The sequence below is a fragment of the Eptesicus fuscus genome, chromosome 5 (assembly GCF_027574615.1).
Source record: "Eptesicus fuscus isolate TK198812 chromosome 5, DD_ASM_mEF_20220401, whole genome shotgun sequence".
Lineage (NCBI taxonomy): Eukaryota > Metazoa > Chordata > Mammalia > Chiroptera > Vespertilionidae > Eptesicus > Eptesicus fuscus.
The window spans coordinates 108,634,024-108,755,919 of NC_072477.1; the positions used below are offsets into that span (position 1 = coordinate 108,634,024).

Consider the following 121,896-nt stretch of genomic DNA (forward strand, 5'->3'; position numbering starts at 1 on the left):
GGCGGGAACCAGTGGGAGGGGCTGGAGGTCCCAGCCACTGGTGTGAGTAAGAGGAGGGGCCAGACGCCCAGCGCTGGCGGGAGCCCGCGGGAGGGGTCGAGGTCACTTCGACCCCTCAGGTGACTGCCCTCTTTGGCAACTAGGTACCCTCTACTTTTGGGGTTCATCCCCATGTCGCCCCCTTCCAGGACAGCAGACACACTGTCTGCTGATTCTCCACTCTTCCATATTCGGGAAAGAGGACAGGCGGCACTGCAGGGGCCTGACACCCCGCTGCCGGAGCGCTTTGTAAGGAGCAAACTTGTTTCTCCCTGCAGCCCTGGCTGCCTTTGGCTGGCTGCCTAGAGCCAAGCGGCAGCGAGAGGCGGGGACCGTGAGCCCTGTTACCAGCAGCTGCAGGGGTGGAGCAGCGGGCTGAGATCCCAGGTGGGGGCCCCAGAAGACCTGAGGCCGCCTGTTGAACTTGCTGATGAGGATTGCAGTTTGCTCTGTTACAGCCGGACAGAGGTGCGAGCCCAGTTGTATAGGGGTTAAGCTGCCCGTGTGGGGCAGGTGACTGGACAGTGTTGTGGCTAGAGGAGCCAGGGATCATCTGGCCGGGCAGCCCTGCAGATCTCCCGTGGGCCAGTGAAGAAGAGGCCAGGCACCTAGCAGATGAGTGTGGCTTGCAGAGAACTGCATGATGGAGTTGGCTGATGCCTTCCTCTTCATGGATATGACTCCCGAGAGTCAAGGACAGCTTAGCTTTTGTATGGGGAGGTCGACAGTAGCCTTTAGTTGCCCTCCCTCAGAGATGTGTGTACAGCTCTACCATGTTTCATGGTTTGATGGCATGAGATTTGGCTGCCTGGGGCGGCCATGGTGCCAATGTCATTGTGTTAATAATGTTGTATTAACCTCTGATTCTCTTGCAGATTTGAATGCAGCTGCCTGTAGTTTGTGACAGACCTATGTTGGTCCTTTGGGGGTATCAATGAGTGTCCATTCCCCACCTCCTAGTGCTGTTGTTACAGCCAGTGTGTCTGCTGTCCTGGAAGGGGGTGACATGGGGATGAACCCCAAAAGTAGAGGGTACCTAGTTGCCAAAGAGGGCAGTCACCTGAGGGGGTGGAGCAGGGTACCCATCAGGTTTGGGTCCCAGTTATGGAAGGAAACTGGGAGCCAATACTCTATTGTTGAGAGACAGTTGGCAGCCGTGTGTGCTGCCTTGCAGGCCTGTGTGACCACGCCCATGTTAGGGTTGGCACAAACCCCACTTTGGTAAAGTAAGTAGCGGGGGAGCCTATTTAGAACAGAGGGAAGCAGTGAGCACCAGCCCTCTGTCACAGGAGTTACAGACCCTGTGAGGTCCTGTGACATGTGAGACCCTGTGAGGGGATAAAGCTCATGTGGAAGAGCTACTCCCTAGTCCATTCTGGGAGGGCGTGTCAACCCTCCTGGCGACCATGTGTGGTTTAAGGACGGGTCAAGTAGGGGAAACCGTACTACAGGGACACCTGTGACTGTCCATTTAAGAACAAACAAACTGTGGTTCGGTTCAGATAGTGGGCAGAGTAGCCCTTGGCCATTAGAAGGACAGCTGGTCCATCTTTGCAGAATTAACCATGTGATTACCACAATGGCATAGGCAATAGGCCATGTGAGGACAGGAAATGTAAGCACTACCAAGGGGTGTACCTACCTAGCCTAAAGGATTAGGCTAGACAAGTATATACAGAAGTATCTCAGATGTTGCACATGCAAGTAAAAACAACAGAGGAACTCTTGTGACCCAAGGCCTTCCCTAAGGCAGAGGGGGAAGGAACAGGCAGTATAGACTTAGCCATGGTCTGTTACTAGGGAAGGACCCTGAATAACCCTTCCATTCCCTTGGAGAAGCAGGTGTGACTATAAGTTATAGTTGCACCCTTTGAGCCAGCCCTGGCAATGTAACAATACCCTACAAGAGAAAGGGAAGTACAAACCAGATGGTATGGAACCCATGAGTTTGCTATGAGGGCTGGAGTACTGGTCACAGCATGTCACAGTTTGTGTTGAACTCTGTGTTCAGGGAGCTGGCAAGATGGCCCCTAGAAGGCCATCGACATAAGAGGTGGAATGTGGGAACCACACCAGAGTCACCAGACAGCCAAGGCCACTCAGAGTGTGAAAGGCCTTGTTAATATGCTGGAAAGGCCAAGGCCACTCTGAACACAGCTGCAAGGCCACAGCAATCTCACGGTACAATGTGCCCTTCTATAACCCAAATGATTGATGTCACTGTTGGCAACTAGCCTCTTTTGTCTAAGTAGAATTAAAGTATGTGCTAAAGCTAGAGAGCTCAGACCGAGCTGAGAGCTGGTACTGCTACCATGTAAGGCTAAGAGCTCATAGAGAGCTCATCTAGCTACCATGTTAACCAGCCAGTGTGCTGGGCAGAGGAGTGTGCTAGAGAGGCAGCAGGCACAGAGGATGTAGCTACTGGAGCCATCGGAAGCAGGGGACGCTGCCGCGCCACCACAGGAAAGGCTGAAGAAGCTGCTGAGGCAGAAAGCTCAGGTGCCGCTACTATGTGAGGTGGTGAGTCTAGGGGGCAGTGTGCAGCTGCGCAGATAATAGCTGTGGGTAGAGACTGCTACTACTGTGTGGGAAAAGTATGTATTTACCAGCCGGTGTGCGGCTGTCTACCTATATGGGATTGGTGTGAGGACTATTTCATCTGATGGCTATCTGGCCACTGGCTCCTACAATAAAGACTCATTCTCATATGCCCACAACTTCTCATGGCTCTCCATCTGAGACCCGGCATCCAAGAAGGTCTAGCCCTGGCAGAGGGGCTCGGACCCAACAATTAGTACAATGGGCCGGGTTTGAGAAGGAACCTGCCCTGGTACTCAGTGTAGTTGAGGAGAATTTAGAAAAATATATGGACTCAGAGCAACTCCTAGCAGCAGAACTCATGCAGAGCTCTAGCTGTCTCTGACACAATAAACGCTAAGGTCAAATTGGTCAGTTACACAAAAAATCCTATTGCAATTTTGCCTGAAACTATATTGATTATACATATTAATTTGGGGATAACTGACTCCTTTCCAATTTTGGGTTTTCCCCAATATAACTATGATATATCTATCTACTTATCTACATTTATTTAGGTCTGTTTTAAAATCTTTCTATAATGTTTTATAATTTTCTCCATTAAAGGCCTTGAATCTTTTGGTTAGATTTATTCTTAGTTAAATTATTAGTTTTGCTTTTTCTTGTTTTGTTTGTATTTTAAAATTATATTTTATAAGTATTTAATGTTGCTGTATATGAATGAAATTGCTATTTGACTATTTTCACCTTCCCTACTCATAGTTCTAATAATTTTACTACAGGGTCTCTTGAAATTTTCTATGCAAATAAAATTCTGCAAATAATGATGGTTTTGCTTCTTTATTTTCAGTACATTTTTAACAGCTCTTGACTAATTGACTATGCTTTACTATTTCTTTTTCTCTCCAACACCTTTTATTTTTCTTCTGTGCCAGCTAGGACCTCTATTACATTATAGAAAAGAAGTAATATTAGTGGGCATTCTTGTCTTATTCCTGACTTTATTATTTATTTATTTATTTATTTATTTATTTATTTATTTATTTATTTTGTTAATCCTAACCTGAGGATATTTTTCCCATTGCTTTCCAGAGAGAGTGGTAGAGAGGAAGGGAGGGAGGGAGGGAGAAAAGAAGAGAGAGAGTGGAGAGAGAGAGAGATCATTGATTGCTTCCCTTCCACATGCGCCCCGAACAGGGGCAAGGAGCGAACCTGCAATCCAGGTATGTGCCCTTGACCAGGAATCAAACCTGTGACACTTCAGTGCATGGGCTGACACTCTAACCACTGAGCAACACCAGCCAGGGCTTATTCCTGACTTTGAAGGAAATGGTTCTGACTCTTTTGCTTTAGGTTGTTTTTTTTTTTTTTTGTTTTTTTTTGTTTTTTTTTTTAAATATCCTTTAACAGATTGAGAAAACTTTCTTCTATTATTGTGCTAAGAGGTGCTTTTTTTTGTTTTGTTTAACTACCATAAGGGGTCAGAAGAGCTCTCAGGAATTCTGCTACTCCAGACACATTTGGTGTTCTCCTCATCTCCAGTCTTTCTGGTGAAACCTGACCCTAAAAAGACCCTCTTTGTGGAAGGGAGGGTTGAAACAGTCCATACCATCTGCTGGTTACATTCAGAACCAGAATCCTGGGAAGTTTTAATTAGTTCTTTACTTCAGTTCTTTACTAAAGGTTCTTGTATTTGGGCCCTAGCTCTCTTTATGGGTGTCTTTGCTGCCTTTCTCCTTCACTCTTGAGGAGAAACACATGGCCCCCCTCCCAGGAGACAGGAAACATCTCTGCACCTTCTCTGCTCCACAATCTTCCTATCCTTTTTCACTTCATTTTATTATTGTTAAACTTTGCATTATAAAAAATTTCAAATATATAAAAAGTAGAGAAAATGGTAAAATTAACCTTCATATCATCATCCAGTTTCAATTATTAATATTAATATTTTGATAGTCTTTTTTATCTATCTCCATACTTTGTACAGCAGCATTATAAAGCAAATCCTAGACATCATTTCATTTCATCCATAAATACTTCAGTGTAACCAGTTGACTTTTACAAATTACTGTACCTTTATCACACCTGACAAAATTAATAATAATCTCCCAATATCTTCTAATAAAATAATACAGTATTACTTTCAGACCTAAGCATAACCCTGCTCTTTAGAGGTTCCCATGTGTTTCAAATACAAAGAAAATAAATTTATTACAGAATGCATGGGCACCTCTATAACTCTGGATACCACACTGAGGCCTGGCAAGTGACCCACAGATCTAAGAGCACTCTCGTGATTAAGATAATTCCCCCAGGGGGCTGTTTCTCCACCCTTCTGGCCCCAGGGACACTAGGTGCAAGTGTCTGCATTCAAATATTCAGGAGGCATTTGAGCTCCGCTGCTCCCAAGGTTGGAGATGGGTCCACTGCCTAGAGTCCGCAGGATCCTGGCAGCAGAAGCACTTACAGTAGAGAAAAGACAAGTTAGTTAACTTGTCAAATCCTTCCTCTTAGAGAGCAGGACTACAGTTGGACCTTGCATAATGAAGTGTCTGTCCCAGTAGCGACAAGATACCATTTCTTGCTTCTCTTCCTATTTCAGTTCATGGTTCTGGAGGCACTCATGAATTAACACAGTATTTGCAATAGTTGTTGTATATGGCAACTGAAGAACATTTTGCAAAATTAGACATAATTCATGTTATCTGTGAATTTGCATATGGTAGATCTAGATCTCTGAGGTATAATGCTGATTCTTAACTTCAGTAACTAGAAAGACAATTAACCCTTTGCACTCGCTTGCTTTTTTCTCGATTCCTTTATTCTACTCGGGATTTAACTTTTTAAATACCCCAGATTTTACAAAGTGCAGCAGTAGAATAAAAAACTGGAGTTTCTTTTCATACAAACTTACTTATTTGGATTTTTTAATATTTCAAATTATTGATACATTCAATAACTGTCACACTCGACATCCGAGTGCAAAAGGTTAATGCTAAAATTGTGAATATTTTAAATAAAAATATTTAGAATGACCCTGCCTGGGTGGCTCAGTTGGTTAGAGCATCATCCTGTACACCAAAAGCTTGTAGTTTGATTCCTAGTCAGAGCACATACATAAATTGCAGGTTCAATTCCTGGTTGGGGTGCTTACAAGAGGCAACTGATGGATGTTTCTCTCTGTCTCTCTCTCAAATAAATTACAAAAAACAAAAAATACCCTTGGGTGAGGATTTTTAAAAATACTTAGAACAAAACTAACTTTTAAAAAATAATAATTTCAGCTTTAGTTAAACAATTTGGATTTAAAATTTTGATATTCACTAATTATTATATGTATTTGCCTTTTAATTCAATAGATAATTTAGAATTTTCTCAACCAAGGGTTGCAAACTCTTTGGTAAAGATCCGGATTTTAAATATTTGATGTTTTACAAGCTATACATAACATACAGTCTCTGTCCCATCGTATTCTTCTGTTTTTGTTTGCTTGCTTTTACAATGCTTTGAAAATATAAAAGTCAACCACAATGAGATACCACTTCATAGCTATGAAGATGGCTAAAATAAGAAAGACAGACAATGATAAGTATTGAAAAAAATGTGGAGAAACCATCACTCATTGCTGGTGGGGATGTAAAAAGTACAACCTCTTTGGAAAACAATTTGGCAGTTCCTCAAAAATGACCCAGCATTTCTAATCCTGGCTGGATACATAAGAGAATTGAAAACATGTCCACATGAAAACTTGTGCACTAATATTCATAGCTATCCTATATAATAAAAGGCTAATATGCAAATTGTCCCATCAGAAGTTCAACCAACCGGGAGTTCAACCACTTGCTATGATGTGCACTGACCACCAGGGGGCAGCGTGGAACAAAGGAAGGTCCCGGCAGGCAGCTGGCAGCTGGGGGAAGGAAGGCCCCGATTGGCCCTGATCACCGGCCAGGCCTAGGGACCCTACCTGTGCATGGGCCTCTAGTAGTATTCATATAGCCAAATAGTGGAAGTAATTCAAATGTCTATCAGCTGATGAATGGATAAACAAAATATAGTATACTGTGGCATAACAAAAAATACATTTGATCTTAGTTCCCAGTTCCTGGCATAGAGCTCCTAATCTCTTGGAATATCCTAGGTGAGAAGAATGTCTTTTGTGGTTCATTAGAGCCCCTTTAGACCACACCTGAGTTTATGCTAATGAGGTGGCTTCAGCATGGGAGCTGGTTACCATAAAGACCAAACATGTGATTAGAGGGTGGAAATATTCAAGGAGGGTAGAGGAGCTGGAGACTGAGTTATAAATACTCTTAAACAAGAAGATTCAGAGAGCTTCTGGGTTGGTGAATACAGACATATCTCATTTTATTGAGCTTCGCTTTATTGCACTTCAGAGATGCTATGTTTTTTACAAATTGAAGGTAATGCCCTCCACCAGCAAAGAATTACAATTCACTTTATTGCAATACTCACTTTATTGCAGTGGTCTGGAACCACGTCCACAATGTATCCAAGGTATGCTTGTGCTGGGAATATGGTGTACCTAGAGAAGACATGGAGGCTCCATGCATCACCCTATATCTTGCCCTATGCATCTGTTTCATTTAGCTGTTCATTTGTATTTTTTATAATAAACCAGTAACTCTAAGTAAAGCATTTCCCTGAGTTCTTTGAATTATTCTAGTTAATTGTCAAACCTGAGGGGGGTATGGAAGCTCCTGAATTTTTAGTCAGATAGGCCGAAGTGTTAGTAGCCTGGCACCCCATATGTCGCTGGCATTCAAAGTTGGGGCAGTCTTGTGGTACTGAGACTTTAACCTGTGGAGTCTGTATAACTCCAGATAGTTAGTGTCACAATAGAATTGAGTTGTTGTACACCTAGTTGGTGTCTGAGAATTGGTTGTTGGTGTGAAAAAATTACATGTATTTTGTATCAGACACAATTTGGTATCAAAAGTGAGAGCAGAAAACACCACACATATATTGATACAATGGGATATTATTCATATACTAGAGGCCCGGTGCATGAAAATTCATGCACTGGAGGGGGGGTCCCTCAGCCTGGCCTGCCCCCTCTCACAGTCCGGGAGCCCTCAGGAGTGGGAGGCGACCCGGCGATCAGGGGAAGGCGACACCCTATCACACCTCTGCTGCTGCCACTGCCGGCAGCACAAGCCTTGGCTGGCCCTGGGCAGCTGGGCAGCCGCCACCTGAGGCTTGCCTGTGCCTCAGGCCAGCCCTGGGCAGCTGGCGGGCTGAGAGGACTGGGGGACTCCAGAGGCAGGTGCCCCCGTGGGGCTGAGGGGACTGGGTGCTACCATCTTGTGGCTGTGGGCACCGCCATCTTTGAGGGTGGGGCAGTTAATTAGCATAGTCCCTCCTTATTGGCTGTGGGCACCACCATCTTTGAGGGCAGGGTGGTCAATTAGCATATTCCATCTTTATTAGATAGGATGCTACATATATGATATATGATACAACATGGATGAATCTTGACAACATCATGCTAAGTAATAGAATTCAGATAGGGCAGGCCACACATTGTATGATTTCATATACATGACATGTTCAGAACAGGCAAATTCAGAGACAGAAAGATTACTGTTTGCCAGGCACAGGGGTGGTGGGTGGATGGGGAGTGACTACTAATGTTACAGATTTCTATAAGGGGAATTAAATAGTGGTGACGGTTGGCTCAGCTGGTATTGCTCAGTGGTTGAGCATAGACCCATGAACCAAGAGATCACTGGCGAAATTCCCGGTCAGGGCACATGCCTGGGTTGCAGGCTCAATCCCCAGTGGGGTGTGTGAAGAAGCCAATTTATGATGTTTCTATCTCTCTCTAAAATCAATAAAAACAGATTTTAAAAAGTAGTGGTGATGGTTGTACTATTCTGTGCATATACTGAAAACCACTGAATTGTACACTCTAAAAAGGTAAAGTTTATGACATGTGAATTATATCTCAACAAAGCTGTTATTTTAAAATATAAAAACCATTTTTAGCTCAAAGGTCATACAAAAACTAGCCAAGGTCTGGATTTACCTACAGATTGAAGTTGACAGACTCTTGTTTTAAATTATAAAACTTGTTTTGAAACATATGGGAAAATAATTTAAATTTAAATTCTTGACCCATGCTCTGTAAATGTAAAGGATGGTTCTGATCTAATATCTAGTTTATTTTCAAATTTTTTTGATTTTTCTCAAAATGTCGTTAACATATTCATGTCCTCTCTTGTGTCTCCCTCTAGAGTTGGCAGTGGGTCCTTCTCTACTGTTTCATCTAGTTCCATAGCAATGGGAAGAGAGGTCCTGGATCAAATATGTGAAACACAAGCAGTCCATTCACATTGTGAAGATTCGGGAGCTTACCCCCTGAAAGTTTTATGTAATGATATAACTAAGGTGACAATGGTGAACTGTGAAACAGTAGTCCTGAGTGGCAATGGAGGACAGGATGCGTTGGTGGTAATGATGGTGGTGGGAACTGAGTCCATAATGGTATGATTACCAAAAGAGAGATGTTTGAGAAGAGCTCCTTTTTTGCTAACAGCTTGCTATTTTCTCACATTCTTCAATTAGCTTGGGAAATGAGTCTCCACCAGGGTCTGGGCAAGTAGGAGTCTGCGGTAATATTTAGAGTTCTATTTTGTGATTTTATGGAACTGTTAAAAAGATCAAGAACATTTATTTTATTTATTTATTTATTTATTTATTTATTTAATCTTTTTTTTAATTAAGGTATTATATGTGTACATATCTTTATTTTTATTTTTTATTTTTTTATTTTTTTTTAATTTTTATTAAGGTATTATATGTGTACATATCTTACCATTGCCCCACCCGCACCCCATTCCCATACATTTCCTAACTCCCCAGAGTTTTGCGACCATTGGTTATGCTTATATGCATGCATACAAGTCCTTCAGTTGATCTCTTATCTTCCCCACCTCTCCCTAACCTTCCTGCTGTAATTTGACAGTCTGTTTGATGCTTTACTGCCTCTGTAACTATCTTTTTGTTGCACAGTTTATAATGTTCTTTATTATCCATAAATGAGTGAGATCATGTGGTATTTTTCTTTCATTGACTGGCTTATTTCACTCAACATAATGTTCTCCAATTCCATCCAGGTTGCTGCAAATGGTAAGAATTCCTTCTTTTTTATGGCAGCATAGTATTCCATTGTGTAGATGTACCACAGTTTTCTGATCCACTCATCTGCTGATGGGCACCCAGGCTGTTTCCAGATCTTAGCTATTGTAAATTGTGCTGCTATGAACATAGGGGTGCATAAATCCTTTCTGATTGGTGTTTCTTAGGATATATTCCTAGGAGTGGGATTACTGGGTCAAATGGGAGTTCCATTTTTAGTTTTTTGAGGAAACTCCATACTGTTCTCCACAGTGGCTGCACCAGTCTGCATTCCCACCAGCAGTGCACGAGGGTTCCTTTTTCTCCACATCCTCACCAGCACTTGTCGTTTGTTGATTTGTTGATGATAGCCATTCTGACAGGTGTGAGATGGTACCACATTGTCATTTTGATTTGTATCCCTCAGATAATTAGTGACTTTGAGCATATTTTTTTAAATTTCTTTATTAATTAAGGTGTCACATATTTGTCCTCATCCCCCCATTCCCATCCCACACCCCTCCCCACGGATGCCCCCACCCCACTGTTGTCCTTAACCATTGGTTAGGCTCGTATGCATGCACCCAAGTCCTTTGGTTGATCTCTCCCCCCTACCTCCACCTTCCCCTACTCTCCCTCTGAGGCCCGACAGTCCGATCGATGCCTCCTTGTTTCTGGGTCTGTTCCTGTTCATCAGTCTATGTTGTTCATCATTTCCCCTAGATGAGCGAGATCATGTGTTACTAGAAATATACTTATAAGAACCGAATGTGAGACGAGCAATAATAGTTATGCTGACAGGCAAATGAATCAGTCTGTAGTGAATTTCTTTCTGGACCAACAGTTCTTTTGAGACCCAATTTCAATGTCCACCAGTTCCTTATGTGTACATGTCGGCACTGACTTTTCAGCTCTGGATGGTGGGCAAATGGTGGTAATGCAGGTCCGACTCCCTCTGGTTTGGTCTCGCCCGGACCCAGGTGCACGGCTTCACCCGGACTCAGGGGCACGCGGCCTCACCCAGACCTGGGGCCCAGAATCACCCGGGCCCCGGGGCGCGTGGCCTCACCCGGACCCAGGTTCACGCGGCCTTACCTGGACCCGGGCTCCAGCCTCACCCTGACCCAGGAGCACGCGGCCTCCCCTGGACCCAGGGGTGCGCAGCCTCACCCGGACCCGGGGACGTGCGGCCTCACCCGGACCCAGGATCCAGCCTCACCCGGATGCAGGGGTGCACGGCCTCACCTGGACCCGGGATCCAGCTTCACTCGGACCCAGGGGCGCGTGGCCTCACCCGGAACCAAGGGCGCGTGGCCTCTCCCGGAGCCAGGGGCACGGCCTCACCCAGACCCGCGACCCAGCCTCACCTGGATCCAGGGCGCACAGCCTCACCCGGACCCAGGATCCAGCTTTACCTGGACCCAGGGGTGCGCGGCCTCACCCGGACCGGGGGGTGCGTGGCCTCACCCGGACCCAGGGGTGCGTGGCCTCTCCCAGACCCAGGGGTGTGGCCTCACCCAGACCCGGGACCCAGCCTCACCCGGATACAGGGGCACACGGCCTCATCTGGGCCTGGGATCCAGCTACACCCGGACCCAGGGGAGCGTGGCCTCACCCAGACCCAGGGGTGCATGGCCTCTCCCAGACCCAGGGGCACGGCCTCACCCGGACCCAGGACCCAGCCTCATCCGGACCCAGGGGCGCACGGCCTCACCTGGACCCAGGATCCAGCTTCACTCAGACCCAGATACGCGTGGCCTTACCCAGACCCAGGGGTGCGCCTCCTCACCCAGACCCGGGGGCGCGCAGCCTCACCCGGACCCGGGGGCGTGCGGCCTCACCCAGACCCAGGGGTGAGCAGCCTCACCCAGACCCGGGGGCGTGTGGCCTCACCCGGGCCCGGGACCCAGCCTCACCCGGAACCAGGGGCATGTGGCCTCACCCGGGCCCAGGGGCGCGCAGCCTCACCCGGATCCAGGGGCACGTGGCCTCGCCCGGACCCAGGGACATGCAGCTTCACCCGGACCCGGGACTCAGCCTCACCCTGACCGGGGTCCTAGACTCGCCTGGACCCAGGGACGCGTGGCCTCACCCGGACCCGGGACCCAGAGGGGCTTTGTTTTCTTGATCCGAATTCCTGTCGGTCAATTCCCTCTCAGCAATTCCTTCAGCCATTTTCTCAAAGCTTCGGGGTGGCTGCCGCGGAATTCATTGGGCGGCGAGCTCGGCGAAGCTCCGGTGCACCCGGTGTGCAGCGGCAGGCTGGTCCAAGGTCATTGCGGCGGCACTCGGGTCTGCAGCGGCAACCAGTCGCCAGACGAGTGCTCCTGGATCCAGGACCCAGTGGGGCCTCATCTTCCCGATCCCAACTCTCATCGGTCAATTCCTTCTCAGCAATTCCTCCAGCCATTTTCTCAAAGCTCCGGGGCGGCTGCCGCGGAACTCACTGGGCAGTGGGCTCGGTGAAGCTCCGGTGCGCCCAGTGCACGGCGGCGGGCTGGTCCAGGGTCGCTGCGTCGGCGCTCGGGTCTGCAGCAGTCGCCGGGCGTGCGCACCTGGCCGCTTCCGGGACGCTGAGATTCTCGAAGGACTCGGAGGTCAGCAAGCGCGGGGTCTCCCACCCCATGTTTCCCAGGGGATCGTCTGTTGGTTCTCGGCAGTTAGTGGAGCCATCCCCTCAGCGGAGGCCGCCGGGGGAACTGCACCGAGCACGTTCCAGGCCGCCATTGTGTCACCAGAGCCGTAGTTCTTAAAGTGTGATCTTTGGCTCACCGGCATCAGCATCATCCCGTTCCCCATCTCTTTTATTCTAGTTGTAGAGCATCCGCTCAGCCAGCCCTCCAGTGGTTCTGGATGGTGTCTGCTCTGTTTTCCCATTGTAGTTTCAAAATTGTTGTGGTAGGCAACAATCAGGCGTCCGCCCTATGCCTCCATCTTGGTCCTCCTTTGTCTGAGCATGTTTTCATGTGTCTCTTGCCCTTCCTTCTCCCTTCTTTTGAAAAGATTCTATTTAGGTCCGTTGCCCATTTTTTTATTGGATCATTTATCTTCCTTTTATTAAGTTGTATAAGCTGCCTGTAGATGTTGGAGATTAAACCTTTATCAGTGATACCATTTGCAAATATGTTCTCCCATACAGTGGGCTTTCTTGTTGTTTTGTTGATAGTTTCTTTTGCTATAATAAAGCTTTTTATTTTGATGTAGTCCCATTTGTTTATTTTCTCTTTAGCTTCCATTGCCCTAGGGGAAGTATCAGTGAAGAAGTTCTTTTGGCATATGTCTGAGATTTTGCTGCCTGTGGATTCCTCTAGTATTTTTATGGTTTCCTGTCTTATGTTTAAGTCCTGTATCCATTTTGAGTTTATTTTTGTGTATGGTGTAAGTTGGTGATCTAGTTTCACTTTTTTGCATGTATCTGTCCAATTTTCCCAACACCACTTACTGAAGAGACTGTCTTGACTCCATTATATGTTCATGCCTCCTTTGTCAAATATTAATTGAGCATAGTGGTTTGGGTCAATATCTGGATTCTCTATTCTGTTCCATTGATCTATATGTCTGTTCTTGTGCCAGTACGAGGATGCTTTGAGAACAGTAGCTTTGTAATACAGCTTGAAATCTGGTATTGCGATCCCTCCTACTTTATTCTTCTTTCTCAGGATTGCTGTGGCTATTCGGGGTCTTTTTTTATTCCAGATAAATTTTTGGAGAGTTCTTCCTAGGTCTGTGAAATATGCCATTGGTATTTTAATGGGGAGTGCATTGAATCTGTAGATTGCTTTGTGTAGTATGGACATTTTAATAATGTTGATTCTATCAATCGATGAACATGGTATGTTCTTCCATCTGTTTACTTCTTCCTCTGTCTCTTTTTTCAGTGTCCTGTAGTTTTCTACGTATAGGTCTCTTTTACCTCCTTAGTTAAGTTTATTCCTAGGTATCTTAATTTTTTTGGTGTGATGGTAAATGGGATTGCCCTTTTAGTCTCTCTTTCTGTATGTTCACTATTGGTGTATAAAAAGGCCATAGATTTCTTGGTGTTAATTTTGTATCCTGCTACATTGCCAAATTCATTTATTAAGTCTATTAGTTTTTTGACGGAGTCTTTTGGATTTTTTATGTACAATATCATGTCATCTGCAAATAAGGACAGCTTTACTTCTTTTCCAATTTGGATGTCTTTTATTTCTTCTTCTTGTCTAATTGCAATGGCTAATACTTCCAGTACTATGTCAAACAGGAGTGGTGAGAGTGGGCATCCCTGTCTTGTTCCTGTTCTTAGGGGAAATGATTTAGTTTTTGTCCATTGAGTATGATGTTTGCTGTGGGTTTATTATATATAGCTTTTATTATGTTGAGGTATGAGCCTTCTATTCCCACCTTGTGGAGAGTTTTTATTAAGAAAGAGTGTTGGATTTTGTCAAATGCTTTTTCTGCATTTATTGATATGACTATGTGATTTCTATCTCTCAATTTGTTTATGTGATGTATCACATTTATTGATTTGAGGATATTGTACCATCCTTGCATTCCTGGGATAAATCCTACTTGGTCATGATGTATGATCTTTCTAATGTACTGTTGGATCCAATTTGATAGAATTTTGTTGAGGATTTTGGCATCTATGTTCATGAGGGATATTGGCCTGTAATTCTCTTTCATTGTGTTGTCTTTATCTGGTTTTGGTATTAGGGTGATGCTGGCTTCATAGAAGGAGTTTGGAAGTGTTCCTTCCTCTTGAATTTTTTGGAATAGTCTGAGGAGGATAGGTTTTAGTTCTTCCTTGAATGTTTGGTAAAACTCTCCTGTGAAGCCATCAGGCCCCAGGCTTTTGTTTGCCGGAAGCTTTTTGATGACTGCTTCAATTTCGTCCATAGTTACTGGCCTATTGAGCTGTTTAGATTCTTCCTGATTGAGTTTTGGAAGGTTATATTTTTCTAGGAATATGTCCATTTTCTCCAGGTTGTCCAGTTTGCTGGAATAGAGTTGTTCGTAGTATTTTGTAACAATCCTTTGTATTTCGGCGGGGTCTGTTGTCATTTCACCTCTTTCATTTCTGATTTTGTTTATATGGGTCCTCTCTCTTTGCTTCTTGGTGAGCCTGGCTAGAGGTTCATCAATCTTGTTTATCCTTTCAAAGAACCAGCTCTTGGTTTTGTTGATCTTTTTTATTGTTTCTTTGGTCTCTATGTCATTTATCTCTGCTCTGATCTTTATTATTTCCGTCCTTCTGCTTACATTGGGCTTTTTTTGCTGCTCTTTTTCTAACTCTTTGAGTTGTAGGGTTAGGTAATTTATTACCATTGTTTCTTGTTTTTTGCAGTAGGCTTGTAGAGCTATGAACTTCCTGCTCAAGACTGCTTTCGCTGTGTCCCAAAGATTTTGGATTGTTTTGTTTTCATTGTCATTTGTTGCCATGATGTTTTTTCTTCCTTGATCTCTCTGGTGACCCAGTCATTGTTTTATAGCATGCTGTTTAGTTTACATGTGTTTGATTTCTTTGGATTGTTTTTATTGTAGTTGATTTCCAGTTTTATGTCACTGTGATCTGAGAAGATGCTTGATATAATTTCTACCTTCTTGAATTTGAAGAGACTTTGCCTATGTCCCAGCATATGGTCTATCTTTGAAAATGACCCATGTACACTTGAGAAGAATGTATATTCTGTGGCTTTGGGCTGGAATGTTCTGAAGATGTCAATTAATTCCATCTGGTCTAGTGAGTCATTTAGGATTGATGTTTCTTTGCTGATTTTTTTCTTTAGAGGATTTGTCCAATGGTAATAATGGGGTATTAAAGTCTCCTACTATGATTGTATTGCTATTAATCTCTCCCTTGATAGCCTCCAGGAGTTTATTTTATGTATTTGGGTGCTCCTATATTGGGTGCGTATATGTTTACCAGAATTATTTCTTCTTGTTGGATTGCTCCCTTTAGTATTATGAAGTGGCCTTCCTTATCTCTTGTTACGGTATTTACTTTGAGGTCTATTTTGTCAGATATAAGTATTGCTACCCCAATTTTTTTTTTTCATTTCCATTCGCCCGAAAGATATTTTTCCATCACTTCACTTTCAATCTGTGTGAGTCTCTTGTTCTGAGGTGGGTCTCTTGAAGACAGCATATATATGGGTCCTGTTTTTTTTTATCCATTCAGCCACTTGATGTCTTTTGATTGGAGCATTTAGTCCGTTTACATTTAAAGTTATTACTGAAAGGTATTTGTTTGTAGTCATATCTATTTTTGTGTCTGTATTCCTTCTTACCTGTTTATTTCTTCTTTTTACAGTATTCCCTGTAGCATTTCTTGCATTGCTGGTTTGGTGGTGATAAACTCCCTTAGCCTTTTTCTGTCTTAGAGGCACTTGATTTCCCCTTCAATTTTGATTGATAACCTTGCTATTTAGATTAGTCTTGGATTCTTCAGCATAGTCCTTTGCTTTGCAACACTTTGTATACCTCCTTCCATTCCCTTCTAGCTTAATGTGTTTCTGTTGCATAATCATTTGACAATCTGATGGGTGTTCCTTTGTAGGTAACTCTCTGTCTCTCTCTTACAGCCTTTAAGATTCTCTCTTTGTCATTTATATTTGCCCTTGAAATTATGACGTGTCTTGGTGTGGGTCTTTTGGGGTTGATCCTGCTTGGGACTCTCTGTACTTGTGTAACTTTTTTCTTCCCCATATCTGGGAAGTTTTCTGTCATTATTTCTTCAAATAGATTTTCAAATCCTTGCTGCTCTTCTTGTCCTTCTGGCAGCCCTATTATACACATGTTACTTCGTTTCATGTTGTCCCGAAGCTCCCTTAGGCTTTCCTCCTGCTTTTTAATTTTTTTCTCCAATTGCTATTCAGTTTGAGCTTGTTTCTGTACCTGATCTTCTAACTCACTAATTCAGTCTTCTGCTTCTTCTAGTCTACTGTTGAAACTTTCCATGGTGTTTTTGATTGTAGCTATATCACTTTTCATTTCTTCCTGATTCTTGCATAAGTTGTTTATTTTCTCATCCATCCGATGTATAAATTCTATGACCATTACTCTGAACTCTTTTTCGGTCATGTTGCATGCTTCAGTTTCACTAATTTCCTTTCTTGGCGACTCCTCATTTTCTTTCCTCTGTGAATTGTTTCATCTCCCCATTCTGACTATCACCAGAAAGCTCAAGCTTCAATTTGCATGGACCTGGGATGTGTGCTGTGGGAACTTCACACCACCAAAGTTTCACTGAAGTGCTCTGATACTAGGACGTGTGGCTGCCGTTGTTTGGTGGGAACCAGGCTTGCCCAGGGTCAGTGTCCCTGGTATTCCGTGTGGTCTCGTGTGCACACTTAGAATCAGGGGCCCTGTCTGCACCACACTGTTGGTGTATGCCGAAAATGAGTTCCTTAGCACGTGCCAGGAGTCAGAGTTTCCCTTTGTCTGCACCAAGAATTGAATGTCAGAGTCTCTGTTGCCTTGTGCGGCTTCTTGTTGATAATCAGGATTCCTGTGTGTGTGCATGCACCAACAATTGGATTCACTGGCTCTTAGTGTGAATGCACTGTGAGTCAGGGATCCCAGGCAGCTGTGTCCAACGTGCCAGATTCCCTGAAGTGGAGCTGCGTCCTGTGTGTGCTCTCTCTACTGAGCCAAACTGGCTTGGGCTTTGCACACTCTCAATTTCCTGAAGGGGAGCTGCCTCCGTGCGCCAAGCTCTCAGATTCCCCGGAGGGGAGCTGCGTCCCTGAGCCAAATTCCCCGGAGGGGAGCCCTCTGTGCGTGCTCTCAGATTCCCCAAAGGGGAGCTGCATCCCGCATGCCAAATTGCCCGAAGGGGAGTCCTCCATGCGCGCTCTCAGATTCCTGAAAGGGGAGCTGCATCTGTCCTATGCGCCAAATTCCCCGAAGGGGAGTCCTCCATGCGCGGTCTCAGATTGTCCTACGTGCTAAATTCCCTGAAGGGAAGCGTGCCCGTGTGCGGGCTCTCTGCAGCTTGGGCAAGGGACCAATCTATCAGTTATTCTGGCACTATCCTCAAGCCTGTGGGGAGGGGGATAGGCTCTTTGACTCACAGAAATCTGCTGCCTGGAAGTCTGGATTCTTGGTGTCTCTTGGTCTGAAGCTGTGATAGCAGTTCTCTATCCCCAGTGGCTGCAGGGTCCTGGTTTGTGTCTGAAGCCAGGATCTGAGTCTCAGGCAGCTCTGTTTCACAAGATGGCATGGTCTCCGTGCCCGTACCAGCCACCGAGAAGTGTCCACTTTGTGCGCGGGGCTCTACTGTCTTAAGACTGCCCAGTTTGGCAGCCCCTTGGAAGACCTGCAGAATCTAACTGACCCTAGCTCATACACACACACCACACACGTCTACACTCTCCTCTATGGGTTCCTCACTCTCTCACACTCTCTCTCTCCCTAACTTCCTGCCAGTCGCCATCTTTTTTTCCAAGAACATTTCTTTAAATGTGAATGGCTTGAAGGTCCAATTACCTAGGGGAGGTCATTCTTGGAAGAGCAGCTTGTAAGTCTGGCAGAATGGTGTGGAAGGAACTCAGTGAGTAGGGTGCAGAGGGGCAGCCCTGGGCTTCTCAGAGAAAGGGTCCTGGGCAGAGCAGCAGGGGGAGGATGAGCTCTTGCAGAAGTTGTTGCCCACTCACTGCCCCCTCCACTCTCTATGTAAGGCTGGGTCTCCAGTGCCTACTGGAGCCTGAGGAGCCTGGTGCAAGCTGCAACGTGGGGGTGCACCTTCTTCTTAAACTCCAAAATGTGAAGTCTCCAGGGCCTTCTCTGCAGATTCCTGAGACTGACCTAAGGAAGGCCATGTGTTCAAACCCCTGAGAAAGAGTTTTCACAGTCTCCTGGAGAATGTATTAAAATGCAGAGTCCTGAGCCACATATAAATTCAAGAATTTTATAATGCCTAGTATTATCCTATCTAATAAAGAGGGAATATGCTAATTGACTGTCACACCCTCAAAGATGACAGCGCCCACAGCCAATAAGGAGGGAATATGTTAATTGACTGCCATGACCTCAAAGATGGCGGCACCTACAGCCACAAGATGGCTGCACCCAGTCCCCTCAGCCCCACCTGGGTGGCAGGTGAGTGGCATGGCCGGGCCCACCCCCTGGCAGGTCCGGCCACTCCATGTGCCTGCCTCCGGAGACCCCAGTCCCCTCAGCCCCCAGCTGCCCAGGGCTGGCCCGAGGCACAGGCAAGCCTTGGATGGAGGCTGCCTAGCCAATGCCCGAGGTGCAGGCAAGCCTTGGATGGCAGCTGCCCAGCCGCCCAGGGCCACCCGAGGCTCAGGTAACCAGGGCCAGCCGAGGCTTGTGCTGCAGGCACTCGCAACAGAGGTGTGATGGGGACATCGCCTACTCCTGATTGCCAGGTTGCCTCCCATCCGAGGGCTCCTGGACTATGAGAGGGGGCAGGCTGGGCTGAGGGACCCCCCTCTCCAGTGCATGAATTTTCATGCACCGGGCCTCTAGTCTACACTAATAAAAGAGAAAAATGCAAATTGACTGTCCCTCCGCTATGCCTGCCAGCCAATCAGAGTATGCAAATTAGCCCAACAAAGATGGCAGTTAATTTGCATACGCAGGCGAAGAGCGAAGACTAAAGACAGCATAGAAAGAAGCCAAGTGTTTCAGAAGGGAGCAAAGCTGTGGAGAAGCAAGTGGGGTGGCGGAGACGGAGGGCGGGCTTTGCTCCCTTCTCTGCTTTGCTCTGGCCGCAGGAAGCACTATTCTTGCAGGAATCTTCCTGCAATGGGCCTCTAGTTACTTTATAACTAGAGGCCCGGTGCACGAAATTCGTGCACTGGGGAGGGTGTCCCTCAGCCCAGCTTGCACCCTCTCTAATATGGGACCCCTCAGGGGATGTCCAACTGCAGGTTTAGGCCCGATTCCAGTTGGACATCCCTCTCACAATCCGGGACCGCTGGGTCCTAACCACTCACCTACCTGCCTGATTGCCCCCTAACTGCTTCCTTGCTGGCCTGATTGCCCCCTAACTGCTCCCCTGCGGGTCTGATTGCCCCCAAATACCCTCCCCTGCTGGCCTGATCACCCCCAAGGCTTTTATTAGTATAGATATGACCCTGCACAGAAAATTTTACTAACCCTGCTTTACAATAAGGGCTTGACGATTGAATCATTAGGACCAGACACCAAGATTACCTTTCTTTGAATAGTGGAGGGAATACTTATCTTGTCTTTAAGTTGCCCGGAAATTAAAATGAGATAATGACTTAGAAAAGTATAAAAGCACCATATAAAGACAACTGTCTTTTTAATGAAGTGGCAAAATGAAAAACACTTTTTATTCTCCCCTTCCTTCCTTTACAGCTTTTATTTAAACTTTGAAATTTATAAAAATTTCACTCCAATTTTCATTTCTTTACATTCAACATTATTTTGTATTGGTTTCAGGTTTTATATTAGTTACAGAATAGTGGTTAGACAATCATATACTTCACGAAGTGTTCCCCGATATTTCTAGTACCCACCTGGCATCATACCATCATTACAACACTATTGACTATATTCCCTATTTGACAATGGGTTTACAGGTTCCTTTCAGTCTTTCTTTTGTGTTTCTTGTCCTTCCTTTTCTTTCTCACTTCTTCCCTCATTTTCTTTATATAGTATCTCAATTGGCCATCAAAGCTCAGTGAAGGCACTGGGACACGCTTCATCCATTTTACAGACCAGGAAACTGAGGCCAATTCCAGTTGGCTGTGGAACTTGACTCAGCACACAGGAAGCCCTCAGAGCCATGCTCTTTGCGCTTCCTAAGGGGCAGCGGCCCAGCAAACAGAACAAACCTTCCAGTCAGGCTTCCCAGCCTCTTTCTCAAGCACCTCTTCATTGCGGATGCCCCACATTCTTTCCTCTCCCCCCATTCTTTACTGCCCCCCCTTCTCCGAAGCAGGTGGAAGGCTTCCCACTCACTGCCGAGGCATGCTCTGCTATGGGGCAGGGTGTAGCGAGCTTGCTTTTGGGTCAAGGCAGGAACAGTAGTCACTGCCTCTGAAGTGTGAAGGCCGCCTGAGGGAGGCCCATTAGCACTGGGAGCTTCTCTGAATCATGTCAGTCAGTCCAGTACTCTGCAGTGCAGCACCCCTTCACTGAGGTGGCTCCACCCCTCAACCCCCGCCTCAGGGGTGAGGGTCCTTGCCCCTCTGCCAGGAGTCCTTCCATGACCCTTGATCCCAGGCTGGGCCCACCCATGTCTTGGGGGCACTGCAGAACCTCTGTCTCTGTGCAGATGAGGCAGATCTCTGCCCTAGGTCTCTGCAAAGCTATGAATCTGTGGCCAGAGGCCTGGTCTGGGTCTCAGCAACCACATGCCTGCAATGTTCCCAGGAACCCTGGGAGCGGCTGGGCGAGTCCTGCCACACACCCCCCCCCAGGGTGGCGATCTCCCCGGGGACCCCCGGGAGCGGCTGGGCGGGTCCTGCCACGCACCCCCCAGGGTGGCGATTGCCCCAGGGACCCCGGGAGAGGCTGGCTGGGCCTGGCCATGCCCCCGCGCCCCAGGGACCCCCGGGAACGGCTGGCTCTGCCTGGCCACGCCCTCCCAGAGTGGCGATAGCCCCCGGGACCCCTGGGAGCGGCTGCCTGGGCCCGGCCACGCCCCCCCAGGGTGGCAATCGCCCCCGGGACCCCCGGGAGCGGCTGGCTCGGCCCAGCCATGCCCCCCCAGGGTGGCGATGGTTCCCGGGACCCCCAGGAGAGGCTGGCTCAGCCCAGCCACGCCCCCCCCAGGGTGGCGATGGTTCCCGGGACCCCCAGGAGAGGCTGGCTCGGCCTAGCCATGCCCCCCCAGGGTGGCAATCGCCCCCGGGACCCCCGGGAGCTGCTGGCAGGGCCCGGCCACGGCCCCCCAGGGTGGCGATCACCCCCGGGACCCCCGGGAGCGGCTGGCAGGGCCCGGCCACGTCCCCCCAGGGTGGCCTTAGCCCCCGGGACCCCCAGGGAGGGGCTGGCTGGCCCCGGCCATGCCCCCCCAGGGTGGCGATCACCCCCGGACCCCCGGGGAGTGGCTGGCTGGGCCCGGCCACGCCCCCCCAGGGTGGCGATGGCCCCCGGGACCCCCGGAACTAAGAGGATTGGGTGCCGCCATCTTGGTCTTCTCAACGGCCGGATAGGCCACACGGAGTCCCGCCCCCAGCCTCTTGCAGGCCCAATCATGTGCATAGCGGAGGTGCGGTCAATTTGCATGTTTCTCTATTATAAGGTAGGATGGGGAAGGAAGCTATTTTCATGGGAATTAGGCAGCTTGTTAAAATGCATATTCCTAGGCTCCCAGCTCCATTGAATCAATACCTAGAGGAAGGTGGTGTATGGAGGGAGGGGATGAAATAAGAATGTGCACTTTCAATGACATCACCAGGTAATTTTGAGGCTGTTTCTCTCCAGGCCTATAAGAATCAGGGTGTTTTCCTGGAGAATCTTTCCTGAACTTTGAATCTCTCCTTTTTAGAACTGTGTCTGTTGTAATACCCAGGTGGACAGCAGGATGATAGGGCTTTGAAATAAGACAGATGTGCAACTGAATGATGGCTCTGTCACATTCTGAATGACCTTGGGCAAGTTACTTAACCCTGGGACTTCCATGCCCTCATCTGAACAACAGGGATACTAATGCCCACTCCCGGGGGTTGAGGAAAGGATTCAGTGAAATAATGAACACAGAGAAGTTAGCCCAGTGCTGATACATGGTAAGTGCTCTGTAAATGCAGGCTCAGTTACTATTATTAGGTATCTGGGAGGCTTCAGGTAGGGCTTCTGGTCCCAGCCAAGTGTGCAGGTACATGTGTGTTCGAGAGTGTGCTTGCACGTGTGTGCCCATGTCTTTGCTCCTCCTTGTTGCACCCCACTCCCATCACTATGACACCTACCAGCCAGGAACTCAGGGATGCTGGCCCAAAAAGGGGTGAATCTGGACTGTGTTTGTCAATATCCCATACCTGATCATGGCTAGCTCCTCAGAACGGACAGCCTGTGCTAATACACAAGGCTGATTTAAGCACAGATGCAGACCATGGCCCCATGTTCAGGCTGTTCCCCTGTGGCCTAAAACATTTCCCTGGAGCTTCCTCAGGACAGATGTGGCCAGGGTCCCATGCAAGGTATCCCTCCCCTGCTCCACTTTGTTTTCAGGACAAACTCTGAGGAATCAGTCACTTTTCCTGAGGCCAATGGCAGGCCTGGGGTCTTTCACCAGAGTGTTGGCATTCTCCCAGGAAACAGAGGATTTCCCAGGGTTGGCCTGAAGAGATGGATGTAGGCTTAGCTGGGGATGGGGACTGAGGTTCTCTCCTTCACCCTGCACCCAGAGCCTGGGACTGGAATAGAATCACCACCACCCTTCTCCCACCTGCCACAAATAGGTCCTGCTCAGATAGAGTGATCTTGCTGTTTGAAAAGGGAGCTGAGAAGACTCTATACCTTGGTGTGGCATTTTACAGACTGTCACTTACTGAATGCCTACTATGTGCCAATAACTTAATTCATCATTTTTTTAACCTGTACCATAATTCTGTTAGTTAGATACTATTATCTTCTCCATTTTTTAAGCGAAGTTATTTAAGACCCAACAGGTAGTTAATGGTGGCATTTAGTCCAAACTTAGGTATATCTAATTCCAAATCCTGGCTCCTATCATTGAACTCTATCCTAACAGCTGAGTAAAAGTGACCAGGATGAGAGGATGCTGGGACAAGACAGCAGGTGTGGGCTACAAGGACCATCAGCAGGGTTGACAGGTAAGGGGAGTCCATGAGTGAGGATAACATGTCAGGAGCTATGGATAAGGGAAGAAAGTACATCCAGCTGTCCATGGTCCTAGCAAACCGGAGTGGGTGAAAGTAATATTCCATAAGCTTCTGTAACAGGGTCTGCAAAAAATTCTACAGTCCTCATAGTGAGACAGTAGATAAAGTAGATACCTATTGATTTATCTCTCCATCCCTCCTCTCAATGTCCTCCTAGTAAATTGCTCCTTCCACCTTTCCACCCACAGGGTTCCCATGGGAGAAGCCATATTGTTACTCTAGCCTCAGGCTTTGGCTGAGTGTTCTAGGGACAGACCTCAACTCAAGGTGAGCCAATCAGACTTCCCTGGGATTTTTTTGAACTGGTGCTGATATAAAAGCCTATTTCTCTCCAGGAGCTGAGGTTGAGAGGAGTGAAGCTTGGGAGGTGTAGAAAGCTGATATATAGTCAGAGAGAAGCAGAGACAGGGATGGAGATAGAAGGAGGAAGACAGATTCTTGGCAGCATTTAAGACTTCGGTTTAGATATTCCTGAGGCCCGGTAGTATCCCCACTCTTCCTAGATTGATTGCTCAACACTTCTTTTATTTGGTATATGTTTGCCAATATCCCACACCTGACACTGGCTGGCTCCTCAAAAGAGAAAACCTGGTATCATCACATCCACCAATAAAGTCCCTTTTTGTGCCCAAGTTAGTACAAACTGGATTCTTCTGTCCCTTGCTATCAATCTATTCCCTCATCTATCACCTCTGCATGAGAAGGATACAGTCAGCATGTTCCAGAAAGTTGGGGCAGTGAAGCCAACCAGAGGGGCCCAGATGCCTGATAGTGACACGGAACAAGGTGCAGGGGAGTCTGAGGGCCTGGAATAGCTGGCCATAGCTCTGGGCTTCCTAGTTGGAAGCCAATCTTCTGGGCCAGGCTGGCTCTAGGTACACAAAATGGAAGCCAAAACAGTTGGACTTAGAGGCTGCTCTAAATTTGTCATCATTCAGATTTCTGAGCCAGAAATGCTGCCTTTCTCTGACCTGGGCAGCATGGCTGGCTTTCAGGGAATCACTGGTTTTCCCTGAGCAGCCAGGGCCTGGTCAGGTCCCTCTGGAATCCTCACCCAGAGCCAGCATGGATTGGGGAGGGAAAAAAGGGTGGAGGAAGGAGGGACGATGGAGGAGAGGAGGAGAAGGTTCTCTGGGAGGGGAGAAGAGAGGGGAGGAAGTGACAAGGAACCTGCAGAAAAATCAATCTCTATTCCTTCTGTCAGTGGACCCCAGGAGATATTTCTCCCCTTTCCGTTTCCAGCCAATGTCATGGACTTTATTCTCCTTCAAAAAAGAGCCTTTCTTTTCAGTTAGAAGTGGTCAACAATGTCTGGCTGAACAGCAGCAAAGCTCTTGAGGCCCCTTTGGATCTCAGTTACTTTCCATGGGCTTCTAGGTCCCTGGGTGGGGATGGGGGTTCTAGAGGATACCCATTTTAAGATAAAGAGAGCTAAACCTTGTGACTCTGCAGCATGCCCTCCTGTTCGTACTGAAGACACAGTTAAAATTTTGGTCTCAGTTTGCTACCTGTAAAATAGAGATGGTGTGTAACTGAATAGGGCCTAACAGCTGTTGTGCTGGAGTTCTCCTGCTGAGAGTTCAGGGCAATAAAGAAGGCAGTGCCCTATCATGTGCTGCATACTCACTACACTACTCCCAGTCTCCCTTGACTTACAGTGGACTTTTCCCTTGTGACATCTCATGGGAGGGTCATAAGAGTCCCCAGAGGAAAGGCGAGGAATTGCCAGCATCTCTACATTCCAGGAAAGCCAGAGTGGAGGGCTCATGTATTTAGAGTTGCTCAGTACATCCCCATAAAATTGAGTTCTGTCCACTGTTCTGCCTTCTTCTGTGGCCCTGTCCCCAACTCTCTGCCTCCATACAACTTGGTACTCCCCACCCAGTAATACATCTTTCACCAAGCACTTCTAGCTTTTGTCATGAGATACCTTTTTAATCTATGCCTAGGCTCTTTGACTAGAGTAAGCTGAGATCCCAGGCTGTGTTTTACCATCTTTCTGTTCCAGTCTCTCTGTTCCCTCACCCCTCGTCTTACTCTCTGAGAGCAGTCCCTGCCAGAGGACACAGTAGCACTCAGAAATGCAAGGGGCAATGCAGGCTGACTGGCAGGGCGTGCTATGCTGTGGAAAGTTGCTAGGAGCCCACCCTACCCAACTTCTCCTTTTTCTCTCTAGACTTTCCAGAGTCCCTTTAGGGCTCTTCCAGGCAGGCCAAAAGCTGGTTAACCCCCAGGGTGCTTGGGCAGTAGGAAGGGGGAGAGGAGGCTTTTCATTAAAATTCACATCGAGAGAAAGACCTAATCAGAAGTGGTTTGTTGCTTAATTGGTTTTAACTTCAGGAAGATTCCTCATTAGCCTAGGAGTGACCTCTGCAGAACAGCCCAACTGGGAAAGGAAGAATAGAGAGGAGAACAGAAGCCCCTTCCTTTGCTAGCCTGTCCGCTGCTCTCTAGATGGGCAATCAGAGGTAGTTTTGTGCTTCTTGCAACAAGCTCCCAGAGCCAGGCTTTTTAATAATCCTCTTCTTCTTTCAAGGCCTCCTCTTCCAGGAAGGTTGCCCTGGCCAGCCAGGGGGATGGCTCCAGCTTTGAGCTCCTTCAGTCCAAGCCACACACCTGGGTACCTTTAAAGTATTTCACTGTGCTTCCCAGCCTTAGTGCTTCTAGAGAACTTAAGTTTTCTTCCCATTATCTTAGTCAACCTCTTGTCACCTTTCCTTCTACCTCCCCTGCCTCTTTCCTCTTCCCACTCTTCCATTTTATCTCCTTCCTACTCTTTGCCTCCTCCTCTTCCCACACACATTCTTCTCCTTCCTTTTCCTTCCTCCACGGTCAACTCCCCTTGTGTAGCTAAAGGAGACACCAGGTCACTGACCAGCATTAAGGGAAACTACCCCCCCCCCCTCCGTAATTTTCCTGCATTCCAATAGATATTTCTCCAGTCTGACTTCCACCACATTGCTGCCCTCTGCCCAGGAGTAGAGAAGGAATTGGGGGTGGGAACCCATCATACACTCAGAGATGGAGGACAACTTTGAACAACTAGAATAACTTTGCTTGGAGAAAAGAAGATTGGGGAGGTCATGATGGCTCTTCATATCTCTGAGGCTCAACTGAGTAAACAGGCTTGTCCTCTGCAGACCAGAAGGACAGAACTAGGAGTGATGCTGGACTGAAGGACAGAGAAGCAGGTGCAATGTAAGAAGAAAGAGTAGTGAACATCCACTAGTTCTCCATAGGCTTCTAGAGATAGCTTTCCTCCAATTAGGTATCCTACCCTCCCACACACTACATGCTTTTAATATGGCTACTATTCAAAGTACAGTATCTCCCATCCTCAGGTCTTATGACAAAACCTAGCCAATCATAATTCCCCATGGCTCTGCCCAGAGTGATTGGCTCTGAGTGGGCATGTGATCATACTTCCCTGGGAATTTACATATGGTCTCTTGGAGAAAAAAAAGCTCTCTTTTTTCAGTCTGGTGATAAGATATGCTGAAAGTTGTTGACTGCATTGCATGGAGAAGCAAAGCCAAGAGTTGGTTGTGGAGGGAGAGAAGGAAAGTCTTGACAATGACATTGTTTGGCTCTCTGGAGCCCTTGAGGTCACCTCCACTCCTACTATTCCCAATTTCTTAGGCCAGTGGTCGGCAAACCATGGCTCGCGAGCCACATGAGGCTCTTTGGCCCCTTGAATGTGGCTCTTCCACAAAATACCACATGCGGGCGCGCATGTACAGTGTGATTGAAACTTCGTGGCCCATGCGCAGAAGTTGGTTTTCGGCTCTCATAAGAAATTTCAATCGTTGTACTGTTGATATTTGGCTCTGTTGACTATGAGTTTGCCGACCACTGTCTTAGGCCAATGAATTCCCTTTGATGGTGAGCCATTTGAGTTGAATTTCTGCCACTTCAATTCAAAGACTTCTTAGCTGACATAAGGACTTTCTCACAGCAACAGCTGTCCAAATGGGGGCTGGGCCACCTCAGGAGGTGGCAGCTCCCAAGGTAGAGCTGAGCAACCTCCTGCCAGGAACACTTTAGAGAAAATTTCTGGATCTAATTGTGCCTGATAACAGCTAACATTTATTGAGGGCCTGACACTTTATTTTATTTTTTTAATATATTTTATTGATTTTTTACAGAGAGGAAGGGAGAGGGATAGAGAGTTAGAAACATAGATGAGAGAGAAGCATCGATCAGCTGCCTCCTGCACACCCCCTACTGGGGACATGCCCTTGACCGGAATCGAACCTGGGACCCTTCAGTCCCCAGGCTGATGCTCTATCCAGAAGCCAAACCGGCTAGGGCATGGGCCTGACACTTTATAACCATTACTTCAGTTAATCCTTGTAGAGAAGCATCATTCCCCCCATTTTGTAGATGAGGAAATAGAGTCTCATGGGGGTTCATTATGTTGTCAAAGTGGCACAGATCCATGATGAAGTGCAAGTCTTCTTTAGCTCTAGGACTCATGCTCCTTCCTGTAAGCCTACAGACTCAGAGGCCATTTCTGGAGGGGGCAGGTGCAGACATGCTTTCTGCAGTGAGCTCAGCACTCCTAAATAGGGCAGTTGATAGAGGCCCAGTGCTGTGTCCAGGTGAGCAAAGAGGCACATGGCCCCAGCTGGCTCTGGAGAGAAAACCCAAAGGAGGAAGGGGAACCTCAGGGGAAGGGACAGGAGGAACTTCTTCCTTTAAAGACTTGGATGAGGTCTTTTTGTGTCACAGATTCCTTTGGCATCTGATGGAGCCTGTGGACCTCCTAGAAACAAACACAACCCTGCAAGTATGCAATGTTTTTTACACACAATTTCAGGGGCTTCATAGTTCCCCCTGCCCTGCCCACACACACACCCCAACCTTGGAGCAGTGCATAGAACCCTAGTAGTTAAGAACTCCTGATCAAAAAGTGTGAAAAGTGTTCAGGCCCTGTCCCAGGCCAAGTAGCAATAGCAATAAAATCTCAGAGAAGTGGATCTACCACAGTCTGATTACTTTAACCAGCATGTCTAGCTAGAGAAGGTGACTAAGCATCTTTTGCCCCTTTCCCTTAGGAGCCTGCCTCTAGCATCTTGCTCTCCTACTTACATGGTTATTCCTGCCCAGGAGAGGATGGAAAGGTGTATCTAAAGAGATACTTCAGCCTGGGATGGGGGAGGGTAGATGAAGGTTCCATGTCTTTTCTGAGCCCATGTCTACCCCAACTCACATCCCCATGACCTTGTCATTCAATCCATTCCTCAAAGTTTTATGAGCTTCAGAGTAAGACAGGTTGCATTTCTTCCTTCCTGGATCCAACGGCTAAAGACCCACAAAGTAAGATCTAGACCTGCGTGGTCCAATAGGGTAGCCATATGTGGCCATTCAAATAAAAATGAATTAAAGTTCAAAGAAATTTAAAACTTAGTTTCTCTTTGGTCATACTTGTCACATTTCACATGCTCAAAGACATAGATAACCATAGCCTGGAGTCTGGCTGCCTTGGTTCAAATTTGTACTCTACCATTCACTAGCTGAGGGCTAGAGTAAGTTCCTTAATTTCTCTGAGTTTCAGATTCTTTCTCTCTAAAATGGGGATGATAATAATGCCTGACTCGTAGAATTGTCATGGTCATTACTTCAGCATGGTACCCTGCACATTGTCAGATGAGCTGGATGTCTTCAGTTTGACCCTCTAAATCCCACTGTCCACACTTCTCCACCCTTCTCTGTGCCCGGAAGCTGATCTTTATGGACTGCATCAATGGATTTCCTTGCCCTCTGGCCTCTGGTTGGATTTGACCATTGAGGACACCACAGAAGACTAGGGGCAGGGAGAAAGAGGTCATGGTATTTGTTCTGTGATATTCTGCCTGCCAGGCCACTGAAGGTGGGCTCTGTTCCTCTATGAAGGGCCACAGCTTCTATTAGGTGGCCCTCTCTGGAGAGCTCCTTACTTCAGGTTCCAGTAACTGTTCCTTCCATTTGCTCCTTTAGCCCAGAGGTAGAAACTGCTTCCCACTGTTACTCTATGGGGGGCTGCACTGTCTCTTGTTGGTGTCCCTGTGTAAATACTCTTTATTAAGCTTCCTTGATGGCCTAGTGTGAATATACCTTCCCTGTCTTGAGGGACCTTTGAGTGATACAGAAGCCCCTGTCTAGGTTAGCCTCCTGTTAGTCCTAGGGAGAGGAGGAGAAGGAGGAAGAGAGGGGAGGATGATCATGGGTAGTCCTGTATCTCCATCTCTGTCTCTACCTCCAAACTTCTCCAGAAGAGACTGACTTTCAGGAACTTTCCAAATGAAGAAGGATGCAAGAATGGCTCAGGATGAACTGATGAGGCAGAGCGGTGAGTTTTTAGTGAGATGGAGAATCAGCCAATGGGAGGAGAGAGGTAGAAACACAGAACAGAGAGGCAAGGAAGCTTTGGCCTCAACTCAAGACAGAGTTTAGGTTGAAAGCAGAACCTAGTTTCATTGCCTGGAAGTGCAAGGGCCTGCTGGGAGGGATCCTGGAGCTCAGGCCTGTATCATGGGTTGCACGCCATCTCTCCACATACCCATCAAACAGGATAGCAGGTCCTTTCCTTCTTAGGGCCTCCTGTTGAAGCCTGACACTGCTGCCTGAGGCCCCCTCTGTCTAAGAAGCCTGCTGTGCTTATCTATCCCCTTAGCCTCCAAAGTGTGACTCTTATCTGGGTGCCTGGGTTCCTGGAGCTGAGTGCTTGCAGGCAGGTAGGAGATAGAGTGGTGTGAGAATGCTGGGGTATGGCCCTGGAAAGGCTCTAAGTGGAGTGTGTGGAGTGTCTGCTCACCATTGCAAGCTCCCCCACCAGACTGTGGGTTCCCAAAGCTTGGCACTCTTTCTTTATTGTAATTGCCTGTTTCCTGTCTTGCCAAGACATTATTCACCATTATGGCATGAGTACCTAGCAACTTGCTTGGTATGTAGTAGATATGCAGCATCTAGTAAATATTATAATATTTCTCTTATAATATTTATAAGAGAAACTTCCCTACCCCCCAGGTCTCCAGCCACACTGGCAGGCAGGGCTGGGAGTCAAGACAGCTGATTCTGCTTTAATTCCACTATCCTAGTGGAATTTATACACTCCCTTCTCTTTCTGGGCCTCAGTTTTCCTATGTGAAACTCCTTTTTTGTTGGACTTGATAATCTGTGGTTTCAGTGACAAGGTCCAAGTTTTTATTTATTTTTAAATATATTTTTTTATTGATGTAAGAGAGGAAGGGAGAGGGAGAGAGAGATAGAAACATCAATGATGAGAGAGAATCATTGATCGGCTGCCTCCTGCACACCCCACACTGGAATCGAGCCCACAAGCAGGGCATGTTCCCTGACCAGGAATCAAACTGTAACCTCCTAGTTCATAGGTTGACACTCAACAACTGAGCCACACCAGCTGGGCACAAGTTTTTATTTAAAAAAAATTTTTTTTTAATTTAATACATTTTTATTGTTCAGATTATTACAATTGTTCCTCTTTTTCCCCCCTATAGCTCCCCTCCACCCAGTTCCCACCCCACCCTCTGCCCTTACCTCCCCCCCCCACTGTCCTCATCCATAGGTGTACGATTTTTGTCCAGTCTCTTCCCGCACCCCCCACACCCCTTTCCCCCTGATAATTGTCAGTCCACTCCCTTTCTATGCCCCTGATTCTATTATATTCACCAGTTTATTCTGTTCCTCAGATTTTTAATTCACTTGATTTTTAGATTCACTTGTTGATAGATATGTATTTGTTGTTCATAATATTTATCTTTACCTTTTTCTTCTCTTCCTCTTCTTAAAGAATACCTTTCAGCATTTCATATAATACTGGTTTGGTGTTGATGAACTCCTTTAGCTTTTTCTTATCTGTGAAGCTCTTTATCTGCCCTTCAATTCTGAATGATAGCTTTGCTGGGTAGAGTAATCTTGGTTGTAGGTTCTTGCTATTCATCACTTTGAATATTTCTTGCCACTCCTGTCTGTCCTGCATAGTTTCTGTTGAGATCAGCTGACAATCGTATGGGTGCTCCCTTGTAGGTAATTAACTGTTTTTCTCTTCTTGCTTTTAATATTCTCTCTTTGTCTTTTGCTCTTGGCATTTTAATTATGATGTGTCTTGGTGTGGTCCTCTTTGGATTCCTTTTGTTTGGGGTTCTGTGCGCTTCCTGGACTTGTAAGTCTATTTCTTTTACCAGGTGGGGGAAGTTTTCAGTAATTACTTCTTCAAATAGGTTTTCAATATCTTGCTTTCTCTCTTCTTCTGGCACCCCCATAATTCGGATGTTGATATGCTTGAAGTTGTCCCATAGGCTGCTTACACTATCTTCAAATTTTGGGGTTCTTTTTTCTTTTTGGTTTCCTGGTTGAGTGTTTTTTGCTTCTTTGTATTTCAAATTTTTTACTTTATTCTTGCATTCCTCTAGTCTGCTGTTAGGTCTCTGTATAATATTTTTTATTTCAGTCAGTGTATGCTTAATTTCTAGTTGGTCCTTTTTCATATCCTCAAGGGTCTCGCTAAATTTATCGGCCTTTTCTAGGAAATTCTTGAAAAACCTTATAACCATGGTTTTGAACTCTATATCCAGTTGTTTGCTTTCCTCCATTTCTGTCATTTGTGATCTGTTTCTTTGTCTCTGCATTTTCGCTGCTTCCCTGAGTTGGTAGAGTAGCTTTGTGTGCTAGGTGTACTATATGGCCCAGTGGCTCAGCCTCCCCAGTTACCTGAGTTGGACACTCTTGGTCCACCCCTTTGTGGACTATGAGTACAGCCTTGTTGTAGTTAAGTCTTGATTGTTGTTGGTATCACTGGGAGGAATTGACCTCCAGGACAATTGGCTGTGAGGATTAGCTGTGTCTATGCCAGGAGAACTTCTGTGCTGGAGACACCCTTATGAGACAAGACTTGCAAAATTGCAAAAGCCTCTGTGCTCAGCTTGGATGGAGCGGAGTCTCAGGGCTGAGCAGACAGCCTTGGCTTCTCATCAGCCCTGCCTTATGAGGCCCCTGGGTCTCAGTGTCCCTCGGTAATCACTGCAAGCACCTCTGAGAGAAAGCCGCCCTTGAGTTTCGCCCACTGCCAGACAGTCCAGTTTCTCCCCAATGAATCTGGATTCCCAGATTCTCTCCCGGAACTGGAGTTCAGCGCAGTTGGGAGCTTCCGTCTTCCTCTTGCTAGAGAAAGCCAGCTGCACACTTAGCAGTCGGTCCTCTCTACACGCACTCGTACGTGCGCGCCTCCAGACCTTTGCCTTTTGTGGATCCCCTGAGTTTCCGTGCACTCCTCTCTTTTCCCCGACAGTCCAGATTCCCCCTGTATGAGTCTGGGTCCCCAGGGTCTCGCCCGAAACTGGGGTGCAGTTGGAACTGGAGTTCAGCGCAGTCGGGAGCTTCCGTCTCTCTCCCGCTAGAGAAAGCCAGTGGCACACTCAGCAGTTAGTCCTCTCTGAGCGCACTCGCATGCACGCCTCCAGACCTCTGCCTTTTGTGGCTCCCCTGAGTTTCTGTGTGCTCCTCTCTTTTCCCGACAGTCCAGACTCCCCCTCTCTTTCCTTCTAGTTGTAGAATTTCCACTCAGCCAGCTTTCCCATGGTTCTGGGTGATGTCCGTTCTGTCTTTTAGCTGTAGTTTTGAAATTGTTGTGCAGGGCAGCAGTTGAGGTGTTCACTTATGCTGCTATCTTGGTTTCTTACTTCTGGGCACAAGTTTTTAAAGTATCATGATTAGCCCTGGCTGGTGTGGTTCAGTTGGTTGGAGCATCATCCCATATACCAAAAGGTAGCAGGCCCAATTCCTGATCAGGGCAAACACCCAGGTTGAGGGTTTGATTATTGGTCAGAGTGCATATGGAAGGCAAATCTCACATCGACGTTTCTCTCTCTTTTTCTCTCTCCTTTCCTCTCTCCCTCAAATCAATAAAAACATATCCTGGGTGAAGATTAAAAATAAATTTTAAAAAAGTAAAGCATCATGATTAATACATAAAAATAATTAATTCTTAACATTTTTTAATTACTGTCAAACCTTGGCATCTTAGCCTTTTTTCTATTGGCCAAGCATCAAAGATATTTATATTTACATGTCTCTAATCTAAAAAGAGTCTATCTCTTCATCCACCCATGTAAGGCCTCTATGTCTTCAAATTAGGTCATTGATTGAGTCACTCCCTCAGTCATTTGTTCATTCAACAAATATTTATAGAACACCTATCAGACATAAGTCAGAGATGAATCCTATGCTTCCTTCACTGTCTTTGTTGGAAGCTCAGAGAGAGCTAGTAGGTACAAGAGATGGCATGGAATCTTTACAAGAGCATGGAGGTGCTCATCACCTGCTCTATTTTACTCCTGCTGCTGTTCAGCAAAGGTGCCTCTTCTGGGAGGGATGGCCCTGCTGTGCTGAGCAAATAAGTCTGGCTGCCTAATGAGCTTCCCATGGAGCAGGTGCTGACATCTTATTCAGGGATCAAAAGCTCATAGGTAAATGTTAGGTCTGATCAAATAATTGAATTGATACCCCCTCCCCTGGGAACTGACCTTTAGGCCACTTCACAATGGACATTCCCTTTCACTTAGACCACATTCCACTTGCTAAGACCATTATCTCTCCTCTCTGTACCTTCCCAGGATCTACACAGAGAATTCCCCGCCCAGAAAAAGCCCACCTAGAGTCCTTTAAAACCTCTGACTCCCCATCCCTGGGTGCTGGTACCATCTTGGGCTCAACCCATCTGGTATCCAGATGACCTAAAAAATTTATAATCACCACTTTGGCCTTGTGCATTCCTCCTTTGGTGACCCTAACAGTAAACACCTGTACTCGCCACCTCCCACAACCACATCAAAATTACAACTAAAATACAGAACAACCATCACTCAGAACCACCTGGAAGCTGGCTGAATGGAAGTCCTACAACTAGAGAAGTACAGAAGAAAGCACATTGAAACTGGTAGAAGGGGTGGAGGCACAGAACGAGCTGAACAATCCCCTACATGTGTCATTTTATTAATTGAGAGGGAGATTGTCTCTGCAGAGACTACTGTGAGGAGCAAGGGATCTCAGCCCCACACCAGACCCCCAGCCCAGGGTTCCAGAGCTGGGAAGAAAAGTCCCCATAACTACATACTGTGAAAAGCCAGCAGGAATGGGGACTGAGTGACATGGAGGCCACTGGAGACCCAGGAGTTCCTTTTAGAGGGCTGGTGCATGAACTGAACTTACAAGGTCCTGCTTCCTCTGAGCCCCAGTGCCAAGGTGAGCCTCTGGAGGACCCACACATATATGAGGAGGAACCGATTGTCTGGCATTGGGACAGGAACTCAGGGAGTCTTTCTCCCAGACAGTGGTGCTCACAGTAGTCATTATTTCTGTGCTGGCAGCTATATCTGTTTGCTCCACTGGGTGATTCCCTAAGACTCTGCTCCATCTAATTTGCAGCGGCTTTTGCATATAAATGGCCTGTCCTTGTTCAGGCTTCAGACTTTGCTAAAATCTCTCAAACAATCTGCAGCTGGAGCACTGTGCCCAAAACCTATCAATAAAAGGCCCAAGACACTGCACTAGCATGAGCCTGCCTTGCTTCACAAATGGGCCTTGCCTGGGCACCTCCAAGCCTAATACAAATAGTGCCTGCTGAGTAGCTCCAGGCAGTGGTTGACTTTGCACCTCCCTGGAGGCCCTAGAGCCAGTGTACCCTCTGGACAGCTTCAGACCATAGCTGATTACAACTGTACACATCCACAAGTGACACACTCAAGGGGCAGACTCAGTGAGCACTGTACGTCCCACTGAAGCAAATACTGCCCCATAGGAATGTCTCCTGTACAGCAGCTCTCCCACTGTAGTTGCATATGGTCCTCAAAGCCATTTGGCCTGGATGTCAACTTCTCCCAGTGACACCAACAGCAATCAAGGCTCAACTACAAGACTGTGCACACAGCCCACACACACAGGTGTGCACCTATAGTGCCTAGCTCAGGCGACTGGGGAGCTGAGTCACTGGGTCCTACAGAATACCTACTACACAAGGCCACTCTACCAATTCCAGGAGACATAGCAGCTCTACCTAATACATAGAAACAAACACTGGGAGGCAGTCAAAACGGGGAGACAAAGAACCATGTCACAAATGAAAGAAATGGAAACAAGCAAACTTTTGGATACAGAGTTCAAAACCATGGTTATAAAATTACTCAAGCCCTAGCTGGTTTGGCTCAGTAGATGGAGTGTCAGCCTGCGGACTGAAGGGTCCCAGGTTTGATTCCGGCCAAGGGCACATGCCCGGGTTGCGGGCTTGATCCCCAGTAGGGGGCATGCAAGAGGCAGCCAATCAATGATTCTCTCTCATCATTGATGTTTCTATCTCTCCCTTCCTCTCTAAAAAATCAATAAAATATATATTTTTAAAAAAGATTACTCAAGGATCTTCATGATACTTTCAAGGATCTTAGTGAGAAAGTCAAAGACATAAAAAAGGGCCAGTCAGAAATTAAGCATACACTAACTGAAATAGAGAATAATTTACCGGGAAACTACAGTAGAAGATTCCAAGAATCAAACCAGCTATTTGGAATATGAGGAAGCAAAAAGCACCCAATATGAAGAGTAAAAAGATAAAATAATCCAAAAATATGAAGATAGTGTAAGGAGCCTCTGGGATAACTCCAAGTGAACCAACATTTGCATTTTGGGGATGCCAGAATGAGATGAGAGAGAGCAAGATATTGAAAAATCTACTTGAATAAATAATGACAGAAAAATTCCCCTACCCGGTGAAAGAAATAGACTTATATGTCCAGGAAGCACAGAGAGTCCCAAACAAGAGGAACCCAAAGAGGCCCACATCAAGGGAGTGTCCATAAGACTGTCAGCTGATTTCTCAACAGAAACTTTGCAGACCATGGCAATAAGTATTCAAAGTGATGAATAGCAAGGACCTACAACTAAGATTACTCTACCCAGCAAAGCTCTCATTTAGAATTGAAGGTCAGATAAAGAGCTTCACAAACAAGGAAAAGCTAAAGGAATTAATCACTACCAAACCAGTATTACATGAAATGTTGAAGGGTATTCTTTAAGAAGAGGAAGAAGAAGAAGAATTTAGCAGTGTACCTTGCCTAGTGCTGCTCTGAGGTCGCCCATGGGACACATCCAGGCAGAGCTTACATTCCCTATCTGGGGCTCCATAGACAGCCCACCATTCTTGAGCTGGAACCTTCAATCCAGGTGACATTAATGGAACTTCCCCTTCTCTTGTCCCTGCAGACAACTATCTGGAGCCCATATGGATCCAAGACCAAAAGGAGAGGCAAGGATTTAGGAAGACTAAAATATCCAAGGGATTCTTGGAAGGAATGGACTGCTGTTTACTGTGGCTGTGATTCTGATTATATGAATGCCATGCTCACCAAGCACTGCCAGCATTGTTCAGTGGTCACGGGTTCAATTCCTGGTCAAGGGCATGAACCTGGGTTGCAGGTTTGATCCCCAGCCCTGATCAGGGCATTGGCAGGAGGCAACCAATAGATGTATCATCTCTCTCACCTCTCTCTCTCTCTCTCTCTCTCTCTCACCTTTCTCCCTCCCTCCCTTCTACTCTGTCTAAAAATCAATGGAAAAAAAATCCTTGGGTGAGGATTTCTAAGAAAAATAGCTCAGGGTCTGGGAAGAGTAGACCTATCCTCATGGGCCACTGGAGACCCACTCAGGTCCACCAACTACGGCTTGACACACACCGGTCCAACATAGGTAGAAAGTGTCAATGGGCTCCTCTCCAATAGGGCTGACCTGGAGCAAGGTTTTTAAGCTCAGCAATTGCCTCAAGGGCTTTTCCTGAGTTAGACTAACTGATAAATGGAGGAAGGACCAACAACCCAGGCCAGGATGTATGTGCTTACCATCCAACTTAAGATTGGATGTTGTAGAGAACTCATCAAGGACTCTGACTAGAATTGAAAAGGCCTTCCCTCTGAGTTCTAGTCTGGCAATGTGCCTTTCCCCACATAGCTGAGGAAACCATCTGATTAGCAGTGTCCTCACTCCTCTGCCCACAGTCTGTTGGTTCAACCACAGCTTTGTGTAGTGTTTGGTAAGCATGGCATTCATATAGCAGAATCACAGCCACAGTAAACAGCAGTCCATTCCTTCCAAGAATCCCTTGGATATTTTAGTCTTCCTAAAGCCTTGCCTTTCCCTTTGGTCTTGGATTCATATGGGCTCCAGATAGTTGTCTGCAGGGAGAAGAGAAGGGGAAGTTCCATTAATGTCACCTGGATTGAAGGTTCCAGCTCAAGGATGGTGGTCTGTCTATGGAGCCCCAGATAGGGAATGTAAGCTCTGCCTGGATGTGTCCCATGGGCGACCTCAGAGCAGCACTAGACGAGATGCACTGCTAAATTTGTAGGTTGTTTTCCCTTTGGAATGAGAAACTATTGTGCAGCTGGAGAGAGCATATCCAGCCTCATGCAGTGGCCCCAGCTGGGGTCCCATGGTTACTTGGCAAGCCTTTAAAAAAATAACTTATTAAAAATGCAATGAAGCACCTCATAGAAAATTTAGAAAATAAAGGTAAGTAAAAAGAAAAATCACCTTTATTTCCACATTCCACCACCCAGAAACAGTCACTGTTAGCTGATATATATTCTTATATCTGGCTATCCAGAGATATCTGTAATAATAAAAGTGTAATATGCTAATTAGATTGGACAGCTGAACAACCTTCCGGATGTCCTTCTGGATGAAGCCGTGGTGGCAGAGGCTGAGGCAGAGGTGGTTAGGGGTGATCAGGCAGGCAGGCAGAGGGGTTAGGGGTGATCAGGCAGGCAGGCGAGTTGTTAGGGGTGATCAAGCAGGCAGGCAGGCCAGCGGTTCGGAGCCAGCAGTCCCGAATTGCGAGAGGGATGTCCGACTGCTGGTTTAGGCCCGATCCCACAGTGGGATTGCAAAAGGTGCAGTCCAGGCTGAAGGACACCCCCATCCTGTACACGAATTTCATACACCTGGCCTCTACTATTGCATATTCTTTTAAAAATCAGATTGTCATGTTTATACTAGTTTTTAATTAATATGATCTGGATATTTTTTCATGTAATCAAATTTATTTATTCTGTTTTCCAATATTATTTTGAATGGTTACATACTATTTTATGAAATAAACTTGCTTTATTAAGTTGGGATATAAATAAGTTAAATTCCATATTAACCACTCAAGCCAATCCAAATGAACAAAAAATATAGTATTTCTGTCTTGGGTTCTTCTTCCACCCTGAATTGTCCAAGAACATCAAGGAGTTCCTCAAAAGGGCTAGTTCATCCAAAGCCAGGAGACAAGAGCACTGGAACTGCTGATTAGCTGTGGCTTCTGTAGCCACCCAAGGTGTCCCTGTAGATAGAACCTGTTTCTACACAGTCTTAGCATCTTTGTTCATCAACACAGTGATGTCTTCACTGGTCCAGATGTCTAATCAATTTCTATGGTAGTTCTCCAGTGGGAGAAGACCTCACCGTGCCAAAGTGCCTAGGATGGGGGAGGCTTTCAGCCCCAGACACACACCAGCCAGAACCCTGCCAGCTTAGGGCTTGGCACTGAGTTTGGACAATCTGTCTAGGTACTCCCCACCACTGGACCTCATTCAGAACCATCTTAATCCATCAAAGAGGATGTAACCATGACCCCCCCAAAAGAGAGGAGTAAAGTGTTTCCAATTCTTTCCTTTTGGAGCCTTTGTCCCATACAGATTTGCCCACCTTCTCAGACACCATTCTTGAGAAGTTAAATTAGTTCCCTCAGACTCCTTCCCTGTAACTCAGCTTTTTGCGAGTTTGTCATGTGTTCTTTTATTTGTCCTTCATATCAAGAACTGTCCTTCCTTCTATTCCAGACTAACACTGTGTCTTCCATGAGTTGTTGATATTTCTTCCTTCCCCTCTTATATCTCCTCTCTTTAGTAATAATCCCCTCTATATCCTGTATCTTCAATCCCTCTATTTTTGGTAAGTGCTTTTCCTCCCCAACAGACAAATCTCTCAAGCCTAGAAAACAAACATGCAAAGAAACCTCCTTCAATCTTAATTTCCTTCCAGCTATGACCCAACTCTTTTCTTACCTTATGGCTAAACTTCTAAAAAGAACATTCTATTCTCACTGTCTTAACTCTTCACTCCACACAACATGGACACCTTTGCCATCACCCACTGAGACTACTTTCTCAGAGATCACCAATTAGGGTCACCATGTGTCCCAGTTTGCCAAGAATAATTATAGTTGATCCCTCTTGTCCCAGAGTCTTCTTCAAGTGTCCCAGTTTAAACATTACTACTAACCCGTCACAGCTAACACAGTCCATAGCTCTATCACAGTCATCCTCCACAAACCTCCAGCAACTCTGGTCTCCCTGGACGGCCATTGCTGAGCTTTCTTCCTCTGACTTACTTGACACCTCTCTGCTGGTTTTACCTATCTCTTCTGTGTACTCTCTCATCCACATCCACCACATACACTTTCTCATTAATGTTGGACTTTGCAACGTTCTGTTCCTCTCATCTAGCATTTACTTTCCTTCAGAATTTCACCCACACCCTGGCTTTAGCTCACCATCCCGTCTTCACCCTCAATTCAGTGCAAATCTGAAGACTTTTGGAAATCATGGAGCCTTAAATGTAGGTTTACAAAATACCCTTCCAAAACTTGCCAGAAAAAAAAAGAAAGAAAAAGAAAATAAACAAATAAACAAAAATGAGAGAAAAGGCTGCACCAGGGCTGAAACAATGGCAGGATTCTCCTCAGATGCAAAAGATTTAAATATAGGCAGACCATCCTCTTGGAGGGGAAGGCACCATGATGTAAAAGTATCTATATCTCCTAAATGAATTTATAAATTCAACATAGTCCTAATCAAAACACCAACATGATTTTTAACACAATAAAATGATTTTGTAGTTAATCTGGAGAGAAATAACTAGGATAAATCTGAAAGAGATAAGCAGTAGAAAAGAGAGTTTCTTTTTTTTTTTTTTTAACAGGTAATAGTACATTTGCAGTAATTTGGGGGAGAGAAGTAGATTATGAACAGAAATAGGGAAGCAAATCAGATATAGAATGCAGATATATTTGCATATATATAAAAATGTGGTGTATGTGAAAAGAGGCATTTCTAATTAACAGGGGAAAGATGTAATATATCTGTATATGCAAATGTATTTATAGACATGAAAATGTAAGTGAATATTTCTTGGGGTGGGGAAGAGCTCTTTATGTGTGATATCTAGGTTAGAAATCATAAAAGAAAAGGTTGATGTACTTCATTGCATAACAATGAAAATTTCTGCATGGCAAATACTGCACAACAAAATCACAGTAACACATGGGGGGAGTAAGGGATGAGTATGTGTAGCAATAAATGACAGAAAAAGGAATACTCTCTCTAATATAAAAAGTGCTCCTTCAACTCCATTACGAAAAGATAAAAACTGAATGAAAATGGGGGAAAGGGATGAAAAGAGTTTGGAAATCATTATTTGCTTAACCAACTATCTTGTGTAAGACAGGGAGGGAATAGTCAGCTAGAAGAGCAACCTAACACAAATGTTATCAGAACCTTGGAGCCTGGGACTATAAATAAAATTCCATTAACATCCATTTCTCCAAGTTCCTGCTGTTTCTCTTCTTGCACCTCTAAGACCTCTGCCCTCTTCCTCCTCTGCCACAGTATTTCGGGAGTTCCAGAAAGGCAGCCCACATGTGCTGAAGCCTCACCCCACTCAATCCCCATGTGGCTTCTCTGCAATTCTTCCTCTCCTTCCTACTTCAGTCTATACTGCCAGCAAAGCCACTTTGACAGTGACCTGTGTGTGACTACCAATACTGCTCCCAAATGGTACATCTTCCAGTGTTCCCAAAGCCATTATTCCCTGGAACCAGAGGTCACTGGGCCCCCAGTATTGGTAAGAAGGTGGGCCTCTGTACTGCCCAGTGTCTGACCTCCCTACTATGAGAAATGGCTCACCTGTCCAAATTTCAAATGACGAACTAGGAAATAGAAGCATGGCGAAAATGAGACCTTTACTAACACTTTCAAGAGAGGGTGCCCATTTTATAGGATCATAGTAGGGCAAGGAGCATAACCTATTTATTTAGACCTCCTCCAGTTCCTCATTGGCTGAGGACTATTTGATCACTTATTTCCTAATAGGTCGCCTAGGTCTTGCTGTCTCCCATTGGGTCATTTAAAAAAATGGGCTGGGGCCTTCTCTAGTCACCTCCACCTCCCTTTGTCTAAACCAGTGGTCGGCAAACTCATCAGTCAACAGAGCCAAATATCAACGGTACAACGATTGAAATTTCTTTTGAGAGCCAAATTTTTTAAACTGAAACTTCTTCTAACGCCACTTCTTCAAAATAGACTCGCCCAGGCCGTGGTATTTTGTGGAAGAGCCACACTCAAGGGGCCAAAGAGCTGCATGTGGCTCGCAAGCCGCAGTTTGCCGACCATGGGTCTAGGGGAATCTTCCTAGGACATGTGTGTAATGCCCAGTGTTCAGAATCCCCAAAAACCCCCCAGGAAGGAGCCAAGACCCGCTGTAACTGCAAGAGAACCTTTATTCGTGCTAGCACGAGCTCTCATCTCCAGCGCTCACCGGGGACCAAGAGAAATTCTCTCGCCAACCCAAAGGCTTTAAGGGGGTCTCAAGCAGTGGGCAGGGAGAGTGTTTATGATTGGTCAGGGGTAGGGTGAGGGGTCCAGTTACACAAAGGCACACTGGGTAGCTTGCTTAAGGTGGACTGAGTCCATCTCTCTACATTCCTATTGGCAGGTTCATGCAATTGTTACATTCTCGCGGTTTTCTAAGAAAAAGGAGTTATATACATAGTTACACAGGGTGGAGGGTACAGTACATTTTGTGCTGTCCTGCTCTGCCCTTTCATTCCCCCCTTGTCTTGGGACACCCGGCTCAATCATGAGACGGTTTGTATTTTTACTTTGTCTTTTACTTCTGGTTAAGGCCTTTAGTACTACAGTCCCCAACAGTACTGTCCACAGTGAATTCCAGTTCTTCTCCTGCAGGTGTTGAGTTTCCTCCTGGCCTGCGTGGAGCCCAGGCTAGGGATCTCACGGGTGAGGCCGCTGGTTGCCAGGATCTAGGCCGTTTCCTGGTGCAGGAGCTGGGAGTGGTGTAGCCAGGTCTGGACGCCGTCTACTTCAACAGCCGTGGGCGTGCTCAGGATAACAGTGTAGCATCCCTTCCAGGTTGGGGTGAGTCCTTGGGCAGTGAACTTCTTTACCTATACCGAGTCCTTGGGCTGGAAGGGTTGTACAGGGACAAGCTTATGGGTGGCTTTCTGGGTATACTGTACAGCCTGTAAGGACTTGAGTAAGGGAATGGTTATGAATTCCAGCTTTCAGTTTCTTCCTGTCCCTGGAAAGGAAGCGGCAGGGGGAGGTCTATCATATATGATCTCTAAAAGGGGGAAACCCCTACCGGTAGGGGGTTGGTCCAGTTTTCACCGGTTTCTAGGGTAAATTCAGTTAAATTCTCTTTTTTAGTCTCGCGCATGGCTGTCCTAAGGCTTGAGCTATATTTTGAGATATCTTGGCTACAAAAGGCGGGGCTGTTATCTGATCCTATGACTACTGGCAGCCTGAATCTAGGTATAATCTCCTGGAGTAATCTCTTGACAATTATAGAGGCAGTTTCTGTCCTAGTGGGGTATGCTTCAACCCAACCCGAGAAGGTGTCTATGAGAGCTAGCAGATACTTATACCCTGACGCTAGTGGCTTAATCTCTGTGAAATCTACCTCCCATGCTCTCCTGGGGAATTTCCGTGGGGCCCGAATTCTCAGGGGGACCCTCTTACCTTGCTTAGCATTTACCTGTGCACAGACATTACTTCTAGTGACTATGCTTTTAATTATTTTATCTAAGAGTACCTGCCTTGTAGAACTTCAGAAGTCTTGGTGACGCCAAGTGGGTAGCCTGGTATAATTGGGTAACTAACGTCCAACCTATAGCCTCTGGGACCAACAGTCTGTCATCTGGTAGGGTACACCAGCCATCCGGTTCTTTAATGGCTTGCTTCTGTTCTGCCAATTCCTCCTCTTGTTTGGTGTAGGAGGGTGTCTGCATAGGTCCAGGTACGGCAGGGTTACTAAAACTTGTAAAGGCCCCACTGGTTTTTGGGCGGCTTCCTTGGCAGTTTGGTCTGCGGCTCTATTTCCTCTGGCTTCAATTGTCTTCCCTTTCTGATGTCCTTTGCAGTGCACTATTGCAACTGCCCTTGAGAGCCAGATGACCTTTAATGTGGCTAAAATGTTTTCCTTATTTTTAATTTCCTTTTTTTACTGCAGTTGGTAACCCTCTTTTCTGGTGGATGGCACTGTGTTCCTATTGGAGGGCCTGGATTAAGGCCAAAAGCTCGACCTTTTGTGCTATGGTTCCCCTATTTAGGGACTGCGCCCAAATGGTGCGGTTCAGGGTGACTACTGCTGCCCCTGCACATCGGATGCCATCCTGAACATAACTGCTCCCAACCGTGAACAGTACCTTGTCTGGTGATGATAGTGGGGCATCTTTCAGGTCTGGACGAGCCGTTTGTACTGCGTCTGTTACCTCTGTGCAGTCATGAATGGGTTCCTCTGGCTCATTATCTGGAAGCTCTGGAAGCAGGCTGGCAGGGTTGATGGCCAGTGTCTTATGGAACCGGATGCAGGGCTGGTCCAGGAGAAGAGCTTGGCACTGGGTGATCCTGGTGTTTGACATCTATCTCTCCAGGGTACCTCGAAGGAGGGCCTCCACACCATGGGGTATTATTAGGGCTAGTTCCTGGCCCAGAGTTTGCTTATCTGCCTTCTTTACCAGCGATGCTGTGGTGGCTACTGCCCAGAGGCACGCTGGCCACCCTGCTGCCACGGGGTCTAGACTCTTAGACAGACAGGCTACAGGTCTCTTCCAGGGACCTAGAGTCTGAGTGAGAACCCCTTTGGCAATGCCTCTTACCTCACTCACGTGGAGGTGGAAGGGCTTCGTGACGTCTGGCAAGGCTAGGGCAGGTGCTGAGATGAGAGCTTTCTTTAGCTCCTCAAAGGCCCATTGTTCTACTTCGGACTAGTTCAGTGGCTGCGTTCCCCCAGTACTTGAGTCTAGAGGTTTAGCAATCCCTATGAGCCCCAGTATTCATAGGTTGTAGTATCCAACTGCCCCTAATAATTCCCGCTTCATCCCCCGCAAAGGATATGATGGCAGTCCAAATAGTTTCTGTAGGAGGTCACATCTACATAGGGGGTACGGGCATTCTGGCATGACCAGAAATGAATGAGTTACCGTGTTCTTTCCGAGGTCCATAGTCCTTTTTGATGTCTAAGGAAAACAGGCAATTTGTCCGGTGGCTTCCTGGACTGCTGTCTTCTTAGAGGTTACGGGTCCCATAGGCCCTGTCAAGACTGAATAGGCTGTTTCCGTGTCCACCAGGAAACTAACAGGTTTGCCCCCCACTTGTAAGGTTACCCTGGAGGCTTAATAGAAAGGAACCCCGGTCCTGTCAGTCCTTTTCTTCTAAGTTAAAGACCCTTGGAGTCTGAGTCTCCCCTTTCTGCTTCTCTAGCTAACCTGCCAGGACATTTTCTCTTCCTGTGCCTCTCCTTCTTACAATAGGCATACTAATTCCTTCCTATTTGCTGCTGGCTTTTTCTTCTTTCTAATATTTCTCTGTTCTTCTTCTTACTAATTATAAACTTTTATAAATTTTATAATTTTAAATTAGTCTCTAAACTTTTTTTATGTCTTTCAAAAATGTATAATCATGCCTCAAATCTTTTATTACTTTAAAATATTTAGAAAAGGCAGAGGGAGAAGGGAGCAGGCTCAGCCGCTTGAATTTCAAACTGTTATATTTTTCCTATAGATAAGAATCTCAGATTCTGATAAGCCTGGAATGGGGAATTTCTAGCTGCCGCCTTTAAGCCCCCTAACAGAACACGGTGAAAAGTGTCCAAGGAGTTGCTGAGGGTTCTTGGGTCTCATTGGGGCGGAGGGGGTCACAAGGGAATTTCCCTCCTCGTTGCTGCCTCTAGCCACTTAAAACAATCCCTGGAGGGGAGGGACACCGGGTGGGCGGAGGCAGGGAGCGCGGCGCGGGTCCCACCGAGGCGTTTTCATCTGGCAGTCCACTCTCTGTTCCCACTGGGAAAAGTGCTTGCCTCCTGCTAACGAAGGTGGTGTGGGGGAACCGGTGACCCCTACACTGTAATCAGACTCCCTGACCTTTCTGAAAAGCCACTCTGCTTGAGTGTGTTTCTATTAAAAATTACTGATTTCAAAATTATAACTTAAGAGTTGCCACACACACACAAGGACCAAGTGGCCTATAAAATATTTTCCTTTTCTTTTAAAGGTTTTACAATGTACAATAATCATATCAAACTTAATGGCCAATTGAGACAAACACTTCTGAGACCATTCCTCCACCACTGATTAAGACTGGGTGGTGGCGGGTGTCAGAAATAAGATTCATTTAGGTTTTGAGCTTGCTGGGCAGACTTGGTGACTTTGCCAGCTCCAGCTTCCTTCTTATAGTTAATTTTAGAATGTGGTCCCTGCTTTAAGTCTCTTTGGATTACAATTGTTATAACTTTATATCTTCACATTAATAAATATAAACAGAAATGTTGTTAGGCAGGCCGATTCCCCCTCTGACAGAGAGAAAACACCCCTGGGAAAAAAGAATCCCAGTGGCCACTCGGGGGGATTGCTACCTGTCAGAGCACTCAGCCTTAAACAAATTAAATGTGTTGTTTTTTTTTTCTTCTATATATGAACAAATAATTATAACCAGGCAGACAACAAAATATCAAACAAACATCTGTCCTTATATCATTTCAGTAAATAAGTATTCTTATATTCTCGGGATCTAAGCAGATAACAGGAACACTGCTTCTAAGTCCCCTGATGGGGGCCTCCCTTTCTTATCGTCGCTTTTTCTGGCTTCTGCCATAGGCCAGTGGGCGGGACCAGTGTGTTGAAGGAAAAATCATCCTGCAGTCCGGCTCGGGGAGGGACAGGTTACACATGGAGCGTTGTTTCAGGAGAGGCAAAACCTTGATAAAAGTTCCGTAATTCAATCACACAGTCAAAGGTTAAACTGGAAGGGAAGAACCACTCAATGTCCTCTAAGAGGATTTTAACAAACTGATAACAAACTGACAAAACCTTGACAAATCAAAATTCAATAAATAATATATACATATAGGGCCCAAGACAAAAAGACAAAACAAACAGTCCTGATACCAACATGACAAAACACAAAACAAACACCTGTTGAGAGGGAGAGCCTCCAGCCCCTTCCGGGGGGTCCCTCTCTCCTCTCGCAGGAGGGAGAGCCTCCAGCCCCTTCCGGGGGGTCCCTCTCTCCTCTCGCAGGAGAAGATTTCTTGTGAGCTTAAAGCCTGGATGGCCTCCTGAAAGAAAAGATTTTTAATCCAGTTACAGATGCTATTAGAATCAGGATGAGAGAGGAAGGGAAAGTCCAGGTTATGTCCTTTCTGAGGATCCTAATAACTGAAAACAGTAAGTTAAACAAACGGTTAACGGGGTCTATAAAGAGTTAATAGTAACTTCAGCCTTGTTCCACGTTGGACTATGATGTCACAGGCCTGTAAATCTTTCTGCCCTGTGAAGTTGTTAGCTGGGAGTCTCTGAGCACCAAAAGAGATAAGGAAGCTGTAAATAAAAGTTCCTTTGTTCTTTGAAATGTTATAAATGGATACTTTTAAATCAACCTTAGAACTTTAAAATTCAATTTAATACAGTAAATTCACAAATCAGAGCAAACTGAAACCTTCATTTATACAAACAGAGGAATTTTTATCATCTAAGTGGGCTGATTCCCTCTCTGATGGAGAACAAAGGGCTCTGAAAAAGGTATCTCAGCAGCTGCAGGTCCGCCCTATCTTTAAATAAATTAAACAGCAGAAAGAGATAACAAATATTTTCACATTTATATTTATATACCAAACAGTCCGAGTTTTTGACTCCTACTAGATATTTACCAGAGTTTAAACAGACACCTGATTAATTTGCCTGAGGAAGCTTTATGGCCTTGGGGGTGGGGGGAGATTAAGCTCCCCTTTCCACTCACTTGGAGTGGACTGAGTCTGTCCCATAATGTTCGTCAAGAGAGTCCACAAAACAAAACAAAAACAAATCAACACACACAAACAGAGGATCCTTAAGAAAAGCCTTCCAACGCGAGTCCGTTGGAGCAGAACCAGAAGCGTGGACGACGGCCTCACGCCGACCGGTGGGAGCGACCCACCTCGTCCCAGAAACTGAGGGGCATACACATCCCTCCTGAAAGAGGATCGAGACGTCTCCCGATGCCTCTTGCCCGTGATCCTTCAGCAGCGCGTCCGCCTAGATCGCTTCGGGCACTGCCAGAAATTCAGATTTGAGCTCACACAAGAGACATAGGACAAACAGACACCTACCGTGGCCAGTCAGGTTCTCCGGGTTTGGGGGTCCCTCGGAGGGCTTGGGGATCCCGGACGAGCCCCCAAATGTAATGCCCAGTGTTCAGAATCCCCAAAAACCCCCCAGGAAGGAGCCAAGACCCGCTGTAACTGCAAGAGAACCTTTATTCGTGCTAGCACGAGCTCTCATCTCCAGCGCTCACCGGGGACCAAGAGAAATTCTCTCGCCAACCCAAAGGCTTTAAGGGGGTCTCAAGCAGTGGGCAGGGAGAGTGTTTATGATTGGTCAGGGGTAGGGTGAGGGGTCCAGTTACACAAAGGCACACTGGGTAGCTTGCTTAAGGTGGACTGAGTCCATCTCTCTACATTCCTATTGGCAGGTTCATGCAATTGTTACATTCTCGCGGTTTTCTAAGAAAAAGGAGTTATATACATAGTTACACAGGGTGGAGGGTACAGTACATTTTGTGCTGTCCTGCTCTGCCCTTTCAATGTGCTATCAGCCATGTGTACAGCTCTCATCCTCTCTCCCCACCCCCCACACCCCCGTCCTGTTTGCTTTGGGGAAATTCAGCAGCAGCTGCCTGGCCACATGCTGTTTCTTTTCTATGAAGATAAATCAGAGACATGTTTCTTACACTAGTAACACTTGGGATTAACCCAACTCAAGAGGAAGACAGAGGAAGGGCGCAAAGAGACTGTATTATTTTCCTATTGCTGCTGTAACAAATTACTGCAAAACTCTTGGCTTAACATAATACATATTTATTCTCATACAGTTCTGGAGGCCAGAAGTCTGAAATTAATCTCACTGGACTGAAATCAAGGTGTTGGCTGACTGTGCTCCTTCCTGAGGCTCTAGGGAAGAATCGGTTTCCTTGCCTTTTCCAGCCAATAGTGCTGTGTTCTTCGTGTTTCTTGGCTCATGGCCTCTTCACCCATCCTCAGAGCCAGCAGCATGGCCTCAAGCTTCGATGGTCACACTGCCTTCTTGTCCTGGGTCAAATCTCCTTCTGCCTCCCTCTTATAAAGACACTAATGATTCCCTTTAAAACCTACTCAAATAATCCAAATTTATCTTCCCATTTTTAAGATCCTTAATTACATCTGCAAAATATCTTTTGTCATGTGAAATAAACATTCACAGGTCCCAAGGATTAGAATTTCTTTTTGCGGATAATGACTCAGACTGCCCCAGGGGCTGATGCCTTTTCATTATCTTCCAAACTGCTCTCTCCTTTCTTCCTAGCCTCCAACCACCTTCCCAGTTTAGGCAAATAGCTTCCATTCATATTTATAGATGCAAGTAAGTGCTGATATTGGTGAGGGATATTATCCATTCCAGTAGTGTCAGAGCCCCAGCCTGACAAACCAAGTGTTGCGAAATGGGGCTTAGGCCACCAGTCCTGGGGGCAGAAGAATAGTCATGGCAGGTTGGTGCTACCTAGCTAAGCCTCTGAGAGGGTCAAAACAGCCCCACCAGGTGGCCACTGAGACAGTCACCAACTGACTGGAGCTCCTCTCAGGGCTAACTTTGTCTGTCTTCCTACCAAGTGCTGATAGCAGCAGCATCTTCACATTCATCACCCGGTCCCTCTTCTATTATCACCACGGCTGCTCTTTAATCAATATGCTGGGCTCAGTCAAGGCTGGAGGGAGATGAACACTGGACACAGGTTCAGGATGATATCCAAGAGTCAACCTAGAAAGATAGCCACAAGTAGAAAGCCTATCCAAGTGCATGAGAATAGAGTGCCAGGGCAAGGGGGTCACTGGTGAGAGGGAAGACTGAGGAAGTAATGGTGGCAGCCCATAAAGCAGCTTATTTGCCAGGTTAGGGAGTCTGGGCTTTATCCTAAGGTCAATGGAAGTCACTGAAAAGTCTTAAGCAGGCATGGCCCGGTTTACATTTTGGAAAACCACTCTGGCAACATGATGGATAATGGATTCTCGGAAGTTAAAACTGGAGGCCAAAGGGCCAGTTAGGAGGCTGTTGCCATAGCCTAGGCATAAATAATCTGGAGTTCTGTCAGTAGACATGGTCTGAAGTAGACATATTAGAGAGATATTTTTGAAGGAGAAGTAGCAAAACTTTTGAAATGATTGGATGTGAGAGGTGGGGTGGGAGAAGGAGTCAGGAGTGATGCCCATATTTCTGGCTTCAGCCACTGGAAGGATGTTGGTGTCATTCATCAAGTGGGAAAAAACAGGGGGTTTTTGGAGAAGAGCATGTGGTGTGTGAGGTGTTTGTAAGAGGCCACTGAATAAACAGGCCTGGAGCCCAGGGGAGAGGTCTGACTGAGGCATGGATGGGAATCGAAGCCAAGGGCCTGGGTGAGAGTGGCCAGGGAAAAGATCACATGAGAGGAAATAGGCATACAACAGAATCAGGAATAATGCCAGTAGGTGAGGAGGCCCTCTTCTTCACACCAAGGAAACTGAGGACTGGCCAGAGATATAGAATGAAAATCAGAAGAGTGTGTGTCCCTAAAGTCAAGGGAAGAGGGTGTTTCAAGAAGAGGGAAGAGGTCAGCAGTATCACATAATTCTCAGAGGCCAAGGAATGAAAGGTGGATTTGTTCTTGCTAAAGACATAATGGGAGTGAAGCCTGATCACTGGGCTAAGGAATGAGTGAGAGTTGAGAAAGGAAGGCAAGTGAAACCCAGACTTTCAAAAAGATTAGATGTGATGGGAAGCAGAGAAAGGAGGGGGCTCAAGGAGGAACACAAGCAGTGGGTTCAAGGAGGAACTTCTTTGGATCAGAGCTTGTTCTCCCCTGGAAGAGCAGGGGTAAAGGGAAGGTGGGGTGGGGAGAGTGGCAGCTGGAGTCAGACTAAGCCCAAATATGAGCTTGTAGAGGTGGAGCAGAGCTAAGTGGGCCTTAGAAGTGGGTGGCTGAAGTTAAGAAGAAGGTTTCTGAAACCAGTCAGGGCCAAGGTTCATATAAAGCCCTCTCCAGGGCTTACATGGAGAGGAAGCCAGATGGGTACTATCTCTGTGTGACAGCCATGAGATGACGACTGGGGGAGCGTCAGAGGGGTATGGGGGGAGGAGTTTTATGGGTGGTAAAGAGGCAGTGGTCTGAGAGAAGCCATAGGGTGTAGCCCCCTCACTTCCTAACCATGGGGGCGTCTGGGAGAATGAGGAGCCATCCCTCAAGAACAGCAAAAGAGGGGGCCTTCTGTGAAGAGGTCGAGGGGCTCTGTCTTCTCAAGAGTCCTGGCAGAGAATTTCCCTTCTGAATGTGACTCAAGGAGGGTGAGAGACAAGGCAGTGAGGCCATCGGAATAGGATCAGGGCGAGCACAGTGAGAGGAGGACAGGACTGCTTGGCCAGAACTGTTTATAACCCACATGGTCAGTGAGAGCCTGAACAAAAGGGGCAACAACAACCACAGCCATTGGTGTCGTTACAGCTGTTCTGTGCTCTCCTGGGGCAGAAAACCATGCCCTGCTCACCCCAATGCCCAGTCCCCAGCCTGGGGCCCGGGGTAGGGAACAGAGAGCAGATGAGTTCCAAAAATTCCAGTGGACTGAAGGAATGCTTCCCAGTAGGTTCCAGTATAAGGACCTTTTTTTAAATGAAAAAAAATTCTGAGACTTCAAAATATATCTGACATGATAGCTGCTGTGATTGAGAAAGCTGCCGATGGTGCGTGAAGGTCAGAGACTGCGTCAGACGTAACTGCCTACGAACTGTGAGAGCTTGGGCAAGTTAGTCAACCTCTTTAGCCTCAATTTAGTCATCTGTAAAATGGGATAATACCACTTACCTGCCAGGGTCAGCAAGGATTATGTGAGCTAATCGGTGCTAGGCACTTGGCATGGCTACAGCAATAGCTTTCCACAAATGTTAACTATCATGACTATGAATTCAGTTATACTTCAAAACAAATTGGTGTTTTATTCAGCTCACTAGCACCCACACAAGAGGAAAATGGTTGTTTGTGTCTATGGAAGGTGTGTTCCTTCTTCAGTCAGCAGGCTGTGCTTGGGGAGACTGGAGATTCAGGGACCCTTTGCAATACCTAAGAGTCTCACAGGGACTGTTGGTCAGTCCACGTTTGCACTTTCCTCACTCTGCCACCTGAACTCTCCCCAATGCAGGTATTATCAAGGAAACTGAGGCTCAGGAACTCACCATGGACAGACAGGAACTCATGGCAGAGTGGGTGGGAAACAGCCTCACTAACCGTTCTCTCGCTCTCTTCCCGTGGCAGCTTCAGCCGGTTGGCAGTTCCACAAATACCTGGGCCTGGCTGGGCCTGTGGTTGCTGTGTGGCTGCTGTCACCACCAGCTGTGCTGTGGACTGTGGGAGTGCGGGCCTGGGCTCAGGAGCTGCTGTCCCAACTCTGATTGTGGTTCCAGACTTAGTCACATTTCTGTCCCAATCTCTGTGAAAACCCCTGTACAGCCCCTTCATTTTCCCTATCATAGCCCCTATCACAATATGTCACAGTTCTATCAGTCTCTATCAGCCTCTATTCCAGCCTCTATCACAGTCCCTGTCACAGCCCCACTCACAGCTTCTATCACAGTCCCTGTCACAGTCTCTATCACAGACCCTGTCACAGCCTCCTTTTGTACACTCTGTCACAGTGTCTGTCATAGCCGCTCCCTGCCTCTGCCTCTGCTCTGGACTCTGCAGAATGGCCTGTGGGGCACAGCTCTCATTACACAGCGGAGCTGTCTCTCTCTGGAAGGCATCCAGCGGAAGGCTCATGTAATAGCAGGTTATCCTGATGTGCAGGGCTTGTGAGAGGGAGGCTGTGCCGTGGGACTTTACAAAAGAAACCAGCCAATGGACCTGGCTGTGCTCACTCCATGTGCACCCCAAGGGCAGTGGTCCAGATCCTTGCCTCTGACAGGATGACTGAATGGTTTGGGGGCATTCCTTTGATCTTCTTGACCCCACTGTGAGCTTCCAAGAGCAGGAACTGTGTCTTATTTTGTTGCTCACTCACTGCAGAGCTGAACTCAGGGCTGGGCTCCCAGAGTACAACCTGATGGTTGTCCTCAAAGTCCTGGCTTGTCTTAAATCAGTTCCAGTCGCTCCCCTTTGCTTCCAGAACCAACTCACCAGGGCTGCAATCTCTTAGCCAGCTCACCCACCCCAGTGCACGCACTTCCCTCTGCCTGCCTGTCTTTGGCTACACGGTGCCCACTGTGCCCCACCTCTCTGTCTCCACTTTTCCAAATCACACTTGCCTTCTTCAAAGGCCAATTCAAACATGATCCTCTCCCCTGCTTCTTTCTTCTATGCTCTTCCTCCCCCTTCCTTTGCTCTCCGGCCACTTGTCCATAGGACAGGACACTTGTCCCTGGATTCCTTATGTGAGTTTCTGTTTCTTATTCTTGCTGCCGTCTGAGGTGCCCGGAGATTAGGGGCTGGATCTTATGCCATCATCTAGTAGGTACTACATAAGTGTACTAAATAAATAAATGGGTGAATGATTGAATAAATAAGAGGAATGATGTGAAATTGGGGGAAGAAAATGTAGAGAAGGGGAAGAGGATGAGGGCACAGCAGGGAGAATAGCACACATGAGCCAAGCTCAGGAGAGGGCCCACAATTTGTTGGGGGGGGGGGGGGTGGAGGCTGTGAGCCAAATCCACCTCCTGGGCCACTTCCTGGGAAAGCCCATTTGCCCTGCTTTCCTCACTAGCCTCCCTCCACCCCCTGCCCTTGCCCATTTGCCAAGCCTCCTCCCCTCTCCCAGGCCATCCTATCTCTCCCTTTCCCTCACTAACACCTCCGGCCTAGGCTGTAGAAACCACCCTTGGGGCCCCTGTCTAAACTCACATCAGCCCTGATATATGGTAAATTCCAGACTGGGACAGAGGAGTGTTTGGTACTTACTCCTTGGCAGCTCTGCTCAGACAGCACCTCGGGGGCCTCCCTCTACCCCAAGTGCCTCACTCTCTAGCCTGGCTCCAAGACCAGGTGGCCCAGACATCCGGAGCCCCAGCAGGACACAGAGATAGTCCAGACCATGCTGAGCTGTCAGCATATCTTTCTTCTGCCTCCCAGGGAGGAGAGGGGCATGATGTCCCAGTCATTGCCTTCACAGAGTCCTGAGGGAACAGCCAGGAGTGCAGAATGGGGAGTGTGGAGAGATCAAGGGCAATGGAGCCAGGGCTGGCCTGGAGATGAAAGGGCTTTGGGCTCTGCTGGGGTTCCAGCACTCACAGGTGGGGTCCTGCAGAGAGGCAGGGGGTAGAGACTCCCAGACCCTAAAGAAACCAGGCAGAACTGAGAAAAAAGCAGGTGGCAAGCCCAACTGGAAACTGGGCTTTCTTTCACTGGTGCCCTAATGCCATTCGGGGAGGGTGGGCATGTGGGCTCCCAGTGGTTTTTACAGCCAGTTTGGGGACCAGGGTGTTGGGAGAAGGAGATCAGAATGACTCAATACCCTCCTTTCATAGAGACAGCAGACTTTATTCTAGGGCCAGCTTAGGGCAACAGTTTAGTGGGTCTTTAAGGTGGACCCTTACCCTAGCCCTATCTCTGGCAATATCTTATTTACCCCACTGAGAGAATGCAACAGGCCTCACTCCTGCCAGGTTACTCCACTTACTTTTTCCCCCATAAACACACACACACACACACACACACACACACACACACAACACTACTGCTTAGAAAACCTAGTTCACTTTACACTTCCACCAGGAAGCCTACCTTGATCATACTCAGGCACACCATTGCTCTGAGCTTCTGAAGCTTACGTTGTCTCTTGATTATAACTCTCTGAAATGGGCTTGTGCTGTTTTAATCAGACTGAGAAATCCCTAAACAAAAGCACCTCTCTGCCTCATCCATGTGTGGCTGGGTTCAAGGAAGGACATTCAAGGGCTTTGGTCAAGACTGGGTGGTTGATTTGTTCTCTCCATACATCCATACCCAATAGGGCTTGCTCCTGTGCACCTCTTCCTTCCTCCTCTAGTTTCTCCACCAGGAAACCTTGGGACAAAAAACCTGAGGGAATGTAGCAGTTGACAGTGCTCCTTCTCAGGGGCCTAGTACCCAGGTCAGGACTCCACAGAGCAAACCTGCCTCTGAGTAGAGCAGAAGGTGCCCTAGGAAGACCATATCTACACCAAACAGAAGGAAAAAGTTGCACTTGTGTATGGTGGGGGTCTAAACACAAGGTAATGAGTATGACCTCTGAGTCAGCTCCCTCTGATCCCATCTAGGCAAGTGCCCATCCCAGAGAGAAGAAAGTCTGCCATCTGGAGACCTGGCCAGGGAAGAGAATTCACAGAAAGCAATTCTGTATAGCAAGACACCCCTTTTGTCCTGATATCAATTTTTAAGATGAACATATGACCTAAATCAGGTTTGAAATGTCTCCCCCTCCACTGGCCAATGCAGGTTTCACTCAATCTGCCATCATCCAGTGTTTGTTGAGAACTTACTGCAAGTGAGATGCCCAGCTTGGTGCATTCCATTTCTCATTTGGTCTTCACAATAAATTATGAAATACACATCATCGAACCAAGTTTATACCCAAGGAAGACTGAGGCATACACAGACGTACATAACAGATAAACATTTCATTGTAGACCTTCTGTTTGCCTGTCTCACGTTCTATTGTTTACAACAGGGGCTCCCAGACTTTTGGAATACACAGACCAATAACATCTCAAAATGATTTTTGGGATACACTCAAAAATCCCTAGTCAGAACACATACAAGAAATAACCCATGAATGCATAAAAAAGTGGAACAACATATCAATGCCTCTCTCTCTCTCTCTTAAGTAAATAAATCATTTTGGGGAACAAACACAGAACCCTATGCAAAGTTCTTATTTAGCCAAGGGTCTAAAGAATGCCATCTCCTAGCATTATGATTTCATTAAAAAATGCTGTAACACAGAAAATGCAGCAAGGTTATAAGGCTAGGATAAAGACAGCCTTCTAAGAAATGATAGTTGACAATCTTACCCTAAAATATCCCACACTGTTCTTTCTCCTTGTTAAATTTCAAGGAGAACTAGTCCAAACCTTGGCATTACATGGTGTGGGAGCCACAGCCCTATACCAGAGCTGCACCTTTAAGCAAGCACAATGCCCTTGGCCCACAAGCAAAAATATTTCTAGAATTTCAGGTCTTCTGGATCTCACTTCCAGGGAAGAAATCCCGTCCTCCTCAGCACTTCTCTCTTAGACGCAGACCTTTTCTAGGTTTGCATTCCAAGACCATGCAGACCCTCTGCAGCTCTGCACGAAGCGCCTCTGTCTCCTGGAGGGACTCAGTTCCCCTCTAAAGCTGAGAGCCACAGATCTTCAGGCAGAACTGAGAAAAAAGCAGGTGGCAAGCCCAACTGGAAACCGGAGGCAGGGCCTTCCCTTTGCTGGGGTCCCCAGGTCCTGTCTATTGTGTTACCAGACCCCAGGCTTTTTCAGCAGCACTAGAAAGGAGAGAGAGGACATGAGACCTGCGTGGGGCAATGGGGAGAACACAGAGCAGGGAGGCTCCATTCTCTACCTTCTTTCTGCTTTAGCCATGCCATACTCTGAACTGCCTCTCCCTCCCTCACCAGTGCCTACTCCCACCCCACCTGGGTGAGTTAGCTGGGCAACAGAGGAGAGCCTGGCCTGAAGAACTTTTGGAAGAAGTTCCAGCTCCATCATTTTCTTGCAATGGGACATTCGGCAAATTACTTAGTCTCTCTGTGCTTTGGTTCTCTTGCTTACAGATGGGAGTAAGAATGAAACAAACGTGGAGAAGTAACCAATGACATCACAGATATACAAAGGACTGTAAGAAAATACTATGGCCGAAACCAGTTTGGTTCGATGGATAGAGCGTCGGCCTGCGGACTCAAGGGTCGCAGGTTTTATTCCGGGTCGGTCGGGGGCATGTACCTTGGTTGCAGGCACATCCCCAGTAGGGGGTGTGCAGGAGGCAGCTGACCGATGTTTCTCTCTCATCGATGCTTCTAGCTCTCTATCCCTCTCTCTTCCTCTCTGTGAAAAACCAATAAAATATATTTTTAAAAAAAGAAAAGAAAAAAAATACTATGAACAACTACATGCCAGCAAGCTGGACAATGTGAATGAAATGGACAAATTCCTAGAAAAATACAATCTCCCAAAACTGAATCAAGAGGAATCAGAAAACCTGAATAGGCCAATAACAACTGATGAAATAAAAGCAGTAAAAAAAAACCCAAAAAACTCCCAGCAAACAAAAGCCCAGGTTCGGATGGCTTCACAGGGGAGTTTTATCAAACACTCAAAGAAGAACTAACACCTACACTCCTCAAACTATTTCAGAAAATCCAAGAGGAAGGAACACTTCCAAACGCTTTTTATGAGGCCAGTATTATCCTAATTCCAAAACCAGATAAAGACAACACAAAGAAAGAGAATTATAGGCCAATATTCCTGTACATAGGTTCTAAAATCCTCAACAAAATATTAGTAAGTCGCATCCAGCAATATATTAAAAAGATCATACACCATGACCAAGTGGGATTTATTCCAGGGATGAAAGGTTGGTACAATATTAGCAAACCAATAAATGTGATACATCACATAAACAAATTGCAAGACAAAAATCACATGATCATATCAATAGAGGCAGAAAAAGCATTCGCCAAAAACCAACACCCATTTTTGATAAAAACTCTCAGCAAAGTCAGAATAGAGGGAGCATATCTCAACATAATAAAGGCCATAGATAACAAACCTACAGGGAACATCATACTCAATGGGCAAAAACTAAAACCATTTCTTCTAAGAACAGGAACAAGACAGGGATGTCCACTTTCACCACTCCTATTCAACACAGTACTGGAAATCCGAGCCACAGTGATCAGACAAGAAGAAAAAATAAAAGGCATCTAAATTGGAAAGGAGGAAATACACCTCTCATTATTTGCAGATGACATGATATTGTACATAGAAAACCCTAAAGACTCCACCAAAAAACTACTAGATTTAATAAATGAATATGGCAATGTAGCAGGATACAAAATCAACATCCAAAAATCGATGGTTTTTTATACACCAATAATGAATTCTCAGAAAGAGAAAATAAACAAACAATCCCATTTACCATTGCAACAAAAAAGTAAGATACTTAGGAATAAACTTAACCAAGGAGGCAAAAGACCTGTACATGGAAAGCTACAGGATGTTGAAAAAAGAAATAGAAGAAAATATAAACAAGTGGAAGAATATACTGTATTCATGGATTGGTAGAATCAACATCATTAAAATGTTCATATTACCCAAGGCAATCTACAGATTCAATGCAATCCCTATTAAAATACAAACAGCATATTTCACAGAGCTAGAACAAATAATCCAAAATATTACACGGAATCAAAAACAAAAACAAACAAACAACAAAACCCCCAAATAGCTGCAGCAATCTTGAGGAAGAAAAACAATGTTGGAGGAATCACAGTACCAGATATCAAGTTATACTACAAAGCCACCATAACAAAAACAGCCTGGTACTGGCACAAGAACAGGCATATAGATCAATGGAACAGAACAGAGAGCCCAGAAATCAACCCAAGAAATTATGCTCAAATAATATTTGACAAAGGAGGCAAGGGCATACAATGGAGTCAATAGAGTCTTTTCAATAAACGGTGTTGGGAAAACTGGACAGATACATGCAAAAAAATGAAACTAGACCACCAACTTACACCATACACAAAAATAGACTCAAAATGGATACTAGTAAAAGACTTAAATGTAAGTCTTGAAACCATAAAAATCCTAGAAGAAATCATAGGCAGCAAAATCTCAGACATCTCTTGTAGCAATATATTTATAGATACATCTCCTAGAGCAAAGGAAACTAAGGAGAAAATAAACAAATGGGACTACATCAAAATAAAAACTTCTGCACAGCAAAAGAAACCATCAACAAAATGAAATGTATGGGAGAATATATTTGGCAATGATACATCTGATAAAGGGTTAATATCCAAAATATATAAGGAACTCATACAACTTAACAAAAGGAAGATAAACAATCCAATTTAAAAATGGGTAAAAGGACCTAAATAGATACTTCTCCAAAGAGGACATACAGATGGATAAGAGACATATGAAAAAATGCTCAAAGTCACTAGTCATCTGAGACATGCTAGTCAAAACGACAATGAGGTACCATTGTCATAATGGCTACCATCAACAAATCAACAAATGACAAGTGCTGGCGAGGATGCGGAGAAAAAGGAACCCTCGTGCACTGTTGGTGGGAATGCAGACTGGTGCAGCCACTGTGGAGAACAGTATGGAGTTTCCTCAAAAAATTAAATACGGAATTGCCTTTTGACCCAGTGATCCCACTTCTAGGAATGTATCCTAAAAAAAACAAACAAAAAAAAAAACACTTGCCAGAAAGCATCTATGCACCCCTATGTTCATGACAACAGTTTATGATAGCTAAGACCTGAAACAGCCCAAGTGCCCATCAGCAGATGAGTGGATTAAAAAACTGTGGTACATTTATACCGTGGAATACTACACAGCAGTAAAAGAATCTCTTACCCTTTGAGACAGCATGGAGGGACCTAGAGAGTATCATGTTAAGTGAAATAAGTCAGTCAGAGAAACAAATATCACATGATCACACTCATATGTGGAATCTATGTAACAAAATAAACTGATGAACAGAGTGGAGCCAGAGACATGGAAGCATGGAACAGAGTGCAGAACCTCAGAGGGAAGGCGGGGGAGGGTGGGTGGGTGGGGTTTATCAACCTGGCCCATGGACACAGACAATAGGGTGCTGAAGGCCTGGGGCAGGCGGTGAGGGGCAGCGTGGGGGTGGGCCGGAGGGGGTCAATGGGGGATAAAGGGGACATATGTAATACTTTCAACAGTAAAGAATTATTATTTTTTAAAAAGAATGTTAGATAGAGCCATGAGAAATTATAAAAGTGTGGCCATATTTGGCCCACACAATTTCATGTAGTTTAACAAATGTGCTGGATACACGTCTCTCTCCAAATATGACCTCTTCTTCTAGGAAGCCTCCATAGCTACCCCAAATTCAGCAAGGTGCCCCTTCTCAAATCTCTCACAGGGTGAGGCATGATTTAGTACCCACTTCTTTCCTGTCTTGAGGTTTTTCCTCTTTCCTGAGTGTAGACCAGGCGTCCTCAAACTACGGCTCGCGGGCCGCATGCGGGTGTTTTTGCCGTGGTTTTTTTTTTTTTTTTTTTTTTTACTTCAAAATAAGATATGTGCAGTGTGCATAGGAATTTGTTCATAGTTTTTTTAAACTACAGTCCGGCCCTCCGACGGTCTGAGGGACAGTGAGCTGGCCCGTTTAAAAAGGTTGAGGACCCCTGGTGTAGACAGTCTAGATTCCCCACAACTTGGAGCCATCAGGGTAAGACCCTCTTCCCTGTTCCCAGACTGCTGGCATGCCATTGCTGTCCTCCTATTAGGGTTTCACACAGAGACAGGAGAGGCCCGGTTTCATCAGGGGGTACTGCGTGCCTGTTTTATCTAGTGGTCATTTCTGTACCCAAGGAGGGTCCTGAATGGGTAGTGCTGACCAAACTGAGGGTAGGTGAGGTGCTGGAGGAGGAGGAGTTAGGGGCTCTGACCCTTGGTCAACCTGCGGCAGCAGAACCTTGATCATATCCTCTATCTCCTTCGAGGATCCCCTTCAGTGGCATTAGCTAACTTCCAGGGTCCCTCTACTCATGCACAGAGCTGACATTTATTGATCCTGCTCTGCCCACCCTTGTGTTAGTGCTGAGGTCCCTGAAATGAGTTGGAATGTCCTATCCCTGGGGAGCTCAGTCCTGAAGGGGACACAGAGTACACTGTATAATAAGTGCTCAGGTTGACAGGAGCTCATGGGCCATGGGGGCCCAAAGCGAGGACACGACCAATACTTCGGTGTCCAGAAGAAGGTTCTTCGAGAAGGGGATGCCCCTACCAGGGGTCACTGGGAAGCCTGTTTGGGCTGACTTTCTAAAGCTGGGGGAGGGCAGGCTAGCTCCCCGCTGGACACAGAAGCCCACAGAAGTGAGTTAGATGGAAGTATCCCCGTGGGCCGGGCATACAAGGGCAGGCAGGGCTCACAGCCGGTTAAGAACACTGCTTCTCAAGGAGACCCAAGGATGTGTGGGGATTAGGCCTCCGGCATCTATGCAGGGAAGTGTCAGCTCAGAGCTGCTCAGAAGGTGAAATGCCAGTTAATGGTGATATTATCACCCTAGTCACTCCCTCCCTCTATGGGAAGTCCTGTAATCCAGTGGGTAGAACAGGAAAGCCCCTGTCAGGCTACCCACTCCCCTCCATCTTGCTTCCAAATTTTCTTCTCTGAATGGGGTGGGAGAGATGGTCACAAATGGGCTATGAATGAGAATAAAAAAATCCTTTGAAGAAAAACTTCATGTTATTCTTCGGCGAGATGGCAGAGCTAGGGGATCTTACTGCTTACCTCCTGTCTTGGTGAGGGTCCACTTCAGCATTAACCCAAATTTCAGTCTTCCCTGGCCAACTCTTCCTTCTAACGCTCCATCTCCTTTCTGAGCCCATTCTGGAATGTTGCCCTGAGAGGAGCTGAGAAAGCCCTGGGTCATGTTGGTGGCCCCAGGTCCGGGAAAGGGGGTCTGGCAGCCCAACTTGTGTGGACGGGAGGGGAGGGGCCAGGCTCGGTCAGGGTGCTGGAGAGCGGACTGGATTGTATCTCTGGCTGGTCCTTCAGCCTGGAGACTGTACGTGCACAGAGAGGGCCGCCAGCGGGCCTGAGGCTGGGGAGGCGAGCAGACTCAAAGGGAGTGGGGGGCCGTGTTCTGCTGCTTGTGGGTAGGAGCAGGAACACCCCTCGCTTTGTTTCACAGAGGGGTGCCACTGTCTGGGTGGGAACGCAGGGAGAAGGAGGTGCAAAGCTAGTTCCAGAGCGCGAGCAGCCTCTGGCCTCGGAACCCGCCTCGGAACCGCTCCGGGAGAGGTGCAGGCGCATTTCCTCCAAGTCTCACCCGCGCCCTGCGCGTGGGTCCCGGAGTTTTCCCCACGCGCTCCTTGCGGGATGCTGCGAGCTCCGCAGGGGAGAGGCCGGCGGACGTGCCCCCGCCTCCTACCTCTCACAACAATGACCCGGGAGCAGCCTCCACGCAGCGCATTTCCCAGAAACCCCTCTCAGGCGCGTTAAGGGAAGGCCCTGGACTCCGAATCCCGACCGCAGGCCCGCCTCCCCCGAGGAGGGGCTCAGACTCAACTGAGAAGCAAAGCCGCCCCGAAAGGTGAACCCAAAGCTCGGAGGAAGGACCGCGGAAACCCCGCCACGCAGCGCTGGGGTGGGGGGATTGGCAACTCCTGTCGCAACCCTAGACTTGGGGTGCGCTCCCAGCCCTTGGCCGAGGGAACACATTAAGGGTTTAGAATTGAGGACGTCTCTCACCCCGGGCCCCAAGGTAGGGCGAGGGTGCACCTAGCGCCCGCAGCCAGACCCGCCCCTCGTCCCCGCCCACCGCCCAGCCTCCGGCCTCCGTCGCTGCCCCTTTAAGGAGCCCAGGTGGGCCGGCCGGGCCGCGGGAGCCGCTCCTATGGCAACCCGCGAGCCGCGGCGGCTTCCTGAATATTCCGGGGCGCGGGAGCCGAGCGCTGCCGGAGGGCGCTCCGGGGAAGGCGGCCGCTGATGTCAGCTGGGCGGACCGCTGGGCTCCGCTAGGTTGCGGCGGGAGCCCTGGGATGGGCCGGCCGGGCTCGGCCGGAGGAGGCGAGGCCAGCTCGCGCGTGGCCGGCCGTACTGCCCGGGCGGCGGGGCCGACGAGTAGCCCGTCTGCCCGCGGGACGCACGCCCGGGAGGCGCGCAGGTCGTGCGCTCTGCGCTCCTGAGCCGCGTCTCCCCGCGCCCATTGTTCCCCGCGGGGCGGGGCGCCTGGAGCCCGGCCGCGCGCCGCGCCCCAGAAGGCGGGAGGCGGGGAGGGAGTTCGGGGTTCCCGCGCCCGGCCCGGGAGGAGGCGCGGCGAGCCCGGGGACCGGGAGCCCGCCTGGGGACCCCCCCGCGGCACGCAGCCCGCCCGAGCTTGGGCGCCTGAGGCAGTCCGGAGCCGGCGGCGATGGACGCGTCCCCGCGGGCGGACTGACCGGCAGGCGGACCCGGACCGCCCACCGCGCCGGTGCCCCCCGCCGGCCCCCGGCCCCGGCACCATGGACAAGCTACCGCCGTCCATGCGCAAGCGACTCTACAGCCTTCCTCAGCAGGTGGGGGCCAAGGCGTGGATCATGGACGAGGAAGAGGACGCCGAGGAGGAGGGTGCTGGGGACCTCCGGGACCCCGGCCGCAGGAGCATCCGGCTGCGGCCGCTGCCCTCGCCCTCGGTAGCCGCCGGCGGCACGGAGCCCCGAGGCGCGGTCCTCGGGGCGGCGGACGGCGAGGGGCCCGCCCGCGGCGCGGGCAAGTCCGGTACGAACGGTGACTGCAGGCGCCTCCGCGGGAGCCTGGCCTCGCTGGGCGGCAGGGGCGGCGGCGGAGCGGGCGGCGGCGGCAGCCACGGGCACCTGCCTGACTCGGCGGAGGAGAGGCGGCTCATTGCCGAGGGCGACGCGTCCCCCGGCGAGGACGGGACGCCTCCGGGCCTGGCGGGCGAGCCTGCGCGCCCCTGCTCCTCGGCGAAGCCCTCCGCCTCGCCGCCGCCCCTCCAGCGGTCGCCGCAGTCGGCCCCCGCCTCCTGCGAGCAGCCTTCGGGGGACGCCGCTGTCAAAGTGGAGGGAGGCGCGGCCGCCGGCGACCAGATCCTCCCCGAGGCCGACGTGCACCTGGGCCAGGCCGGCTTCATGCAGCGCCAGTTCGGGGCCATGCTCCAGCCCGGGGTCAACAAATTCTCCCTGAGGATGTTTGGCAGCCAGAAAGCCGTGGAGCGGGAGCAGGAGAGGGTTAAGTCCGCTGGGTTTTGGATTATCCACCCCTACAGCGACTTCAGGTAAGGAAGCCCATGTGCTCCGGGCTGTCTGCCGCGGGCGCGCTCCTTCTGGGCCCTGTCCCTCAGCCAGAGTTAACTTACTTTCCTTTCTCACACTGGAAGCTCCAAGAGAAGTGAGGCACCTCTAGGCCCCAAGACATCCCCAGACCTCCTTCCTGCACAGTGCGGGAGCTTTCCTCTGTGTTCTGGGCTGCAGACCCTGGCCACATTAAATCTGGCCGAAAAGGCGTTCCGATCCTGGCCTAGCCCTGCCACCTTAAGCCGTGCATCTCTCCGGGCCATGGCGTCAGAGTGGCCATCCTAGAGACAGTCCGTTCAGCCTGAAGAACAGGGCCATGAGGGGAGACAGACCTCTTGGCAGCGGGGCCAGCTTCTTGGGTTAACATCTGCCCCTGGTGCCCTGGGAAGCTGTAGCTGGGGAGGGAGAGCTGAGCCTCTGGAGGACTGAGGTCACGGGGGCTCATGCCCAGGATGAAAGTCCTCTGCATCCACCTTACCTCTGGGCCCAACCCCTCATGCCAAGTGGTAGGCCGGGAGTAGATACCCTGGGTAGTTGGTGTCCGGACCGGCAGGACAGGATGACCTTGCTCACAGTGGTCAGTGAAGATGCCCTATACCCTGACGGGTGAGCAGCTGTCATGTGACCCCGTTTATCCAGTGTACTGTCCTCACTCCAGTGGCCCAAGTTCCAGCAACTGCTAGGTCTTTCATGGGTCAGCTGTGGGTCCCCAAACAAACGGTGTGACTGCCAGTCAAGGAGAGGGACCCTGCCCCCTCCTCCATGACCTGAGTCAGATGCCACTGCACAGCAGATACCACTCTGGGCCTGTGCAAAAAGAGAGATTGGTGATTGTCTCTGAAGTTGAAATCAGGGATTCCCCTACCTCAGTCAAGGTCTTGGGTCCCCGTTGCTCCCTTGGGCTTTCTTGATACACAGGATTAAAGTGAGGGTCTTAAAAAACAGCCACCCTTTTGAGCTGGGTTTAATTCATTCTCTCTCTCTGAGCCCTGCCCCATATTGAGCTCTCTTACTGGCCTATCCTGCTTGTCTCCCACTATCAGTGAGCATTTTGTCAACTCAGAGCCCTCTTTGCAAACTCCAGGGAAGGTAGATTTGTTATGAGAACAAAGCCATTTCCATCCGATGAGAGATTTCTCATGCTGGGAATGACCAGTCAGGTAACACTTAAAATAGGTGGTGACCAGAAGGCCTCTCCCCTCTTTTTTCTTTTAAAAATTTATTTATTTATTTTTTAAAGGACTACTCTTCCAAACCTTATTCTCCAAAGTTCCCATTTCCAGAAGGTCTTCACATCGCATGAACAAATGTGAGCCCTCCCGTCAGGAATTGTGGCTGGTTCCCAGTGCCAGCCTCCTAAAGTGTGGCCTCCCCTCTGGTCAGTACTGGGACTCGAGGACTGCAGCCTGAGCTAGGGAGGAGTAGGCAATCCTCTGGGTGTCCTGGGTTTCTCCTCTTCCCTCTGAACTCCCTGGTGGTGGTGGGAGGTAAGCTGTGCCAGGATCAACCAGTTGAGATTGTGGAGGGGCCCTCCCTTCCCTTGCTCAGCTCTCCACCCGCTTCGTTGTCTGAAAGCCTCCGTTCAGGGTTCTCATCACCATCCTGGAGTTGGGGACTGTGAGGGACCACCCCCAGGCACACCTGTCCTTCATCAACAGTAGACATTGATTGAACATTTGGGCACTGGGCTGTGCCTTCCCAATCTCTCCTTATCCTGGATGGTGTAGAACTAGGACTGGGTTGACTGCATCACTGGGAGCCTTCCTGATCTTCCTCTACCCATCTTAGCATGTCTATCTGCAGTCCACTGCTGAGAATCTTCCACTGTGTGCAGGCCGCCTGGGACATGGTGGAGGCGGAGGTTAATGGCTTTAGGGAGGGGTGGATGCAGCAAGATTGAAAAATGGACAACAGTAAAAAGTGAGACTGGGCTTTGAATCTGGATTTGTCCAACAAGCAACAGGGGCCAGTAGCTGGAAGAGGGAGAGCTGAGTGTGCAGCCTGGTAGTTGTCTGCTGCTGGGCTGAGTGTGAGGACAGAAATCCAAGAAAGACCATGTGTGTGAGCTTCTGGAGGAGCAGTGGTCAGGCCTCTCCTGGCACTAGGCCAGAGCAGCTGATGTCATTTTCAGCAGGTCCAAGAGGCAAAGACCTAGCTAAATCTTTAAGCTTAGAAACTGCAACACTCAACCCAACCTCACCCACTGCCCCTAACCCAGCGCCCCAAGCCTCAGCCCTCAAATTTCAGCCACTAGCCTTGGGCCTCTATATGGCGCTAATCCCATAGCTCCGGCTTTACAAGAACTTCTGCAAGCATTGCTTGGGCCAGTTGAGGATTTATTCATCATTTTGATGGGCAGGATGCATTGATCCAGCAGCCTTGGTTTAATAAAGAATCGCTAGCAAACCATGATAGATTGAATGTGTGATTTGGAGTTCAGAGCTTGCTGTCATGGACTGCTTCCGACATCTCTTCCTGGGGGAGGAAGGCTGGTGCCTTTTCTAAGGGCTGGAGAGTGGGCTGTGCTCCGAGGGACCCACATATTTATTGGCCATGTTCAATGATAGGCTTTTCTTGGCTACCTCTGCTTCTGCTCACCCTCTACCCCCACCTCCACACACCATGCCCTGGCTACTCCCATGGCACCTTCAGGCTCCTAAGGCTTGTCTAGCCTCCCCTTCCCTCCTCTTCTACTACTCACTTGCCTTTTGAAACTTGTATATAAGGTTTGGTAAGAGAAGAGGCCAGGACACACAGCTCCTCAGGGCATTGTCCCAGGCTCCCGCCCAAGGTAGGTTGGGCTCTTGGGTCCTGGGCAGGTCCTTCCTTCCACAGGAGCCATGTCCTGGAAGTTGGCCTTGGCAGTGGGAACCTAGAATAAATAAAACATAGCATCTCCATGATCTTGTTTTTCCAAGAGGAGAGAAAAGGATTGGGAACCCCATGTGAAGATGTACCTGGTTTTATTCCCAGAAGTTGGTCAGGCTTTCAAGGGTGAGGCTTTGGGGGGATGGAAGTCAGGGTGGGGGATTGTAGGCCTGGGGTTGTGTATATCTAGATGTCTGAGCAGGTGTCTGGGAATTTGTGGGTGGACATGGGACTGGCAGGGAAGTCCTTATGTGGGATGTCAGTTCTGGGGCTACTCCTGTGCTCCAAGCTCTATCTTGGCCTTGAGAATGGAGGCAGGCAAGCTTGGCCCTTCTCATCCCTCTGCCCCTTCCCTCTGCTAGCCTGAGCCTTCTGAAGCTGTGAGGAAGGGAATGGAAGGAAAGGGAAAAGAAAGAAAGGGAAGAGAGGGTCCTTTTCTTGAGGCAGAACAACTGGGCCCCAAAATCATGGAAACTGGGCCTCCTGTGCTGATAAATTTCCCTACACACTGCCATTGCCCACCTCACATCAACTCCTCATCCCTGTCTGCTATGGGGCCCTGCTCAGGTTCTGAGCCTTGTCTGAGCCTCAGTTTTCACCTAGGAAAATGGGAATCCCGTTGCCTGTTATCATGTCAAACACAAATTGTACAACTGTGGTCACCCGTAGAGGTGAGAAGCTCAGCGCGCTGTCAGAGAGCAGTGATGCTGTGGTGAGCCACACAGCCCCTGTCCACACTGCTTCCTTTCCTTACTCCTGGGCAGGCTAGACGGGCCTCTGTCCTTGGCTCAAGTGGGTTGATCTGAACCTGAATCAGAGGCCTAACTGAGAATCTGTTGGAAATCACAGTCTCTATCCAGAAAGATAAATGTGCATCCAGACACACAATGTCACACTCAGTTTCTGGGATCTGTGGACCCCCTAAGTTGAAGACCATCTAGGTTGTGAACCTCACTCTAGTCTAGGCCATCCCAGAAGAGAGTTCTGGAGTGGTAGGTGCAGGTGCTAGCCTCCTAAAGCTGGCTTTCCTGGTGCCCTCTGTAGTCTGAGGCTTGGGCCTCCCATTGCCAGCAGCGGGAGGAAATGAAAACACAGTTGTAGCCTGAAGAAGAAAAGGTACTCTGCCTGGGACTGGTTTCTGTTCAGTTTCCTCAGTCCCACACCCATACCTCTGCCTTCCAACCATGGGAAGGACTGTTCAGGTAGGAGTTAGTGAGGCAGAAGGCAGCAGCTTTGACTCTGGGGCTGGGGGGTCCTGCGGCCCCTCCTAGATTCGACCTTCCAGGGCCATTCCCAGAAATGCAGCTGCTGCTGTCAGAGTGGAACTCCAGGCTGGCCGTGCTGCAGGCGCGGTGCGAGTGGAAGGGAAGGGCACCTTGGCACAGAGTGGAATTCCAAGGTGAGCTGCCTGGGCGGTGCTGTCGGCTGGCACCGTGGGCAGCAGGATTCTCTCGTGTTGAGGCTGTGCTCCACCTGATAAGACTGTGGCTAGTGGAGGGTATGCTCAGGCTGAGGTCTCCCTGGATGCTGATAATGCACAGAAACCCATGGGTCAGGACCCTTACATTGCCGGGTGGGAGGCCTGGACTCCAGGTTCTCCCTGTTGCAAGACTTCAAGCCCTGGTCTGGTTTCTACGTAATTAGGCAGGGGCTCTCCCCTGTCCAGCCATGCCCCATTTGCTCCCTTAGCTGTTGCGAGCCACTGCAGGTGGCCTACTCCCCTCCTACACACACACACAATTCTGGGCTGTCTGCCTGTCCATCTTCTCTCCTCTATCATGCTTTAGGACCCCGAGTCTTCTGGGATGCCCTCTCAGGTCATTGCAGCCACCAATCATTCCTCTCCCTCCATGGCATTTGAATGGAGCTTTGGGTTTATTATAATGCCGTGCTTCTCACACTGTCATGTCATCCAAATCACCAATACAGATTCTGACTCATTAGGTCTGGGGCGGGGGCTGAGATTCTGCATTTCTGATAAACGCCCAGGTGATGCGATGCTGCTGGTGCCCAGAACATATTTATAGCACTGAAGTTCAGACCCTGTGTGTGTTTTGTGCTTAGCCTGGGCTCCCTGACTGAGTTCCCTGAGGGCACTCTGTCTTCTCCCTTTGACCTCCAGTGCCCAATACAGCAGGGTGAATTCTGTGAACTGGCTGAGCAGACCTCAGCCACAGAGGTAGGCTGCAAACCTGGGGTGTCGGATTCACAGCCTTCCTCCATTCCTGCATGGCTGCTTGGACCCTGCTGGCCTTGGATGCTGGCTGTCAGGATGGAGTGAACCAGGGGAGGCCAGGTGGCCAGAGGGCCCTCATTCATCCATCCTGTCTCATTGCTTTGGCAGCTTCTTTCCCATTCTAAGGAGGAGGAGGGGCAGGGAGTGCAGTGACTGCTGTGCTGCAGTGAGATTCCCCGAAAGGAACAGATGTTGTCAGTGAGAGTCCAGAGGTTCCGGGAGAGGAGAGCCAATGTGAGGTGGCTCTGACTGGATGGCTGGGCGGACAGAGGCATCCTCTAAGAGCAGTTGCCTTGGCACCTTAAGGTGTGGTGGGGGATTGTCTGAATCTCAATGCCACCCTCCCCTGCCCCATACATGCCTAGCAGACTCCCCTGTGGGCTGGGCTCATCGGTTACTTCGCTCTGACCTCTCCTGTCCTGGAAGGTCTGTCCACATACAGATGGTGGGGCTGACAAGGGTCATATCAACCTGAGTGGCCTGTGCAATTGCCACTCTCTCTGCAGCAGAAAATTCAGCCCCAGTCCCTGGGGGGTTTGTTATAAAACTAAGGAAGCAGCCAGCTCCAGCACACACACCTCTTGGCTCAAGGGCTCTTACAAAGCTGCTACTGCCAGTTGCTAATTAATAGAAGGGCTACTGAGGCTGGCCAGGCCATCTTGCTTGAGCCCAGGGGATGATGAAGAATCCACATTTCCCAGCCAGAGCAGGCCCTGGGGAGGGCAGGGGCATTGCTCTGGCTTTAGAGAGGATGTTCTCTGCCAGCCAGGCTTTACTGAGAAAGCATTGTCAGAGACCTGGAAATCTGTGATCCCAAAGCCTACGCGGCCACTCAGAATCACTTCCTACCATCAGCTCCTGTCCAGGTTGGGGGAGAGAGGCAGCACGGAGAGGTGGTGAGCTCCCCACCACTGTGAATGCTCAAGATGAGACAGAAGTACTGAGGCCAGAGGTTGCTAAGCAGCATTTATCCCATGGACCAACTACAGTGCCTAGATGTGTTCGGTTTGGCCAGCACAATGTGTCATAACAAATCTGAGACAATGTTTTAAAATGGAAAGATGTAACATAAAAATTTTGCTTTTGGATTTCTCTTGAAAAAATTGGAAACCCTGGCAACTTTGGGCCCACATTCCCACCCCACATAGGGAGCTGGAGCAGACTAGAGGCTGCCCTCTTTAAATTGGCTTCTGCTCTCCAGTTGCCCACAGCCTACCTGTCCCACACCCAACAATGTCACTCATGCCCATTTACCTGCCTGAGTTTATAATCCTAGACTCAAGTCAATAGAGACTAAGGGCAGGGGGGTTCACAGATCAGTAACCACCATTTATGAACCATCTACCATGTGCCAGACTGTGCTAATAGTTTTATACCTCATATTTCATTTACTTTCCATAGCATCCAGAAAAATAGGTCCTATTGTCCCCAATTTACAGGTAAGAAAACAGGCTTTGATGGGGGAAAAAATATTTGCCCCAAATCGTGTAGCCAGAAAGAACCAGAACTGGCATTTGAACCTGGCCTCTAGGACTCTAAAATCATATTTATGCCTCTTTTCTCTTCCTTTTATTTATTTATTTATTTATTTATTTATTATTATTATTTTATTATTATTATTATTTTGGTTAGCTTTACAAAGTTAAATCATTAAAGTAGTTAAATAAAACATTCTCCTGAGACTAAAAACATTGCAGGTAATGTTTGACCACATACATCTGTGTGGAGGGCCTGTGAGGAGCTGGGGTTCAGCTGGCACAGGAAATATATCAGGTCTCAGAATACCAGCTACAGGCCTTAACAAGCTCCTGGCCTAAAGCCTTTATTTTATAAACCAGTGGCCCAGTGCACAAATTCATGCACATTGAAAGGAAATTAATTAGAAGAAATATTTTAATATTGCTATTCGCCCTCTCTCTATAATAGAAGTGTCAACCAAATTCACGATCGACAATGACATATGAAAACATGCGTGTGATTGGCGCCAGCGAGAGCTTTATATGTATTGCGCATGCACAAGTCAACTTAGCCATATATATATATATATATATATATATATATATATATATATAGAATAAACTTGCTTAATTGCTTAATTAGACCTGCTTTCTGATTTAGCTAAACTTTTTCCAGCCCAGTGAAGCACCCCAACTTCTCTTTCAGGTCATTGTCAGCAACACAGCAGTAAATATCAACACGAAGCAGATTATTATTGTAGATCATGCAGGGAGAACAAAGGGTGAAATATTTAACTGCAGCAGTGTTTGACTATATTCTGCGCAGTGAGAAAACCTGAAGTCATTTTCAAGATCCACCATTTCTTCCTTCTTTTCAGTTGGGTCAGGTTTCTAAGCTTTCTAAATCTCCATTTTCCGGCTAATGAAAAGAAAATAGGATTCCATTGAGTCTCCCATCTACCTATTCCGGGACTTCTGTGAAGATCAAATGAGATGAGGCACGGGGAAATGCTTCACAGACATTTGGTTACAGTGTGAAATGTTTTTACCTGGCTATAAAGCAAGTCATGTTCCTGGGCTGAAGAAACTGCAAGGAGGCTAGTCACTAGGGAGAGGAAGCCAGGTGTTGCTATGTGACATCATTACCCGGACAGACACTTAGCATATTAGCCATTTATAGATATGTACACTAGAGGCCCAATGCACGAAATTCGTGCAAGAGTAGGCCTTCCTTCCCCCAGCTGCTGGCACCGGCTTCCCTCTGGCACCTGGGACCCGGGCTTCCCTTGCAGCCCCAGCTTTTTCCAGAAGGTCGTTCAGAAGGATGTCTGGTCTAATTATCATATTACGCTTTTATTATTATAGATGGCCTGTCGCTAGGGAGAGGAAGCTGGGCATTGCTGCATGACATCATTACCTGATGCCCACAGCCACCATTTCCGGGCTGAGCTGGGCTGGGCTGTGGATTGCATTTTGCACCATGGGTCTCGGCAGTGTTGGCTGTGATTTGGTGGGCTGTCGCTCTGGGGTGGTGGGGGGCCGGTGTCCCACTTGGGGGAAGCTGAGTGTTGCTTTGTGAGCGCTAGGTCCACGCTGCTGTTTCTCTGTAAATGGCCAGTGCGCATCATGGCAATTCCTGCGTTGAGCGTCTGCCCCCTGGTGGTCAATGCGCATCATGGTGACCGGTCAGATGGGTGGAGGGACACTTAGCATATTAGCCTTTTATATATATAGATTGGGAGCACAGAACTAGAGAGGGCAGGCGACCAGCCTGAGGTCCCTGATAAGACTGTGTCAGAGATGAACCGGAGCCCAGGTGGGTTATATAACGTCTGGCTGCAAGGGTCTTACAGCCCCATAGTCTCTCCTGAAGGGTCCCCAGCCAGGGAAGGCTTTTACTTAATGCTCTTGTCATTGGAGCTTTTTTTTTTTTTTTTTTAAATCATCTCCCTAGCCTCATGCCTAAAGTTTGGGGTGAGAGGTATTTTCAGGGTCTCTTCTTAATTTAAGCTCATCCAATGAGAAGGGAGTCTTTCTTTATCTGAAGATGCAGCATCTGGAGGCTGAGACATGCCTGTCCTAACCCCACACTCTGGGACTGTGGTTCCCAGGGATGCTTGAGTAGGATGCTTGCCCACCTGCTCCTCCCCTCGCAGGTTCTGACAGGAGTGGAGACCTTTGAGATTCTGGAACCACATCCAGTGACATTGATGCACCTGTTCCATAATATGAGTGATTGGGGTTCAAAAGGGAAGGGGTCAAGTAGACAATGGTATGTATCTATGTTCTCTCCACCAGAGAAATAGGTGTTCACATGATCTATTTATTACAGCCTTCAGAGAAGTGAGGAAGAGGAGTCAGTCTGTGATTTAGGGCTCAATTTCTATCCACAGTTGGGACTCAGTGTGTGAACAGGGTTAGGGCTCAGTGTGTGAATAGGTTCTGGGCTTAGCCTGTGAGCAGGGTCAGGGCTCAGCATGTGAGCATGTTGGGGCCCAGTGTGTGAGCAAATCGGGGTTCAGTGTGAAAGCAAGGTTAAGGCTCAGACTGATCAGGATTAGAGCTGAGTCTATTTTCAGGATCAAAGTTCAGCCTGGCACCAAGATAAGGCCTTGGTCTGAGGTCAGGAACAAAGCCTCTGAGCCAACCCAGTTCGTCCCTGAGACACTGTGTCTTGGGGCAGTGTGGGCATGTTGCCACCCCTCCTTTGTGCTCTCACCTTTAGGAAGCCCTCCCTTCCTTTAAGCTCCCTGAGCTCCTACACCTCTTAGCATCTGAGACAGCTAATTGGCCAAATAGCTAATGGGTCCTTTCTGGGAGGTAAAGTATAAATTATAAATAAAGAACAGGACCACCTCTGCTGGACACCAGAACCAAGTCTCACATGTGACCACTCCCACCCCGCTTTGCTTTCTCATTGTTGGGGGCTAGTGTCTGTCTTCTCAGGCAGGCAGCCAGCTTGTGGCTCCTGCAGAGCAGTGCTCAGGGTTGGGAAGATAGGTGTGCTGGCTTGATAGAGAGACGCCCTGCACCTCACTGCACCCCCGGCTCTGGGCTCCCACAAATTGCAGAATAAGCAGCAGAACCTCCAGGTCTGCTCACAGCAGCTGTGGGGCCTGATAACTGGCTGCTGCTGATTTTGTGTCTGTCTAAGCATTTACCTGTGTGGGTGGACATGTTACGTCTGCATGAACAAGGCTTTAAAACATAACACGGGGTTGGCTAATACATTGTCTTCTGGGCTTGGGGTGGGGCAAGCCAAGGTGAGGTGTATGCCCTCAGAGACCAGATATTTCATTCTAAGACTGTTTTCACCATTATGGAGGATGGGGGTCACTATCCACCTAGCTAAGAGGATAAAAGATTCAGCTCCTCTTAGGGTCCCTGGATCTGGTTTAGGGAAGGGCAGAGAAAATGTAAACCTGTATGGATTGATGGTCAGGGAAGACTTCCTGGAGGATGCAGATCGGAACTGGATCTGAAGAGAGAAGCATGCTGCACAATTTCTTGGCAGCTGGTATCTGGAAGCTTGAGGTAAGGGGTCGCCTGGCTGGGGTGGGTGTTGGCAGGCACTGAGGGCAGGCTACTTAGAATCTGCCTCTTTGGACCTGTTCTTCTTAAACTCTGACCTTCACTTGTGAGGACTTTGACCCCACTACCCCAGATAATGCTTTGATGCTGTGCGTTTGTGTGTGTGTGTGTGTGTGTGTGTGTGTGTGTGTGCGCGCACCCTTACAGCCCAAGGGAGCTCCTCAGGGCCCTGCCCCAGCTGCACAACCTGAGGAGATCCCCTTCTTCTGATGTATTAGGGCCCAGAAGGCAGGGGTTGCTGCTGTAATAACATTACTGAGCATGTGGCCTGGAGCCCAGAAGTAATTACCCTGAGGTTCCCCATCACAGGCTGGAACAGCCCCGGTCAATAATTAATATGAGTTCCCAACCTTTCACCACCAAAGCTAGTCCCCGACTCTCCCACCTATAGTTTGCCAGAGTTACAGTTACTGTTCCCTTCCCCAGGAACAGGAAATACCCTCAGGCCCACAGGTCTTGTCCATGCCATCTCCACTTTAGGAGAAACTTGATCCAGCAGGAGGGACTGTGCAGCTTGGGCCTGTTTTGGTACAGCACCAGGGCTGGTGCACCCTGGAGCCCTGGGTCCTCTTGTTCTGAGCTTTCCCTGCTTGTGACTGTCCACGCCTTCCACCCTGAGTTTACCCTCCAGACCCTGATCCTGTTCTGCTGTGTGACCTCAGCAAAGTCCTTTCCTCTCTGTATTCAGGGTCAGTCTGCGGCTGAGAAGAGAGCAAAGCTAATTGGCCAAATAGGTGTTGAACCCATAATCCTGACCCCATTAGTACAAATGGATCCAGTGGGGCAGGGACAGCTACCCACCAGCAGAACTGAGGAGAATCTGCCCCTTTTACAGAAATGCAGCCAGGCCAGCCAGACGTGCTCCTAGGGTAGGTGGGGATTCCTTACCTACGGGCCTCTTTCTGCTGAGGCTCGGCCCTTGTCCTGGGGGATGGAGCCAGGGTCTCCCTGTCATGTTGTGTGGTATTGGTGTGCTCTGTTGAGTCCTCCCTCTCCCCTGTTGGAATAGAGATCAGGTTTTTTATTTGTTCCCTGGGCAAAGGCTCCAAACCACCTCTTCCTAGCCACCTCTCCTCAGGGGCAACATCTCTTCCTGGAAGCTCAGACCTGGCCTCGAAGAGTTCAAGTCCCACTGGACAAACTATGATTGAGGAGTCCCAAGGGACAGGCCAGCAGAACCATCAACTTTGGAATTGGCAGGGGAAGAAACTTAACAAGCCTTTTATCCTGTCCCAAGGCTCTGGGCAGTCATCATCCAGCTGCCTTGCTCTGCACCTTCTGGAGACAGAGCCGAAGGGTGTGAATAGAGGCCAGGTGAAAATTTGACCTGCCCAGTTTTATGGACTGAGCTGATGCCTCACCTCCCAGGGCCTTGATTTTCTCATCTAAAATGGGACCAGAGACGGGTTGGATTTTAGTTTTAGCAAGACCCTCAAAGCTTCAGTGGGCAAGCACAAAGTTACCAGGGAGCTTCATGCAATTACAGATGCCTGCGCCTCCTTGGGTGAGGCCCAGGGAGGTATGATTTTGGGAGCACCCAGGTGATTCTTCCTCTGTCACCCATGAAGCCCCTTCCACATATACGGTCTGCAATTCCCTGATGGTACCATGTTTGCTGTAGCCCTGCAGTGTTCCCGGGAGTCTGGGGGTGACACTGGCAACCAACCCCATTCATGTTGGGCCTGTCTCTAGGAAGTCGGTCCCCTGCCTCCTTGCAGGTTGTTAGCAATCAAAATCATGAAACTCTGGGGCTGGTGGGCCCCAGGAAACATGGCCCTTGCAGACTATGTTTCCTGGAGGAAAGGCAGTGGAGTCCTGACCGGCTCACATTCTCAGAGCCCAGGCACCCCAAGAGACCTCCATCCCACCAAGAAGGGGGCCATATACATCCTCCCAACGTCAATATTTAGCTGCCTTCTATGGGGCAGCCCCTCCCCCCAAAAAGAAACAATGTCATTACCCCATGCCCCCAGTGCTACTTGGCTTTAGGAAGTTCTGACCCTAATCCATCTCCTTTCCTCCTTCACACTGGTGCTTCTGCCTGCAGCAGCAGGTGAGCTCTCTTACCTAGTTTCCCCTGAGGTTGCTCTCATGTGCTCCTTTAAAGCAGTATTCTATTTTTATTCCATTCTTCTGAGTGGGGAGAGCCATATTGAGCCTTCTTTGTTTCCTATAAGCTGGGATGGGAAGTTCTCCAGTTGCTAGTCCCCTCCCCCATTTCCCCCAGAGGGTCTTGTCAGCTGAGTGAAGCTCAGAGAGGTTAAGATGCTAGCCTGAGGGAACAATGCATCTGGGCAGCTTGGGGTGCTGTAGAACAGATAACGCTGCTGTACTGATTGGTGTGTCTGTCTGGCACACATTTAGGGTCTCCAGAAGGGATCTCAGTCCATCAGAGAAGCAATGAGTTGATACCTTAGCATTCCTATGCCCAGGCTTGCATTCAGCTGTGCCATTGAGAAGGTGCAGTGACAATCCCTTCCCCAAGGAGCTCTTCCTCTGCACCCTTCATGGCTCCCCATGTCCCTGGCATTCAAGATGCCTCCGTCTTCTCTTCACACTTGTGTTAGGTTGGGGCAGGGGCTTTCATCTGGCCAGCTACCCTTGGCTGGCTTCAACCTCCACACTGTAGATGTTCATGGGGAAACTGAACATTGTTGAACCAATGGGGAAACTGAGGAAGGTATTGTGAGAGTCAGGGACTTGTTCGAGAGCACACAGCAAATTAGAGATGGGGATGGGAGTAGAATCCCAAGATTTTCAGACCACTCCCTCACCTGGATTCCTTCTGCTTTGTAGCATAGACCTCTTCCTGTAATCACAAACACTGACTTTCCTGCCCATCGGACACACTCAGGCCCCTCCTCTTTGGGGCTTGAGTATCCAGCTGGCTATGCTGCCACCTGCTCCTCTCTGTCCACATTCTCAAGCCTAGCTTAATTTCTCCTCTGCTCTCCGCAGCCTATGGAGTTCCAGAGCCAGACAACTCCTCACTCCCCTCCCTCGAGATGGTTTATGGCTCCATCTACCCACAGAGCTGGCCTGGATCTTCAGATCCCCTGCGGAGTGACTGGGTCTGTCCATCCTCCAGACCAAGGACTCCTGTAGGTGGAACCAGTCCACACACTTCAGGATCCCCATAGCCCTCAGGCTAGGTCAGAAGAACGATGATGATGATGATGATGACAGCCAGCATGCACTGAGTATTTACACTGTGTAGCATATTTTAAACATTATCTAATTGAATCCTAAGAGGTGGGATTAATTATGCATGAGAAAACAGGCTCAGGAGGTTAAGTGATTTGTCCAAGGCCACACAGCCAGGTATTCAAACACCAGAATGCCTAACGACCATACCATTTGTTTTAGCCTGGCTACTCAGTGTGGTCTCTGGAACACAGCATCACCGTCACCTGGGAGCCTATTGGCAGTCACCCCACACCTAGTGCAGCTCAGTAAGAGCCCAGGTGACTTGTGTGCCTCACACAGTTCACCTGTCTTCAGGGAATGTCCAAGACTAGCCCTCACACTATGATGAGGGGCTGTGACCTCAGCTCAGGGTGGAGAGGAACGTGAAGAGACAGAAGTAAAGGGACATCTTTGTTTGGGTTTACAAAAACAAATTGTGTTCCTTCCATAATTGATAATCCTAGAAAAATTAGAAAATAAAGATACCAAAAACCAAACAGCCCACCCATAAACCAAGCACTAGGTGCCCTTGACTCAATCTGTTTTGGAGGCAGTGCCAGGTCCAGGGAGCAGCTATCTGGGAGCCCTGTGATTCTGAGTCAGAGATTTTGAGGTGGGTTAAAAATAGAACCCTAGTGGCCAGGAGAGGGTGGGAGGAAGAGAGCAATTAATCTACTGTAGTGGGGGAGACCCCAGGGTCAGGAGAAGAAGTGGGGGAAGTTGAGCTAGAGCTGAGGGGAGGGGGGCTGACGGGTAGAGGGTATATTCTTCTCAGAGGCCAGAGCTGAGGGTCCAGCCTGGCAAGATTATGAGAGGCAGGTTTCTAGTCAGGTTGGGGAGAAGGCTAAAATGCCAGCCCCAGGGGCCCAGGCAAGGAGAACTCCCGAGTACCCCACTTCCCCCACCCCCAGGCAGCCAGCAGCTCCTTTGGGTAGGTGTAGGGTATGGAGGAAGGTGGGCAGCAGCTCTGCCTCAGAGAGCAATAAACAAGAGGCTGGACAGGTAGGGGGCCGGGAGGGGTTGGTCCATGCTTTTTTTTTTTTTTTTAATCCTCACCTAAGGATAATTTTTCCCGTTGCTTTTCAGAGTAGGAGGGAGGGAGTGAGAGAGAGAAACATCCATGTGAGAGAGACACATCGACTGGTTGCCTCCTAGACATGTCCAGGACCAGGGGTGGGAATGAACCAACAACTGAGGTACCTGTCCTTGACCAAGAATCAAACCTGAGACCCTTTAGTGCCAATGCTGTAACCACTTAGCAACTTCAGCCAGGGAAGTCCATGCTTTTAAACAGTTTTTATGTTTTGAGGGAGGGAAGGTGAAGAAAGTGCCCACGTGTGTGTGTCCTCACATGGTGTCCTTTGTCACATCTCCCCTTCAAGTGGCCTCCTCTCTCCTCCATCACTGGGCCTACCCTGAAAGCTCTGCTCTCCTGATCTTCCTGTCACCTGCACCTTCTCATGTCTGCGTGGCCATTAGGGCCCTCTTCACAGAATGGGACACTGGTCATTGCTTAAATATGGATTTATTTTTCTAACTATAAAGATAATATTTGCCCATATTTTTGAAAATATAGAATTTAAAGATTATAGAAAGGTATGATGGAGAAAACACAAATCACCCATAATCCCAACACTTAGCAATCATCAGTGTTAACATTTTAGCATATTCTTTTTTATTTTTACTTTCGGCAGTCTCCTTTCCCCACTGGAAACAGTCTTTAATCCACCCATCCAGTTAATAAATTTACTGGGCCCCAGCTATGTGTTCACATCTCAGACAAGGAAGAGAATTTATTTCTGCTTTTGAGGAGCATACACACATACTGGGTCGGCAAAGTAGGGAACAGAGAAGGAATCCAGGAGATCGAACTGCTTCCTTCCTTGCCCTTCACCTCTCCCCACTGCCCCCACTTCCTAGGTCTTTGTGCTAGGCCTATTTGGAAGAAGGGAGAATCCTTAAGATGCCTACTGAGGGGCATGCCTGTAATGAGGGGCAGGGTGTGTTCTTCCACATGGGCCTGTGGTGGTCAAGCTAGAAACACAGTCATGGCCTTAATTGAAGGCTTTGGCCACAATCTCCCCCCTCACACACACACACACACACAAACCTCCCTCTCATCCCACTCTGTCAGAACCCCTAAGGCCCATCTCTTGTTCATCTGCCTCCTCCCCGTTCCTGCACCTTCCCCTTCTGCTCTGTGACATCTCCACCATCATCTTCGGTACCAGGTGGGGGCCATTTGCTGATGGATGTTGCTGGGAGCCTGAGTCTTGGGGGTTTGGATGGGACAAGTTCCTTCCTGATCATTGGAGGCCTGTGAAAGCCTCGTGGAAAGGAGTCAGGGTCTCAGAGGGCTGCCCATTTCATGTAGCTTCTGCTGGGCTCCCTGCTACTCAACCTATGACTCCAAGGAACTCCTCATTCACTCACCATTCACATATTTCTACACATTCACATATTTTATTAGGACCTGCTATGTAAAAGGCAATGTGCCAAGTTCAGAGAGTCAAGATCACAACATAAACAATCAAATACACAATTTCATCACAGTGTGATTAATACTGTGCTAGGGCAGCACACACGAGGAGCACCTAACCAGACTTCCGAGGGTACAAAGAAGGATTCCCAGGAGAAGTAATGCCTCCTTTGAACCATAGTTGGGGAGAGGCTGAGGAGAGAGGAGAGTTCCAGGCAGTTGATTGTAGGAAAGCCCACTGGCCAACAAAAGCATGGTGTGTTTGGGGTACTGAAAGTTGCTGGGTATGTCTGCAACAGAGCATGAGACCCAAATGACTGAGTGCCGAAGGTGAGGAAGATTGTATTTGTAGATATCCAGAGTGAGGTTCCCATGGGACATCCAGGTGTAGGCGTATAGGCAGCAAGTGGACACATGGGCAGGAGCTTGAGAGAGAGAGGTCTGGTTGGAAATCCGGCAGAATAAAGAAGCCATGGGAGTTTGTGAGGTCACCCAGGGAGGATATAAGAGGGATAAGAGGCAAGGGCCTAAAGGAGCAAAAACATTTAAAGGTCTTTCAGGGGAATAGGAGTCCATCCAAGAGGTAAAGGAGAGGCAGAGAGAACAGAGAAAAGCAAACAGGGAGAGGTGTGTCCTCAGAATGGTGCACAGTGTCAGATGAGGCTGAGGGTCCACAAGGAAATGGACTGGAAAGTGCCCACTGAATTTTGCAGCAGGGCAAACATGGAGATGTTGCTGAAGGAGTATTGGGGATGGAAAGGAAGGGAGAAAGTCGGGACAGTGACACCTCTTTAGGTAGCTTGGTTCTAACGGGAGAAGAGATATGACAGTAGGGATAAGGGAGTGATTTTATTTTTTTAAGTATAGAGAGTGAAAAAAACTGATGGAAAAGGATTAGTAGAGAGGGAGATTAAAGATATAGATGAAAGGGGGTAACCTATAGATTAAGGTCCCTGAGGAAGAAATGGTGTCAAGATGGCAGGTGGAAATGTCACTGATTCCCTTGTGACTGAAGGAGGGGAAGGGGTTGAGGGAGAGTCAAGCAAGGTAGGAGTCCAGTGGCAGGATGCTGAGAGTGAGCTTTGAAGAGAGAGGGTATAATTCAGAATAGGTGTCATAGGAGAACGGGAGGGCAAGTTTTCTAGGGTCTCCTGGAAGAATGGGCTGGCAGAGGAGAAGGCCCAGCTGAGTATGGAATCTTGATGAGGAAATTGAGCACAGGGGCTAAGGCATTTGAGTATTTAGTAGGACTGCTCTGAGGTTGTGGGATTTCCTGCACATGGAAACATGACAAGGGTTGATGGGTTGTGATCTTGTGAAGTGGGTGCCAGAAAGATTGGACGAGAGAGGTAATTGAGGTGGACCTTTATGTCTAGTGGGGCTGTGGGGAGGAAGGAGGGTTCTGATGGGAGAATCAGAAGGCTCAGCCAACTGGAAGTTCATGGGACACCAAAGAATAGACTTAGCATGATTGGATAAGGCAGTGGTCGGCAAACTCATTAGTCAACAGAGCCAAATATCAACAGTACAACGATTGAAATTTCTTTTGAGAGCCAAATTTTTTAAACTTAAACTTCTTCTAATGCCACTTCAAAATAGACTCGCCCAGGCCGTGGTATTTTGTGGAAGAGCCACACTCAAGGGGCCAAAGAGCTTCATGTGGCTCGCGAGCTGCAGTTTGCCGACCACCGGGATAAGGGATCAGGAAGGAGAAAGGAGGTTGGGGTGAGAGAAAGCATTGCTCTTCTGAGATTAGAGATGGAACAACTGGTCGGTTCAGGGCATGCAGTTGGGATGGATGACTGAAGTGGAGACGTTAGAGTTGGGATTCAAACCACTGGGAGGCTGGGTGTTGTTGGGTCAATGATATGGAGATGTCACCCAGGATGATGGCAAGATTGGAGTTGCACCAGAGCTTTTCCAAGGTCCCCAAGGATGGCAGATGGATGCTGTAAGGATTGCCAGAAAATGCCAGGATGCTCAAAGGATCTTGTAGATGTTGCTACCACCGGCAGAAAGTAGCATCAGTATGGAGGGGGGAGGATGCTGACCCCACCCTGACCCTGAGGTCTATGGGATTTGGGAGAGTGATAACTGAGATTCATTTAAGGGAAGAAGCAGAGGGGTCACTGAATGAAGTTGAGGATGCGGTCCATGGGAGATAGTGCAGGAGATGGGTTTGGGAGGAAGAAGAAGAGTAAAAAGAAGCATAGCGTTTGGGAGAGAGAAAATACTTCTGGTTGGATTTATATTTCTGTAGAGTGGTTAGAGGTGAGACTGGAGTCAGGCTGTTTGGGTTTGAGTTCTTGATCCATCATATATAGAAAATGTCTCTATTTCTTATGCCTTAGCCTTCTCATCTGTAAAGTGGGCATAATCATAGTATCTACCTAATAGAGGTTTTTTGAGGATTAAATGAGATAATCCATGTAAGGGACTGAGATTAGTGCCTGGCAAATAAGTGCCCAACAAGTGTTGACACTATCCTCCTTCATTCTCATCATCTCCATGATTACCTTGGGCAGTTCCCTGTGCAGGGCCTGGAAAAGCAAGGGATAGATCAGAAATGGAGGGGAAATCTCCCAGCTCCAATTTCTTTTTGTGACACGCCTGGATCCTTAGGTTCTGTGATTTTGGGGAGGCTGGAAGGAGAATTCGGTGGTACCTGGTGAAAGGGTCAGGGTGTAACAACTGCTAAAATAGACACAGCACGGCTAGACAAACTGTGGAGGAGGAGGCAATTGATCTGGGCCTTGGAGGAGGGAAACAACCTCAAAAGATGGGGCCCCAGAGGGATGGAATGGTTCTCTCAGGAGAAACCAGGATGGAGATAGGGCCAGGGGTCAAGTGTCCAGCTGGCTACTATGAAGGGAGCAGGAGTGAGAAGAGGGAAGGGGGTCAGGGGATGCTAGACCAAGGAGCTCAAACAATTTTCTGTAGTTATTGAGATTCCACCAAAAGAGTTCAAACAGGAGTGACATGATCATATCACTTGCTGATTAGAAAGGTAACCCAGAGAGCATGTGAGGTGGAGGAAAGAGAGTGGGGCCTGGAACCAGGTGGGCAGGGGAAAGGGTCTGGGTGAGGAGTGGTGAGGAACTGATCTAGGATAGGGCAGCTGGGGACAGGTTCAGGACTCGTCATAGAAGATGCCAGACAGGACTTGGTCACAGATTAGTGGGCTTTCAGAAGTAGGTGGGAGGAAAGAGTAAGTAGCTGAGGATGGATTTGAGATTTAGAGCCTAGGTGACTGAAATATTCTGCCATTCAGCTTTGGGGAGGAAAGGCTGAGTTCAGCCTTGGACTTGGTCCTCCAGGGGGCAGTTGGAATGCAGGTCTGGTGCTAGGAGTGGTGTTTGAGTGGGAACCATTTGCATAGAGGAAGGGGATAAAAGAAGGATCCTGGGTGTGCCACTGACCTAGGAGAAAGCATGGAGACCCTGGCCTACAGCCAGCACTGCAGGGACACAGGCCCTGGAGCCTGCAGCAGTCTAGAAGATCCAAAGCCAGATCTCAGGCTATGCAGAGACTCACTTGGTGAGAGTTTGGAGAGTCTTAAAAAGGTACCTCTTCAGCTAACAAAAGACATTTTCTTACAGCTGACAGGATTCCCAGTGGATATCATTTGTGTCAAAATGAATGCAAGTAAATATGCATGTGTGGGAAGAAGGAAGATGGCGACTGGCAGGAAGGTAGGGAGGGAGAGAGTGTGAGAGAGTGAGGGAGCGATAGAGGAGTGTGTGGACGTGTGTGGTCTGTGTGTCTATGAGCTAGGGACAGTTAGATTCTGCAGGTCTTCCAAGGGACTGCCAAACCAAGCAGTCTTAGACTGCGGAGCCCCGCTCCCACCGCGGACACTCCGGGTTGGCCAGCGTGGGCACAGAGACCACGCCATCTTGAGAAACAGAGCTGCTTGAGACTAGGGTCCTGGCCTCAGCACCACTCAGGTTTGTGTCTGAGAACAGACACAAACCAGGACCCTGCAGCCACTGGGGACAGAGACCTGCGACCACAGCTGCAGACCCACAGACACCAAGAATCCAGACATCTCTACCGCAGATTTTTGTGAGTCACAGAGCTATCCACCTCCCCGCAGGCTCCCGGGCAGCACCATAGTAACTGATAGACCTGTCCTTGCATGGGCCACAGCACCGCTACAGGAATTTGAGCCTGGGAGCACGTGGACACTGGGAATCTGTTCCCCACAACACAATCGGTTGACCAAACCTGAAGCCCACACAGGGCGGCAGTGCCACCTGACTTCAATTCTGGGCAAGCGCACACTGAAGTCTGTTTTCCACAGCGCAGGAGTGGACCTCCTGCCGACACAGTGCTACTGTGCAACCCAGTCCCCCAAGTTGACTGGGACCCCGATTCTCCGGGCAGGAGGCAGCACTGAACACCAGTGACTTGACTCTGTTTCTTATCGCATGTGCCTGGGATCCTTGACTCCCATTGCATTCACACTAAGGGCCAATGACTCCAATTCTTGGTGCATGAGCACAAAGGGACCCTGAATCTCAGCACGAGGCCGCACAAAGCAACAGAGACTCTGATACTGGATTCTTGGTGCAGGCACAGGGAAACTCTGACTCCTGGCACATGCTAGGGGACTCTGATTTTCGGCACATGTCAGCAGGGTCTCTGTTTCAGCGTGGTGCAGGTGGGGTCCCTGATTCTAGGTGCACACACGAGGCCACACTGAGCACCAGTGAATCTGATCCTGGGCGAGCACGGCCCCCACCAACCCACAGCAGCCACTCGTCTTAGTGTGAGAGCTCTTCAGTGACACTCGGGTGGTGCGAAGCTCCCACTGCACATGGCCAAGGCCCACACAACTCAACGTTTGAACCTTCTGGTAATAGTCAAAATGGGGAGACAACACAATCCCCAGAGGAAAGAGAATGAGGAGTTGCCAAGAAAGGAAATTAGTGAAACTGAAGCATGCAACATGACAGAAAAAGGATTCAGAGTAATGGTCGTACAATTCATACATCAGATGGATGAGAAAATCAACAATCTATGCAAGAATCAGGAAGAAATCAAAAGTGATATAGCTACAATCAAAAACACCATGGAAGGTTTCAACAGTAGACTATAAGAAGCAGAGGACCAAATTAGTAAGTTAGAAGATAAGGTAGAGAAACAAGCACACTGAACAGCAACTGGAGAAAAAAAATTAAAAAGCAGGAGGAGAGGCTAAGGGAGCTTTGGGACAACACGAAACAAAGTAACATACATATAATAGGGCTGCCAGAAGGACAAGAAGAGCAGCAAGGATTAGAAAATCTATTTGAAGAAATAATGACAGAAAACTTCCTGGATATGGGGAAGAAAAAAGTTACACAAGTACAGAGAGTCCCAAGGAAGATGAATCCCAAAAGACCCACACCAAACACGTCATAATTACAATGGCAAATGTTAGCGACAAAGAGAGAATCTTAAAGGCTGCAAAAGAGAGAGAGTTACCTACAAAGGATCCCCCATCATATTATCAAATGATTTCTCAACAGAAACACATCAAGCTAGAAGGGAATGCAAGGAGGTATACAAGTGTTGCAAAGCAAAGAACTGAATCCAAGAATACTCTGTCCAGCAAAACAATCAATCAAAATTAAAGGGGAAATCAGGAGCTTTGCAGACAAAAAAAAAAGCTAAGGGAGTTTATCACTACCAAGCCAGCAATGCAAGAAATGCTAAAGGGAATGCTGTAAAAAGAAGAAATAAAAAGGTAAGAAGGAACACAGGCACAAAAATAGAAATGACTACAAACAAGTACCTTTCAATAATAACTTTAAATGTAAACAGACTAAATACTCGAATCAAAAGACATCGAGTGGCTAAATGGATTAAAAAAAAAGACACGACCCATATATATGCTGTCTCCAAGAGAGCCACCTCAGAACAAGGGACTCACACAGACTGAAAGTGAAGGGATGGAAAAATATCTTTCAGGCAAATGGAAATGAAAAAAAAAAAAAAACACAAAACTGGGGTAACAATACTTATATGTGACAAAATAGACCTCAAAATGAAGGCCATAATAAGAGATAAGGAAGGCCACTTCATAGTACTAAAGGGATAAATACAACAAGAGGATATAACCCTGATAAACATATATACACCCAATGCAGGAGCACCCAAATACATAAAAAAAAACTCCTGGAAGATATTAAGGGAGAGATAGACAAGAATACAATCATAGCAAGGGACTTTAATAAACCACTGACATCACTGGATAAATCCTCTAGACCAGTGGTTGGCAAACTGCGGCTCACGAACCACATGTGGCTCTTTGGCCCCTTGAGTGTGGCTCTTCCACAAAATACCACGTGCAGGCACGCACATACAGTGCGATTGAAACCTCATGGCCCATACGCAGAAGTCGGTTTTCGGTTCTCAAAAGAAATTTCAATCATTGTACTGTTAATATTTGGCTCTGTTGATTAATGAGATTGCCGACCACTGCTCTAGACACAAAAAAAAAAAAAAAAAATCAGCAAAGAAACAGCAATCTTAAATGACTCACTAGATCAGATGGACTTAATTGTCATCTTCAGAACATTTCACCCCAAAGCCACGGAATATACATTCTTCTCAAGAGCACAAGGGACATTTTCAAAAATAGACCACATACTGGGTCACAAGCGAAGTCTCCCCAAATTCAAGAAGATTGAAATCATATCAAGCATCTTCTCAGACCACAATGCCATAATATTAGAAATAAACTACAATAAAAACAATCCAAAAAACTCAAACACTTGGAAGCTGAATAGCATGCTATTAAATAATGATTGGGTTATAATGAGATCAAAGAAGAAATTAAAAACATGCTGGAAACTAATGACAATAAAACCACAACAATCCAAAATCTATGGGACACAATGAAAGTCCTGAGAGGGAAGTTTATAGCTCTAGAGGCCTACCTCAAAACAAAACAAACAAACAAAAAAAAAACTGGTAGTAAATCATCTAACTCTACAACTCAAAGTATTAGAAAGAGCAATAAGAAAAGCCCAGAGTGAGCAGAAGGAAGGAGATAATAAAGATCAGAAGAGAAATAAATGACATAGAGGCCAAAAAAACACACAAAAACAATACAACAGATCAATGAAACTAAGAGCTGGTTCTTTGAAAGGATAAACAAGATTGATGAACCTCTAGCCAGGCTCACCAAGAAGCAAAGAGTGAGGACCCAAATAAACAAAATCAGAAATGAAAGAGGCTAAATAACAACAGACCCCACAGAAATACAAAGGATTGTTAAAAAATACTATGAACAACTCTACTCCAACCAACTGGACAACCTGGAGGAAATGGACATATTCCTAGAAAAATACAACCTTCCAAAACTCAATCAGGAAGATTCTAAAAATCTCAATAGGCCTATAACTATGGAAGAAATTGAAGCAGTCATCAAAAAGCTCCCAGCAAACAAAAGCCCGGGGCCAGATGGCTTCATAGGGGAGTTTTATCAAACATTCAATGAAGAACTAAAACCTATCCTCCTCAGATTATTCCAAAAATTCAAGAGGAAGGAACACTTCCAAGCTCATTCTATGAAGCCAGCATTACCCTAATACCAAAACCAGATAAAGACAACACAATGAAAGAGAATTATAGGCCAATTAGTGGCCCGGTGCATGAAATTCGTGCATGGGGGGGGGTGTCCCTTAGCCTGGCCTGCACCCTCTCCAATCTGGGACCCCTCAGGGGATGTCCAACTGCCAGTTTAGGCACGATCCCTGTGGGATCAGGCCTAAACTGGCAGTCGGACGTCCCTCTCGCAATCCGGGACCGCTGGCTCCTAACCGCTCGCCTGCCTGCCTGCCGCCTGCTCGTCCCCAACTGCCCCCCCATTGGCCTACTCACCTCCAAATCCCACCCCCCTGGCCTGATCGGCCTGATTGCCCTAACCGCCTCTGCCTCAGCCCCGCCACCATGGCTTTGTCTGGAAGGACTCCTGAAGATCTCCAGGAAGGTCTCCTGGTCTAATTAGCGTATTACCCTTTTATTAGTATAGATATCCCTCATGAACATAGATGCTAAAATCCTCAACAAAATTCTAGCAAGTCAGATCCAGCAGTACATCAGAAAGGTCATACACCATGACCAAGTTGGATTTATCCCAGGGATGCAAGGATGGTACAATATCCACAAATCAATGAACATGATACATCACATAAACAAACTGAGAGATAAAAATCACAGTCATATCAATTGATGCAGAAAAAGCATTTGACAAAATCCAACACTCTTTCTTGATAAAAACTCTCAGCAAGGTGGGAATAGAAGGATCATACCTCAACATAATAAAAGCTATATATGACAAACCCACAGCCAACATCATACTCAATCAAAAACTAAAACCATTTCCCCTAAGAACAGCAACAAGAAAGGGATGCCCACTCTCACCACTCCTGTTCGACATAGTACTGGAAGTACTAGCCATTGCAATCAGAAAAGAAGAAGAAATTAAAGGCATAAAACTGGAGAAGACATAAAACTGTCCTTATTCGCAGATGACAGATACTGTACATAGAAAACCCTAAAGACTCCATGAAAAAATTATTATACTTAATAAATCAACTCGGCAATGTAGCAGGATACAAAATCAATGCCAAGGAATCTATGGCATTTCTTTACACCAATAGTGAACTTACAGAAAGAGAGACTAAAAAAGCAATCCCATTTACCATTGCATCAAAAAAATCAAGATACCTAGGAATAAACTTAACTAAGGAGGTAAAAGACCTATATGTGAAAAACTATAGGACACTGATAAAAGAGATAGAGGAAGGCATAAACAGATGGAAGAACATACTGTGTTCATCGATTGGTAGAATCAACATCATCAAAATGTCCATACTACCCAAAGCAATCTATAGATTCAATGCAATCCCCATTAAAATACCAATGGCATATTTCACAGACATAAAACAAACTCTCCAAAAATTCATCTGGAATAAAAAAAGACCCCAAATAGCTGCAGCAATCCTGAGAAAGAAGAACAAAGTAGATGGGATCTCAATATCAGATATCAAGCTGTATTACAAAGCCACTGTTCTTAAAACAGCCTGGTACTGGCACAAGAACAGACATATAGATCAATGGAATAGAATAGAGAACCCAGAAATCCACCCAAACCACTATGCCAAATTAATATTCGACAGGGGGCATGAACATACAATGGAGTCAAGACAGTCTCTTCAGTAAGTGGTGTTGGGAAAATTGGACAGATATATGCAAAAAATAAAAATGAAACTAGACCACTAACTTACACCATACACAAAAATATACTAAAAACGGATAAAGGACTTAAACATAAGATGGGAAACCATAAAAATACTAGAGGAATTCACAGGCAGCAAAATCTCAGACATATGCTGAAGCAATTTCTTCACTGATAATGCTCCTAGGGCAATGGAAACTAACGAGAAAATAAACAAATGGGACTACATCAAAATAAAAAGCTTCTGCACAGCAAAAGAAACCATCCACAAAACAACAAGAAAGCCTAATGCATGGGAGAACATATTCGCCAGTGTTATCTCCGATAAGGGTTTAATCTCCAACATTTACAGGGAACTCATACAACTTAACAAAAGGAAGATAAACAATCCAATCAAAAAATGAGTAAGGGACCTAAATAGATACTTTTCAAAAGAAGACGGAAAGCCAAGAGACATATGAAAACATGCTCAAAGTCACTAATTATCTGAGAGATGCAAATCAAAACAACAATGCGATATCATCTCACACCTGTCAGAATGGCTATCACCAACAAATCAGCAAATGACAAGTGTTGGCGAGGATGTGGAGAAAAAGGAATCCTCGTGCACTGCTGGTGGGAATGCAGACTGGTGCAGCCACTGTGGAGAACAGTATGGAGTTTCCTCAAAAAACTAAAAATGGAACTCCCATTTGACCCTGTCATCCCACTCCTAGGAATATATCCTAAGAAACTAGAAACACCCATCAGAAAGGATATATACACCCCTATGTTCATAGCAGCACAATTCACCATAGCTAAGAATTGGAAACAGCCTAGGTGCCCATCAGCAGATGAGTGGATTAAAAAACTGTGGTACAAGGAATTCTTACCATTTGCAACAGCATGGATGAAACTGGAGAGCATTATGCTAAGTGAAATAAGCCAGAGAAAGATAAATATCACATGATATCACTCATTTATCCTATCTAATAAAAGTAATAAGCAAATTGACTGTCACTCCAACACACAAGATGGCTGCCCCCATGTGGTCAAAGATGGCTGCCACAAGATGGCCTTCAAGGGAGAGCAGCTGGGGGCAACCAGGCCTACATAGAGGGCAGTTAGGGGCGACCAGGCTGGCAGGGGAGGGCAGTTGGAAGGTACAAGGTCTGCAGGGGAGGGCAGTTGCGGGGGACCAGGCCTGCAGGGGAGGGCAGTTGGGAGGGACAAAGCCAGCAGGAGAGAGCAGTTGGGGGTGACCAGGTCAGCAGAGGAGGGCAATTAGGGGCAATTGGGCCAGCAGGGAGGGCAGTTAGGGGCGACCTGGCTGGCAAGGGAGGGAAGTTAGGGGTGACCGGGCTAGCAGGGGAGGGCAGTTGGGGCAACCAGGCCTGCAGGGGAGGACAGTTAGGGGCGACCAGATCTGCAGGGGAGGGCAGTTAGGGGTGACCAGGCCAGCAGGGGAGGGCAGGGGCAATCGGGCCGTCAGGGGAGCAGTTAGGCGTTGATCAGGCCGGTAGGGAGGGGACTGGCAGGGGAGTGCTTAGGGGGTGATCAGGCTGGCAGGCAGAAGCGGTTAGGGGCAACCAGGCAGGCAGGCATGCGAGTAGTTGGGAGCCAGCAGTGCTGGATTGTGAAAGGGATGTCCGACTGCCCGTTCAGGCCTGATCCCAGGTGGATCACGCCTAAATGGGCAGTCAGACATCTCTCGAGGGGTCCCAGATTGGAAAGGTTGCAGGCTGGGCTGAGGGACACCTTGCCCCCGTGTACGAATTTCGTGCACCGGGCCTCTAGTGGAATATAATGAACAACATAACTGATGAACAAAAACAGATCCAGAGACAGAGAAGCATCAATCAGACTGTCAAACTTCAGAGGGAAGGTAGGGGAGGGTGGGAATAAGGGGGAGAGATCAACCAAAGGACTTGTATGCATGCATATAAGCCTAACCAATGGACACAGACAACAAGGGGGTAAGGGCATGAGTGGGGGGGTTGAGGGGGTAATAGGGGGATGAGGACACATATGTAATACCTTAATCAATAAAGTAATTTAAAAAATATGCATGTGTGAAAATGGATGCGTGTATGAGGGCAAAAATTCACAGGAGTGCATATGAACAAAAATATAATCCTGGGTGTGTTTGTGCATGTGCATATAGGGTGGGCCACAAGTTGGTTTGCCTGGAAAATAAGAAAATAATTAATACAATTAAAACTAATAAATAATAATATAAGAATAAACTCTGTGTAAACCTGCTTGTCTGCCACCCTATATGTATATGTGTGCAGCTATGTAGACATGTGTATGTGCATGCATGTGTGTGTGTGTGAGCATATGTGCTCAAGCATGGGCATAAGAGGAGGCTGACAGAGTTCATCCTGTTCTGGGACCTCCACTTCTAACCCCATTCAGGGAAACCTCCAGGAAGGAGAGGGTCTTTGGTCCTTGAGTTTCTGAGTTCAGAGTCAGGAGCCTCTTATCTTCTCTTCCCTCAGCTGCCTTGAGGCCATGCCCTTCATCTGAGACCAAACCATGAAGTGCTTCAGGTGTCAGTGTAGAAAGCTATCTGGCTTTTTGTGGTCCCTCCTTCCTCCTGTGCATGGAACCTGCTCCTCCAAAGCTGGCCTGTAGGCCATGTCCTCCCGCTGTTTGCCTGGGTGGACCTGTTGGCTCAGGTAGGAAGTAAAGGTACAGGATTGAGGGAGGATGGGCCTGGGACCCTGGGACTGAACCTGAGGCAGGGCCTCTTTCTGGCCAAGACTTCCTATCAGCTTAGAGAATACTACACACAATAGGAGAGAGTCATCTGGCTTTGGAGAGATCAGTGCCTCTAATTCAGACATGTGCCAACTCCAGCATGTTTGAGGGTGGTTGTCCACTGCTTCCTTGCCAGAGTCCAACACCCACCACCATGGATGCATTCCCTGGACTGTGGGATTTATTCATGAATGATTTTAGGGGCAGTGTGGTGCTAGGGGAGCATGGGAGTGTGGTGCTAGGGGAGCATGGGCATCTGGCTTGAGGCTTTGAAAATATTATGCCCTCCTTTGTGGACCTTAGTTTTCCCTTCTACAGGACGACTGCAACTGGGCCTTACTGATAGCTGATGACAGATCCTTTTAGTGCTTTAAAGGTGTGCTACTTGCCCTAGCTAGTTTGGTTAAGTAGATAGAGTGTCAGCCTTCAGACTGAAGGGTCCTGGGTTCTATTCCCATCAAGGGCACTTACCTTGGTTGCAGGCTGGGCACATGCGGGAGGCAACCAATTGATGTGTCTCTCTCACATCAAAGTTTCTCTGTTTCTCCCCTCCCTTCCACTCTCTAAAAATCAATGGAAAAATTTCTTCAGGTGAGAATTAACAAAAAAGAAAAAAGAAAGGTGTGCTACCTTGCCCACTCTGGGAAGTACCTCATAAGGCTCCAGCATCAGGAGGATGGATCCTCTTGAAACTTCTTTGCAACCCTCTTTTCTCTCTTGTCTCTGGACCAGGGACTGCACCTGCTATGGTGGCCACCTCTCCAGTATGATGCAAAGGTCTGAGAAAGGCTTGTCCGCCTTCCTGAATGAATCCCACTGAGGTTGCTAAAATCCCAAGAGGTCAGACTCTGGAGTCCCACAGACCTCTCAGCTCCTCACTAGCTGTGTTGTCTGGGAAGATGGCTACTTCTCTCTGAACCTCAGTGTCATTATCTGTAAAATACAGATAATAGCAGCCACCTTCGTGCTGGTGTGAGGGTTCAGTGAAGTAATGCATGGAAAGCCCAAAGCAAGCACTCAATAAGTGTGAAGTGTTTGGGGATCTTCAGGAATACATGCTTTTCAGTCACCAAGGAGTCCCTACTGGAAATCCCCAGGGACATTAAGGCATCACTTAAGATGCCTCTGGTAACTAGGATTGTGGAATAAGAGGTGCCAGGAAGTGGAGGATGCCAGTGGGGAAGCTGTTGCCAACTTCCCCTGGCTAGACCAGCACTGTGGGGCTGGCTGGCAGGCTGGGAACTGTCCGTGGTTCTGAATATCATTTTTGCTCTGGTTTGGCTCTGCTTTAAGAAATCTGTGCCACCATCTGGCAAAGAGTAAGGAAGGTTCATCTGTGAGGCCAAAGGCAGCTCCCAAAGCCCCACTTCACACCTCTTCCAGAAGCACTTTCTGGCCTCACCCTTCTTGGGCACCAGGAGCCCATCTTTCTAGATGCCTGGGCTGCTGCCAGGATGGTTTCTTACATCATGGTCCAGCTTGTTTTCTATCTAAGCCTTATCCTCTGGCTGGACCATGAGCTCCCTGGGATCAGGGCATCTGTCTACCAAGGTGAATAGGTGCTGTCGTCTTATTGTTCAGGGAATATTATAATCACTGGCGTCCACTGCTGACTCTTATAGGACCATTGAGTCACCCTTCATCCCTACCCCCAGGAGATGCTTTGTTGTGGCTTTTCCCTAGAAGACTAAATCTTCCTCCTCCCTCACCACTTTTCTCAGAATTTTTTGACTTTCGGGTTACTTATTTACTCATTTAATAATATATCTAGGCATAGGTCAGAACATATTACAAACATAAATTTTTATAATGATTCAGCCAGTGAGGTTCTGTTATTATCCCCATTCAGCAGATGAGGAAACTGAGGCATTGAGAGATTAAGTGACTTGCTAGTAAATGATGGGACCAGAAATCAAACCCAAGTTGGCTGGCTTTGAGAGCCTGTGCTTCTTTTCCCTCACCACATTGCACTGCCTTTTGCGTAGCCCGAGATGCTCCAGCATAGTGGTTTGTGAGGAGAAGTGCTCCAGTATTCCAACCCCAGCCCAGATCAGGCACCAGAAATATCCCTTAGCATCTGGAAACTCAGGGTTGAGACTATTAGTCAGAATGGAAGGAAATGGGTGTTTTTGTATCATTTAATTTAATTTTATGAAGACCACTAAATGCAAACATTTTTCTGTTGATTACTGTCTCAAATTTGGTCTGTAATTGAGAGAACTAGAGCTGGGAGAGTGTAGAAACCCACTGGAATGGCAGGCCTGACCGAGTCAGCATTCGCAGCTGCTTGTGCCCGCTCTGTTAATTTTAGAAACTCCTCCAGCCTGGGTGTATTATTAGCTTTATGTACAGAGGACCACAGGAACCTCGGTGGCCTCTCTGTGCCACAGTATTTTTTGTTTGTTTGTTTTGCTTTGTTTTTCCCAAGAGATTAAATGAAAAGGGGTGATGGCCATGTGTATGCAGGAGTGTTTACACACTGTGTGTAAATAGGGATACATGTGTGTGGCATTTAATAAGTGTCTGCAGCTGTCTTTGGATGATGTGCATGAGGCTGGGCAAGAGAGTGTACACAGCTAAGAACACCCCTTACACACTGAAACCATTCTCCTAGGGCCCCTGAGTCATTAGCAGGGTGTGCTGTGTTCTGTGTGCTGGTGTGATGGCTGGGGTAGGCTCTCAGGTCTTAGGTTGGGTTCTCCCAGATGGCATAGGCGGGTTGGAGCTAGAAAAAGGCTGGTGGGTTTTGGGACAGAGAAGGAGCTGAAGTTGACCTCTTGCCATCAGTCTTAGAATGAGAAGCACTAGCCGAGTGAGTCTCTGACTTGAGGTCCTATCTTAAAACCCTGAAGGGCTTGGCTTTCAAAGGAGCTGTCAGAGGCGGTCTCTCCAGAAGCTGCCCTTCCCTGAGATGTGAGATGTAGGACACTGTCTGCCCCCTTCCATGAAGCAGGCCTTGCCCTCTCCTTGACTCATAGCACCGTTTTGAGTCTGGTAAAGAAGACAGTTTGCTGTGAAGTAATTTTTTTCAAACCTAGAACTCTTCATGCAGGGTTGTGGTGGAATCCTCTGAAGACTCTGGGAAAGCTTGTGTGCTTGTCTCTCACACCCTTTCTCCTGGCTTCCCTGCAGTAGAAGATTAAATTTTTTAAACTGTATTTTTATTGATTTCAGAGAGGAAGGGAAAGGGAGAGATAGAAACATCAATGATGAGAGAGAATCATTGATCAGCTGCCTCCTGCACACCCCCTACTGGGGATTGAGTCTGCAATCCGGGCATGTGCCCTTGACGGGAATCGAACCCGGGACCCTTCTATCCACTGAGCCAAATCAGCTAGCCCCCCTCCCCCCACCCCAGGTCTTCTCTACCCTATCTTATTGCCCATGTCCATGGGCTATGCATATAAGTATATAAGTTCTTTGGTACCTCTTCTTGTTCCCCCAACCCCCCACATTGAGATATGTGCTCTTGTTTCTTTATTAATTAATAAAGATTAATATCTTTATCTGTTATTGTGTAACTGTCTAAATTAGTAACAGAAGAAAACATCCCTGCAGTGCAAGTGCTTTGTCTTAAGGCCAGTCCTGGGTGGCTGGTCTTGGGCTGGGTTCCAGGATGATTGGTCATACCTTCTAGACCTGCGGTCACCAACCGGTGGTCTGAGGACCACTGATGGTCCGTGAGGTCTGAAAGGTTGGTGACCGCTGCCCAGTCGGTGCCTGTCTGTGCTGTCTGCACACTCCAGAGGGGCCCCTACTGGGCCAGGTGGGAGGCTTGAGAGTGGCCCTTACCTCCTCACATTGCTTAATCTCGCAGAGGCTTTGCCTCCCTCCCTCAAGAAGCACTTGCAGTTGCTTTCAGGCCTTATCAGAAATGATGCAGGTAAGCCCCACCTGGTCTCACTCCATTACATTGAGTGGTAACTCATTGGTATCTGAAATTGCCCTATTAACACTTCCTGTTTTTGAAGATATAACTACCCTCCCCAATCCCATGTTAGAATGAAAACCTCTGATGGCCTGGCATTTTCTGACGCTAGGATATAGGTTAAAGGGTGCTCCCAGAAGCCAGATCAGAATTTTGGGACTGAGTGTTGAGGCTCTACCCCTCACTGCACATTGGGGAAAATGAGGCCCAGAGCAGGGAGGGCATGTGCCTGATGTCACAGCATCTGTGACAAAGCTGGGACTGGAGCCTGGGCCTTCCCTGCTCTCTGGTCACGGTCTGGGGCATGTTTGTCTGCTAGCCTGTCTCAGCATCAGCTGTCCCTCAGGGAGGATGGAGCAGCCTGGCCTGAGCCCAGGATAGTTCTGGGTGAACTGTTCCTACCACTAAAATAGCCCTGTAATTCTCTCTGATACCATTGTTTGCTTTGTTTTTCAGCCTGACTCTTACTGGGGCATAGGATGCAGGTAGGAGGCATGTTATCAGGGAACTCCTGGAGGGGCAGGCAGATGGTACCTTTGGTGAAAGAAGAGCCTCTTTCCCTGCCAACGTCCACGTCTTGCCCTGGCTCCCATATGTCTGCCTCCCGCAGTGTCATAGAACCTCCCGGGACCTCTCTCCTACACTTGCTCTCCCTCAGAATTTCTCTCAGTTTGTGACTCATTCTCTTCCTCCTTCTGGAAACTGACCCCTTTGTCTCTGGGCAGATTCTACTGGGACCTGACCATGTTGCTGCTGATGGTGGGGAACCTGATCATCATCCCTGTGGGCATCACCTTCTTCAAGGATGAGAACACCACACCCTGGATTGTCTTCAATGTGGTGTCAGACACATTCTTCCTGATCGACTTGGTCCTCAACTTCCGCACAGGTATTGTGGTGGAAGACAACACAGAGATCATCCTGGACCCACAGCGGATTAAGATGAAGTACCTCAAAAGCTGGTTTGTGGTGGATTTCATCTCCTCCATCCCTGTGGACTACATCTTCCTCATTGTGGAGACACGCATTGACTCAGAGGTCTACAAGACAGCCCGGGCCCTGCGCATCGTCCGCTTTACCAAGATCCTCAGCCTTCTGCGCCTCCTGCGTCTCTCCCGCCTCATTAGATACATTCACCAGTGGGAAGAGGTGAGTGCTTAGACGCAGATCTCTTGGGGGAAGGATGTCTTCCCCCACAGGGTCTGAGGGGCCAGAAGATAATCTCAAGATAGTTGGATGTGGGCTGTCAGAGTATAGCAGGCACACCTGCTCCAGGGGGACAAATATTAGTAATTTCTTGAATATCGTGTGCTAGATACTGGGCAAATCACTTTATAGGCAATATCCCATTTAAGTCTCTAACATCCATGGAGGGTACCATATAGGTACACCCAGGAACCATGTTTTAATGAGGAAACTGAGAGACAGAAAGATTAAGGGATTTATTAAGGTCACAGAATCAGTAATTCGTGAACCCAGACTCCAGAGCATGCACTGGTAACCACTGAACTATATTATAAAGGTTGCAAACTCATAATCCTATAGGGGCCAGACAGGAAATGTGAATGGTGAAATGGGCCAGTTGGAAGGCATTAGGGAGTGTAGTCTACTGGGGAAAACTGGAAAACGTCTTCTGTCTAGCTCTAGCCACTTATTGTCAAGTGGGAATGGCCTCGGGTTGCTAGATCTACAGATTTATGATGAGAAACAGGAATCCAGATTTTGTTGGCAACTATTTTAGGTTGGGTCCTTCTGGAGCAGACCCTGAGATAAGGATTTGCATGAAAGTGATTTTTTTTTAGGGGGAAGTGTTTCCAGGAAGATATAGTAAGGAATTGGGGAAGAGAGAAAGGGAAAGGAAGGAAGGAAGCTAAGCAAGGGTATATACCATGGAGGGTTACTTAGGCCCCATCCCATGGGGACCTTTTGGGATAGTGTATACCATGCATCAGATGTGTTAGAATTTTATTGTTGTTATTAATCCTCACCCAAGGATATTTGTTTCATTAATTTTGTTGTTATTGTTAATCCTCACCCGAGGATATTTTTCCATTGACTTTTAGAGAGAGTGGAAGGGAGGGGGAGAGAGAGAAACATCGATGTGAGAGAGACACATTGATTGGTTGCCTCCTGCACGTGCCCCAACCAGGGCTGGGGATCGAGCCTGCAATCAAGGTATATGCCCTTGATCAGAATCGAACCTGGGACCCTTCAGTCTGTGGGCTGACGCTCTACCCATTGAGCATAATCAGCTGGGGCTCCATTGATTTTTTTTTAAGAGAAAGTGGAAGGTGGAGGGAAGAAGGGAGGGAGGGAGGGAGGGAGGGAGAAAGAGACAGAGAGACAGAGACATCAATGTGAGAGACACATCTATTGGCTGCCTCCCTGCATGTGCCCTGACCAGGAATGTCAGGGACTGGGGATCGAACCTGCAACCCAGGCACGTGCCCTTGACTGGGAATCAAACCCACAACCCTTCAGGGTGCAGGCTAATGCTCTAACCACTGAGAAAGGTGGTTAGAATTTTTTATATCCCCTTACCTGCCAACCATTGGTTCACAAGCCTTCCCACCCTCAGTGCTAGCAGCAGGCAAAGTGGTTTCCAGCAGCCTGGCTCTAAAGCAGGAGTGGGGACCATCTGGCCTGTGGGCTGTATAAGGACCGCAAAATCAATTGGTCTGGCCCGGCCAAGGCATTAGCGGTGAGTTAATTAAATATAGCAGGCTAATTTTTAAGTTGATAATTTTGTATGGCCTGGGAATGATGTTATAAATATCCAAGGCCCTTGGCAGAAAAATGGTTCCCCACCCCTGCTCTAGAGAGTGAAAGCACCAGGAGTCTAGAGTTGTGTATGCACAAGAAAATGTGTAAAGGATCCTCAGGCCTCAGGGTGGAGCACAGATTACAGAAACTAAATAATAAATCAAAGGAAAACGGGTAAGCCAACACCATTCTGAACAAAATTTACTACTCTGTGAGCTGATTGCAGTTGTCTGGGATGGGGGAAAGGGAGGGGACTACCATCTGGGGTTTGAAACAACAGATGACCTTGCCAGGTGTTTCCGTCTGTATCTGCCACCACCCAAGTTGCATCTCTTGGCAGCAGCGGTAGGCAGGCCAGCCTGGAGGTATTGGGGTTGGGGAGAAGTGCTCTTTGAGACATCCCACCCGAGGGTCCTGAAGCTTCTGCAGACGTGCGTTGCCTGCCTCAGCTTACTGCTGATGTTGCTCTCCTGCTCTCAGGACCTCTGCTCAACTAGGATATTTCCTAGGTACAGGATACAAAGTTCCCAAGCATAGGACAGGAAGCAACTACCCCAGCCAGGAGCACCCATGCTGATGGTTGGGGCACTGGCAAATTGAAGTCAGAGGTGTCATGAGCACCTGTGCCACAGAAGTGCCTACACCAGTCTAGCGGAATCACTCCATGCAGAAATTCTCCTTTGCTTCGAAAATTTGCATTCTTTCTATTGACAGAGAAGCGGCAATGACTTGCCCATGGTCATGCAGCAGATACCTGGCAGAGCTAGATGAGAACCCACTTAGTGTTCTTGGTTCTCAGCAATATGCAGTCCCTGCCTGGTGTAGGGCAATGCTTGAAGGCTTTGGAACTAAAATGACACAGTGGAGACTTGAGTTAAAATGCTGGCTCCACACTGCCTACCTGTGTGACCTTAGTGCCATCTTGCCTCTTTGCGCCTCAGTCTCTTATCAGCAAAGTGGGTATAAGTAGTACCTTCCTCTTTGGATTATTGGGAGGATTAAATGAAATGATGTTTGTAAAACCCTTTTTGTGAAGCCTGGTGCCAAGAATCATTTAATAAAGGCTCTCACCCTGGTTGGGTAGGTCAGTTGGTTGGAGCATCATCCCATACACCAAAAAGGTTGAGGGTTTGATTCCTGATCAGAGCACATACCTAGGTGGTAGGTTCAATCTTCGGTCCAATTGCCTGTGGCAGGCAGCCAATTGATGTTTCTCTCTCTCAAATAAATAAAAACATACCCTCACCTGAGGATTAAAATCCTATCTAATAAAAGAGTAATATGCAAATTAACCATCACTCTGCTCTACCCACAAGCCACGCCCACCAGCCAATCATAGTGAGTATGCAAATTAACCCCAACCAAGATGGCTGCAGCCACGGATCGAGCAGGAGGGAGGCTTGGGTTTCCCTGGTGATGGAGGAAGCCAAACTTTCCACACACCCTGGCAGGCCCAGGCCTCCACTCAAGGCTACAAAGTTTCAATTATAGAAGATAAACAAATTCCAACAGAAATGGCTGCAGCCACGGAGCGAGCAGGAGGCTTGGCTCAGCCCCAGGCTACAAAGTTTCAATTGTAGAAGGGCCTCCGCTTGGATCGCCAGGGGGCGTGGCTGGCCTGCAAACCACCACAGGCCCCTTGCCCAGGCCGCCCCATGCCCCAAGGGAACCTCCATCCTGATCCGGGACACCCTTCAGGGCAAACCAGCTGGCCCCCACCCATGCACCAGGCCTCTATCTTATCTAATAAAAGAGTAATATGCAGATTGACCATCATACCAACACACAAGATGGCTGCCCCCATGTGGTCAAAGATCCTGCCCCCATGTGGACACAAGATGGCCACCACAAGATGGCCAGCAGGGGAGGGAAGTTGAGAGGGACCAGGCCTGCAAGGGAAGGCAGTTAGGGGTGACCAGGCTGGCAGAGGAGGGAAGTTGGGGGTGACCAGGCCTGCAGGGGAGGGCAGTTAGGGGCAAACAGGCTGACAGGGGAGTGGTTAGGGGTGAACAGGCTGACAGGCAGAAGCAGTTAGGGGCAATCAGGAAGGCAGGCAGGCGAGCAGTTGGGAGCCAGCAGTCTTGGATTGTGAGAGGGCAGTCAGACATCCCTCGAGGGGTCCCAGATTGGAGAGGGTGCAGGCTGGGCTGAGGGACACCCCCCATGCACGAATTTCGTGCATGGGGCCTCTAGTAATAATAATAATAAAATAAAGGCTCTCCCCTACCAGTTATCTTAGTACTTCTCCAGGGCGTTTCTTTTTCTCAAATACTTTTTACCAATTATTTCACTGGTTCTCAGCTGGCTAGTCAAACAGGGCAGTGTTTATTTCCCTGATTTGTCAGGTGAGGAAATTGAGGATCAGAGGGTCAGCTGCCCCACTGGCAGGGTTGTTGACCTAGACCTCCTGACCAGGTTCCATGTGACTCCTGTTTTCTCAGGTGACCTGAAAGGAGGTTGACTTTGATTCTGTTGTTCCCTTTGTTAGGGACAGCTCTCAACTGGGATTAGGAAGGTAGGCAGCAGAGCAGGTTGAAGGGTGTGGGTGGAGGATTACCATGTGATAGGTTGGGTCTGAGATAGATGAAGGACATCTAGGTGCAGAGGGAGGTTGGCATGTGGGTCTGAGCACATGGCTGAGAAGAGCCAGTGGCTATGGTGATGGTGTTGGGGTGGTAGGGCCGCTCTGAGAGGCTGCAGAGGAAGAATGGAGGTGTAGTTACTGGAACACCCTGAGAGGCTTGTCTCGGTTTCTGACCCAAGTAGAAACGTAGGACCATATTGGCTCACTCAGTCCCTAAGAAACCCCAACCTCTGTTTATCTTGGACTCACTGCTAGACCATCATCGAATGCAGAGAAGTGGCTGCTCTTTCCTTCTCTGGCATCAGCTCATGACTCCAGGCCCCAGCCCTGGTGGCTAGCCTTGTTCCCCCAAGACCCAGGCCCTGGGGCTGTGGCATTTGGGGGAGTGGGCAGAGCTGCCAGTGGCTGGGCAGGGTGGGCCCTGAGACAGGAGATAAGTGCGTCTTCCACACCATACATCCTGGGAACTCAGGGCCGGGCTTCTGTCCCCATTGTCCCTTGGGCCTGGCTGCCCTCTGGGTGACCCAGAACTGGTCCAGCAGGCTCTGGCCCTGAAATTTCCCTAGGGTAGTCAGAGGCCCTAGAAGACCTCAGATTAGGGCTCTAAACTGTACATCACTACCCAGTCTCATGGGCAGGAAGGGAGATCCCTGGAGACCAGATGGATGGCTCCCCACCCCTCCACACAGCACCCTTATTTTGCCTACCAGCTGGGGAGTAAATTGTTTTACGTGGTTTCTGCCAGGCACACTGCCCAGCCTAGAACTACCACTAGACCCTTGGATGGATTGGGGTTTCTAAGCTAGCCCCAGGAACCCTATATCCAACCCTTAGTGGCCTGCTCCAGCCCCCGGGTTTCACTTAGTCTCCGCTTGGCTGGAAGCAGTAGTAGGGTGACCTTTGAGGCCCCCAGTTTGCATGAGACCTGGGGAGGGAGGTATTTAATAGAGAAAACCCTGCCCTATCTCCCCCAACTCTCTATGTGAATCTCTTTCCTTCTTTGGACCTGTTCCCGACTCTCAGTTATGTTCTGGTGTTCTCAAAGGCTGGGGCTTAGTCCCTATGCCAGCCTCCCTTTGTGAGATCACCTTAGCTGATCCTGAGGACATTGTTATGAATTCAGGGGGGACTGGGGAGTGAGCCTCCCATGGTGAAGGAAAAGCTTGCCTGAGGCTCCCTGGTGAAGCTCCAGAGATGTTGGACTCCTGACCCCCAGCTTTAGCTGCCTCCCCTAGTCCAGCCCAGCCCCCAAGTCAGAGTTCCTGAGCATTAGTGGCAGGTGTTGGGAGTTGGGGTACGTGGAAGGTTTTGGCAGGTGTAGGCTGCCATCTCGTAGGATGACACTTCCTGCTTCCATCTCAGGCGATCTAGGTCAGCATCCTTCTCAGCCAACCCTCTTCCCTCCCTCGGAGGTGTGAGCTTGTTATAGGCACCGAGGCTATTGTTAGAAACCCTGGTCTCTTCCCCTTTGGATGTTTGTTGAAAGGGTCCAGGACCCCAGTAACCCATCCCAGAAGCCTCTTCCTTCCTTTGGCAGCTTAGAGCAGTGGGAGGAGGCCTGGAGGCAGGAGGCCAGGCCGTGATGGCTGTGTGACCTCCTAATGAGCCTCCTCCCCGTGTGGGCCTTGATTTCTCCCATCTCTCTCAGAATCGAGGTTTGGGATAACACAGAGGGGTGGTCCTGGCCCTCTCTATGGGCCCCGGAAGGGACTCAGCATGACACCTCAGTTCAGATATCTCCAGGCTGTGCTGGGGATATACTTGGAGCAGCCACTCCCTCAGGCCTGGGATTGCTGTCCTCCATGTGGCTGCTTGTTCCTGAGACACCAGAAGCTTGTTCTTTCTGTGGAGAAAACAAGCCCCTGGGAGGGAACTCACCCAGGCCCTCAGAGGAGGCCTGGTGGAAACTGCAGTTTTTGGTCTCTCTTGGACTGAGAAATCAGCTCTTTGTTTTGAGGGCTGGGATAGGGAAGGAAAGGAAACGCGCTGATACCTCCTGTGTGCCAGCTGCGGACATCATCTCTCCGGACCCCGAGACAGCACAGGAGCTGGCAGCTATTGACACGGATGAGGAAATTGAGGCTCAGGGCAGAGAAAGCACTTGCCCAAAGTGGAATCGTCACTCTGCCTTTGCACTGTGGTCAAGACACTACAGAGGGAGTGGGAGTGGAGCTTCCCCCGAGTGCCATCTGGGGCACAGACAGTGGGCTTCCCAGGCTGCTCACCCAGCAAGGTTTGCGGAGACCTAGAAATGAAGGTACTCAACCCCCATAGTCAGAACCAATATCATAAAAGGGGACTGTAATAAGGTATAAAGATCAAGACAAACATTTGCACAGTGCAGCAGCCTTGCAGGTGGCCTGTGGCCCCAGCCCACAGTGTTTGGCAACCTCTCCCAGCAACAACCAGCCTTGCTCTCAGCAACCACACCTGGGTCCTCACTATCTGGGGTACCCTCCTGGCCTGAATGGATGCCCCCCCCACCAACTCTTTGCAGGAACGTCAGACTTTTCCATGTTGATGTTTTTGGCTTTCTAGTGTCTGATAGCTATCCACAGTACACCTCCCCACCACCCAAATGCCCATAATCCCCCCTACTAACCTCCCACCTCCCAGCAAATACATCCTTCTTCAGCCCAACACCAGACACCACCCCCAACGTGTCCTCTGTAGGGTAAACTAGTCTGTGACTTCCGGCAGAAAAGGACACCTTCTTTCTTCCGGCAAAGGCAACGGCAGATTCCCTGTGAGCTGTACAAGCACAGAGCGGGGCCTTTTCAAATGTCACTGTCTACACTGTGATGGCCTTGATCCCCATCATACCCTCATCACCTTCACACTGAGCACTTCTCAGTTCCTGAGACCCTACCACACGTGCTTTACCATATTCATTGCTGAGATCACAATAAAGACAAAATTAGACAAGGACCTGATCTTGGAAGATAATTAGTTACAAAAAAAAAAGAAAAACATAAGTAATACAAAAAGAAAAGAAGACATTGCATAAGAACGTGCCAACCTTGATACGCAGAATATTAAGAGTGGTTCACAGAAAACAAAACAAAACAAAAAAACAGTTACTGTAGGCAGTGGCCATCTGAGACACTTTCAAAAAGTGATCCAAGGCTTCCTTTAGCTTCTTTAGCTCCTACTATCCAGTTCAGGCTCTTCTAGAAAAATATCCCAGAGTGGGGGGGTCTTAAACAAACAAACATTTACTTCTCACAGTTCTGGAAGCTGGAGGATGAGATCAGGGTGCCAGCATGGTTGGGTTCTGGTAAGAGCCTGATTCCTGGTTTGTAGATCATCTCTGTCATGTATCCTCCTTGAAGGGCACTAATCCCATTCATGGGGCTCCAACCTCATAGTCAAATCACCTCTCAAAGGCCCCACCTCCTAATACTATCAGATTGGGGATTAAGGCTTCATCATAAAAATTTGGGGGTGACATAAACATTCAGTCCAGCTCGGAAATGAAGGAAATCAATAATAATGATCCTACCTATGTATGTGTCCAGGTTACAGAGCACTTTCTTAACCACATCAATTTCTCCAGCAACCCTGAGAAGTGGTGGGCAGATAGCTAGCTTCTTAGTTGAGGAGAGGCTGAAGTGTGGTAGGAAGTGAGGGCAGGTGCTGGCCATCTCTGAGGCTGTATGATCCCATGTCACTGGCCCTCCTCATGGTTGGTCCCATGTCACTTGGGAAGCTGGTGACATCCTGGTCAACCAAGAACTTGAAAGGCTAATGACTTGCCCAAGGTCATAGAGCTATTGTGTTCACCTAAGTGCTAAAGAGGCAAAAGTGGAGTCTTCCCACAGAGCCAGAGCTTGGTGCTGGTACTCAGGAACTGCTGTGAGATTGAGATGAGGCAGAGGGAGCCTATGGGGTTTAGGATCCAAGCCTAGGGCATGGCCAGCAGCAGAGGGTTGGCCAGAGACACCAGGGTCTTGCTTGGGTATATTCTGCATCCCAGACACAGGCCCCAGTCCCTACTGAGCCCTGGTTGCCATCCCAAACTGCCCTGCCTGCTCTCTAGTGCCCACCACTCCTTACACTGAGATGTATCAGCTTAGCCAGGACCTGGCCCACTGACAACCCTGGTGCTGGTTCCTGTGCCCCAGTGGGGCTAGGCTGCAGGGCATAGGGCACTGGGTTGATTGGGGCCAGATGCCGAGGAGTCCCACCTGGCCCTGGATCCAGCTTGCTGTAAATCTGGCCACATAACCCAGTCACTTTGGGTTTAAATTGTTTTATCTGCAAAATAACCACCTTTTTTGTCACCGGGCCAATCTGACAATCTGCAGGCAGCCCTGGTTCAGATCTGCCTCTACTGAGCTGCCACTATAACTGTAAGCAAGTCCTTTGCTTCTCTGAGCCTTGGTGTAAAATGTAGTAAATTAACAATATGTTCAGCAGAGTTTGTTGTGCGTTTAAGCGAGATGATGACTGTGATGTTATTGTCCCTTTGTCACTGGGCCGTGGAGGGTGATGGGGCAAGTTGGAGCTGCCATTCTCCATGAACCTTTCCAAGGTCCATTTCATCCTGAAGACTTCACAGTATGTCTGCATTCAGAGTCCTGCTACTAAAGGGGCCACAGGAGGGTGTGCCCTGTGGGTGATGGAAAAGTAGTATTCATCTTTAGTGGTTCAAAACCTAGACCCCAGGTTAAACTCACATTTCAGAAGGAGAAGCTGAGGTCACTAGTATAGAATATCCTGCCACCAGCTACGAAGCTGCAGTTAGAAGACCACTAGACGGGGGTAGAAATATCTAGGGTCTGTTTCTTTGGGCCTCAGTTTCCCTATCTTGAAATGGGCTTAAACTAGTTCTTAAACTTATAGGCATTTGAAAAGTCAGTAATTTTGGCTCAAAGTCCCTCTCTAGGAAGGTTGCTCTGCCTGGGAATAGTATGGAGGAACCAGAACTAAGAGTGAGGTCATACTCCAAAGTCTCTAAGGCTAGAGGCAAGGAGAACTTCTAGAGAACTCCCTCTAGACTTCCTGTCCATCTCTCCATCCCTTCACTGGTGCTTCCTGCTGAAACTGGACCAAGAGGCAGCACTGGGAGGAGGGAGGTGGAGTGTGGACACTGGGATGTGCCCACCCTTAGCCCTGCCCAGCCATAGTTCAACCTCTCATTTGAAGTCACAGGGGTAGAAATGGACGGGTGGCAGTGGGCTGGGGTTGAGAGTGCTGTACTTTATTAACCTGTATAGGAGAGTGTTACTACTAATACCTATTAACTAATCATGAAGATTAATTATTAATAACCATTCTCAATTTATTGAACACTTCTACACCTAATACTAAGCATTTTATATGTATACTAGAGGCCCAGAACACAAAATTTGTGCATGGGATTGGAGTCCCTCAGCCCAGCCTGCACCCTCTCCAATCCAAGACCCCTCAGGGGATGTATGACTGCTGGTTTAGGCCCAATCCCTAAACCGGCAGTCAGACATCCCTCTTGCAATCCAGGACTGCTGGCTCCTAGCCTGCCTGCCTAATCACCCCTAACCACTCTTCCTGCCTGCCTGATCACCCCTAACTGTGCCCCTTCTGGCCTGATTGCCCCCAACTGCCCTCCCCTGCCGACCTGATCGCCCCCAACTGCCCTCCCTGGCACTGGCCTGATTGCCCCCTAACTGCTTTTGCTCCTCTGCGCTGGCCTGATCACTCCCTAACTGCTTGCTCCCCCATGCCTGCCTGATCTCACCCCTAACTGCTCGCTCCCCACGCTGGCCTGATCTTGCCCTTAACTGCTTCTGCCTCAGGCCCTGCCACCGTGGCTTTGTCCGGAAAGAAGTGGGACGTCCGGAAGATGTTGACCTGGTCTAATTAGCATATTACCCTTTTATTAGTATAGATTTTAATTCTTTAGACAACCCACGCAGGTAAGAATTTTTATCGCCATTTTCTAGATGAGGAAACATGATCAAAAAGATTCAGATATGTTCTGAAGGTTGCACAGCTGGAAATTGGGTAGGAAGAGGGCCTGGGATCAAAGTCTGTGTGAACTTGGAGCCTGTGTATCCCAGCTGTTTCCTTGCAGTTCCATGGCTGCCTTAGGCAGAACCCACTGGCCCTGGGGGAGTCCTAAGAGTCTGGTGACTGATTTAGGGAAATACCATGCCCCTGTCATGACTACAAGCTGTGGTCCCCTGAGGAGCGTCAGGCTGGCTGGCTCTTCTCCTTGTTGTTTCAAGGCCTAGACAAGCTGATAAAATGATTTCTCTACCCACTTCAGGGCTGTATGGGGCTCCAGGTGCTCTCCTTCTCTCCAGGTATGGGAACCCCAGACACCCCTCATTCTTCTCCCAGGCTGTTTGATTTGGCCTATAGGCAAATCCCCAGGGTAGGAGAAGCCGCTTTGAAAGAGATGAGAGATCCTGGATGTCTGGACTTCCCATGGGAGCCCCCCCGCCACACACACACACACCTGCACAGATCCCTTTGGGGCCCTGCAGCCTGCAGTCTGCTTTTTTCAGGGCCTGGCCTGACACCTTCCCCCCTAACCATAGCCTGACCTGAACGGAGCTGGGCGCACTGCCATGTGTGTGCAGAGCGGTGCCACTCGGAGCTGCAGGGTCTGGCTGGGTGGTGGTGTCCCCCCCGGTCACTCACCTGGTCACTTACCTCTGTGGACAGATCTTCCACATGACCTACGACCTGGCCAGCGCCGTGGTGCGCATCGTGAACCTCATCGGCATGATGCTCCTGCTGTGCCACTGGGACGGCTGTCTGCAGTTCCTGGTCCCCATGCTGCAGGACTTCCCTGACGACTGCTGGGTGTCCATCAACAGCATGGTGGTGAGCACCCAGCCGGGCCCTGGTGTGGGCAGAGGGGGCTGATGAGGCACTGAGGGGCAGAGCAGGTCCACAACTTAAAACTCCTGAGTTCCAACAGGTAGGACCCTGAGGTGCCAGCCCAGCACCCACGGCACATGGCTTTACCCAGTACAGGTCTGTCACAGCTCGTGGCCACACACTGCTACCTCTGCCTTCTTACAGCCTCACTGCAGCTGGGAGCTGGCTGTTTGGAGCTGATTTCACCCAGACAGACTAAGACCTGGGCTCCTTGGATTCCGTCAGGTGTGGCAGAGCTGGGCTGGTGGCTCCTGCCCTCCTGCCTGTTTGCCAGAGGCACACCTGTTACCGATTGGGGTTACTGACTGGGACCTCAGTTCTTTTCGTCGATGCAAAAAAGATTTTAAGATCAACGAAAATGAAAGTAAAGCAAAATGGGGTTTATTGAAGATACATTCTAAACAAGGAGTGGGCCACTCAGAGAAAGAGAAAGAGAGAAAGAGAGAATGGCTGGGCTGCTTTAACGCACTGGAAAGTCAGAGAAAGGGGGCCTTGGAGACAGGTTTAGGGGTTAGCCGGGATGAGCTGCAGCTGCCCATTCCTCCCCTGGTTGCAAGCCTCGTGTGGTCCTTTAGAGGCTGGGAGGTATGTGCCTGTGGGGGAAGGGAAGGAGAAAGGGAATGGCATGGGCGTGCTCCTTGAAGGTAGAGCGCAAGTGCAAGAGATAATGGCCCTCAACTCCTGGGTTTAAAAGAAGGATTTTCTGGGTGGAGACTTTCATTTGTATTTAGACAGAAACTGCCTTTTTTCTGGGCATGCCCTTACCCATAATGCATACAGAAAAACCCATGGGGGCGAGGTCAAACCAAAATACAAATTTTATTATAATTAATCCAGGACCCTAGTGAGGTTGTATTGTCCTGTCGTTTTCCTCTGAGCATGTGCCAAGAACCAGCTGGCTCCAAACCTGCCTGCTGGCGGTCTGCTGGCTGCTGGGCCACCCATAGAGAGGCGGTCTGAAGGTAATGCTGGTCCGACCCCTGATCAGGACCCCAGGGCAGGCCCCACCCCAGCCACTCAAGTCTAACTTCCTACTCACAGATCCACCTTTAAAAGCCAAGCCCAAGCAAAGAGAACCCTGTGAGGGATGACACTGTTGGTAGCAGGCATAGACTCCCAGATCACACACAGTGGCTACCTTCTGCTCCAGCTTCAGAGCTGGACTGTCCCCCTACTCCTGTCCTTCCCTCACCCCCCATCCCACATACACACATACATCCTGATCATAGGTGGTGTCCTGAGTAGGGAGGACAGACCAGATTGAGCCTGATCCCTTCCAAACCTGTGGGTGGTTGAGAGAAGTTGAAATTGAGGCTAGGGAAGCCATGGGGCAGAGTCCCCATCCCCCCATGACAGGGTGGGCTCCAGGAGGGATGGAGGACCCCCTGGACCTGTGAGCCTCTTTCTGTGCCTGGGAACCCCATGCTTACAGGTTCAGGGGGACCTGTCAGTTTGGTTTGGTCTGTAGGCAGATCTCCAGGGCCCCTGAGTAGGAGAAGCTGGCTTTGAAAGAGGTGAAAGAGATTCCGAGCATCTTTCAGTATCAAATAGGCCTTTAGAAAACAGCCTTTTGATGAGCTAAGTGTAAATGAATCAGCTATATGGATTGAATTTCTGAGTCCCCAGCAATAAGGCTGGAATTTCTGACTGAAGGCAGTTGGGGGGTCCCTCCTGTTCCCCCAGTGCTCAGGCCCCCTCCACGCCTTGAGATCAGCCCCCCCCCCCCAGACCTCCCACTCAGGTTTGGACTGAGCACCATACCAGCTCAGCTCTGTCCAGTATGGTCTCAGTGACCTTGAACATGTCGTGCAGCTCCTGTGCCTGCCTTCAGGTGCTGAGAACAGCCTGGTGACCCCGGAAGTGCTTGAGGCTCTGGCCAGGGGTTCTGTGGGTCATGCAGTAAGGTGGGTTCCACATAATTGCTAACATATTCATTGTGTGAGCAGAGAGGCTTTGGGGAGGTGGCCAGCACTGAGGTTCATCTGGGGCCCCCTCGTCTGGGACAGTTTCCTCCATGTGAGGGTGACAAGCCCACACATGCACTAAATTCAGGAGATGGCCCTTCTGAGCCGTGTTCCCACACTGAGGCTTCCTTGAGACACCAACTAGCTTTGGAGACAAAAATAGCCAGTTGCCTCCCTCCCTCTCTCCCTCCTCCCACCCCAAGCATTGTGTGTTCCAGGTAATCCGCCTTTTGTGGGGGGAGGATAACTGGTGGCCACAGCCCCGGGTAGATGCAGGCAGGGTTCATGCAGGAAGGGAGTCAGCTCAGCAGCACTTTAGATTTTGCTCACCCAAAATGAGGACATTGTTTTTGGCTTAATCTGAGAGTCTGTCCCCCTAGGGGGAGCATATCTGCTTTTACAATTGAGGTCAGTGGGGAAATGGGCTTTACTTGGCGTAGTTTGGGGTAAGGGGCTGGAGCTATTTTAGTAAGCAGAGGACAGCAGGTGGCTCACCCTGAAGTCTTTTGCTGCTCAAGAGGCCCAGGCTGCTCTGTGAGGGCTGAGAGGTTAGATGGGGGCTACACCACTCCCATCCCTTTCTAGACTTCCCATCTGATCCTGATCCCCCACTGCAAGAGAAAGGCCTAAGTGAGAATTCACTTGGTCACATAGGTTACCATTGTGCGCCGCCCTGCCCCTCTCCAAGGCTTTCAGCCACTGGCAAAGTGGGACCCCTGGGCTCAGCAGCTGGGAAAGAGTTGAGGGATGGGAGGTGGTGGGGACTTTTCTAGGTGCTGGTGAGAAGGCCTGCTCTCTCAGTGGTGTGAGCCTTCTCTACCACTCCACCCTCTGTCTGCGTGCCTATCTACAGAACAGCTCCTGGGGAAAGCAGTATTCCTATGCGCTGTTCAAGGCCATGAGTCACATGCTGTGCATCGGATATGGACGGCAGGCGCCCGTGGGCATGTCCGACGTGTGGCTCACCATGCTCAGCATGATTGTGGGCGCCACCTGCTACGCCATGTTCATCGGCCACGCCACCGCCCTCATCCAGTCCCTGGACTCCTCCCGACGCCAGTACCAGGAGAAGGTAGGGCAGAAAGCTGTGTCCACTTTGGGCTATTTCAGGGTGCCAGTTGGTCCCTAGGAAGCACAGGCTCCAGCCAGTGGGTCCCCACCAGGCCCCCAGTGGGTGCCCAGCCTGCCACCATCATCTGGCTTCAGCTGCTGACTTTTCTGTTGCAGTCTCTTTTTCTTTCTTTTTTTTATTTTTCTAAAATATACAAAAATTCCACATTGTTTACGGACACTGAATCTGTGTATCAGCCCGGTGAATGTGCGTGTGCCAGGGCCCTCCATGTGGCTAACGCCTTTTGGGTCCACGTCTTGTGCGAAGCCCTGGGGCATTCATTCCGTTTGACAATTATCACTGCCCCTTGGTTTACACTTGATTTCCGTGACCACACAATCTCGGCTTTCCTCCTCCTCACAGGCCAGTCTCCTTGCTCTCCCTGACTGCTTGTCTTTTCAGTCTTCATACATTGCGTCCCTGGTAGTTTGAGCTTAATTCTCTGTGTTTCTGTCTCTCCTGTCTTCCTGGGTGCTGCTGGTTTACCACCCCATCCCCATGCTCCATGTCCGTCTCTATGCAGCAGGCTCCAAATGATATAATCAGTCCCACCTCTTTCTCACCCCGCACTGTCTACTGATGCCCCCCTGGACACCTCTACCTCATTGCATCTAAAATGAGAACAGTCTCCCTTGCTTTCTTTGCTCCAAACCTCTACTCTTGCCCATCCTGTTAGTGGACACAGTACACAGTTGCCCTGGCTAGAAATTAGGAGCCATCCTTGTTGTCTCTTAGTCATTAACTAGAGGCCCAGTGCATGATTAAATCATGCACGCGTAGGGTCCCCTAGGCCTAACCTGCCATCCAGGCCATATCCACTGCCCCGCAAAGCCTAGCACGCTCCGCGGACACTGCTAGCAGCCTGCTCCCTGCTTTTGATGGCAGGGGGTCCGCTGGTGCCGGAGCGGACACACAGCTCCCCGCTTTCGATCGCGGGGGAGCTGGGTGCCTGTCCGCTGGTGCACCAGGCCTTTCAGAAGCCTCCTGCGCGGTGGAGGCTTCTGAAAGGCCTGGTGCCGGAGTAGACAGGCTCCCAGCTCCCCCGCTTTCGCTTTCGATCACGGGGGAGCTGGGTGCCTGTCCGTTGGTGCACCAGGCCTTTCAGAAGCCTCCGGCGCGGTGGAGGATTCTGAAAGGCCTGGTGCCAGAGCAGACAGGCACCCAGCTCCCCTGCTTTTGATGGTCCGTGGCGGGACGTGGGCTCGCTGCCCCAGAGGCCCCTTCTGTGCCACAGCACAGCCATGGCGCAGATGCTGAGCTCGCGCAAGCTCAGCGTCCCGCTGGCCCAATCAGCCACCCCGAGTCCCGCCCCTCTGCGCCTCCTGGCCAATCGTGGGCATAGCGAAGGTATGGTCAATTTGCATATTTGTCTATTATTAGGTAGGATGCCTCCCTTCGTCCCCATCATCCAGCTGGCATCTGCCTGGATCACGCAGCAGCTTCCTAAGCAAGTGGCTGTGCTGGAGTAAAAGGCTGCCTCGGTTCTAAGCCTAGCTTCCCCCTTGACAAGCTCTCCATTGAACATGGGCATGTAGCATCACATCTCTAAGTCCCATTTGCTTGTCTGTAAATGGGGACAATACCAAGGGTTATCTCATGGTGTTTATGAGGAGTGACCTAAGCCATTCAATATTTATTAGCCAGTGGACACCCCTCTACCCCTTCCACTTCATTCTCCAGATGGCAGATGGCATTGGCACTTAAAACATATAAATCTGCTCATATCACTGCTTAGAGCTGCCTGTTACTCCAAGATGCAGAGTGTTTTCTCAGCCTGGCATGTAAGCACTCCCCCACTTCTCATGCTCAGAACATGCCATGAGCTCCATAGCCCTCTATGCGCCAGCCTTGCCAGCCTCCCTGAATGTGCCTCCCCTGCCTCGGGGCCTTGGCACAGACTCAAGCTGGAACCCTCCTGTCTCTTTTCACCTGACCCCTTCTCTCCACATCTCAGCCTAAACTTCACCTCCTTGGTGAAGCCTTCCAGGACCCAGTCAGCCTCCACCCATCATGTGACCCAGTGACACCCTCAAATTCTCCTTCATTACATGTCGCACTTCGGTCATTATTTAATTAATTATAGCCAATTGTTTAATATCCATCTTCCCTATCCAGGCCATGGCTCCATGAGGGTAGGCCAGTCCCCATGGATCCCCAGTGTCCAGCACATAGTAGGGCTCAGTATGTATTTATAAACTGTCTGCGTGTCTGCCTCAGTTACTGTCTCCTGATGGGGTGACTGAGAGGTGGCATCCCAGGTCCCATGACATGAAGAGGAAAGCCCAGGAGAGCCTGAAGAGCCAGAACAGGATGGGAGGTCATTTTGGGAAGGCAGAGGAAGGAGGAGGTAGAAGAAAATGCTAGGCTAGTGATCATGACGAACATGAGCAAAGGTATGTAGATGGCTGGTAAAGCAATCAACCTGATCAGAACAAAGGGTTCTGGTTAGGAGTGAGGGGGCGATAGAGGGGAAGGAGCGTGGAGTCAGGTTACAAAGGCCAGTGCTTCAAGGGCCAAGTGAGAGATTAATGTAGCCCAGCATCAGGGCCCAGCCTGTGAGCAGGGTCAGGGCCCGGGCTGAGAGCAGGGTTGAGGCTTAGTGTGTGAGCAGAATGGAGGCTCAGTCTTGGGACCACCATTAGGGATGGTTTTAAAAAAGCATCAGGGTCTACTGTCCAGCAGAGTCAAGCTGCTTGTGCCTTTTCATTTAAGAGTTGCCTTCATTTCATCCTTTAACTAATAGCTCTTTAATGTATAATTCACCCATAAATCTCTCTTAAACATATTATCTCCCCCTCTGTCCCCACTATTCTCTCTCACCTGGACCACTTTAACAACCTTCTAACTTTTGCCCTGCCTCCAGACCCTGCCTCCCACCTCAATTGCTTCTCTATGTATGGGGAATTCTAAAAAAAATACAGCCATAGCCAGCCAGAAAGTCACTGTTTCCTGTAGCTGGGCACAACTTAGAGCAGACAGAGGCCAGGTTGGCTGGAAGACTGTTAAGAAAGGTCATCTCCCAGCCGCCAGGTGCCCGTCAGCATCTCTGCAGCAGCACTATGTCCCCACCTCTTTGGAGCACTGACATATGAGAGCAGCTGCCTATTATGACTGTTCCTTGGGTACAGGAACTTCCCTTGCATTCCATTGTGGGAAAAATCTGTTCTTGCCCAATCAGTGCCTCTGCTCCCTAGCCATGCTCCTGAGGATCTCCACTTCCCACCCACAATCCAGGCGGGTGGAGCAGCACCTCAGGATGGGCAGGTTCAACAATCTCTATTTCAAACACGTTTAAGGTCCCTGCTATACCAGGCCCTCCCCTGGGCTGTAGTTGCTCTCCAACAAAGTGACCTAGTCTCAGTCCCGGCCATGTTGGGATACATGACGTGCCACATGATGGCTGGCTTCAGCCTCCAGCCCTTGTAACCCATTGCAGCCCAGTCCTGCTGATGCTGCTAGGTTGTTACCACTGGTGGGAAAGAGCTCCTTCCCAAGTCAGCAAGGCCTCTCTGGCCCACAGTGTAACACAGAGGGACCAATATTTAGAGGAAACGTCATTGACTTCCTGGTCAGTTGGCCTCTTGTAACTGGGCTTTGGACAGTCCTTCTTCTCCCTGGCCATCTCCATGGTATTGAACACGTTGAAGACCGGTCACTGGGATGGAGCTCCTCCTCCACCCCAGGTACTGGCAGCCAGGGCCATTGTATGGGGCATGGTGTGACCACATCCACACTGAGGACCTCAAGCTTAAGGAGCCAAGGTCATCCAAGTGCACCCACAGCATTAGTGCCAACTCTGGCCACCAGCAGGGCTGAGGCCGGGTGGGGCCAGCCAGGGCAGTGGGGCTGGCCGGCCAAGAGGTGACAGCCTCTCTCTCTGTCCCTGGACTTAGTACAAGCAGGTGGAGCAGTACATGTCCTTCCACAAGCTCCCGCCCGACACTCGGCAGCGCATCCATGACTACTACGAGCACCGCTACCAGGGCAAGATGTTCGACGAGGAGAGCATCCTGGGCGAGCTCAGCGAGCCGCTTCGGGAGGTGAGCTGGGTGGCGGCCAGGCAGAAAGGGATCCATGCCTTTCTGCCTGGTGACTCTGCTCATCTCCCCGCTCTTTCCCAATCCACCCCTTCTGGGGAGCAGGAGATCATCAACTTTAACTGCCGGAAGTTGGTGGCCTCCATGCCACTGTTCGCCAACGCAGACCCCAACTTCGTGACATCCATGCTGACTAAGCTGCGCTTCGAGGTCTTCCAGCCGGGCGACTACATCATCCGAGAAGGCACCATCGGCAAGAAGATGTACTTTATCCAGCACGGCGTGGTCAGCGTGCTCACCAAGGGCAACAAGGAGACCAAGCTGGCAGATGGCTCCTACTTTGGAGGTGAGTGGCCAGGAGACCCTGGGGGGACAGGGAAATGGGCTGGAGAGACCGAGAAAAACGTTTCAGGCCCTTCATGGGCACTGCCTAGAGGTAGGTGTCCGTGAGCCCAGCGCAGGGGGATGGTCCCAGAGATGGGAAAGGTGCATGGAGTGGGGGACTTATGATTGTATCTGTCAAGCATCTGTACTAGGTAGTGGGGACCCAGGTCAGGGTTGGGAGGAGGCCACCCTGACTCCTGCTGTCCCAGCAGAGATCTGCCTGCTGACGCGGGGCAGGCGCACAGCCAGTGTGCGGGCCGACACCTACTGCCGCCTGTACTCGCTGAGTGTGGACAACTTCAACGAGGTGCTGGAGGAGTACCCCATGATGCGGCGGGCCTTCGAGACCGTGGCGCTGGACCGCCTGGACCGCATTGGTGAGGGGACTGGGCGAGAGGGCAGAAGGGAGGTGGACCAGGCTCCCCGTCTCCTCTGCCCTGAGCCCCTGCTCTCCTTCTGTGGCCCAGGCAAGAAGAACTCCATCCTTCTCCACAAAGTCCAGCATGACCTCAACTCAGGTGTCTTCAACTACCAGGAGAATGAGATCATCCAGCAGATTGTGCAGCACGACCGCGAGATGGCTCACTGTGCGCACCGCGTCCAGGCTGCCGCCTCCGCCACCCCGACCGCCACCCCTGTCATCTGGACCCCGTTGATCCAGGCACCGCTGCAGGCTGCCGCCGCCACCACTTCTGTGGCCATAGCCCTCACCCACCACCCACGTCTGCCCGCTGCCATCTTCCGCCCTCCCCCAGGCCCCACGCTCAGCAGCCTCGGGCCCGGGCAGACACCCAGGCATCTGAAGCGGCTGCAGTCTTTCATCCCTTCTGCACTGGGCTCTGCCTCGCCCACCAGCAGCCTATCCCAGTTGGATACACCATCTTCCTCCTCCTTTCACATCCAACAGTTGGCTGGATTCTCCGCCCCCGCCGGACTGAGCCCTCTCCTGTCTTCGTCCAGCTCTCCTCCACCTCCCAGGGTCTGTGGCTCTTCTCCGGCTCCCACACTATCCGCCAACACAGCTTCCACCACCATGGCCGGATTTGGCCTCTTCCACAAAGCACTGGGCGGCTCCCTCTCCTCATCCGACTCACCCCTGCTCACCCCACTACAGCCGGGCACCCACTCCCCACAGGCTAACCAGCCGCTACCCTCACTACCAGGGCCCCAGGGAGGCCTGGGACTCCTGGAGCATTTCCTGCCACCCCCACCTTCATCCAGGTCCCCATCCTCTAGTCCAGGGCAGCTTGGCCAGCCTCCTGGGGAGTTGTCCCCAGGTCTGGCTGCTGGCCCACCAAGTATGCCAGAGACACCTCCACGGCAGCCTGAGCAGCCATCAATGGCAGGGGCCTCTGGAGAGGCTTCTCATATAGCCTTTACCCCCCGAAGAGGTCTCAGCCCCCCTGGCCACAGCCCAGGCCCCCCAAGAACTTTTCCAAATGCTCCACCCCGGGCCTCTGGCTCCCATGGTTCCTTACTCCTGCCACCTGTATCCAGCCCCCCACCACTCCAGGTTCCCCAGCGCTGGGGCACACCACCTGTCACCCCAGGCCGCCTCACCCAGGACCTCAAGCTCATCTCAGCCTCTCAGCCGGCCCTACCCCAGGATGGGGCACAGACCCTCCACGGAGCCTCCCCACACTCCTCTAGGGAGTCTGTGGCTGCCTTTCCGCTCTTCCCCAGAACTGGGGGTTACAGCGGGGGCCTTGGTCCCCCTGGGAGGTCCTATGGTGCCGCCTCAGGCCAGCATGTCACTCTGCCTCAGAAGACATCCTCAGGTTCTTTGCCACCCCCTCTTTGTTTGTTTGGGGCAAGAGCCACCTCTTCTGGGGGGTCCCCTCTGACTGCTGCTTCCCAGAGGGAACCTGGGGCCAGGGCTGAGCCAGTGCGATCCAAACTGCCATCCAATCTATGAGCTGGGCTCCTTCCTCTCTTTTCTCTCTTCTTTCTTCCTTCAGGTTTAACTGTGATTTAGGAGATACACTAATAACAATAATAATCATAATTTTAAAAAAATTCACACCAGAAAAACAAAAGACAGCAGAAAATAACCAGGTATTCTTAGAGCTATAGATTTTTGGTCACTTGCTTTTATAGACTATTTTAATACTCAGAAGTAGGGGGGGTTAGGCAAAGCTCAAATGCAAAGGCCAGAGCAAGGTTGGGGGGTGGGTTGCTGGGCTTGGCAGGTGTGGGGGCTACCCATGTTTGGGGTCCCTAGAGCAGACCTGTCATTGTATTTGTTTTAGGGCACCAGCCACCACCAGTCCCTTAGCAGTGAACTTGGTGCCTCACTTTGCTGGGAGTCTTCTAGGGGCTGCCCTTGGTGGTTTTCCTGGGGAGCCCCAGTCTCCTGAATCTTTGGAACAAAATGGGGCCAGGGTCCTGAGAATTTTGCATTTTTTTTACTGCAAACCTAGCAAGATCTGTATATGTATGTAATGTGTGTATATGTATAAGCTATGTAGTGCTCTGTAGAGCCATGTAGATAGCCACTCACATGTGTGCAATCTAGTTTAACCCAATGTTGCCGGGACACCCAGGTCACCTTACATCCAGCAGCCCACCATAGCCCACAGGCTGGGCATCGCAAGGTCTGGGGAGAGTATTCTTTCCAGTCCTCAGGGAAGAGGACCCCAAGACCTCTCAGCATTCCCCTCTCTCCCCATCTCTGGTTTCATATCCAATCCCAGCCTGACCTCTCACCACATGGAAGCAGAAGACTCTGAACTGTGCCTCCTGTAGGTCCTCAAGCACATCCTGTCCCCTCTGTGGCCCTCAGTTCCCTGTCGGCAAGGTGGAAGGTGAGGGTACTTCTGGCTGAGTCTGCTCTGTGCCAAGTACTGGCTCAGCACTTTACACACATTAACTCCTTCCATTTCACAAAGACCATGAGGTAGGTACTTTGATTCTCCCTATTTCACAGATGAGAAAACTGAGTTTGGGGTACTTTTTCCAGAATCATGTAGCTAGGAGTGACAGAGCTGGGACTGATTTGAGATTCTAATCCATGCCTGCTTGAGGCCAAAGCCTAGGTTCCTTCCATTAAAAACTGTTGAGAGGGGCTGAGTTAGTCTTCAAGCATGGTACAAAAGGAGAGACCAGATTATGGAGGGAACCAGACCTGGTTTGAATTCCAGACCTTTCTTAGTCTGTTACCTCAAATGTAAAATGGGAATAATTATGGTGCCGTCTTACAAGTACATCTGAGGACAGGGTGAGAAAAGCAGTATATATGAAATGCCCAGCCTAGTACCGGGCACATACCATAGTAGGTGCTCAATAAGTCATGTTTCTTCTGCCTCTCCTCACACCCAGCCCATTGCTCCAGCAAGCTATGGTGAGAGCCCAGGGAGCTTTGGCTGAAGGCTCCAGGACTTATGAACTCAGGGCATAGGAGGTGGCTGGGCTTCTCGAAGGGCGCAAGGAAGGTGTGTGGCCAGTGGTAGGCTTGAGCCAGGCCTTGAGATGTGGGAAGTGTTAGAAAGTTAGAGAGGGAGGGGAGGGGAAGGGAGAAAGTTAAAAAGGTGGGTGAGATGGAGTGCTCAGTGGGGATATGATGAAGGTAGATGTACAGTGTGGAGCTGGGGGCTTTGGGAGGAGATCCTGGAGCCAGGTGGTCAGAGGGAAGGCCATGGGTGCCAGGCTAAGAGGATTGGCCCTGATTCTGCAGGCAACTAGGAGCCAGAAGCAGGTTCAGAATGGGAGTCATTGTGAAAGCAGCTCGGATTATAGAAGCTCCTTAGGCATAATCCTTTCCAACAAGATTCTACCAGAGTCAAGCTCAGTGATCTGCCTCCTTTCTATAGGGTAGGAGCAGGTTTGCTACCAAGACCTGAACAGGAAGGAGGACTGATCCACGCTCCAAGAGCTCTCCGTGCTCCCAGCTAAATGCTGGCTTTGTCCTTGGCTGTGGGACAGGTCAATATCTCCAGTGATGGGCCACAGGCAGTGGGAAGCCGTTTCTCAGGGCAGGAGGAGGTGCGGATCCTGGGTCTTAGGGAGAGACAAGGAGCCACCTGGCCTTGGTCATTACTGGGCAGGAGAAGTCCCCTAAGACCCAGGGAGTTCTCAGAGCTGGAAGAATTTAAACAGAAGCCTCAATCCGAGTTCTGCACACACCCATGCCCCCTGAGGAAGGCTTACTTAATCTAAACCCACAGTAGTACTGGAGGTAGTGGCGAGGGTGGGGGGTAGAAAAGGGACAGGAGTGAGGGTGGAGCATTCAGTGGCATGAGGAGTGAGGACACACCCTTGTTATCAGGGCTGGCCTCACTACCCTCTACACACACGCACACACATTTTATAAAAGCTCTGACACAGTGCAGCCACTCTGGAGGCTGGGGAAGCCAAGTCCAGTCAGTTGGCCCTTCTATCCCCACAAGCAATTTTCAAATCTTCCACTTTTAAAACAGAAAACGGTAAATGTGCCGTGTTGTATATTTTCTTTAAATAAAAAAAAATTCCAATAGATGCTGCCTTCTTTTAGGGACCAGGGATTGAGAAGGGGGAGTGAAGTTACTGGGGAATGAATACTAGAGGCTCAGGAGCAAGGCTGTGGAGGGCGGTGGACAGGTCTCCTAGAGCAGTGGTCGCCAACTGGTGGTCCGTGAGGTCCAAAAGGTTGGCGACCGCTGCCCTAGAGCACTTGCAGACTCTGGAGGCAGCTGTTCACTGTGTGTGGGCTGGTGAGAGTAAGGAGGAGGGTGAGAGTATCTGTGCATCCTTTGTCAGTTAGTGGTGGGGAGACCCTGACTGAGATCCTTCCCACCCCAGCTGCAAGAGTCCCTGGGACTCCCTGATGCTCCCTGAAGGAGGAGGGGGGCAGTAATATGCACATGAGCTCCAACTGGTTACAAAACAGGTCTATGTCATCTTAGCCTGGTCAGTTGGCCTCTCCGAAGCTGGAGGGCAGCTAGGGGACAAAAGGTTACCGAGCTGGAGATCTCATGACCAGGAAAGAGGGTTGCCCTTCAGAGTGGCCAAGGATGAGCCACAGCCTTTGCACTCTGTGTGGGTTAGGGAACCTGAGGGCATCCTCTGAATTCAGGCCTTGTTAGGAAGTGCTGCCCACTCCCCACTGCACTGGGGGATGCTAGGCCTGGCCCCTAGACTCCTTGTAAAGCCCTCAGATGACAGCCTCTGCCACCCCTGGCTGCAGAAGGTCCCTGTAAGCCCTGGGACCTTGCCCAGGAGGGGAGAAACAGTGATCTGCCATTGGAAAAGCCAAGTCCCTGGGGGCTCCTGGCTGCTCAGGGAGTGCCGTGGTGCCCCGCCCTCGTGGCAGAAAGAAAAGTCCTCAGAAAGGGCAGGGAACCTGGTTCCCATCACTGATGGCTGAGTGGATGCTGTTTCCATAGTAACTGACCTGGAAGTCCTGTTGCTAAGGAGGCAGCTCAGCAGGCCCAGCATCCCCATGACAACTGCCCCCTGTGGCCCAGGCAGTGGTGCTTCCTGAGGACTGTGAGGAGGGCAAGGGCTGGGCATAGGCCTGGCCACTGGGGACCTGGGGAGGCCCTTGCACACAGACAGCGACTGTGCTGGGCACAGTGAGAGGGATTGCAGCGGGTCCAGCCAAACCTGAGGGGTGGGCGCTCACCCCTTAGATTTGGCTGGACCCACTGCAAGGACACTCACCCCACCAACCACCCTGTCTGCCCTGCTGGATCCACCCCAGGCACCTGCACAGGGACAAACTTCTGAGGCCGGGAGGCAGGGCAACACTAGCCACGTCTTCTCTGTTTCCTTACTCTAAAACAGTGGTTCTCAACCTTCCTAATGCCGCGACCCTTTAATTCAGCTCCTCATGTTGTGGTGACCCCCAACCATAAAATTATTTTCGTTGCTACTTCATAACTGTAATTTTGCTACTGTTATGAATCGTAATGTAAATATCTGTGTTTTCCCATGGTCTCAACCTGAGAACCGCTGCTGTAGAGCCTAAGACCATCAGAAAACACAGATACTTACATTACGATTCATAACAGTAGCAAAATTATAGTTATGAAGTAGCAACGAAAATAATTTTATGGTTGGGGGTCACCACAACATGAGGAACTGAATTAAAGGGTCGCGGCATTAGGAAGGTTGAGAACCACTGCTCTAAAAGGACACTTAGTAAGTAGTTACCATGTGCTCTGCTCTTTGAGCTATCCTATTATTGCCCTCCGTCCTCACAATAACACTGATGAGGTAAGAGTTAGCCTCAAGTTCAGTGAGCCAGAGGGCACTGAGGCTCAGAGAAGGTGAGGAGGTTGCCGAGACCAGTTAGCTAGAATGTGAAGGAGCCAAGATGCACACCCAGGTGCTGGGGACCAACCCTGTCCCTACCCACTGGTGGCACAGGGCCAGGTGGTAGGTGCAGTCTGTCTGGTGCAGGCAGGCAAAAAGAGTGTATTCTCTATAGAATAAAAACGACTAAATGTCAGTTTGCTTTCTCTTTTCCCATCACATCTAGCAGCAGCTCTGAACAAGTCAGCAGACAGCACCCTCCCCCCACCCCCACCCAGACCTCTGCAGCCATGCTTCAGCCCCAGT

General features: G+C 48.8%; 1 protein-coding gene and 1 long non-coding RNA gene across 2 annotated transcripts; one reads left to right on the forward strand and one right to left on the reverse strand.

The window, feature by feature from the left end:
• Window positions 1–42,102: 42,102 nt before the first annotated feature.
• On the reverse strand, window positions 42,103–47,092 carry LOC129149194 (uncharacterized). Its single transcript, XR_008556187.1, has 2 exons — window positions 46,831–47,092; window positions 42,103–42,938 (listed from the first exon to the last, which is right to left on the reverse strand). It is a non-coding gene; the product is annotated as an uncharacterized LOC129149194 (long non-coding RNA).
• Window positions 47,093–63,053: 15,961 nt separating this feature from the next.
• On the forward strand, window positions 63,054–117,274 carry HCN4 (hyperpolarization activated cyclic nucleotide gated potassium channel 4). The gene is made up of 8 exons (XM_008159958.3): window positions 63,054–63,908; window positions 96,372–96,795; window positions 107,645–107,806; window positions 110,681–110,899; window positions 114,832–114,978; window positions 115,081–115,321; window positions 115,572–115,736; window positions 115,827–117,274. The coding sequence occupies exons 1-8, from the start codon at window positions 63,136–63,138 to the stop codon at window positions 117,272–117,274; spliced, it is 3,579 nt and encodes a 1,192-aa protein (XP_008158180.3). The 5' UTR covers window positions 63,054–63,135.
• The last annotated feature ends 4,622 nt before the right edge of the window (window positions 117,275–121,896 follow it).

Excerpts from the sequence above, each read along its gene's own strand:
- HCN4 (XM_008159958.3), top strand. The coding sequence starts at position 63,136 with ATGGACAAGCTACCGCCGTCCATGCGCAAGCGACTCTACAGCCTTCCT. Across the intron at positions 96,796-107,644 it reads ACATTCACCAGTGGGAAGAG|ATCTTCCACATGACCTACGA; the intron begins GTGAGTGCTTAG and ends CTCTGTGGACAG. Across the intron at positions 107,807-110,680 it reads TGTCCATCAACAGCATGGTG|AACAGCTCCTGGGGAAAGCA; the intron begins GTGAGCACCCAG and ends GCCTATCTACAG.